At 43.5% G+C, this 144179-nt stretch overlaps 1 long non-coding RNA gene across 1 annotated transcript; it reads left to right on the top strand.

The window, feature by feature from the left end:
* Positions 1–61779: 61779 nt before the first annotated feature.
* Positions 61780–133989, top strand: LOC141113000 (uncharacterized). The gene is made up of 3 exons (XR_012236691.1): positions 61780–61907; positions 90460–90592; positions 133930–133989. It is a non-coding gene; the product is annotated as an uncharacterized lncRNA (long non-coding RNA).
* Positions 133990–144179: the final 10190 nt, after the last annotated feature.

Genomic DNA, 144179 nt, shown 5'->3' with positions numbered 1-144179 from the left:
AGGCTGCGTGTTAGGATAAGGGTCTGGTATGGATTTTGGGGGGACCCCCATGCCATTTTTTTTGGCGTAGGGGGTTCCCCTTAAAATCCATACCAGACCGAAGGGACATTGTCGCCTCTTTCTCATGCTCGCTGCAATAGGAAAATGTGTTTTTCCTATTGCAGCGAGCGCGAGATGTTACTTTGTCGCCGAGAACCAGCACAATAGGATTGCACTGGAAACATTCTCACGGGCAGGTGCTGTAGCTGCCCCTGTGTTGTATTTGGTCCGTCGGACCAGCATACAGACAAGCAGATTTCCCGAGAGGAACTGGCTCCGGCGGAGTTCCGGCGGGAAGACTTGAAACATGTTTCAAATCTAAAGTCCATTGGATTTGACTGAAAAGGCCAGTCGGAAGTCTGATGAAGCCCACACACGGTCGGATTGTCCAACAGATTTGTTCAGGTGGACAAGTTCGGTCAAAAAGTCTGCCCGTGTGTACAGGGCATTATACATGCTTCTCAAGCTACCAATTTTCTTATCTACAAACTCGATGTCTGCGTCGGGGACCTGCATCTTCACAAATTGCAGCAGTTTGTCCAGCGATGCCTTCCTAGCTGGTTTATTTCGATATAAGGGGTTTTTAACCTTCCACAAATTTCTCATATCCCTGTATATGTCTATGAACTGGCCCATGAATTCTGGGTCTTTGAATTGTTTCATATTTTCTGCAAGAAAAAACACTTTGTTCTGATCTTATCACAGTATAGGCCACTGATGTCCCAAGTTAAAATGTTACCTTCATTCTCACGATCGGCACTTCCTCCACTCACAGATCGTACGTATGACACATGCGTGTTAGCTTTATATACACTGCACATGCGTGAAACTCTGCCCGCTTCGCCTGCCCCTGACGTTCTTTCTAGAATATTCCCCGCTCCTTCTCTTTCGTCGCAGTGGGAGAGGAACATGGCGGAGACACTGCAGGTGCGTAATAGCGGTAACGAAGAGGAGGAAAGCCCAGAGCAAGAAACGTCCCCATCCAGGAGGAGATTTAAGGCCTCAAATATGGCCTTTGTAGAGATGGTGGAGATGGTGGACATCTTGAAGAGGGCCAACTATGATGGGAAGTATGGACCTTACCTAAACCCAAATGTGAGAAAGGCCAAGATCATGTCTAAAGTTGAAGAGTCTGCACAAGAATTTTGGGGTGCAACGATCTTAAGAGCAATTGAGGAAACGCTGGTCAGACCTGAATTTGAGGGAGCAGGATCAGTACAGAAGGATCAAGAAAGTGCTTCTAAAAAGTAAGTACTTGTCGTGTGCTCCTATTATTATTACTTGCACGCTGCTCCATGTGCTTTTCTTTACTGTTGTACAGTTTAAAATGGCTACTTTCATGTTCATGGGCACAGTAATCGGTCCTAGGAAACATTGTTCGTTTGCCAACTAAATACAATGTTTTGGGCAGATACAGGGTTAACTACATTTGGTCATGCTAATTTGTATTAAAAGAAGTTTAGGACATTGTTGTCTACATGTGTTTGAAACTAGAAAGTATTGCAAACTTTATTCAGTGTAATGTAAGGAGAGGACACTCAGCAGCTTTTTACACATCTGGACTCAGGAGCATTAGTGTGGGACACAAAAACGAACTTTTTAGAGTGTCCCACACAGGTACTCCAGTGGATACTTGGGGTGTCTCCATGTGTGAAACTTGTCCAAAAAAGGTAAGCATTCCAGCTTTGGTAAGGGAAAAAAATCATGTCTTCAGCTTGGAACTCTGCCAAAACAGACAATTGTACCCCACTTCCAAGCAATGTTTCATATTCCTATTTCTGGCCTCAAATATCGGTGTGCTAAGTATACCTTTTGTTTCATTATCATAGGGGAGAAAAGACTCCGGACGTCTGAGGATACCAGGAACCCCCCACCTCCTGAAGAAGGGGAACAGAGGACACCACAACCAGAGGATGTGGAGGAAGGAGAGGTGGTTGAAATTGTCACCACAACAGGTGAGTTTCTTAGACCACAGATTCAGGTAATAGATGTATGCCTGCATATTTATAATACATGGTGTGTATTTTTTCTTTTAGGTGATGTGCATGTTGTGGAAGAACAATCTTGCCATTTCATGAGTGACAGTGCACAAAGGCTAATCAAGGACATAATGTTTTGTAGTCAGGATTTAGACATCATAAAGCAAAAAGCAAATGACATAGAACAAAAACTGAAGAACATTATTGATGTACTAGGAAGAATCTAAATAACAATAAAATGACACAATTTTCTATTTTTGGTGACCAATTTTTTCTAACTAATTTTTGATGCATTTTAAAAGCCAAATATTGAAGATGCACACAGTGTGTCAACATGTGCTATCTACCATCAGGGGATATCAATGTACGCGTTTTGTGGGTGCAACCCCTTCCTCGTAACTCAAGTGAGAGGAAGTGGTTGCACCACCAAAACACGTCCATTGATCCCCCATCATGGGAGATAGCACATGTTGACATTAGGCATGGGATCTGGAGGGAAATCCCCAGTTTGACTCCCAATTTGTGTGCATCTTTAAAATTTGGCTTTTACAGGGGTGACATCACTCCATTTGATGAAGGCAATATCAACACCTTTTTGACACTGCCACAGTTTGCACAGCATTATCGCTAGAGTTTTTTATGTATGGACTTTATTCCTTTATATACCACTATACACTGCTGTGATGTAGGGTGATATATATTATTCTAATTAGATGATTCATGTGTGTAGACACTGCACTTATAATTTGTTGTTTATTTTCACTTATATTTTTTGAATCACCATCACATATTTTTGGATGAACATCCTTATTACCTATGAAAGGTGATATGTTTGATTATATGTTTGTATAATCACTGAAAACACATGTTTGATTATACGTTTGTTTAACCACAGAAAAACGCATGGTTAATGACACTTAGCGCTGCATTTATTTATTTATCACATTTTGTATACGGTTATCATACTGGTGATGCTGGCTGCTGATTTACACTTTTAAGAGAAAATTTTTTTAGTAGCGCAACAATACTTTTCTCTCTTTCTTGTTTACACTTTATTTCATTTTTTGTTGCTGCCACTATTCTCCATATCACTATGGATATATTTGAATACCGCACCACCCGTTCCATCACCACGGAGGGAGTGTTTGTAGTTGTGAATATTAACACTCAAGTGGGCTGTTTGTTTATGCGATTAGAAAATCTCATGATTTCTGAAATCCACCTTCTATGGGACATTACGTTTCTGGAGCAATACTCTAAGGAGCGCATGGTCCCTAGAGGTTTGAGATGGGATGTTCACCCCCAGCAAGACGATACGGAAGTGCAAGCTTGGTTTCATTATTTTAATGAAGTGGGTATTAGCTTCCTTGGGTTCCTGGTCGATAAAAAGAGGAGCAAATTATCCCAGATCGACAGGGAAATCAAGGACCTGAAAGAAAAACTCCTTCCTCACAAAACCACTTCTGAGGACATCTCCCTCTCAGCCAATCTGAAAAATCAATTGGAAAAGGAGGAAAGGGAGCAACGTACAAAGAAACAAAAGAAGTATACCCGTGACATTTCCGATTATATAAATAACCTGGTGTTTACCTGGCAAAAAAAGGATAGTAACCCATCTGCGGAGGTCCCAGGTCAGATGGGAATGGATACTCCCCCCCCCCCCGGACCCCACTACAGGAGAGGCTCTCACAGCCCCTCCACTGAACACCACACGTACCGATGTAAGGAACAAAGACTATCCTAAGACTCCGAGGAATCTTAACAGACCTAACGCACAAGACCAGATTCCGAACCACCCCCCGAAAAATAATAACCAATATCCTCATAGAGGAAGAGGTGGTACACAAAGAGGTAGGGGGTCTTCTCGTGGTAGGAATGAGAACTATAAATATTCAGGTCCATCTACACGAGATAGATCACCCCGTCATGATTACTATGCCAGAAACTATCCAGAACAGCAATATTCTTATCGTACTCCCGTTAGGACATACAACAGGTTTCCACCTCTTCGAGAGGAACCCTATGGTAATCACTACAATACACAACTTAGCCATAGGGAAAATGAATATACACAATATGATAGATCACCATATACTTATAACAACTCGTATCCTAACCCTCCACACCCCGAGGATTTTTCCAGGGGCTCTCCAGGCCCAAAACGAAGAGCAAGCACAAACGAGGCTCCCGAGGGGGATGGAGGGCCCGGAAAAAGAAGGCGATATTGAAATCTAGCGGAATCTTTAATTTGAGCCAGAAATCCTTCTCTAATACGGAACTCCACGTATTGGATAAAGGTCTCAAGTTTGCCCCATCTAAAGGATTGAGCCGATTTGGGACCTTTATGGATATGCAAAAATTTAAAAGGAGATTGAATATTCAGCGTTACTTTCTAGCCAATCCTGTTGCCCCCAGAGTGAAAGCCGTTGGCAACATGGCAGAAAGTAATCTGTCGATCCTACATTCGGGATTAGCAAATCCCTCTCTCTTCAACCCTCCAGGGGCTACTGCCCCATCGATCAAAGTTTTTTTCGATTTGGTAAATAAGGATCTGGAAAGATTACCATTAAAACAACTTTTTGATCATCCCAATATTAAAATTGGTTTAAAGTCTTTATGCGAACATGAAGACATAGTGATCCATCCTGCGGATAAGGGTGGGGGTCTGGTGATCCTTGACAAAAAGGATTACCATTTGGAAATGTGTCACATTTTGAGCGATGACAAAACATATACAGCCCTCACCCAAGATCCTACTAGAGTTTTCAAAAAACATTTAACAGATTTAGTAGATTCAGGGTTTTGACAGGGTATTTTAAACAAAAAGGAATTCCTGGTTCCGGTATGCCCCCGGATACCAGTGATGTACTACCTCCCAAAAATACACAAAAATGCAACCAGGCCCCCCAGGGAGACCCATTATAAGTGGCATAGATTCTATAACCTCTAGGATTGGCCGCTATATAGACTTCTTCCTCCAGCCTCTAGTCCGTAACGTCCCGTCATATCTCAAAGATACGGGTGACACTATTCGTCGCCTCAAATCCATCGATTACCACGATGATCTCATCTTGGTTACGGCGGACGGTACTAGTCTGTACACCTGCATTCCACACTCACTGGGATGGGCTGCTGTAAAGCACTACCTGTCAATAAATAGGAACATCCCACCAAGACCGCAATCTTTTGTCATGGACCTCCTTCGTTTTGCCACATAATCAAACTATTTTTGGTATGACAATCAATTTTTCTTGCAGAGGAAGGGCGTGGCAATGGGGCAAAATTTGCCCCCAACCTCGCCAACCTATTTATGGCTCTGTGGGAGGAGGATGTCGTCTATTTGTTACGGCAACCAGAGGTCTGTCTTTGGGCCAGGTATATAGATGACATCCACGATTTCATGACAACCCTTAATAACAATGATAGGGGTATAGTTCTCACATACGAACTGAGCACAACCTCTATTCATTTTCTTGACTTGGAGATTTCTATAGCAGACCGTCAGATCGTCACCAGCACGTTTTTCAAACCTACGGACAGAAACAGCTATATCTCTACAGATAGCTGCCATTACAGTCCATGGCTGGATTCGGTCCCACGCAGTCAACTACTGCGTATTCGCAGAAACTGCACTAATCCCCTTGACTTTACTAAACAAGCTCAGTTCTTAAAAGAACGCTTTATTGAAAAGGGCTACCAACCATCTATGACTGACCAGGAGATTAGTAGAATATTGTCTATTGATCGAGAGACACTCATCATGGAAAAACCAAAACTTCTTCCAGATGACAAGTTTAAATGGTCGCTATTTACACAATTCTCGGTCCAGCATAAATGTATAAAACGTATCTTGAACCGTCACTGGGATGTTCTGACAAACGATCCCATTTTGGGCCCGGTCCTTCCCCCTAGAGCCAGTGTTACGTTTAGAGGAGCTCCCTCTCTAAGAAACCGTATTGCACATAATGTGATTGAGGCCCCTGTTAAACCTTCGTTCTTTCCTGAAACGAAGGGTTACCATCCCTACAAGAGGTGCAACGAATGCACGCACAATCTCTTGAGAAAAAAATCTGAGACATTCCAATCCACAGTGACTTCAACTATTTACCATCTGAAACACTTTGTGACGTGTGCCACACGTTACATAGTGTATCTTATTACATGTTCATGTAATAAACAATACTGTATGTAGGACGGACAATTAGAACATTCAGTACTAGGGTTAACGAACACATTACTGCCATCAAACTGGGGCGTACCAACCACAGCGTACCTCGCCATTTCCTTCAGTTCCACGATAGGGACCCCAGAGGTACTAAATTTCAGATTATAGACAGGTTTGTTCCACACTGGAGGGGTGGCCCACGCATGAGAGGAGTGTCTAAGCTGGAAACCTTCTGGATCTTCCAGTTAAAGAGCAATTCCCCTTATGGGTTAAACGTTGAATGGGTTATGAATGCATTTATCAATAAGTCTTAAAGTCCTTACAGAGGTTTTTCGGTGGTATTTACAGTTCTTGTTCGTACGATCCCGGGTTGTGTTTACCCCCGGGGCCGTCCGACAAGTCCTCCATAGGGTCTCATGAATATGGAAGTTTGTTGGTTGGTATATAAGATGGTATATAAGATCTAATATCGAGGTTTTTTTATTTTTTCCTTTTTTCCTTTCCTTTTCCATTTTATAACCACAGACCTGGGACATTTTAAAAATAGTGATAATGAAATGTCCACTGATTACTTGTTGTTTCCTGTTGAGGGGTGATTTGGAAACAACGGGCTATTTTGATATATGAATGTACTGTAAGGTTGACATATTTACATAATTAATATAATCTATGTTTCTGTAAAAGAGGGCCATTCAAATGGTTGTGGTGCTCAGCCTTACAATTTTTAATATTTTCAAGATTTTTTATAGCAATTTTACTATTATTTTTATTGTCATTGGTGTCCCCTGTGCCTATTAGTAATCCATTGGTGCTTCTGGTGACACAGGAGGTAACCAGGAGAGGAGCGCTGATCTGGCTTGTGCAATGACATAGATTGGAGACAGTCAGGTGGAATTAGTCCTCCTCCTGTCCTATCCCCTCTCTCTCTCGGTTGGTTGAACTGAGAGAGAGGTTTGGAGCCCAGCCGTGGCCGTGCGATGATGTCATCATTAAGTGCACTAGATGATTATATCCCTGTAGCCTCCATTAACCAGAATCCCTTCTGGGAAAGTCACATGATCCGGCCCGAGAAGCGGTGATTGGTCGGAGGTGTCACGTGACCCGCAGTGGTCATGTGTCCTGTGAGATGACAGGTACCTGATGCCGGTCTTTGGCTGAGAGGAAGCTTGGGGAGTGCTTTACACAGATGGTCTGTGTTATGGTAGACACGGTTGCCTGTCTCTGATTGGCCAAGTAGCGGCCATGAGACAAAAGTCACACAGCTGACTACTATTAGATGTATTAGTATGGCTATATGTACAGCGTGGTTTCAGATATCCAGCTATATGCCCCTGTAGATGGACAATCGTCCGAAACATGTCGGGTTGCTGACTGCTGTTACTCTGTTATCACGCTAATTTCCGATCCTATTTTTATTCAACTTGTGATCACTTGTTCAACTTTTTTATCTGATGCTTGTGAAACGTCTGCTGTACCGCTGATGATTTCAAATAAACCTGCTTTTATCGGTTCATGCACCATGTGGAGATTCCCTTTTTTTCCCTATGTGGATGACATTGTGACGTGGTGAGAACTACATCCTTTCGGCCACCAGCGTATTGCGAGAGGTGAATCCATCCATCCATCCGATGACCTACAGTCTACCTTGTCTCTGAAGTCGCTGTTTATGCAATTTCCGGTACTGTCCATTGGCACGCCTCACCGAGTTTCCAGTGAACACCCATAGGATCATCTGGATCCACAAGCCCTTATGACACCCCGCCATACGGTGAGAGTGTCCATCCCTTCTGGTAAGCGCATCCACCTTACTATTTCTATATGAAATCTGTATGCAGGAAGATTGCCCACCAGATGTAACAATCACTACGGGATCTCATCAGTGCCACAGTTTGCACAGCGTTATCGCTAGAGTTTTTTATGTATGGACTTTATTCCTTTATATACCACTATACACTACTGTGATATAGGGTGATATATATTATTCTAATTAGATGATTCATGTGTGTAGACACTGCACTTATAATTTGTTGTTTATTTTCGCTTATATTTTTTTAATCACCATCACATTTTTTCGGATGAACATCCTTATTACCTATGAAAGGTGATATGTTTGATTATATGTTTGTATAATCACTGAAAAGGCATGTTTGATTATACGTTTTTTTAACCACAGAAAAACGCATGGTTAATGACACTTATGCGCTGCATTTATTTATCACCTTTTTGACACTATAATGTCTGATATTGCCTTCAGTTTTTGAATGTTATAAGTTCCTGAGTTGTGTATGTTATGTTTTGAAACATGCCTGTTTATGTACTAAAAACATATTTTCAAGGTAAAACTTTATAAAAAAAAAAGTTTTACAACACACATGTGAATGTGCACGGATTAAAAGGTTTTATACTCAACAATGTGTGGCTTCTTCTTTCAATGCTCAATACCAGTTTTTGTATTAATTTGGTGTTTACAGTGACATTGGGTGTTATTTAATAATGAAAAAACCACTTGGCACTACAAGTGTACTATGAGAACCTAGAAGACAGCTAAAAGAAACACAAGCAGTAAATCAAAATCAAGATTTTATCAGATCAAATTTTTTTTTAATATCTAAAATAATTACAAATGTGCTGGCATAGCAATGGCCCCTCTACCCGTAAAATAATCGACATATTTTTGACGCACTTCACGGGCGCTTTGGGGGGGGGGGCAAGCCAGGATGGCCAGCTTCCAGGGCCGTCATTGTAGTTTCTGGAAGTCTAGCCTCGGGCCCACCTGAGGCAACATAATTCAGAGCATTTCTCTTTAAAAAGTTGTAAAGTATGCAGCATGCTAGATCTATGTGGTTCAGTTTGTACTCTGCCATATTTATTGCCAAAAGAAATAGGCGGAACCGGCTGGCCATTATCCCAAAGGCATTCTCCATGACCCTTCTGGCTCTGGCCAGCCGGTAATTAAAAACCCTCTTCTCTGGGGTGAGGGTCCTCTAGGGCAGTGTTTCTCAACTCCAGTCCTCAGGGCGCCCCAACAGGTCGTGTTTTCAGGATGTCCATTATTTTGCACAGGTGATTTGATCAGTTTCACTGCCTTAGTAATTACCACAGCCATTTCATCTGAGGGAAATCCTGAAAACATGACCTGTTGGGGCGCCTTGAGGACTGGAGTTGAGAAACACTGCTCTAGGGGAATGACCTTATCAGGTAATCACCCAGACCAAATGCTTCATCAGCGATAAAAACAAATGGGAGTCCTTCCACGTTCTCTTCAGCAAGTGGCAATCCCAAGACACCACTTTGGAGACATGTGTAGAACTCCGTCTGGACAAAGACTCCACCATCCGACATCCGGCCAGTCTTCCCCACATCCACATAGAGAAACTCGTATGTCACCGACACCACTGCCATCAACACAATACTACGAAACCCCTTATAGTTAATATAGTATGACCCCGAGTGGGGTTGTGGGACGATGTGGACGTGCTTCCCATCGATTGCCTCTCCACAGTTGGGAAAGTCCCAATGCAGAGCAAACTGGGAAGCCACAGTCTGCCATTCCTGTGGCGTTGAAGAAAACTGTGGAGTCAAAAAAGAAAAAAAAAAAAAATTACTACTTTTGCACATAATATTGCAAGCAGATTAGACACAAACATTCTTGGCCAACATCAGTATAACATTTATTTTAAGGAGTATTTAAAGACAAAAATATAGGGTTGACTTATCAGATTCCTCACCCCCTCTGATGGCCCATTGGAAACATTTTAGGGGGGTTATAAATGAATTTTAGACTCCAAAAAAAGCCTCTGGCACTCTGCCTGAATTTAAGGACAACAATAACATTTGAACACATTTTAGGGGGTGTTTAGGGTAAAGCACTACAATGGAGCTGACAAAATACATTGATAAGTGACTAGGCAAGGTGTGTATGGGCCCAGGGTAGCATGCTGGGGAGGTTAGTGAAGGCAGATATTCATGAAGGACAAAAAAGGAGCATTAAAAGCTTACAGCATGCATGGGCACAAAGGGGACATTCACAGCATGTTACAATCATGGAAATTAGGGATAGATGAATGAAATACAAAACATTAGCATACATTAAATACATAGAATGTGATGTTAAAGGAGAAAACTTACCCTAATATAGTCCTTCTGCAGGACCTGTATAATGGCAGAACAGGTCTCTGGAATAATGATCCCCAGAGCCTGGGGGGAGATTCCTGTAGAGAACTTGAGGTCCTGTAGACTTCTCCCCGTCGCCAAGTACCGCAATGTGGCGACTAGCTTCTGCTCCGGGGTGATGGCTTGCCGCATGCAGGTGTCCTGCTTCATAATATAAGGGGACAGCAAAGCCAACAGATGGTGAAAAAGGGGGTCCGTCGTCTGGAGAAAATTCCTGAAATCATCAGGGTTATTCTCCTGGATCTCCCGCAGCAAAGGCATATGAGAGAATTGGTCACGCTGGAGCAACCAATTCTTGGTCAAAGAACTCCACCCCACCCTGTTCATGGACTGGGCTTGGGTCAAAGCAAGAACCCCAACACCAAACCCCCCGCATAGCACGAACTCTACGATGAGTACGTACCTGCAACATGGCTTCAAAACGGTCGGCTAGAAATAGGTGGATGCCCCAAGGGATAATACAGGCAAGGAACCAAAACCAGGATGATTGGAAAAGTGATGCAAAAAGTATAAAAAATATAAATTTTACTGGATATAGACAACAATATAGACATCATAGATATAAAAGCATAGAGTGGAACAGAGATATCAATATAGAAATACAGTTGCTCAATAATGTAGCACACAATACATTTATAGACTTTAAGTCAGAAGAATTATTAAACTTTGAATGCTGCAAAAGGAACCTTACATGTTTCGGAAAACACAAAAAGATTTTTTCTTTTTGTAGAGTGTATACTTCCTTTTTCAGGGATTGGATGAGAGCATGCTGATATATTTCTATTAAAGTAAATATGTATGTGTAAGTAAACAATTTATAAACAGTAATATAACATACAGCTATAGTTTGCAGAAAGGCAAGATACATATAGTGTTAATACAAATAAATACTCACAAATCACATGTTCCTTTTTTTTAAAAAAAGAGATGGTACACAGCATCATTGCAGGTGGATGGTATCCCACGTCCAGAGATCCACTGAGCTATATGTAGCAGCCCTGGGGTAGGGGCAGAGAAGGTGCTGTCCTAATCACTAGGATCCTATTGCCCACTTGGGTATATCGTGGATCGAATATGGAATGGATTTGTATGGGAGGCCGGAAACACTCCACCCCCACAGGGCGGCAGGTCAGAGCTCACAGGAACCACCAAGAGAACAGAGGGGAGGCGTGCACAGGAAATGCAGATCTAGCAGATAGAAAAAAAACAAAATTATATATATATATATATATATATATATATATATATATATATATATATACACACACACACACACACACACACATGCATACATACATATATATACACACACACACACACACACACACACACACACACAGATACATATGTGCATATACATATCTACTAAGGTGCCGGGATGTAGGCTAAACAGGGGTCAATTCCCAGCATCGGGACGGCGGGTGGACAAAAAGCTGCAAGGCTATATGGCAAAAAAGACAAAGTTTAAAGAAAAAAATGGGTGGGATAGTATGTGAAGCATAAATGGGAGGCAGACAGACAAAATGTTTGTCTCTTACCTATGGTAGTGTTCCTCTTGGGTTCATGCAGTTGAAATGACCACCTAGGCTGTGCAGCAATCATACGCTGCACATGTCAAGATTAAATAGCTTCAGGCTGAGGATGGAGAAAGGGTGCCAGCCAATCCCGGCTGATTATAGATAGGAGGCGTGCAAAAACCGGCAGGTGTAATAAAGTAGTACACCAAATGTCCGGAGTTGGTGTCCGCACATTGGTGTTAAGCTGCTGTTCCTGCATTCATGCACGCCACCCTCCAATGGTGGCCCCTCGGCCGACATGATGTCCGGCACCACCGCGTTGATAGCGTGATGATGTCAGATGTCGACGCAGGCCGCAGACACATCAAGTGGCCAGCAACTACTGGCAGATGCAAAAGCCTGTGCGCATATGCGGGACATGAAATGTCCCATCAGTTGCGCAGATGTCATGACCAACAACAAGGGGATGCCTCCAACCAACAGTACAGTGCGGTATGGAGGCCCCTTTGTGCCGGGGAGCTCCGATGAGCCATATCACAGGGGGGAAGTGAGCACAATCCGGCCGCCTCAAATACATCAAATATTAAACAAAATATATGTAACTACATGGTGAAGTATAATACAAACAGGGTGAACCCAACAATGCACAGACGTTAGACTGTGAGGACGTGGGACCACCATCCGTACATATTATGCAATTCAAGAATAATGCAATCTATGAAAAAAGAAAGAAACATGGATAGCATTAAAGCAAAAAAAGCCATGCATGCATGCAATATTGTAACAACTAAGCGATTTCAAAAATTATGAAGACAAAAAATAATAATAGATCAATATGGTATTGACTTTTAGCAAACAAAAGATGACAAAGAAAAAAAAAAAAAAGGGGGGGGGGGGGGAGAATTGCTTTTGAATGGTAAAAACAGAAAGGAAAATAATAAAAATAGGAAAAATATAGAAACTCTGAAAAATGGGCCTATAGCTCCTTGTCATAACCTCCTGTCGAAAAGCCTGGCAGAAAGGGTTTTAAATTAAACGCCTCATTGAGGCCAGGCGGAAAGGTGGCATTTAGATTGGATATTCATTGAAGCTCCCGCTGCAGGGGATGTTTGTTAAAGTCTCCGCCGCAATGGCTTGGGTGTATACGGTCTAATACTAGAACAGACCATGTTGGGCATACACCACCATGAGTCTGAGCAACGTGTCTGCCTAATGGGAGGTCAGGATTGGCAGTTTGTATGGCCCTGATATGGCGATATAGTCTCTGCCATAATTTTTGTAGTTTTTCCTACACAGAAGCAGCTACAACTGCATAAAAGTAGGTAGACCACTCCCATGGTCTGACAATTAGAGTAGTGTCTAGGGTTGAAGTGCATGCCATTTGGTAAATAGATGTCTTTTCTGGTATCCATATATTTACAGTAGGAGCATGTTCCACAGGTGAATGTCCCCACTGTTTTACATGGATCACCTCTATTGGAGCCTTCAAATTCACTTTGAACCAACATATCACACACACAGAGGTCGCCCATCTGTAGGTGATTAGCGGAGTTGGGGGTACAAAGGGACCTATTGTGGGGTCTGATGTTAACAAGTGCCGATACTTTTTATAGATTTGCATAAGTCTGTCATGGTCATTAGTATATGTAGTGATTATTCTGTGGCTTTCATTAGAAGTTTTAACCTTTCTTGGGACTAACAATTCATGCCTATTGCTGGCATCCGCATGTTGGAATGCCTTTTTGAGGCATTTATGGCTGCATCCACGTTCCAGTAGACTCTTAAGATTATTGGCTTCATGTTTGAAATCAAGATAATTGGAACAATTACACTTGATGCGTAAATATTGTCCATATGGAATGGAATTGATAAGTGATCTAGGATGGAAACTGGATGAGTAGAGAACTCAAAACGGTCAGCTGGTCAGAACAAACAAACAGAACGCACTGAAGAACAGAAAGACCTGTGAAGAGCGAGCTGAAAATCAGAACGAGCGGATAAGAACGCACTGAAAAACATATACGAACCCACAAGCACAAACTGAAGAGCAGTAACGGACTGAAAAGCACGAGTCTGAAAAGCGCAAATCGTCTCTCACCAAACTTCTACTAACACAAGATAAACACGAGATTAGCAGAAGGAGCCCAAAGGATGGCGCACTGGCTATTGAACTTCCGTTTTTTAGTCCAGTCGTACGTGTTGTACATCACCACGTTCTTGATGGTTGGAATTTGGTGTGACCGTGTGTATGCAAGACAAGCTTGAGCGGAATTCCGGCCGAAAAACCATGTGTACGCGGCATTAGCATAAAAAAAAAAAAGCACAGGGGATATTACTGTCAGAAACCATGAATCAGACTGAGACAGAAATACAGTTAAATCACATTTGTTTAATAATAATAAAAAAAGGTAAACAGAGTAAAATGTAGTCAACACATAGCCAGAGTTCAGGTACCAGAACAGATATTCAGACAAGCCAAAACGTCAGGGAGCCAGAGATGAGCGTAGGTAGAACAGCAAGCAGGATCTGTAGCCAGAAGGAATCTCAGCCAAGCAAGTCTTTAACAGGACCACAGGAGAGCGTCTCTAGAGATGTGACCAAGGCGAAGGCAAAGATCATCTGGACTGTACGGCTTAAATAGGCAGGACTGAAGAGCAGGATATCATCAACAGGTGAGTCATTGTGGAGAGATAGGAGCTGGCAATTAACCAACAGCTGAGCGGCCAGCTTTGAGAAGGATGGGCTGAGCCCAGCCCTGATAGTAAACCCTCAATGACCCCTCCCCCTCGGAGGACCACCAGGCTTGAGGGTTAAATGTCTATGGAAATCATGGAGGAGGACAGGGGTATGTACGTCATCCTCATGAGACACCGAGGTTGTAAAGCGGTTGCAGACCAAAGGTTCTATTAAGGAGACATGAAATACATTCAAAATACTCATATTAGAAGGAAGATCTAATGACTAAGCCACTGGGTTAATCCTGCGAAGAATACGGAAAGGCCCAATAATCCAAGGTGCGAACTTCAGAGAGGGAACACGAAGTTGGAGGTTTCGAGATGACAGCCAGACCCTGTCTCCAACCTAGTAGGAAGGTGCAGGCAGGTGTCTGCGGTCAACATGGAGTCTGTACCTATCATTAGCATGTCGCAAATCCTCCTGGACTTGTGCCCAAGTGGAACAAAGGCAATGGAGGTGCTCCCCTAACACAGGAATACTCTGCGGATCAAATAAGTCAGGCAACATGGAAGGTTGGAAACCATAGTTTGCCATAAACAGGGACAATCGGGAAGCAGAATTCAAGGCACTATTGTGAGCAAACTCCGCCCACAGTAAGAGGTCTGACCAGTTGTTATGGTGGTCAGAAATATAGCAACATAGCAATTGCTCGAAGGACTGATTGGCTCGTTCTGCGGACCCATTAGACTGCGGGTGATACGCAGAGGAGAAAGCTAGCTGAATGCTCAACTGTGCACAGAAGGCTTGCCAGAACCGGGACACAAACTGACTACCCCTGTCCGAGACAAGCACCTTGGGTAGCCCATGTAAGCGAAAGATCTCCCAAGCAAAAATGGAAGCCCGTTCCTTAGAAGTGGGAAACTTCTTAAGTGGAATACAATGGGACATTTGAGAACCGGTCAACCACCAAGGATAACTGTGTTGCCCTGGGAGTTGGGTAACTCCACAATGAAGTCCATAGACAGGTGGGTCCAGGGCCTTGGGTGTGGGTTATAGGAGGCCCACTGGAAGGTGTTGTGGAATCTTACTCTGAGCACACATGGAACAGGCAGCTACGAAGGTGGTTACATCAGCACGTAGACTAGGCCACCAGAATTGTTGGGAAATGGCCCAAAAGAGTGGATTCTTCCCAGGGTGGCCAGCAGCCTTGGGAGAATGGTAAGTCTGGAGCACGGCAGTACGGAGACTCTCTGGGACAAAGCAGCTGTCACAAGTTTTCTCAGAAGGAGCATGGACCTGAGCAGCAAGAATTTTATCACCCAAAAGGAGAAGTGAGACTGGTGTGAACCGTAGCCAGAATATGATCAGGAGGAATCACAAGAACCGGAACCGACTCAATCTTGGAAGTGGAGGAAAATTGTTGTGACAATTCTTAGTACTAGGTAAGAATGAGACAATGTAATTAAAATTAGACAAGAAAAGAGCCCATCGCGCCCTTCTGGGAGAGAGGTGTTTAACCTCAGACAAGAATGTGAGATTCTTATGGTCAGTAAGAATGAGAACCGGCACAGTGGTACCTTCGAGGAGATGTCTCCATTCTTTCAGGGCTAAAATGATTGCTAACAGCTCTTTGTCACCATTCTCGTAATTGCACTCCGTAGGTGACAATTTCTTGGAAAAGTAGCCACAAGGATGTAAAGTGCTCTCAGAAGTAGGACGTTAAGACAGGAGGGCGCCAACTCCAGCCTCAGAAGCATCAACCTCAAGGATAAAAGGTAACATAGGCTCAGGATGTGCCAACACAGGAGCAGAAACAAAAGGCAGCCTTGAGACTCTCAAAGGCCTTAATGGACTCCGGAGACCAACTCTGTGAGTTACCGTCCTTTCTGGTCATATCAGTCAGGGGCTTCACCAGAGACAAGAAGTTACGAATAAACTTCCGATAATAGTTGGCAAAGCCAAGAAAATGCTGCAGAGGACGTAAACCCACAGGTCAGGGCACTGTAGGACTGCTGAAAGTTTCTCTGGGTCCATCCAAAAACCAGCAGTGGAAATTACATAACCCAGGACTTTAAGCTGTTCACGATGGAATTCACACTTCTCCAATTTACATTAGAGATTGTTTCCTCTTAGTTTCTGAAGCACATGACAATCATCTGTGTGGTGGCTCTCAAGGGACTTGGAAAATATGAGGATATCGTCGAGAATCAAATCTCAGAGGACATAGTTAATAAATTCCTGGAAAACTGCCGGGGCATTACAAAGGCCAAAAGGCATTATGAAGTACTCATAATGGCCTGTTCTGGTATTAAACGCAGTTTTCCACTCGTCGCGCACCTTAATCCTCACGAGATTGTATGCCCCTCTAAAATCAAGCTTTGTGAAAACCGTTGCTTCTTGAGGTGTTCAAATAAATCTGTAATCAATGGAATCGGATATGCATTCTTAATCGTGAAACAATTGAGACCCCCCTATAATCAATACAAGGTCTCAGTTAACCACTCTTCTTCTTCACAGGAAACCAGAAAACCAGCACCAGCAGGAGACGAGGATTTGCGGATGAAACCTCGACAAAGCGCGTCTGCAACATACTCCTCCACGTGCAGGGAAATTGGGGAAATTACTGTGCTAAACCATAACAGTGTCAAAACAAAGCAGCTAATGCTCAAACAAACAAAGTCCAGACAAAATATAAACATATAGTGTAGTGTAGTGAAAAAAAACAATGAACTGTGATATCCAATATGTGTAACATTAGAACACAATAAGTGAGCTGATAAAGTCCAATATTCACTAAGGGTGAGCTAAATAATGAAAATTCAAAAAATCATGTCCATCTTGTGCAAAATGGAGAATCCTCAATTAAGCAAGGACAGCATAAACAATATACAACTAGCTGGGCAGTTGTGGATGTGAAGAAATACCCTGTCAAAAGGAACAAAGGTGGGTACTGTTACCGGATGTGGTGTACCCACATACCGGGCGGTAGTGGACCAATAGAGCTTATGTGAGCCAAGTGCCACAGGGTTAGGATTGACAGGAAAACGATCACTCCAAGCAGAATGGTTCCACTCCTCATCCGTGATGGTCCAGCTGAAGTTCCTGGATCCTTATCACTCTTCAACACAATACAAAACTTTCACCCTATGGGGTAGCCGTCTGGAGGTTGTTGATGTATAAAAATGGACTCAATCGAACCGGAATAAAAATAAGAGAAAATGGAGAGACTCCATATGGTATAGGGCAAAAGAAAAACGGAAAGGTATTTATTTAAAATTGCAGTACATCAAAAATCAATGAGTACAAGTACTGGTGATCACAAGCATGAAAATATAAAAGTATAAAAAGCAATGTAAGGAGCAAGTGTAGCAGGTCCGATGCGTTTCATCCTAAAGGACTTCAACTGTTGATATTACCAGCTTGACCTTTGTCAAAGACATCGCTAAAATCGCAGTACTCCTCCTGCAGGGAGGAGAGTGAAGAGGTGCACAGGACCCTGGCTACCTTCTGGAAGCATGTCTTACTGCATTATGGCGACCAGGAGAGAACCTCAGCACAGAGCCAAGCAAAAGAGGGATTGTGCCTCTGTAACCAAGTAGGGATGAGCCGAACACCCCCAGTTCGGTACGCACCAGAACATGCGAACAGGCAATAAATGTGTTCGAACAATCGAACACCGTCAAAGTCTATGGGACACGAACATGAACAATCAAAAGTGCTCATTTGAAAGGCTTATATGCAAGTTATTGTCATAAAAAAGTGTTTGGGGACCTGGGTCCTGTCCCAGCGGACATGGATCAATGCAAAAGTTTTAAAAAAGGCAGTTTTTTCAGGAGCAGTGATTTTAATAATGCTTAAAGTGAAACAATAAAAGTGTAATATCCCTTTAAATTTCATACCTGGGGGGTGTCTATAGTATGCCTGTAAAGGGGCGCATGTTTCCCGTGTTTAGAACAGTCTGACAGCAAAATTACATTTCAAAGGAAAAAACGTCATTTAAAATTACTTGCAGCTATTAATGAATTGCCGGTCCGACAATACACATAAAAGTTCATTGATAAAAACGGCATGGGAATTCCCCACAGGGGAGCCCTGAACCAAAATTAATAAAAAAATGACGTGGGAGGTCCCCCTAAATTCCATACCAGGCCCTTCAGGTCTGGTATGGATATTAAGGGGAACCCCGGCCAAAATTTAAAAAAAAAAAAAAAAAAAATGGTGTGGGGTCCACCTCAAAATCTATACCAGACCCTTATCCGAGCACGCAACCTGGCAGGCCGCAGGAAAAGAGGGGGACAAGAGAGCGCCCCCCCTGGACCGTACCAGGCCACATGCCCTCAACATTGGGAGGGTGCTTTGGGGCAGCCCCCCAAAACACCTTGTCCCCATGTTGATGGGGACAAGGCCCTTATGCCCACAACCCTTGCCCGGTGGTTGTGGGGGTCTGCGGGCGGGGGGCTTATCGGAATCTGGAAGCCCCCTTTAACAAGGGGACCCCCAGATCCCAGCACTCTCCCCTGTGTGAAATGTAAGGGGGTACAAAAGTACCCCTACCATTTCACAAAAAAAGTGTCAAAAAATGTTAAAAATGACAAGAGACAGTTTTTGACAACTCCTTTATTTAAAGGCTTCTTCTTTCTTCTATCTTCCTTCGGTTTCTTCCTCCATCTTCTTCTGGTTCTTTCTCCGGTGTTCTCGTCCAGCATCTTCCTCCGTGGTGCTGGCGTCTTCTGGGCCGCTCCACATCCAGCATGATGGGATTGGAGGCTCCCACTGTGTGACGCTTCTCTTCTGATGGTTCTTAAATAATGGAAGGCGGGGCCACCCGGTTACCCCGCCCCATCTGATGCACAGTGACTTCCCTGTCCGCCTCCTCTGACATCACGGGGAATGTCACAGGGAAGTCCCCATGCATCAGAGGGGGGTGGGGTCACCGGGTGGCCCCCCCTCCGTTGTTTAAGAACCATCAGAAGAGGAGAAGCGTCACACAGTGGGAGCCTCCCATCCCATCATGCTGGATGCAGAGCAGCCCAGAAGATGAAGGGACAAAGACGCCGGCTCCGGAGGAAGATGCCGGACGAGAACACCAGAGGAAGAACCAGAAGAACCAGAAGAAGAAGATGGAGGAAGAAACTGAAGGAAGATAGAAGATAGATGATAGAAGATAGAAAAAAGAAGATAGAAGAAAGAAGAAGCATTTAAATAAAGGAGTTGTCAAAAACTGTCTCTTGTCATTTTTAACACTTTATGTGAAATGGTAGGGGTACAAAAGTACCCCCTTACCATTTCACACAGGGGGGAGGGCTGGCATCTGGGGGTCCCCTTGTTAAAGGGGGCCTTCCAGATTCCGATAAGCCCCCTGCCCGCAGACCCCCACATCCACCAGGCAAGGGTTGTGGGGATGAGGCCCTTGTCCCCATCAACATGGGGACAAGGTGTTTTGGGGGGCTACTCCAAAGCACCCTCCTAATGTTGAGGGCATGTGGCCTGATACGATTCAGGAGGGGGGACGCTCTCGTCCCCCCTCTTTTCCTGTGGCCTGCCAGGTTGCGTGCTCGGATAAGGGTCTGGTATGGATTTTTGGGGAGACCCCACGCCATTTTTTTTTTTCAATTTTGGAACGGGGTTCCCCTTAAAATCCATACCAGACCTGAAGGGCCTGGTATGGAATTTAGGGGGACCCCACGTCATTTTATTAATTTTGGTTTGGGGTTCCCCTGTGGGGAATTCCCATGCCGTTTTTATCAATGAACTTATGTGTATTGTCGGACCGGGAATTCATTAATAGCTGCGAGTAGTTTTAAATGACTTTTTTTCCTTTGAACTGTCATTTTGCTGTCAGACTGTTCTAAACACAGGAAACATGTGCCCCTTTACAGGCATACTATAGACACCCCCCAGGTACGAAATTTAAAGGGATATTACACTTTTATTGTTTCACTTTAAGAATTATTAAAATCACTGCTCCTGAAAAAACAGCCTTTTTTAAAACTTTTTTTTGCATTGATCCATGTCCCCTGGGGCAGGACCCAGGTCCCCAAACCCTTTTTATGACAATAACTTGCATATAAGCCTTTTAAAATTAGCACTTTTGATTTCTCCCATAGACTTTTAAAGGGTGTTCCGCGGCTTTCGAATTTGCCGCGAACACCCCAAATTGTTCGCTGTTTAGCGAACTGGCGAACAGCCGATGTTCGAGTCGAACAGGAGTTCGACTCAAACTCGAAGCTCATCCCTATAACCAAGGATAATCAATCACCAGCGGAAACTTAGGTGAGGAAATAACTTGGACTTGGATTATCTCATGGTGAAGAGCCCTTACAGCCATGGACAATGGAACAGTCTCATGAGTCACATGGGCAGGCTGTAGAGGTCTTCCGTCAAGAACCTCAATGGCAAGTGGCATGTCACGCAGCTGCAGTGGAATCGAGGGCTTCGATACAAAGGCATCATCAATGAACAGGCCTGCAGCCCCAGAGTTGATTAGAGCCTGTATCTCGACAGACCACACAGCCCAAGAAAGGGTAACCATAACCATGGACTTATCCTTCTGGATAACTGGGGACGAAACAATGCCACTTATGGTCTGTCTGACAGGACCTCAAGGTTCAGGCGTTCCCTGGATGGGTAGGACAAGACTTCAAAAAGTGACCTACTTGGCAACAATAAAGTCACAATTTCTCCCTCCTAAGGGCTCTCTCATCTGTGGAGAGACGAATGAAGCCCAAGTGCATGGGTTCATCTTCACAGACTCGGTTCCAGGAGGCATGGGAGGTGAGGGAGGCAAGGGTGGGACTGCAAAGTTCAGACAAGTGTACAGGAGGCTTCCGCAAGCGCTCCTTAAAAGGGAGTCTTTCTTTGAATCTGGAGTCAATGAGAATGGCAAACGTGATCAACCTCTCCAGTTCAGTGGGTATATCTCGGGCTGCTATCTCACCCTTGATGGTATCCGAGAGACCATGAGAAAAAGCAGCCACAAGTGCTTCCTTGTTCCAAGCAACCTCTGCTGCCAGAGTACAGAATTCAATGGTGTAATCGGCAACAGTTCTCGTTCTTTGTTTGATGGACATGAGGCACTTGGCAGCAGAAGCGGAGTGCGCTGGAACCTCAAATACCCTTTTAAAAGAGGTCACAAACTCAGGGTAACTCAAGACAACAGGTTTTTGCCACTCCCATAGAGGGTTTGCCCAGGCCAAGGCTCTGTCAGAAAGCAAAGCTATCACAAAACCTGCTTTGCTTCTGTCCGTAGGAAACACCTGGGGCAGCATTTCAAAGTGTATCTGAATTGGACTGGATCACCCTCAAATCGCTGCGGAAGCGGAGCAGAACCAGACATACCTCTTATAGAGGTAATACTCGAGGCTGGTGCCTGCACAGAGACGGGAGCAGCAGAAGGGATGGCCTGCAACACAGGTTGTACCGGAGCAGCCACAGTGGGAGATTCTAGGTGAGCCGTGCGAATCAGGAGTGTTTGTAACACCATGGCAAACTGATCCATGCGGTGATCCTGCTCATCCAATCTGGAAAAAATATTACCAACAAGTAGATTCACTGCATCTTCTGAATTCATGGCCTTTGCCTACTGTCAGAAACCATGAATCAGACTGAGACAGAAGTACAGTTAAATCACACTTTTTTAGTAATAAAAAAAGGTAAACAGAGTAAACATAGTCAAAACATAGCCAGAGCTCATGAACCAGAAGGGATAGTCAGACAAGCCAAAATGTCAGGGAGCCAGAGATGAGCTTAGTAGAACAGCAAGCAGGATCTGGAGCCAGAAGGAATGTCAGCCAAGCAAGTCTTTAACAGGAATATAGGAGAGAGTCTCTAGAGATGTGACCAAGGCGAAGGCAGAGATCATCTGGACTGGACGGCTTTAGTAGGCAGGACTGACGAACAGGATATCATCAACAGGTGAGTCACTGTGGAGAGATAGAAGCTGCCAATTAACCGACAGCTGAGCGGCCAGATTTGAGAAGGAAGGGCTGAGACCAGCCCTAACAATTACTTACTATCAGTGTGACGTGTCCCTTGTGCTGCTGTCTCCTGGTTAAAGTGAAACCTTTCTTTTCTGATGCCCCCTAGCCTTACCACCATAATGTTCTGCTGAAAGGGATTTAATAGAGCTGTGACAGGCACTCATCAAGAGTACTCGATTATGCCTGCCCTTAATGCCCAATGCTATGAATAAAACTTAATCTATGAAAGAAGGGTTTCAGTCCATTCATCATCTTGTGTGAAAATAAATTATTGTAAATCCAATAACGTGAAAAGAAAATTTCTGTTCACTTTAAATACCCAATTATGGTGCTTGTTTATTAAACTGAGATAAGCCAGGGCTGGCTGGCCATTTGTGTAAATTATTTCTCTCCCTGCTTCTCCACCTAAGAGGTGGAGATAGCAGAGAGAAAAGAGAGAAATGGCTGCAATGTGAGGAGGAAGCAGATGAATTATGTCCTCTGCTTCCTGTGTCACTACTTGGCAGCCCTGTAAAATGTAGAGCAGGTTGTATATATACACAGTATCTCACAAATGTGAGTACGCTCCTCACATTTTTGTAAATATTTTATTATATCTTTTCATGTGACAACACTGAAGAAATGACACTTTGCTACAATGTAAACTAGTGAGTGTACAGCTTGTACAACAGTGTAAATTTGCTGTCCCCTCAAAATAACTTAACACACAGCCATTAATGTCTAAACTGTTAGCAACTTAAGTGAGTACACCCCTAAGTGAAAATGTCCAAATTGGGCCTAATTAGCCATTTTACCTCAGCGTGTCATGTGACTCATTATGGTTACAATGTCTCTGGTGTCAATGGGGAGCAGGTGTGTTAAATTTGGTGTTATCGCTCTCACTCTCTCATACTGGTCACTGGAAGTTCAACATGGCACCTAATGGCAAAGAACTCTCTAAGGATCTGAAAAAAATCTGAAAATATGGCCTAGGCTATAGGAAGATTGCCAAGAACCTGAAACTGAGCTGCAGCATGGTGGTCAAGAACCGGCCTCGCCATGATTGACCAAAGAATTTGAGTGCACATGCTATGCGTCATATCCAGAGGTTGTCTTTGGGAAATAGATGTATGAGTGCTGCCAGCATTGCTGCAGAGATTGAAGGGGTGGGGTCAGCCTGTCAGTGCTCATACCATATGCCGCACATTGCATCAAATTGGCCTGCATGGCTGTCGTCCAAGAAGAAAGCCTCTTCTAAAGATGGTGCACAAGAAAGCCCACAAACAGTTTACTGAAGACAAGCAGACTAAGGACATGAATTACTGGAACCATGTCCTGTGATCTGATGAGACCAAAGTAAACTTATTTGGTTCAGATGGTGTATGTGTGGTGGCAACCAGGTGAGGAGTACAAAGACAAGTGTGTCTTGCCTACAGTCAAGCATGGTGGTGGGAGTGTCATGGTCTGGGGCTGCATGAGTGCTGCCGCCACTGGGGAGCTACAGTTCATTGAGGGAACCCTTTGGAGACTGGGCCGCAGGGCAGTATTCCAACATGATAACGACCCCAAACACATCTCCAAGATGAGTAAATGGTGGGAGCTGCACTCTAACCAAAATATAATATAAAATATATAAAAAACCCAAAACAGAGTCAAAGCTGCGCTCGGATCTAAATAAACAAAAGCCAAATATAGGAGAAAAAAAGCTGCCAGCACCTTAAAAAGTCCAGTATCTGACTCCTAAAAGTATGGTAAACAGCAAAGTGCAGCGCTAAAGATGCATATATGACATAAGAAGAAGTGAAGTCCCACCAAGTGACATAACATCAATCAGTAGATATAAATTAGCAAATCATTCAATGATAAACAAAGAACATAAATCACAAATGCATATGAACTAAAAAAGGTATATGAAAAAGAGTCCAAACAAGTATGATAAGTCCACAGATAAATAAAAAGCACCCATCCAGGAAAGATGTGACAAAAGTGCCAGTAGATGATCTACCAAGAAGTGTATAAGTAGAGTCCGCTTACCGGACGGCGATGACTGCTATTACGGCAGTCTCGCCCAGCATAGGGATTATGGTCTCCCAAAACCAAGGGTACAGAGCGGGACCAGTAGCTCTTCCACTTTTAGTATGACTGTTTTGGGAGAAGTCTTTCTTTCACTTTCTGCATGCACACGAAAAGCCACAAAACCCAGACTGGTGGGGAAAGCTACCAATTTCACTGCCTTAGCAACAGCAAAGGCCGCCTCCTCCACAGCCTGTCGGTGTTTTACACTTTCCCCTTCCCACATCTGCTCACCCGGAGCTCCTAAGTCCCTCGAGCCCCGTAGTCCCTCGCCGTAGAAGCGCCTGAGATTTGTCCCATGTGGGTCTCCGTAGTGTGGCGTTTCTGGGAGGACGCGTTGCTAGGGCCTTTGCTGTTGCTAAGGCAGTGAAATTGGTAGCTTTCCCCACCAGTCTGGGTTTTGTGGCTTTTCGTGTGCATGCAGAAAGTGAAAGAAAGACTTCTCCCAAAACAGTCATACTAAAAGTGGAAGAGCTACTGGTCCCGCTCTGTACCCTTGGTTTTGGGAGACCATAATCCCTATGCTGGGCGAGACTGCCGTAATAGCAGTCATCGCCGTCCGGTAAGCAGACTCTACTTATACACTTCTTGGTGGATCATCTACTGGCACTTTTGTCACATCTTTCCTGGATGGGTGCTTTTTATTTATCTGTGGACTTATCATACTTGTTTGGACTCTTTTTCATATACCTTTTTTAGTTCACATGCATTTGTGATTTATGTTCTTTGTTTATCATTGAATGATTTGCTAATTTATATCTACTGATTGATGTTATGTCACTTGGTGGGACTTCACTTCTTCTTATGTCATATATGCATCTTTAGCGCTGCACTTTGCTGTTTACTATAATATAAAATACAATATAAATTCACTTATAAAGTAAATATCAACAAGTCCCAATTGTGATCCATGTGACAAAAATCAAGTGAGTCCTCCAAGTTAAATTACAAAACTTGAAAATCCTCCAAATTGAAGGAAGGTGAATGGACCAAAAGCACTGTGCTGTAACTTCTTCCTGTGACTAGGGCTGGGTATTGACAGACAATAGTGAATCCACCACCATAATGAAGAGTGCACGCTTACCAGCTGCAAAAGCAATTAAAGCTTGTGGCTAATGCTGGCCATACACTATACAGAAAATCGGCCGAACACATTTTCGAAAAACGAACGTTCGACCGTGACCGCAAACGATCGTGGCATCATGTAATGACCGATAAATTGTTCAGTGGACATGAATAAATCATTTTTTGTTCGTTTTTTTACATATACCTAGTGCAGACAGTTCGGACGGGAAACACATTAACCTTGCAATTTATCGTACGTTCGGCAGAAATTTTCCAAACTTCTCGTTCGTTTTTTTCCCACAAAAATGTCACAAACGATTATCGATTTGTGCCCATTAACTTGCCGAAAAATGAATGAAGTGTCTATACGAACGATTTTTCGGCCGATTTTTCGTATAGTGTATGGCCAGCATTACACCCAGCCAGGGCCTTTTCCTCTAGGAACCGCAAAGAATGGTAGATTGAACTACAGACAGCCTCCATACACCACTACCAGACTGATGATCTTGTGAATGGTCAGGGAAAACAGCAATCCAATTCGAACTTGGAAATGATGGTCAAACCTTTCTTTGCCGCCACTTCCAGGTCTCCTCTCTACTTCCACCCGACTCACCTTTCACCTGGTTACAGGTGTGGCAGCATCCAGGTTAGTAAAACGTAAAATCAGTCTGTATATGCAGTAAAGCTTGTTATACTCACTAGGCAACCTAAGGGGTTAATTCTCTGCATTGTGTAAAAAGACTGTTTGATCTTGTATGCACAGATCCTCTTCTTCTTCCACTGACTCAAAAACAGGTCCGGATAAGACAGTTAATGGAGTCAGGCTGCACATGCTCAGTTTGGTGTATTGCTAGAGAGTTTTGTTTTTCTTGGAAGAGTTCATGTGATCAGCACAGAGCCATTCAGCACTGTCCAGCCAGAGGGCGAGGAGTCCTGCATCCTGATAGGATGGCTCAGTGTAGTATGAAAACTCCCCCTACAAGCTTTAACCAGGAACTGATAGAAGTCACAAGACTGCTATATAGTGCTGATGAGAAAAGGTATTTAGCAGTTTATATTTAATGACATGGTCACATTTCCATGTTCTGTGTACTGTGGGAGACCAGCTATAGTGAATTCAGGGTCCTGGGTTTAGTAACACTTTAATAAGTACTAGTTACTTACCGGTAACTGTCTTTCTGGGAAATCTTCCAGGACGGCACACCTGAGAGATGAGAGGCTCCTCCCCACAGGAAACACAATCAACAGCTGTTTTAAGTCCACACCCTTCCCCTTGATCCTCAGTTTGTAGAGAAGTAACTCCTGAACCTGGTTCACAAGGGAAATCATTCCTCATAGGCACTCACCTTCTAGTGTTCTAAATTTTTTCCCTCCTCCAACGGGTGGGAAGTAGGCCTGCCGTCCTGGAAGATTTCCCAGAAAGACAGTTACCGGTAGCACACCTGAGAGGATAATCAAGTAACTCAGGCCTACCTTTAGGGTGGGACCACTGCAAGACCCTCTTGGCGAACCTCGGTTCTGCAGTAAGCTTTACCTTCACTCCATATGCTTGATGAAGGTATCTTAGCTGGATCATGTGGCTGATCTGCTGGTCTACTCCACCGGTGTCCCTGCCTTCTCTGCTTCGGATGCAGGATCTAGGTGGAGTGGGCTCTTAAAGATGGAATCAGAAAACATGTTAAACTTGTAGGTTATCAATGTTGCCTGTCATACATCTAACAACAATGGCCTATTCTGCCTATAGGTGCTGCTTAGAACCACTAAAAAGATTAATCAGAGACCTGTGTTGTAAGACAAGGACACTACATTGATCAATAAGGGGGCCTGTCTTAACACAACCCTGTCCAGGGAAATAAGACTGCCAAAAAAGGGGGCCCCTGACAGACAACCTTTTTTGTTCAATTTTATCTTTACGTCAGCAAAGACTGAAGTGAAACCTACTTAAGGGAAATAGATAAACAAAAACTTAATCCCTGGGTTTAAGGCATGCCCAATCTATAGTTTTACTTACGCCTGAGAGCCTACTCAGGAGATTAACATCCGTAGCAGGAGAAGAACACTCATACTGCTACATCTAGTTTTGCTAGAAGGGCAAAATGAAGGCCATGCACCGAGCTGTAACCTATTTGGTCGGGTATACATCTTTATACTTCATCTTCAGGCCATAAAACTCCTCTGAACCGAACTTCCTAAGTTCTTATTAAACAGGGCGACTCATTATCGCCTTCCTCCAGTGACCCATAACTCTACTGGGCTTCAACCCTAGGAAATGGCTCTGGCGTCCCTGAAAGTAAGGGGTCGAGGCTTTCTGACATGTGACATCTGCAGCCAAAACTCCTGGCCCTTCCACGGAAGAGAAGGCTGAAATACAAAAAGGTGATACATGTATTATTAATATCACAAATAAAAAAAATCATAGATTGTGGACATAGCACAATAGATTTAGACACAAAGGACACAAGCATAGACAACAATGTTGTGTATCTGAGTGTGACTAGCTAAACCAACATATCAAATATGGGAAGAGACCCAAATCTGAACCTCACAGTCTGGTTTTCTGATGTGCGGCCAATATGTAAGCATTAAGACACAAACACACCTTAAATGCTGAGCATTTCTGAAGTACAGCTAGCTAGGTCATAACTGGTAAATACAGAAAGGACGGGAACCCCCTTTTGCAATGGTGTTTTACTAATATTTAAGAGAAATATTCCTGCGCTATCAAATATGGAAGTGGCTGAAAGTGGAGAAGCTGCATGCACCTATTCGGGTAAACACCTGACCTTTTAATTGAATATATAGATGGATGGTGCTGCGTTAGTCCTAAATGTAAAAACCAAAGTGGTTTAAATGTTGATCATAATTTGTGTCACCAAAATATATATAAATAAAGAGTATTACAAAGACTGTTAGGATGACTCCTACAGGTGATGCGTCTCACTGGACTCACTGGTGCAAAGTGATTTAGACTATATGCATATACAGTCCAAAAGTGACAATGTGCATTGTGCAAACAATGTGCACAATGTAAAATGGCTACACCTCTAATTGCATACGGTGTTAAAAACTTCATATAAAGTGCAAAATGTGCAAAAAAACTCCAGAAATAAATACAGTAATTAATGTCCCAAAAAAAAATATATATAATGAAAAAAGTATTTCACACAAAAAAAATGTCCTTTTTAAAATGAAATCTGTGACAATAACGTGCTGGCATGCACACGTGTCAGTTAAAGTGCTTGGTAAATCAAATCTCGTGCATCTTCGTGTGCAGACACTTCAGTGGGTAGTGGCCCCTTACCTTAAAGTAATGGGGCAACAGCATATGACCAAAAAGGGCTTTTTCATCCACCTAGGGGCTCCTGCGCATCCCTCACCGTCCTAAGTCCTAGGATATGGTTCCCTCAGATGTAGTGAGGGGGGGTTATAAGGATAATAGAGCAGAAAGAAACCCCATAGTGTAATTCCGTTTACTTAAGGTAACTTGTTTTTATTAGACAAATGCAGGTACTCACATTAACAATTGAGAAAAACAGTGGTTGTATCCCCTGAAGAAGTCACGTGTGGTGTGACATCACGCATAGGGACGGGATAGGCTGTACACACTGAGAAGCTTACGAGCTCGCCGGATACAACCACTGTTTTTCTCAATTGTTAATATATATTTTGGTGATACAAATTATGATCAACATTTAAACCACTTTGGTTTTTACATTTAGGACTAGCGCAGCACCATCCATCTATATATTCAATGGTGTTTTACTGATGTACAGCAAAACAAGGCCATAAAGAGAAGACAGAAAGACCCAAACTTCTATGTTGCGTATTTATGACGAACCACCAAGTACAGTTCTAAGACAATCCTTCCTGTTATGCAGTTCTGTAGTGCAGTTACATAGAACCAACACAGAAAGAACACAAGCAACCTACAGCATTGTGTTTTTCTGAAGTGCCATAAGGTAAGGCAATATAAAACAGAAAGCACCAACAAGCTTCAATGTTGAGTATTTCTGCTGTGCAGCAACATAAAAACAAAGAAACAACAGACAGCCTTTACAGCTGCAATTTTTCTGGTCTACTGCAAAATAAGGCAATAACTCCACAATGAGTATTCCTGCTGCGTAGCAAAACCTCAACCAGAAGGGACAGATAAGCTTAGGGTTCCCACACCCGTGCGACCCAACCTGCCACTTGGGACTGCAAGACGCATGAGAAGTCATATACTATGGCTTCCAAAGGGTACCATTCATGACTGTGCGACTCCAGGTCGCAGCGTCTCCAGAGTCCCTGCTTACGGAAACCACAGACCTCAAGATTACACAGGCCACAGGAAAAGCAGTTTTCAGGTCGAACAAGGGGTCCCCATGCTGTGGCTCCCTGGAGGAGTGCAGCCAACAACCCCCTACTGTGTATACTTAAGAAACAGCAAGGAAGATCAATGAGAAACACCACTTACTTTAATTTAGGACATACAAGACACAAACAATGTTCAATCTTTGTGTATGTCTGATGTGTAGCATATACCAATATTGAGCAGAGATGCCATCACCCTCAATGTGTCTCCCTGCCGAGCAGCAAAAACAAATCAGAAAAAGACAAACAACCTTCACTGTTGTGTCCTTTCTGATATGCAGCCAATAAGGCAGTAAATGTAAGACATAAAGGACAGACAAGCTTCAATCTTGTATGTGTCTGATGTGCAACAACAATATTGAGTAGAGATAACACATCCATATTCAAGTGATTTGGCATGCGACTTAACATGTCAAATCGCATGCCTAAAATCGGCAGCCATTGCCGTTAATAGCACTGTCTGAATCAGCACGAACCACTTTGTGGTGCTGCACCGATTACCAATGGCAGTATGTGTACTACCCATGGCACAGGTTCAATTTGTATTTTCCAACAAAATCAGGACCATCCATCTTCACTGCTGCCTTTCTGATAAGCAACCAATAAGGCAGTAATACAGGACCCACAGACAGACCTCAATCGTGTATATCTCTGATGTGCAACAATCTAACAATTCTGAATAGAGATAGCAAATCCATATTGAAGCGATTTGGCATGCGACTCAACATGTCAAATCGCATGCCTAAAATCGGCAGCCATTGCCGTTAATAGTACTGTCTGAATCAGCATGACACCACCCTGTGGTGCTGTACCAATTACCAAAGGCAGTATATGTACTACCCCTGGCACAGGTTCAATTTGTACTTCTGTTATGGAGCCCGACAAATGAGGACCATCAATCTTTCCTGCTGCCTTTCTGATAAGCAACCAATAAGGCAGTAATACAGGACACAAAAACCCCACAGGCAGACCTCAATCTTGTGTAGGTCTGATGTGCAGCAATATAATAATTATGAGCAGAGATGTCATCACCAGACTCAATGATGTGCGTTTCTGGCATGCGGCACAAAACCAGAAAGTACAGACCACCTTCCCTGTTGTATTTTTCTGATCTGTAGCCAAACAAAGCAGTACCTTTAGGATATAAAGGACACCCAACAAGCTTCAGCAGAGATGTCACAAATCTCAATGTGTATGTGTGTTATGCCACCAAACACCCCAGCAAGGACAAACCTTCACTACTGGGGTCTACTGGTGAGCAGCCAAGGAGTCATGGTGTATCCCTTTATGAAATAACCAAACAGGGGCAATTTATTTCATAGGCCTAGCCTGGGCTGTAGATACTAATCCTAAAATGGTTGGACACTTTACTATAGTAGCTGTTGTCCTACCTTACCTCCGTAGATTGAGCAAACGCTAGCCAGCTCATACACGGGTGGGGCTGATTAGTAACAAAAGTCTCAATGAGCCCAGCCCTAGAGACCAATTTAAGACCTCTAGAAAGGGTGGTTACCAATTTAGCCTGGAGGTAAATAGCCACCTGCAGGCCTTAAACAAGCAATCATATAGCTCTTGCATATGTTTGCACAGAAAATCCTTAATCAAAGGATATAGGAAAATGATTTATGGTAAATCGCTTTTAGATCTGTCACTGAGTGGACTGTAGCCCAAACCAACAAAAAGGTTTTTCTTACCTCCTGCATTAAAATATAACCACAATGTAAGGGTGGAGTGGGAGGTTGGAGCTTATGAAAAGTTACCCATAGCAAGCAACCCCCAAAAGGAGGATCTGTCACAAGGGAACCCCTACTGTGCCACACAGAAGCTTGGTCCCTGCCACATTGTTGAAAGTTAGGTCAGCTTTTAAGCATCTTGGAGCAACTTCAGATTCCTAGCAGCTGGGCTAATAGGGCCAGATAACCTAGTGCACCTGCTGAGCAGGGGAGCTTACTCCTGAATCCTTCAACCATTGCACCATTAATAACTTGTTCAGTGGTATACCTGGCCAGTAAGGAACTCTTTGTTCTACCAGGTCACCCTCTTTGCTATATTCACCCCTACTAATGTACCACAACCGGGTATGTAGGGAGAGGCTGGCAACCTGTTGTTGTGATAACCACAGTGTCTCTGCTATAAGAGGAAGCTGTGGCTGGTGGTTTTTAGCAGTAGCTTCTGGGCTATTTTGTTATGGAGACCCCAGGTCCTGCACTGCACCACTCAGTAAATATAGGTGGAAGGGGAAAAAATGCCTTACCTACCTCTTTCCCATTTGAGGTGGTTTAGGCACACTCGCTCCTCTGCACCACTTGTCCACCATACAGCATCTCTGATGTAAGAGGGAGCTATGGCTGGTGTTTTTAGCAAAAGCTTCTGGGCTATTTGAATCCAGACCCCAGGGGAGATTATCTCAAATGCCCAGAAACCATCTGGCTGGGATTGGGGATTTTTGACTCACCGTTGTCATCTTCCCCCTTTTGCCACAGCCACCGGGCTTGCTTTTCCATCCTTATGGTCCACACGCAAGTAGGATAGCCGCCAAACTGCCCCCTCCAACTGCTGTCCCTTTAGGGAGCTGCAAGGTTAGGCTGTGTCCTGCACTGTCCAGTCAGTATATACACATGGGGGGGGCAATGCCGTACGTTCCTCATTCCCATCTGAGGTGGTTTAGGCAGACATTCACCATAGTGAACTGGTGCCTCCTCGAAAGGGATGTGGGCGCCTGCTCCTGCTGAATCTCAGCCTTCCCTTCTGGGTAAGAACACAGGTCGTTGAGGCAGTGCCCTCCCCAGCAGCCCACACGAGCTACCAGGGGCCCAGGAGTCAGGGGATACGATCCCCCTGGAAAGAACCGACGGCCAGCACCCCCGTCTGAACGGACGTCCAGACAGGTAAGGGGGGAAGACAGGATAAAGGCCCCTGAAGTTCTGGGTACACCACTGTACCCAAGGGCCTTCAGCTCTCAGGGGGGCTTTCCCAGTTTCTGCTGCCCCCCCTGAAGAAAGGATAGGGGAACACCCCGGGAAGGATAAATATATCCTGCCAGACCCAGAGGCTTCCCAGGCATTTGGTCCGGCTCCCAGGGGGAGACCACCAGCCCCAGGCTTCGGTCATTTGGAAAAAAACAAACAGTTTCACTGCATAGGGAGAAACACAATCAAAAACTGAGGATCAAGGGGAAGGGTGTGGACTTAAAACAGCTGTTGATTGATTGTGTTTCCTGGGGGGAGGAGCCTCTCATCTCTCAGGTGTGCCGTCCTGGAAGATGACTTGAGAAATAAAGTTAATAAAAGACCAACGTGAAAGGGACCATTTATATATAAGTGTATTTTTATCAATATTGGAACATACCAGTGACAGCTGTAACAAGTATATTTATGGCTTTTTTAATACATCATTGATGTCAATGAGGAATGAAAGTTTGTATAGGACCAATATATATGGAATTAGGGAGCCCGGGATGTGATTGACGTTTCCTTAACAGCTACATACAGGGGCCCAAAACATGTGATGGAGAAAGAAGCTCTGAGATGTTAAATGGGGGACTCAAGACTGAACCAGAGATGTTGAGTAAGTGGAAACCAGGTGAGGGAGGTGAAGGAATAAAAACTCCAGGAACAAACGTTAATGCTCTTACAATGTTCTCCAACTCTGGTACTGAAAGTTCTAGTAGTTCTCCCTAGCTGAGAATGCATTGCAATATGGCTACCTGGAGTTGTTCTGTACACAGAGTGTATACTGACCACTCCCAGAAACATAATTTCCTGCTTGTGTGATTGGCTCACCAATTTTCCCAGATGTCTGCCTAAGATACAAGTCAGATTATAGACATCCCCTGCAACGAAAATGTCATTTTTGGTGAGATGCTCCCAGTAGGAACACGTCTAAAGGGACGCAGGCCCAGCAGCTTTCCTCATTAGTGCCCTGCAGGTGCACACCTGATAGATAATTAGGAAACCACTCCCATTAGACCCACTCATCACTGAGGCTCAGAGGAATATACAGTGATTACTTCAGAATAACAAAAGGTAGGAATCTGCAACAAAGGTTGTTATAATCCTTGCAATGTACATAAATCACCCAGAGTTGGGAATATTTTTTTCTCAACAAAAGTGAAGTTACTCTTTAACGATTTCAGAGGCCTTATTCAATCCCAACTATAGAGATCTTGGAAAATTTTAGGAACAGATCTGGTTCCTTCTGTTTTAATGGGAGAACTTTACAAAAGCATTAGTGTTGTATTCTTAACCACTTGCCAACCAGCAGATATACTGCGGCAGGCTGGCAGCGCTGCATGAATTGCCGTACCTGCACAGGCACAGTTGCGGGCACGCATCGGCGGTGGCACGCTCTAGCTCCCACTGCATGCTGCGGGAGCATGCCCGAGGGTTGGGCGGACTTGATGTCCGCCGGCGACCCGCAATCGCCTAGTACAGAGACAGAACGGGGATCTGCAAGTGTCATGTTCCAGTGAGCTCATCCCCCTACAGTTAGAACACAGCTAGGGAACACACTTAACCCCTTTATCGCCCCATAGTGTTATCCCCTTTCTTGCCAGTGTCATTTTTACATTGATCAGTGTATTTTTATAGCACCGATCAATGTAATAATGTTATTGGTCCCCAAACAGTGTCATTCGGGGTCAGATTTGTCTACCCCTATGTCGCAGTCTCGCTAAAAATCGCAGATTGCCGCCATTACTAGTAAAAACAATAAAAAAATAAAAGTCCCTAAATCTATCCCATAATTTGTAGACATAATAACTTATGTGCAAACCAATCAATATATGCCTATTCCGATTTTTTTCTACCAAAAATATGTAGAAGAATATATATCGTCCTAAACTGATGAATAAATGTGTTTTTTTGTATTTTTTTTTTTTTTTGGTTATGTATTATAGCAAAAAGTTAAAACAATTTATTTTTTTTCAAAATTGTCGTTCTTTGTTTATAGCGCAAAAAAGAAAAAACGCAGAGGTGATCAAATACCATCAAAAGAAAGCTCTATTTGTGGGAAAAAAGGACATCAATTTTGTTTGAGTACAGCGTTGTACGACCGCGTAATTGTCAGTTAAAGCGATGCAGTGCCATATCGCAAAAAAATGGCCTGGTCATGAAGGGGGCAAATCCTGGGGCTGAAGTGGTTAAAATATCACACTTCTTCATTGAAATCACCAATAAAGACAATATAAAGTAGATATACATTTCCAGTGATTGTTTACTATTGTCCTATCTTATGCTGTTAAGTAAAAATATTCTAAGCCTGATTTTTACTAGTCAACTATCTTGTTCAACTGACTTTTATTAACTAGTTAAGGACCAAAAGGATTTGCCCCCTTAATGACCAGGCTATTTTTTGTGATATGGCACTGCGTCACTTTAACTGACAGTTGCGCAGTCGTGCGATGCTGTACCCATACAAAATTGATGTCCTTTTTTCCCCACAAATAGTGCTTTCTTTTTGTGGTACTTGATCACCTCTGTGTTTTTTATTTTTTGTGATATAAACAAAAAAATGCGACAATTTTGAAAAAAAAAACAACAATATTTTTTACTTTTGCTATAATAAATATATAAAAAAAAATGTAAAAAAACTAATTTCTTCATCAATTTAGGCCAATATATATTCTTCTACATATCTTTAGTAAAAAAATCGCAATAGGCGTATATTGATGGTTTGCGCAAAAGTTATCGTGTCTACAAACTATAGGATAGATTTAGGTACTTTGATTTATGTTTTATTGTTTTTACTAGTAATGGCGGCGATCTGCATTTTTTAGCCGGACTGCAACATTACGGGGGACAAATCTCACCCCATATGACATTTTTGGGGACCAGTAACATTATTACATTGATCAGTGCTATAAAAATGCACTGATCAATGTAAAAATGACACTGGCAGGGTAGGGGTTAACACTAGGGGGCTATCAAGGGGTTAACTATATTCCCTGGGTGTTTTCTAACTGTAGGGGGGATGTGCTGCCTGGGACATGACAAAGATCTCTTTCCCCAAATTGTTGTGAAACTTGCCTACAGTTCAGAGACCAATGCATTTACTATTACAAACTGAAGCTTCCTGAAAATACAATCTTTCTACTTGTATATCAGTCTCTCTCCCAATTTGTCAAACTAAAACAAAATTGCAGGCCAACTCAGAATGGGCTTTGCACCTGATCACCTACAAGCGTTTCAATTAAGGGTTGTAAACCCTTGTGCTTTTTCACCTTAAGAGCCCATTCACACAGGGGCAACTTTGGATCCGACTTCAAGTCGCCCCTAGTCGCCTCAAGTCGCGCTACACGAAAAAATCAATGTAAGTGAATGGATCTGTCTTAATGCACACTACTGCAGTCGCTCCGACTTCAGAAAAGGTTCCTGTACTACTTCAATCCGACTTGAAGGCAACTTGTACCCATTGATTTCAATGGAAGTTGCCTCCAAGTCTGATCACTGTTCATACTGAGGCAACTTTACAGGAAGCAGAAAAGAAACAGAAAGTAATTTCCTCCACTAAACAGCCAGCCCCCTCCTTCTCACACACAGCTGATAAGCTCTGATTGGCCACTTGTAAAGTTCCCTGTCCTGGAGGCGACTTCAAGTTGTGTTGTAAGTTGCCCCTAGTCGTGCTGTGATTCATACTCAAGTCGTGTCCAAGTTGCCTCCCAAAGTCGTGCTGGAAGTCGTGTTGCCCCTGTGTGAATGGGCTCTAATGCATCCTATGCATTAAGGTGAAAAAACACCTGGCAGTGACCGGCCCCCTAGCCCCCCATTTTATTTACCTTTTATTACGCTGTCCCTCTCTCCACAGGGTCCCTGCTCTTAATTGGATAGATTGATAGCAGCACAGCCATTGGCTCCCGCTGCTGTCAATCAAATCCAATGACGCAGGCACCGGGGGGGCTGAGCTGAGTCCGGCATTCGTGTCTATGGACGCAAACGCTGGACTCGGGAGCGTACCCACAAGGTAACCACTGGGAGAGCGCTTCTCCTAGGGGGTTACTGAGGTGGGGAGGAGCTGCGAGAGCCGCCGGGGGACCCCAGAAATGGATGATCGGGGCCACTCTGTGCACGAGCTGCACAGTGGAGGTAACTATATATAGATATGTAGATATGTTTGTTATTTTTAAAAAATAAAAAACAAGCCTTTACAATCACTTTAACCACTTCAATACAGGGCACTTATATACCTTCCTGCCCAGACCAATTTTCAGCTTTCAGTGCTGTCGCAGTTTGAATGACAATTGCGCGGTCATGCTACACTGTACCCAAACTAAATTTTTATCATTTTGTTCCCACAAATAGAGCTTTCTTTTGGTGGTATTTGATCACCTCTGCGGTTTTTATTTTTTGCGAAACAATTAAAAAAAGACCGAAAATTTTGAAAAAAATATAAAAGTTTTGCTTTTGTTTCTGTTTAAAAATTTTGTAAATAAGTAAGTTATCTCTTTCACTGATGGGCACTGATAAGGTGGCACTGATAGACACTGATAAGGCGGCAGCGATGAGGTGGCACCAATGAGCACTGATGATGGGCACTGATATGTGGCACTGATGGGCACTGGTAGGCAGCACTGATGGGCGGCACTGATATGCAGCACTGATGGGCATTGATAGGCGGCACTGATGGGCACTCATGGGTGGCATTGGGTGGCACTGGTGGGCACTGATGGGCACTGATAGGCGACACTGATGGGCACTGAAAGGCTGCAAAGATGGGTTCTTGTGGGTGGCACTGATGGGTACTGATAGGCAGCACTGATGGGCACTGATGGGCACTGATTGGCGGCACTGCTGGGCACTGATGGGCACTGATAGGCGGCACTGCTGGGCACTGATAGGCGGCACTGATACGTGGCACTGATGGGCACTGACAGGCATCCCTGGTGGCACTGGCAGTGGTAGGCATTGGAGTGGGCACTGATTGGCAGCTGCCTGGGCATTGATTGGCAGCTGCCTTTGCACAGATTAGTATTTCCCTGGGGGTCTAGGGGGCATACCTGGTGTTCCAGTGTGGCTGGTTTCCCTGGTGGTCCTGGGCGGCTTCCCTGGTGGTCCTGGGCGGCTTCCCTGGTGTTCCTGGGTGGGATCTGAGGGGGGGCTGTGCTGATAAACAATCAGCACAGACCCCCCTGTCAGGAGAGCAGCAGATCGGCTCTCCTCTACTCGCGTCTGTCAGATGCGAGTGAGGAAAAGCCAATCACCGGCTCTTCCTATTTACATTGTATTCAGCCGTGATTGGACACGGCTGATCACGTGGTAAAGAGTCTCCGTCAGAGACTCTTTACCTAGATCGGTGTTGCGAGGTGTCAGACTGACACACCGCAACAACGATCGCCACGATGCGCGCCCCCGGGGGCGCGCATCGGCTCAATATCCTGAGGACGTCATATGACGCCCAGTCAGGGTATTGAAACGACTTTGCCACCGTCATTCTGCTATATGGCGGGCGGAAAGTGGTTAAGCCAGCTAAGTATACATTTTCTATGCTTTCTGAATGTGCTATGGCTTACAATACAAGAGCAAAACATTAAACCCAGCACAAACAATGTAGCACAATTCTGCATCATTACTTGTATCTTTTGTTTACACAAATCGAATCCCATCCTCGTCCCCATTTGTTGTATCACAGTCACGTGATAGTTTACAGTTTTGGGTTTGTATTCGATATGTGCAAGGAGAGACAACACAAATACTTATAAGTATAACATTTATTAACCACTTGCCTACAGGGCACTTCCTGCCCAGGCCATTTTTCAGCTTTCAGCGCTGTCGCACTTCAAAAGACAATTGCGCGGTCATGCTACAGTGTACCCAAACAAATTTCATTTTCTTCACACAAATAGAGCTTTCTTTTGGGGGTATTTAATCACTGCTGGGTTTTTTATTTTTTATTAAAAAAAAGATCAAATCCTTGCTTTGCATTCTGATTCCATGTCTACAGATACCTAACTGTCTCCAGAAGGAGGAAATTAAGAATAATATGGTTTATCTTTTGTTTCATTGGTGTCATGCTGATATACAACCTGTGGGGGCTAATAAGGGATATACTAGACTGACTAATGTCTCTAAAGTGAGATGGGGATGGCTAAACTGACAGTTGTGACTTGGAATGTCAGAGGGCTGTGTAGTCCAATAAAACGGATGGCGGTCCTCAGGCATCTCAAGTAGTTGAATGCGGGGGTGGTCTGCCGGCAGGAGACTCACTTCTCTGCGGATCCTACCCCCAGCTTCAGCCCACGATTGTATGTGACCCAGTATCATGCAACCCACTCCACCTATTCTAGAGGAGCAAGTATCTTGATCAGGAGGGATGTTCAATTCAACTGTATAAAAAAACGTATAGACGCAGATGGCAGATATATATTTCTTCTATGCACAATATCAAACCTAAGATGTATTCTCGCTAGTATTTACATTCCCCCACTGTATACCTCCGAGATTGTTAAACACCTGGCAAGTTTCATGGCCCAATACCCAGAAGTACCCTTGCTGGCAATGGGAGACTATAACAATTTTTTAAACACTATTAAGGATAAGTTACCTATACCTGCTGCTAGTACATGTCAAATACAGGGTAATACCCCTTTTGCTAAAATGCTTGAAGAAATAGGACTGATAGATGTGTGGAGGTGTAAACATCCTGGTGACAAAAAATACTCCTGTTGCTCGGCCTCTCATGGCGGATTGTCTAGAATAGATTTGGGTTTGGGGAATGATAAGATGCTACATCTAGTTTTGGAATCAGGATATGCAGATAGGAATATTTCTGATCATTCTGCTTTCTGGGTGACCATTTCATTGCCAGATAGGATCAGGCGCCCAATCTGGAAGCTTAATCCTTTCTGGCTTTCGCTGTTTACTGAACCTGACCCTATACATACAGCACTTAGGCTGTTTTTACAGGACAATATTGGCACTGCTAAATTAAGAGTGGTCTGGGATACAGCGAAGGCCTTTTTGAGAGGACAGCTTATTAAAACAATCTCACAGATTAAGACTGACACCAAGGCCTGGGAATTGTTGGTACGGAATATGGTCACCGAGACTGAGAACACTTATACCAATGACCCCACAGAAGATACTAGAAGAGCATGGTTAAGCGCGTAGACAATGTCTGGCCAACTAGCACTGCAGTTAGCGGAAAATAAATGCTTTTTCCTGCAACAATCACACTTTGAGGAGGGGGAGACAACTGGACATATGCTCGCAGTAATGGCAAGGTCTCAGCAATAATCCTCTCTTATTCCCGCCATTTGCGATGGGCAGGGGTCTCTGAAAACCTCTACCTCTGATATCCTAAAAGTCTTTAGCGATTTTTATGCTGGTCTTTATACCTCCAAAGTGGCACCCACTGACAGTGCAATAGAAGATTTTTTAGGAAGTTGCGAGCTCCCCAATCTCCCAATAGAAGATAGGACCATGCTTAATGCCCCTTTAACGGCAGAAGAACTAGACCTTGCCTTATCCCAAACTAAAAATAACAAAGCACCAGGCTTGGATGGCCTCCCGTCAGAGATATATAAACGCTATGCTGACTCTATGCTTCCCACATTACTGAAAGTTTATAATGAGGCACTAGAAGAGGGCTCCCTACCAAACTCGATGAACGAGGCGATCATTGTTGTCCTATTAAAACCGGGTAAAGATGCAAACTCCCCTGGTTCTTATAGGCCCATATCATTGCTTACATTCGATATTAAGTTGCTGGCACGGATGTTAGCAAACAGGTTAGCCAAAGTAATCCATAAAATAGTGCATAGAGACCAATCTGGGTTCATCCCCACGAGATCCACGGCCCAAAATATAAGACGGCTATTCCTGAACTTACAACTCCCAGTGGACAACACAGGCAATAGGGCAATTTTCTCACTAGATGCAGCTAAGGCCTTCGACAGTGTCGAATGGCCTTATCTGCGGAAGACACTACGGAACATGGGACTAGGGGACACCTTTATCCGCTGGATAAAGCTTCTGTATGCCACGCCCACTGCCAGGATATGGATTAATGGGGAGATTTCGGAACCTTTTCCTTTATTTAGGGGCACCAGACAGGGGTGCCCACTGTCGCCCCTGCTGTTTGCCCTGGCCTTAGAGCCCTTGGGGGCAAAAATTAGAGGGGACACAAGAATAGTAGGTTTTCAGAGAGGAAGGAATAAAGATGTGGTATCCATGTATGCAGACGATACCTTGCTGTATTTAGGAGACACAAAAGATACATTACAAACGGTTATGTCCCTCAGTAAGGATTTTGGAGAACTATCAGGCTTTTCCATTAATTGGGACAAGTCGGTGTTGATGCCACTTGACCCCCTGAATATTCCACTGCCCCTGGGTGCAGAAATGATACAACAGGTGAGCTCATTCCACTACCTGGGGATTCAGGTGACATCGAACCCGGCCACCTATATTGATCAGAACCTGGCACCCCTCTTAACTAAATTCCGAGAAAAATGCAGAGCTTGGTGTAAGCTACCCTTGTCTGTGGCTGGTAGAGTTAACCTTATTAAAATGGTTTGGGCACCACAACTGCTATATATTTTTAATAATTCCCCAGCATGGATACCTAAGAGATGGTTCGATAGGATAGAAACCCAATTTAGGGAGCTTATTTGGAGGAAAAAAATAGCAAGGATAAAATTATCCACGTTACAACATGGTAAGGAGGAGGGGGGACTTGCTGTTCCTCATCCCAGAATGTACTACTTAGCATCCCAACTACAACAGCTAGGGGGATGGGGCCTATTGGATCCCAAAGACCCGATTCGGATGCTTACATCATGTGATGAAAATAATTATTCAGCACTGGCAAGCTTGGAGGCGGGGTTCTTACATTTGGACCCTGAGGCCCCTACGGTTAAATTGTTGATTATGCTATGGTCTTTTGTTAAGAAATTATTGGGCGTTGCAAGTTTTTTGTCCTGCACACCTCTTTGGAAAAACAGACAACTTAAGGAAATACAAAAATTAAAAGGTTTTAAGAACTGGGAGGATGCAGGCATCAAATATATTTCACAACTATACCAAGATAATACCCTCAAATCATTCCAGCAGATTCAAATAGAGTTTGAGATCCCACATAACAATTTTTATAAGTATCTCCAATTGAGACATGCTATACAAACCCAGAGCAGAACTGTCAGGATCCACCACACAGAACATCCGATTATTCAGGAAGTTTTTATGGAAGAAACTAAAAAGGGGATGATATCTCGATGCTATAACACTCTTCTTACGCGAATACAAGATTCCTCTAGACTACCATGTAGACAGCGCTGGGAGGAGGACATAGGGGCAATAGACGGAGATAGTTGGGATATATGCCTGGTGAATGCCCCCTTGGTTTCATTATCTGCATCACAGAAAATCTCACACCTATACTTACTACATAGAGCATACAGAACTCCCCTTCAACTATATAAATGGGGAATTAGAGACACTCCCCTGTGCCCAAAATGTGAACGTGATCATGGGGACTTGCTCCATATGGTTTGGAAGTGCCCCAAATTATTTAGGTACTGGAAGGATGTACTAGACACAATAACAGAAATATATATGATACCTCTTGAGAGAACACCAGTAACATGTATATTGGGAAGAATAGATGATGAGTCGATACCCCCACCCACTCGTATAGTGCTCATTCACCTATTATACATGGCAAGGAAATTAATTGCTCAGTGGTGGATTACTCTGCGAGTACCCACCAAGAAGCAATGGATAGACAGTGTTAATAGGCTTTTAATAAGAGAAAAGATTGCTTACCAACATAAAAAAGTCCCACAAAAATTCCTATCGATATGGCAAGCGTGGTTGGATGTCCCCGGTCTAGCCCCACACCAATTAATTAAGGATAGGCTACTTCTGGGTTGATGTAGACATGACTATTATACGGAAAATAAACGTATGTAAAGGAAAGGGGTATATAGAGCAATACGTTCCCTGTGAGGTATAAGGACGAGTGTATAATGTTGCAATGTATGGCAGGAATTTGCTTTGTTTTGCTACGGTTTCTTTCTTTTTCTCTTTTCTTTCTTCTTTCTTTATATTGATTAATGTTTTCTTCTTTTTCTCTTTATCAGAGAATATTATATTGCACTAAATATAATGAATGTAGGCAAGGATAATAGAGTTATAATGCACTGAGATTGATCCCACTAATTCTGCTAGAAGATCATCTTGTCTCCCCTTTTTATAGCCTAAGGATATAATATAACATTGGAGTTCTTTCTGTATAAGGGAGACACTGTTGCAGTCGGAATCTGATCATATTATCTGACATCTGGATACATACTCTATACGAGTCATATTACACGCTAATTCTATTGTTAAAGGATAATAGTGCAATAGTCTATACCCCTGTTAGAATGTAAATAGAACCTCCTTTTGGCAATCTTAAAATGTTGATAACTGTATCTTTAACAGATTGTGTTAGAACTCTAAGATGTGTATGCATTCAGTACTCTAACCTGTACGCTGTATAATTTCATTTCTTATGCAAAATAAAAACCTTTTTGATTTAAAAAAAAAAAAAAAGATCAAAAATTTTGAAAAAAAAATATTTTTTACATAGTTTTCTGTCAGTAAATTTTGTAACTAAGTAATTTTTCTCCTTCACTGATGTGCACTGATGAGGTGGCACTGATGGGCACTGATAGGCTAAACTGGTGGGCATTGATGAGGTAGCACTTGTGGGCACTGATTAGGTGGCACTGATGAGGAGGCACTAATATGCCGCACTGATAGGTAGCACTGATAAGTGGCACTGATGAGCACTGATAGGCGGCACTGATGGACACTGCTAGGTGGCACTGATGGGCACTGGTGGGCACTGATAGGTGGCACTGGTGGGCACTGATAGGTGGCATGGATAGGCGGTACTGATGGGCACTGATGGGCATTGATGGGTGGCACTGATGGACGACACTGATGGGTATTGTTCGACAGCAGTGATGGGCAATGATGGGCAGCCTTGATAGGCGGCACTGATAGCCAACATCGCTAATGGGCACTGATTGGTGGCACTTGTAGGCAGTGGTGGGCACTGATTGCTGCCACTGGTGGGCACTGATTGCTGACAATGGTGGTGCTATATTGTAATCAGGGCACTGATGATCAGTGCCCTGATTACATGTGTAGATGTTTGCGTGGAGATGCCGCTGATCGCCTCTCCTCGCCACACACTCTGTCAGTGTGGGGCGAGGAGCACCGATTACTGGCATCTCTGTGTCTACATGAGACCAGCTGTGATTGGACACAGCCGATCACATGGTTAAAGAGCCAAGGACGCGGCTCTTTACAGAGATTGGGGTCGCTCTGTGTCCTAGCAACACAGCGCTGCCACAATCACCGTGCACCCCCGCATGGAGCGGCCGTCCAGGGACGTCGTCATATGACGGCATCCCAGAACGAAAGTCGCACCACCCCGCCCTGCCATCATTTGAAAGCGGGCAGGCGCCAACCAGTTAAAGATAATGACAGATACAGATAAAAAGTAAATCGAACAAGAATACTTAGTAATTTTCATGGAGAAAAAAATAGCAAATAAAGAAAAAATAATATAGTAATATGTACAATTGCGATACAAGTCATATTGTAATTGTTATTAAAAATGACCTTTCCTTTTCAATCTGCAGCCACTGTAAATTTCTGTGAAAGCAATGCAATATGGTTACATGGAGTTGTTCTGTACACAGAATGTGAACTGACCACTTCCTAGAAACATAATTTCCTGCTTGTGTGATTGGCTCACCAATTTTCACCAGAAGTCTTCCTACAATACAAGTCATATTTCAGGCATCCCCTGCAACAAAAATGTTCATTTTGGTGAGATGTTTCCAATAGGAACACATCTAAAGGGATGCAGGCCCAACAGCTTTCCTCATTAGTGCTCTGCCGGTGCTACAGCTGACTGATAATTATGAAACCACTTCCATTAGACTCACTCAGCCCAGAGACACAGACAAACACACATTAGTTTCTTCAGAATAGGGATGAACCAAACACCACCAGAACATGCGAACACCGTTAAAGTCTATGGGACATGAACATGAAAAATGAACAGTGTTCATTTTAAAGGCTTCTATGCAAGTTATTGCCATAAAAAGTGTACGGGGACTCGGGTACTGCCCCAGAGGACAAGTATCAATGCAAAAAAAAACAGCCGTTTTTTTCAGGAGCAGTGATTTTAATAATGCTTAAAGTGAAACAATAAAAATTAAATATTCCTTTAAATATCGTTGCGCTAACGAAAAAATGATATGAAGTAATATTCCATATCCTCACAAGGTGAGCAGAGTGTATGCTGCAACAAGTGGGATTGTGAGATATAAAAAATCCTTGGAAGTAAGTGAAAAAACAACAATATGCCAGTGAAGAATAATTATAGTGAAAAAATATTAATGTGATGTCAATGAATAAATTAATAATGATGTGATATCAATAAGTAAATAAATGCTGACACTCAAATGAATAGATGTCACCACCTAAATATAACTAAAAATGTTAAACACTGTGAAAAACTAAAACAACTCATGTGACTGAATGAACAAAAGTCGATATGTGATAATAGTGATCATACAGAATCAATCAAGGATCGCAACGTGCATTAAAAATGAAATAACAAAAGTCCATGCAAATTGACTGGTGACTCTTCTATGGTGATACAACACAGGACGTCCCAGGAAAAGTGACAAATAGAAAATGCCTCCACCACAGCAAACACTGCCGCTTACCGGTACATGGTGGTCCCTTATTAAAGGGGACCACACTGAGCAGATGGCTATTACCCCAGCCCGGGATCTCTGTGACACGTAATGAACTCCTCAGCCTCAATAGCGATGGTCCGCAGGTAGGTCAAATCAGGCCCGGTATTGAAATCCCCATAAAACAACAGAGGCTCACATAGTGTAAAACCCTTCACATCTATTCAAGTATTAGAGACACATCCTGTTGATGACGAAACGTATAGGGAGGAGGAGCGACGTACTGACGTCACCGCTATATGCTTAGTCCTGGAAGCCACGGACTGTATTTGAGGCCAGCTGGCTCGATTTTTTTATGTCTGTTTTTAGCTGCTTAACTGTAAGTGTCCATTCATCTCAGACCTTGGTACTGAGGACTAGAAAATAGTTTAAAGGCATCGGTCAGCCGGCAACCTTCTCCACCGCTCTTCCTCTGATTGAACGAACCCTCCGAAACACGTTGTCCAGCGCCAGGAACTGGTAACCTTCCAAGGTCTGGAAAGGCTTTACACACTTTTCTTCAAGGCCTCACTAAGATGTTTCATCCTCTTCTCCCTCTGCAAAGACAGGATGAGTTCTGAAACTTTACCCTTGTAACATGGATCAAGAAGGGTTGCCAGCCAGTGATGATTCCTCTCCTTGATACCACGAATCCTAGGGTCCTTTCACAGGCTTTGCAGAATCAGGGAGGCCATGCAGCGTAAGTTTGCGGAGGCATTCGATTCTGAGTCCTCTGGGTCACTAAGGATGACATTATCATGAACTACCTCCTCCCAGCTATGTAAAACTCCTTGGGTTTTTGGGGACTGAAAACCATCCCTTGAAGACTGCTGTGTGTTATCCTCTACATCCATGCTAACACAATCCTTTTCCTCCTCCTCTTCTTCCTGTGTGTTTGGTGGCCCCGCAGAAATGCTATCTGCATAAAGGGGGCCTTGAGAGGAAAGGAAGTCCTCTTCTTCCTCCCACTGTTCTGCCCCAAGTGCCCTCCTTGATTCCATGAAGCATGTGCTCCAGCGGGAAGACTAGAGGGACAGTGTCACTAATGCATGCATTGTCACTGCTCACCATCCTTGTGGCCTCCTCAAATGGTGACAGGACAGTGCATGCATCCTTGATCAGTAGCCACTAGCGTGGCGAAAAGAAGCCAAGCTCTCCTGACCCTGTCCTGGTGCTCACACACAGGTTCTCATTGATGGCCCCCTGCTGTGTGTGCAGCCGCTGCAGCATTGCCAATGTTGAGTTCCACCTGGTGGGCATGTCACAAATGAGGAGGTTAGTGTGCAAGGTAAATACCCTTTGAATGTCAACCAGCTGAGCACTGGCATTGTATGACCACCAGAAATGACCACAGACTTTTCTGGCCTGCCTCAGGAGATCTTGTAAGCCTGGGTATCTGATTAAGAAACTCTGCACCACCAACTTCAGGACATGTATCAAGCATGGAACATGGGTCAAGTGTCCCTGTCGGAGGGCGGAGAGAAGGTTGGTGCCATTGTCGCATACAACCATTCCTGGCTCAAGCTGCCGTGGCATCAACCACTTCTGAGCCTGCCCAAGCAGAGCGGACAGAATCTCTGCCCCAGTGTGGCTTCTGTCCCCTGGGCAGACCAACTGATGCACCGCATGGTACCTTTTAGCCCGACTGCTTGCGTAGCCCCTTGAGCACTTACGGAGCACTGCTGGTTCAGAGGACAATTCTGCAGAAGAGGCCATAGAGGAAGAAGAAGAGGAGGGAGGGGATCATACAGATGTTGTGGCAGAATCACCACCAGCTTTTTGGAGGTGTGGTGGTGGAACAAGCTCCAACACTAAACCCTGTCCTGCATCCTTTCCAGCTGCCAGCAGAGGTACCAGTGCACCGAGAAGCAAAGGTAACATCCCTGCCCATGCCTGCTGGACCATGAGTCAGTGGTAATATGAACCTTGCTGATGGCCCTGTCCAACGAGGCCAAAACATTTCTTTCCACATAAATGTAGAGAGCTGGAATGGCCTTACGTGAAAAAAATGTTGTTTTAAAACCTTCCACTGTGATACAGCACATTCCACAAATTCACAGAAGGGGCAGAGTCTACCAGCTGAAAAGGCAGCAGTTGCAGTGCTAGCAATTTGGCCAAGCTTACATTTAGACGCTGAGCATGTGTATGGCTGGGACAGATTTTTTTTTACAATTCAGCAATTGGGGTAGTGAAATTTGACAGCTGAAATCAACTGGTGGTGTACTGCTAGCAGTTTGGATGCAAGTACTTGTGGCACCTATTGCTATACCTTCATTCCTCTCAGTGCAGGTTTTTGAGAGGAATGGAGGTATAGTAGGGTTTGAGATCCCAGATGAGGAGCAAGGAGAAGATGAGGAGCAAGGAAACCACCAAGGAGGAGTCCACCATTTTTCTATGATGTGGGTCTTTCAGGTGCTGTTGCTGATGGACTGCATGGCAGGTCGTCATATGTCTTGTCAAGCATGTGGTGCCCAAGCGGCTGCTGTTCTGGGCAAGCTTGATCTGCTTCAGACATAGGTTGCAAATAACAATGGTGCGATCTGCTGCACACATGTCAAAAAATTCCCACACTGGCTGGCCTTTAGCTGACCCCTGGAGGACGTCCTACCTCGTTGGAGTTGTGCCTCCTCCTCCTTTACTCGTGTCTTCTCTCAGGCACCCAAGTACAGTCAGTGACCTCCCCCCCTCGTCACTGGAGCAAACTTGGCAGTATGCTGCAGCTGGGGGAACAAGACTGCCAGTTTCTTGTCCTTCTGTGGCACCCCCCTCTCTCTAGACTCATGTTACTCCCTTCCTCAACTTGGAAATCAACATCAGAGCCTTCAAATTGCTGCGCATCCTCCAGCAGCATGTAATCGACACTATGGTTGAATAATTCTGGTGACTCCTCCATGCATGATGGTGGGGCTATGGAAGGAGTAACTGTGGACAAGGAGTCGGTGGAATAGGCTGCTTTGGTAGGTGAATTGGAAGGCAAACTACTATGAGCCTGGGTGACAGAGGATAAGGAGTATGAGGACTGCTTTCCACTCTACCAACTCTTCTGCATGTTGTGGCTCAATAAAACGGCCAGCAGCAGAAAAAAGGGACAAGCATGACCCGCCTGCAGAGAATGCACCATGTCCACGACCAGCACTGTAGACACAGAGGCTGCTTGCTGTCTTTTAGTGGCCTGTGAGCGTCTGCCTCTCCTTGGTGGTCTTCCAGACATGATGGGGATTTTTTTTAACACCACACTACACTGTATTATATACTGTACACCCACTGCACTGTATTATATACTGTGTACACTTAGAAACTGTACACACTGTATTATATACTGTGTACACCACCTAAAGTGTATTAGAAACTGTACACACTGTATTATATACTGTGTTCACCGCCTGCACTGTATTAGAAACTGTACACCGGCTGCACTGTATTATATACTGTGTACTCCACTCGAAGTGTATTAGAAACTGTAAACACTGTATTATATACTGTGTACACCGTCTGAAGTGTATTATATACTGTACAACACCAAATGCACTATATATGTAGTCTACACTGAATGCAGAGTATATATATATATATATATATATATATATATATATATATATATATATATACAGTTAGAGAAAAAAGTATTTGATTCCCTGCTGATTTTGTACATTTTCCCACTGACAAAAAAATCATCAGTCTATTATTTTAATGGTAGGTTTCTTTTAACAGTGAGAGACAGAATAACAACAAAAAAATCCAGAAAAAACACATTTTCAAAAAAGTTATAAATTGATTTGATTGGCAGGGTAAAACACCGTAGCAATTAAAAAAACACACGTTCGGCGTCGGCTGTGTTTTTTAATTGCTACGGTGTTTTACCCTGCCAATGCTTTGATGTCAGTTGTCCATTCATGGATTAAAGCATTTTAAACTACTGCACATTGAAGCGCCTCTTTTTCTTTTAAAATATACTATTTCCTGCTATGAGTGGTCTTGCTAGAGCAGCTAATGGAGGAGAGATAGAGACAGATTGCCGCCTCTGAAATTTCAACTACCAGGCGTGGAGGGAAGTCTGTCTCTACTCAAAGACCAGCTGTTCCTGACCCCGAGAGGAGTTTGTTCAGGCTTGCATGATCTCTGTGGTGGGGAGCCATCAAATCTGGTAAGCAGCCCCCTTTTCCTATTTCTGCACTGTCTTAGAGGATCCACAGAAGATTTACTGAAGATTTAAAGAGGAATCACACCTCCGGTTTATGATACCATCATTTTCCATATGAACTATAATTTTTTCATTTCTTTATATTCACATTATTATTTGAGTAGCGCACTGAACTTTTTTCTTTATACTGTATAAAACCTCATGTTCAAGGTTTTTTAGTTGCAGCACTCAGGATTAATTACTTTTGGAGGGGACTGTATGCTAGCCTCTTGCCGATCGATCGTGGGCCCTGGCATTTGGGGGAACGGTGTTCTTTGTGAGCTGTATGCCTGGGGACCCTTGCGGTGGTATTACTGTGGATTCGGGTCCTGGTCCCCCAGGACACACAGACTCTGGGGACCCTGGATTTGCCGTATTGGAATAGTGACTGATTCATACCGTTGGGACTCCTACTGTTAAATGCTAATGTCATCAATTCCAGCTACCTGTCTGTTGTCTGCTAAAATGTGTATTGTAAATAAGTCTCTAGTATGGAATCTAAGAGTCATTAGATCCCCATTGTGGTTTGTGTTTAATTAACTCTGCTATTGTGATAATGTTGATTGGGGGTTCTAAGCTACAAGACAGCCAGTCTGGCCTAAAGGTCATGTCTGAGTCATCTAGGCTGTCTAAAGGGATTAGTTAATTAGCCCATGTTAATTAGGTTAATTAGGTTACAGGTGTATTGTTAGAGTAATATGAGCCGGAGGTATGCACCTCCACTGTTAGTGTATAAAAGAGCCTGTATTTTTGAATAAAGGAGATTCCTGGTTGAACTTACATACAGCCTGCCTGGTGTTTGTTCTGAGCTATCACAACTGGATTAGAACGGCACATAGCTGTAGTTCTAGTCCCGGAGCATGGGATGACCGAGCAATCAGATGTTGCGATCTACAATCTGATTCTATAGCAGCAGAGGAGTGTCGGTAGAGTGGAACCGAGCGAGCAAGGGGCTCGTTACATTGGTTGGCAGCAGTGGGATTTGCTCTCCAGTTACTGGGACACTCCAAACCAACCTGCAGGAGAGCCACGCTGAAAGACTTACTTGAGAGCCGTGGAGGGAATGGTGGGATCGTGCTTCCTTGCCGTGAACACATCCAAACCATCAACTGGATCCAAGGTCCAGATAGCAGGAGAGGAGAGATACCAGCCACCATGGATGAGGAATTCAGAAGGAGGTTAGGAGAGAAATAGATACAGTACAGAGGACTGTATCCGCTGTGAACTCTGGAAGGAAGCGCTAGCCCGTGAGCAGCGACACCAGGGAAAAGTTCTCCCCTCCATTCATGTGAGGTACTGGTCGCAGTATGAAGGGCGAATGCTGTTTTTGGGGGAACAGCCAAACCAGGAGTGGACAGCCGAGTTAAGCAGGCTGATCTGGGCAGAAATGCGGTTGGACGAGAGCTACAGATCCCTCCAGTGGTATGTAGCCCAAGTGTGCCCGTGGACAGCGGATGACAGCCCCACGGAAGGCTTTGACTACGATGGCCTGGGATTGTTATACTGGAGGCTGTCCAGGGACCCTGACTTTGGGAGTGATCGGGAGTGGCGTTTGGAGGAAATAATGGAGCACAGAGAGCGAAGACTGAATGTCTCAGAAGTGCACTGGGCACAGGAAGATTTGGAGTTTCTGGCCGTTCAGGAATGGGAGCTTGAGATTGCCTACAGACAGCTGTTAGACTCTGCTCAGCAGCATGGTGGGGCTCCCTTTGCCTGGGACTATCAGGAAATACCAGTTGACAACTCTGAAATCCTGGCTGAAGAGTTGACAATGTGGCAGAGTAACAGTGTGCTTTGCCAACCTGGCCCCGCAGCTATGGAGGCGGAGGTCTTATGGCGGATGCAGCAACTGCTGACTGACCTTGATGAACCTGTTTCTGCATTGGATGATCTTGGATGGAGGAATGTGCCTGTCCAGCAGAATGCCAGAGAATTGGCAGTGGAAAATCTAAAGATTGCCGTCCCCAAAACTGAAGTGCTGACAACAGGGCAGAGCTCTGCTAACCTCTTCCCAGCACTGATAGCATCTTCTGGGTTCCACGGAGAGGAGATGGTGAACCTTTATCCCCAGACACCAGTTGCAGAGACAGGGGATTTGATAGACTTTTCTGCTGAGGAAGAACAACCTGGTGAGCCTCCAGCAGAAGAAGAGCTGTTATTAGGGCCAAACTTCACTGTGCTCTGCCCAGCACTGATAGCATCTTCTGGGTTCCACGGAGAGGAGATGGTGAACCTTTATCCCCAGACACCAGTTGCAGAGACAGGGGATTTGATAGACTTTTCTGCTGAGGAAGAACAACCTGGTGAGCCTCCAGCAGAAGAAGAGCTGTTATTAGGGCCAAACTTCACTGTGCTCTGCCCAGCACTGATAGCATCTTCTGGGTTCCACGGAGAGGAGATGGTGAACCTTTATCACCAGATAACAGTTGCAGAGACAGGGGATTTGATAGACTTTTCTGCTGAGGAAGAACAACCTGGTGAGCCTCCAGCAGAAGAAGAGCTGTTATTAGGGCCAAACTTCACTGTGCTCTGCCCAGCACTGATAGCATCTTCTGGGTTCCACGGAGAGGAGATGGTGAACCTTTATCCCCAGACAACAGTTGCAGAGACAGAGGATTTGATAGACTTTTCTGCTGAGGAAGAACATCCTGGTGAGCCTCCAGCAGAAGAAGAGCTGTTATTAGGGCCAAACTTCACTGTGCTCTGCCCAGCACCAACAGAAGTATCTGTGAAGTTACAAGGAACTTCCCCAGCTGAAGCGCTGGCAACCGGACAGAGGGTCCAAGACCTCTGCCCCACACCTGTGGCAGTTTCGGAGGCTCAGTGTGAGAAGGTGGCAATCACTTCCCAGCAGCAGATACAGGGGGAGAAGGGAGAGGAGGTGTGTGTTGTCCCTCCCCAACAGTTAGCCGGAGCAGATGGTGTGGGGTTTCCAGCAGAAGGGCTGGCAACAGGGCTAAGTACTGCTGGACTCTGCCCTCAACTAACAGAGGATGGATTTCCTGTGGAGGTGGATGGGACTTCAGTCTCCACCTATATACCCCAGGGATGCTGGGCATTCGGCCCAGATCCCCAACAGCATGACGGAGTGAGCCCAGACACCCTGTCGTCTCTCCAGCGGCAGAAAGGACTCCAGGGAGATGGGGCCAGTCCAGGCCTCTCCCCAGCGGCAGATATGTTCTCTGAGAGAGGCAGAGGTTGGCTGGGTGAGTAATGCTTTGTTTGGAACAATTTATTTGGGGTACTGTGTGGGTACAGGCATTAGAGGACTGGAACTACTGACTAACTTCGGAGTCAACCCGTCTGGTGTCTCCTCCTGTGTTAGTCTCCTGCCGAAAGAGGAGAAATGTGACAGACCTATCCGGGAGAGAGACTTTTGGAGGGGACTGTATGCTAGCCTCTTGCCGATTGATCATGGGCCCTGGCATTTGGGGGAACGGTGTTCTTTGTGAGCTGTATGCCTGGGGACCCTTGAGGTGGTATTACTGTGGATTCGGGTCCTGGTCCCCCAGGACACACAGACTCTGGGGACCCTGGATTTGCCATATTGGAATAGTGACTGATTCATACCGTTGGGACTCCTACTGTTAAATGCTAATGTCATCAATTCCAGCTACCTGTCTATTGTCTGCTAAAATGTGTATTGTAAATAAGTCTCTAGTATGGGATCTAAGAGTCATTAGATCCCCATTGTGGTTTGTGTTTATTCAACTCTGCTATTGTGATAATGTTGATTGGGGGTTCTAAGCTACAAGACGGCCAGTCTGGCCTAAAGGTCATGTCTGAGTCATCTAGGCTGTCTAAAGGGATTAGTTAATTAGCCCATGTTAACCACTTCCCTACCCGCCTATAGTCAAATGACGTCCACAAATGGGATCTCCCATCCTGGGTGGACGTCATATGACGGCCTCGGGTTCCTGGCTGCCTAGGGGGCGAGCGCGCGCACCCGCCGCGTTGCTCGGGACCCGGTGCGTGTGCCCGGCGGCCGCGATGTCCGCCAGGCACCCACGATTGCCCGTTAGCCGGGCCGGACCGTGGATCTGTGTGTGTAAACACACAGATCCACGTCCTGTCAACTCAGAGGAGAGCGATCTGTGTTCCCAGAACAGCAGAACACTGATCGGTCTCCTCCCCTTGTACGTCCCTGCCCCCAACAGTTAGAAGCATTCCCTAGGAAACACATTTAACCCCTTGTGTCCCCCTAGTGGTTAACCCCTTCACTGCCTGTCACATTTACACAGTAATCAATGCAATTTTATAGCATTGATCGCTGTATAAATGTGAATGGTCCCAAAAATGTGTCAAAAGTGTCCAATGTGTCCGCCATAATGTCGCAGTCACGAAAAAAAATCGCGATCACCGCTATTATTAGTTAAAAAAATAAATAAATATTTTTTTTTAAAAAAATGCCATAAATCTATCCCGTATTTTATAGACGCTATAACTTTTGCGCAAACCAATCAATATACGCTTATTGCGATTTTTTTTTACAAAAAATATGTAGAAGAATATGTATCGGCTGAAACTGAGGAAAAAATTTGTTTTGTTTTTTTAAAAATTGGGATATTTATTATAGCAAAAAGTAAAAAATATTGTGTTTTTTTCAAAATTGTCGCTCTTCTTTTGTTTATAGCGCAAAAAATAAAAACCGCAGAAGTGATCAAATACCACCAAAAGAAAGCTCTATTTGTGGGGAAAAAAAGGACGTCAATTTTGTTTGGGTACAACATTGCATGACCGCGCAATTGTCGTTTAAAGTGTGACAGTGCTGAAAACTAAAAATTGGTCTGGGAAGGAAGGGGGTGAAAAGGCCCGGTATTGAACTGGTTAATTAGGCTAATTAGGTTACAGGTGTATTGTTAGAGTAATATGAGCCGGAGGTATGCACCTCCACTGTTTGTGTATAAAAGAGCCTGTATTTTTGAATAAAGGAGATTCCTGGTTGAACTTACATACAGCCTGCCTGTAGTTCTAATCCCGGAGCATGGTATGCCTGAGCAATCAGATGTTGCGATCTACAATCTGATTCTATAGCAGCAGAGGAGTGTCGGGAGAGTGGAACCGAGCGAGCAAGGGGCTCGTTACATTATGTTTCATATATTTGCGATTTTGTGTGTTTTTTATGCACTTTTAAAATAGATTTTCACTAATTTAAATTTCACATTGGTTTATCACAGTTGGGGGTAGCGCGGAACGTTTACCGTATATTAGGTCACTCCAGGACCTTAATGTGCTTCTTCTTGAGTCACTCCTTTGTTGCCTGGGCTGTGTGTTTTGGGTTATTGTCCTGCTGGAATACCCATGCACAACTCATTTTCAATGCCCTGGCTGAGGGAAGGAGGTTCTCACGCAAGATTTGATGGTACATGGCCCTGTCCATCGTCCCTTTGATGCAGTGAAGTTGTCCTGTCCCCTTAGCAGAAAAACACCCCCATAATGCTTCCACATCCATGTTTGAGGGTGGAGATGGTATTTTTGGGGTCATGGGCAGCATTCCTTCTCCTCCAAACACGGCGAGTTAAGTTGATTCCAAAGAGCTCAATTTTGGTCACATCTGATCACAAAACTTTCACCCAGTTTTCCTCTGAATCATTCAGATGTTCATTAGCAAACGTCAGACGGGCCTGTACAGGTGCTTTCTTGAGCAGGGGGACCTTGCGAGCGCTGCAGGATTCAAGTCTTTCATGGCGTAGTGTGTTACCAATTGTTTTCTTCGTGACTATGATCCCAGCTGCCTTGAGATCATTGACAAGATTCTCATGTGTAGTTCTGGGCTGATTTCTCACCATTCTCATGATCATTGAAACTCCAGGAGGTAAAATCTTGCGTTGAGCCCTAGATTGAGGAAGATTGACAGTTATTTTGTGCTTTTTCCATTTGCGAATAATCACACCAACTGTTGTCTCCCTCTCATCAAGCTGCTTGGCAATGGTCCTGTAGCCCATTCCAGCCTTGTGTAGGTCTACAATCTTGTCCCTGACATGCTTGGGCAGCTCTTTGGTCTTGGCCATGGTGGAGAGATTGGAATCTGATTGATTGCTTCTGTGGCCAGGTGTCTTTTATACAGGTAACAACCTTTAAGAGAATGCTCCTAATCTTAGCTTGTTACCTGTATAGAAGACACCTGGGAGCCTGAAATCTTCCTGATTGATTGGGGATCAAATACTTCTTTCACACATTAAAATGAAAATCAATTATTACTTTTTTTTAAATGCATTTTTCTGGATATTTCTGTTGTTATAATGTCTCTCACTGTTAAAATAAACTGATCATTTCTTTGTTGGTGGGAAAACATACAAAATCAGCAGAGGATCAAATACTTTTTTCCCCTCAATGTGTATATATATATATATATATATATATATACATATATACATATATATATATATATATATATATATATATATATATATATATATATATATATATATATATATATACACCACCTGAAGTGTATTATATACTTTACACCACCAAATGCACTGTATATATAGTCTACAGTGAATGCAGAGTGTATATATATATATATATATATATATATATATATATATATATATATATATATATATATTTTTTTTTTTTTTACAGGATGTCAAGGTTGGGTCCTGGATGGGTGCTATATGGCACTAATATTTGTTTCAATATTTTTATTGAAGAAATAGCAGGTTACAAATAATTCAACATTGAATTACACTGCATATACACTTGTAATACATCGTTACAAACAAAAGCAGGAGCATGAACCAAAATGTTATATTTATAACACTCTAGGGCACGTATATACGTGGCACAAAGTTTCGGACTGAAACTAAGGCATAAGGCCTGGAATTATTCTTAGGGACTGGGTGTTAAACCTGTGCCACACGCACCCCCAGCGGGAACTAACTGTGCGTGGGCAAGGTTGGAAATGCATTAGGATCATACCTTTAACTAGCCGGTCTCTCCGGTATAGTCATCTTGGGTGTAGGTCCTGTTGTTACTGTGGATAGTCGATGTGAATCCTGTTTACTAAGATCTGTCTATGTGGATAGTGAATGTATGTGGAGAGGCAACGATTAAAAATAAAAACAAAAAGGGGTGTTAGGGAAGGAAGGAGGGGGTGGGAAGTTCGAGACCGAGTGTGGTGCTGGTACGTGAGGCAGTATGTACCATCTCGTCCCCCAGGTCAAGCTATGCAGGTTTCAACATGATGTTGTTGTAGTCTGTCGTTTCTTTGAAATGTAACCAACAAGCCCATGTTGTATAAAATTTAGTCGGCGTATCCCTAGCTTGGTGTATTATATCTTCCATCTCAGCTATTTTCCCTATTCTACGGAGCCATTCAGCAATGGTGGGAGGAGAAGTAGTCCGCCAATGCGTGGGAATGCAGAGTTTCGCCGCATTTATGAGATGTATAGTAAGAGTTTTTTTATAGGTCGATGGTGGTATAGATGTATGGTGTAAGAGATATTGGGCCGGCGAGAAGTCAGGGGCATACGTTGTGATCTGCGAGATAAGTCGGTGAACTTCTGTCCAGTATGGTGTGATTAGGGGACATTCCCACCAAATGTGCAGTAGAGAGCCGTGAGCGGTGTTGCATCTCCAACAAAGCGGAGATACCTGAGGGAGGAATTTGTGGATTCTGTCTGGTGTTCTATACCATCTAGAGTATAGTTTGTATCCATTCTCTTGTGCGGATACGTTTATAGATCCTTTATGAATGTGAGTATATATGTTATGCCAGTCTTCTTGTGTAAGGTTTATGGATAATTCTCTCTCCCATTTTTGGCGTGTCGTTGCTTCCATGGACGGTGTGTCGGGGAACAGCAGAGAGTACATGTCTGAGATGATGTGTCTCTGGGGGCTGTGACTCCTGCATAGGGCTTCGAACGGGGTATGGTCTCTGTACCATTGGGATTGTGGATTAGAGCTCTGTAAGAAATGACGAATTTGGAGATATTTAAAGAAGTGTATGTCCGTGTCAGGAAGTCGAGTTCGGATGTGTTGAAAGGATAATAATTTTCCTTTGTCAAAGAAGGATTCTGCTCTGATGGACCTCGGTGTGGGTTCATTATCAGTGTCAAGATGTGTGATGCCTGGGGGAAAGTCCGGGTTCCAGTTAAGTGGGGTCAGTGGACCGGGTGAGGAGGCAATGTTCACTTTTTTACAGACTGTGCAAAATATTTGTAACGTGGGGCCTGTTAGGGGATGTGATTTGTTTTCGTGCGGTGTTTTGGGTGGGCTTATCCATGGTAAGTGGTGAATAGGCAGAGAGGAAAAGTTTCCCTCTATATCAATCCACACTTTAGTCCCTGAATGTAAGTGCCAGTCTATGATTCTAGCTAAGTGGCACGACCAATAATATTTTTGTATGTCAGGGAGGCCGATTCCTCCTTTCAATTTAGGGATTACCAATTTTTTCCAGTGTATACGTAACTGTTTGTCAGCCCATAGAAATTGTAGGCAAAGATTTTTATATGTATCAAAGAATGTCTGTGGTAATTTAATCGGGATTGTTTGAAGTAGATAGAGGAGTCTGGGGAGGATGTTCATTTTTATAATTGCTGCTCTTCCAAACCATGAGAATGTGCCTCTATTCCAGTTTTGGACGTCCTTCCTTATTGTTTGCAGAATGGGAGCATAATTTTTAGGGTAGAGGTCACTTAGGTTGCTGGGAAGCTGGATCCCTAAGTATGTAATGGCTTGTGCATCCCATCCAAACTGAAAGTTGGCTTTACAGAGGGTCACTGTGGAATCTGGTAGGGAAATGTTAAGGGCTTTAGATTTGGAGAAATTTATTTGGAGATTGGACAGTTCCTTGAAGAGGGAAACGTCTTTTAATAAATTAGGAAGTGTGGTGATGGGGTCTGTTAGGAATAGGAGAATGTCATCAGCGTATGCTGCAATTTTGTATTGTTTGTTGGCTATTTCGACTCCTTTGATGGTTTGATTCGCCTTAATCCTGCGGAGTATTGGTTCCATTGTGAGTATAAATATGAGGGGGGATAAGGGACACCCCTGTCTGGTTCCGTTCGACACGGAGAAGGCATCCGACAGAACACCGTTAACCCTGATTTTTGCAGTTGGGGACGAATAGAGGGTTAAAATGTATTGAAGCATGCGTTCTTTAAACCCCAATTTGCGTAAGACTTCTGTCATGTAGTCCCAGGCCACCCTGTCGAATGCCTTCTCCGCGTCGAGGGAAAGGAAGAAACCCGGGGTGTTGGAGGACGATAACCAGTGGTGAATATTAATAGCTTTCAGGGTATTATCCCTGGCCTCTCGCCCGGGGATGAATCCTACTTGATCTAGGGAAATCAGCGAGGGGAGTAGGGGGAGTATACGGTTTGCCAAAATTTTTGCGTAGAGTTTCATATCTACATTGATAAGCGAAATAGGTCTGTAATTGGAAACTATGGTAGTGTCTTTACCCGGTTTTGGTATCATCACAATGTGAGCTTCGAGAAGGTCCTTACATTTGTCAGGTTGGGTATATAGTGAGTTGAAGGTGTTTAGTAACTGTGGCAGGAGTGTATCAGTGAAGGTCTTATAGTAGTCGACAGGTAGACCATCAGGACCAGGGCTTTTGCCTGGTTTTAGTTGTTTAAGGGCAGCTATGAGTTCCTCCTTTGTGAAAGGTTTATCTAACTCATCGGCTTCTGCAGTAGTGATGGGATGTGGCCCAAATTGCGATAGGAAGTCCTCTATCAGTTTTTTCCTGTAATCAGTTGGGTCAGTCGTTGGGTGAGTCTTCAAATTATATAATTTGGAATAAAATTGTTGAAACTGGTTTGCTATATCGATTGAAGATTCTATTTTGTTCCCTTGTGGGTCTAGGAGATTGTGGATAGTTGAGTTTGCTCTTTTGGATTGGAGGGCTCTGGCGAGCATTTTACCAGATTTGTTCCCAAATTCGTAAAAAAATTTTTGCGATAGGGCGAATTTACGTCTGGTTGATTTCCCTATTTCCTCTAGGAGATCCTCTCTGGCTTTCAATAGCTCTTGGAGATTTTGATCCGTTAACGATTGCTTGTGCTTTCCTTCTAGAGATCGAACTCTGTCAGATAGTTTGTTTAGAAGTGTTTGCCTGGCTTTGCGTTGTTGCGAAGTTATTGAAATTAATTCTCCCCTAATGACGCATTTATGAGCCGCCCATAGGGTCACTGAGTTGGTGTCGGGGGAAGCGTTTTCTCGAAAGTAATGGGACAAGCAATCGTTAAGTCTCTTCTGATGTGCAAGATCCGTGAGGATAGAGTTATCTAATCGCCAGTTCGGATATCTCGGGTAGGAGGCTGGGAATGTAATTGTGATGGAAATAGGATGATGGTCCGATATTACCATTGGGTCGATTGTAGCGGTCAGAAGTGAATTTAGGTCGTATTGTGACAGGAAAAGGTAGTCTATCCTTGGATACCTATTGTGAGGTGATGAGTAGAATGTATAGTCTTTAGTATTTGGGTGCAATGTGCGCCATGCGTCGTGTAGAGTTAGGTTGGCCAGTTGCGTTTTTATTGCGCGGAGTGCACGATAGGTAATAGAGGATGCACCTGAAGATGCGTCCATGGAGGGGTTAAGGGTTAAGTTGAAGTCACCCCCAACAACCAACAGACCCTTTGAAAACGTGGAGAAGTGTTGTAGGGTGTCGCGCAAAAAGGGGACCTGTTGCCTATTGGGGGCGTATAGGTTAGCCAATGTAACAGGCTTGTTGTGCAATTTGCCTTTCAGAAAGATGTATCGTGCGTTGCTGTCAATCATTGTGTCGTATATCTGAATGGGACAATTTTTGGAAATTAGGATGGAAACTCCCTTAGATTTGGCATCTTTATTTGTGGCATGGTATACTGTTGGGTAAGATGAGTTAAAAAGTTTGGGAATGGCGTCCGATCTGAAGTGTGTTTCTTGAAGAAACACTATATCTGCTTTGGCTTTCCGTAGTAGTAGAAGTAATTGTGATCTTTTTTCGGGGGTATTGAGTCCCCGTATGTTTAAGGAGTATAGCTTGACCTGGGGGGTGTCACCTCTTCTAGGGGGTGGCATTTCGCTATCAAGTGCTTACACTGTGTGTATGTGTAAGTGGTGTAGGTGTTGCGTAAGGGAGCGAGGGGGATGGGGTAGACGAGGAGAGGATAAGGGAAAGGGGGTATATTAGGAGGTTGATACTCCTAAACCGTAAACCGAGCAGGCCTGGAATCAAATCCAATACCTGTGTTAATATGTTCGGTAAGGTACAGAGTGAGGGCAGCGTGAACCTGTCTAAGAGAGGTCCTCACCTGTCCAAACTACTGTGTGGGGGTTGAGAAAGTCTACACGGGAAAGATGAGAAGTGAAGTAGGATTGTGGTATACCGCTACTGTCTAAGCCAGAGACGGGATGAATATATGTTTTTGGGAAGCGTTGTGTGTGTTTGTGCCATTTCTGTTTTGGTTTTCCTTATGTTCCTGTCTTTGGTGTTGGATATGTGAATGGAATAAATGGGTATGTTTATATATTGGTAAGTCGGGCGGACCGTTAGGTCAGGAAGGAAATCGCAATGCAGAGTGTGGTGGTGATGGGTGTGGGTGTGTGAGAGTGAGTAAGTGAGTGCTCCTCCCCCCTCCTCCAAGTCCCGGGCTAATGGACAATCATTCGGCTGACTGCTGTGAAGCCGCACACATGAGAGAGCTCATCTCGTCTGCTGCGTGTATTCAGTCAGCTTAGTGCAGTAACGATACGCTGGCATTTGGGAAGGGAAAAGCAACGGATTCTACTGGCTGTTTTACACATTGGCTGTTCCATCTGCTATACCCACTGGCTGTTATACTGCTCTGTTCATCGGCTGTTCCATCGACTCTACTTACTGGCTGTTCCAGTCTGCTCTACTTACTGGCTGTTCCAGCGTCTCTACCCACCGGCTGTTCCATCTGCTCTACCCACATCGGTGTCTAGCAGTACCTGGCCTTACGGTACAGGAGAGTGACTACATCACGGAGCTTCCTTGATAAACGGACAGACGGACGGATGGACGGCGTGGCAAGGTAAAACAAACTTGATTAAAGCTGAGAGTTGAATAAACTGAAAAAGCAGAGTAAGGGGGAGAGGGCTTCATTTGTTTTGCTAGCCTGGTTACATGCCTACAAACCTCTCAGTATAACAAGACAGCCACACACTGACACTCTCCCTAATAGCAGACGGGTGGACAGCTGAGGTGAGGAGAGAAAGAGAAACGGCCACTGCTGCATCTCATCGCTTTACTCCAATTAGGCAAACTTCACAGTGTAAAAAACAGTTATAGAGAGAGAGGTCTCTGACAGGCTGTATGCCGGCTCACAGCCCCTCCGTACAGTAAAACAAAAGCACACTGGCATCCCTCAGAAGACAGAAGGGAGGCTAATTGGAGTGGGAGAGAGAGAGAAGTATTGAAAAGAGTGGCTGCCCTGACGGGCTGCAACCCCTCCCCCACCCCCCAACCCCCTGCTCTATTCTACTCGAGTGGAGTGTGAAGAGGGAAGAGCGAAAAGGGAAAAGAAAGAGGGAAAGAACTTTTTTGTTTTCTCCTTAAAGATGACAACGCGCAGACAAGCAGCCTTGCAACCAACAGCAGGGAGAGGCAGAAAATCGATAGAAGGCATTAAAGCGTACCTATCCCCCCGCATACCTGAACAAATAGGAAGGTCGGATGCAAGGAAGCGAAGCGGAGGTAATGTCATGGGCTCTGTAGAAATAACAGAACGAGAATCCCGGGTAAAGCAGGCAAGCACCCAGATGACCCAAATGACAAACGACAGTGTCGTAGGAAACGGCAAGAGATCCCCTACAGCAGGGAGAGGGAGGAAGACCCCAGAGCCAAGCCCCCCCGGAAGTGTTGGGAGTCCCAAGGTAATTGGGGTTAAGAACAAGGGCCAACATATACTTGATAATGGACTTCAACCAGGGGGCATGCAAAGCCCACTAGTAGAAAGCCGGGAAACTATGACGCAACGGGAAAATAGCAGGTGGTCACTAGAAGAGGCACCAGATACAGAGACCGTAGTTGGAAGAGGAGGAGAAGATCTAAGCCCCGGTATGGACCAAAGCATCAGACAGGAACATATAGAAATCACAAGGTGGGATAAGGGAGTAAAAGAGGTGCCGCACGGATATGAGCAAGACCAGGAGAGCGCTCAGGATGGCAAGGGGAACCCACAGGGGCAGAACGGAGCAAATACAGAACCAGAAAGGGATATCTGGGAGTTGTTGAAGGCCCTCCCCACCAAAAATGACATACAGGAATTAATAAAAGCAGTTGAACAATCATGTATGCAAGCTGTGGCAAGTCTAAAAGAGGACGTCAGGGATCTGGGATACAGAGTAGAGGGGGCAGAAAAAGAACAAGAAACCATCACACAGGCAGTGGTTGATGTACAAGAGTCCATGAAAAAATATGAAGAGATATTAAATTCATACAGAGACCAGCTGGACGAGTTTGAGAATAGGGACAGGCGACAAAATATACGTATAAAAGGATTAAAGGAGTCAATTACAGCGACAGAACTAGCCCCAGCAGTACAAAAAATTTTTGGACAGATTCTGGGGGATCAAGCTCCAAGCATTATTGAAATAGATCGGGCACACCGGGTCCCTCTCCAGAACACAAAAGCTGATACACCTAGAGATGTAATTTGTAAAGTTCACAAATACACCGTGAAAGAAAACATAATGAAGACAGCTCGTAATATTCCCACAATTACATTTGAAGGCTCAAACATAGCACTGTATCCAGATATCTCAAAAAGAACTCTTTTTAAACGAGGGTCGGTCCGCCCGTTGCTAGAAACCCTACGAAAGGCCGATATTAAATACCGGTGGGGGTTCCCCTTTAGCCTAACAGCTTCTAGGGATGGAAAAACTGCAACCCTGCGAACAAAGGATGATTTAAATTCATTTATAGAGAAACTAGACCTCCCAAAGGTGGACTTTATGGACTGGAGAATAAAATCTTCAAGGCCCAAGGTTAGCAAGGGCTAACAGGGGTGGAACCCAAAGAAGGACTTAGAGGACTTTTTTTTTTTTTTTTTCCCTCGCTGGGAAGAGTTCTACAGGGTGAAGCCCGGGAGGAGGGGGGAATAGAGGGGGGGACTTGAGGGAAAATGAGGACCTTGTGTAGGTCAATAGGCCAACCCCAATTAAAGGGGAGAATAATCCTGCGGAATGCAGGGAAGGGGGGTAGCATGCACATGGGAGGTGTTGATATGTGCAGGCTCCCCGCCCGATTTTTAGATATACCCCTAAAGAGAGGTTTTTTGTATGGGGGAAGAGTATGTAAGGGTTATGTTTATAACACAAAGGTGATTTATTTTTTTTCTTTTTGTTATGTTATGCATAAGTATGTGTTTAATGGGGCACTGAATGTTGGAAAGGGGGAGGTAAGGGGGGGGTGGGAGTGGCAGAGGGGAAGACAGAGATTAAGGGCAAGGGAGCAGGGGGTTTCTGGGATAAAAGGAAATGACAACAATATTGAAAATACTTTCATATAATGTGAGGGGGTTGAGCTCCCCAAATAAGAAAGGGAGACTATGGGTGGAGTTGCAACATCTGGGAGCTGATGTGATTCTCTTACAAGAGACCCACTTCGGGGGCGGCCCGATTTTAGGCCTGCCCCAGAATATACTGAAGCAATGGTATCATGCGGTATCCCCAGTAGCTAGGGCAAGAGGGGTCTCAATTGCATTTAAGAAAACATGCCCCTGGATATTGGAGAATCTACAAAGCGACCCAGAAGGTCGGTATTTGTTTGTAAAAGGAGAAATACAGGGGAGACGATATACCTTTGCTTCGATATATGCACCCAATGAAGGGACTGTTAATTTTTTGGTTAAAATGTTTCAAAAACTGGAAGAATTTAAGGAGGGATGTGTAGTGGTGGGAGGAGACTTCAATATGGTGCTAGATCCAAGTACTGATACATCCACGGGTAGATCCGCTTTGTCTTTTGGAGCTATAAAAAGAATTAAACAAACCTTATGCGCACAACATCTTGTGGACAGCTGGCGAGCTCTACATCCAGGGACTAGGGATTTTAGTTATTACTCTAAAACACATGATATGTACTCACGGCTGGACCTTTTTCTGGTGGACCAATACTACCTGGGAAATATCAACACAAGTACAATCGAACCAATAACTATATCCGACCACGCTCCAATAACTCTGACTATTAGACCAACTCAAATGGCTCGTTCAGAACGAATATGGCGGCTGAACGAGTCATTGCTAGATAAGGAGGAAACAGTGGAGAATCTAAGTATTAAGATAAAGGAATATTTTGAAATAAATAAAATAGAAGGAATGTCAGACCAATTGGTGTGGGAAGCCCATAAGGCAGTTGTAAGAGGGGAGCTAATCGCCATTGGTGCGCACAAGAAAAGGGAAGATAAAAGAGAGATAGACGAACTACTAGAGAAGATTAAGGCCTTAGAGATAAAGCACAAGGAAAATCTCAACCAAACAGATGGTAGGTGTTTGGAAAGCTTACGAGTAGAGCTTTCACAATGCTTAGAATATAGAGCAAAGAACAAGATTAGGTTTTTTGCTAACAGAGCATACGAACAAGGAAACAAATGTGGAAAGCTGTTAGCAAAACAACTTAAAAAACAACAGGACTCTAGACACGTGCATAGCTTATTAGTACAAGGCAAGAAGATACTGGACACAAAAGCTATAGCGAAAGAATTTGGTAAATTTTACGAAGAATTATATAACATTGATAAAACAGAACCGTCTGAGGGAGGGGAAAGCGAGGATCGAAGGAGGAATGAGATCGATGAATACATGGAGAGTGCTGTTATGCCCACAATACCTAAAGAGGTATCAGAGGATATGGAGCGTCCAATCACGGTTGAAGAGTTGAGTAAAGCAATAGCAGACTTGCCCCCCGGGAAAAGCCCAGGGCCAGATGGGCTGACAAACTCATATTATAAGAAACTTCTCCCAGTTCTGGTAAAACCTCTCTGCAGTTATTTTAACTCCATTAACGCTGCGAACCCACTCTCTCCAGAAGCATTAATGGCATATATAACGGTATTACCAAAAGAGGGAAAAGATCCCCAGGTGTGTGCTAACTACAGGCCTATCTCTCTGCTGAACTCCGACACAAAACTACTGGCAAAAATCCTGGCATTGAGACTTCGGGAATACATAGGTGATCTGGTACATCCAGATCAAACGGGGTTCATAAAAGGACGGGAAGCCAGGGACAATACCATCCGCGCTCTCCATGTATTGCATTGGACGCGATATGGTCCGGATAGAGCCCCAGGTATCACTCTGTCGATGGATGCCGAGAAGGCCTTTGACAGAGTGAACTGGGGCTTTATGAGAGCAGTATTGGGTAGGATAGGGCTGGGGGGAAAAATGCTAGGATGGATTATGTCACTATACGGGAAACCAAGAGGAAGAATTAAGGTTAATGGGACAGTATCCGATTGCTTCAACATACAAAACGGTACTAGGCAAGGGTGTCCACTGTCGCCCTTGATATTTGCGTTAGTGATGGAACCATTTCTACGCAGAGTTAGGAAGAACGAGGATATAGTGGGGACATACATAGGACATATGGAACATAAAGTAGCAGCATATGCAGATGATCTGCTATTTTTTCTCTCCGCTCCTCAGACATCTATACCCGCATTGATGGAGGAAGTACAAAGATTCGGAGGGGTGTCTGGTTTCAAGATCAATTTTGAGAAATCAGTCATCCTCCCTAGTAATATATCAACGGAGATGGAGAGGTCGCTGAGAGAGATGTATCCATTTATATGGAATAAGGAATCACTGACATACTTGGGGGTACAAATTAGCGCAGACTATGAACTACTGTATGAACGTAATTATGGCTCACTACTGAAAGAAATAACAGAAGAGCTAAAGCAATGGAAGGGTAAATTCCTGACTTGGTTCGGAAGAATCAGTGCCATAAAAATGAGCATACTGCCCAGAATGGTTTATGTACTGCGCACAGTGCCAATCAAGTTGCCAGTGACTCTGTTTAAGCAAGTGCGTAGGCTATTTGTGTCCTTTGTATGGAACGACAGGAGGCCTAGATTAGCCTATGATATTTTAAGAAGAAACAGAAGTGAGGGCGGCCTAGGACTCCCGGACATATCCACCTACTATAAGGCCATGACTCTAGTAAGAATAGTAGACTGGTGCCAGGACTTAAAGAGGAAACCATGGGTACAGGCAGAAATGTCAATGGCAGGAAGAAACCTGGCAGGAGCCCCATGGATCCAAGGGTCATCGAGGGGGCTGTCACAATGGACATCACCGATGACCCTGAACTCATTAGAAGTATGGGATAGAGTGAATAGTAAGGGTAGATATGCCCCCCAGACCTCCCCTCTGGCTCCTCTAGAGGGATTTCCCTGGTTCCCCCCGGGGGAGGAGACGGGTAGTCTGGGGGCATGGGGTCAGGATGGGAATACTAGATGTGGCAAGTTTGCACCCAATGGAGCCCTTTTATCACTGACAGAAATGGTCATGAAATTCGGTAAGATACGAATGGCAGAATGGAAACATCACCAAATGAAGAGCTTTTTCAAGAAATCTAAACCATTAAGACCCATGAATTCACTCACAACATTTGAGAGGCAGTGTGTACAGACTTTAGAGTCTGGACATATGCTATCCCGAATGTATAGAATGATTTCAAAGGAACAAGAAAGGAAGCCCCCATACTTTGTAAAAGAGTGGGAGAAGGAGCTAGGCCAAGTATGGACAGATAAACAAATTAATAGAATGATATCGTTAACATTCACAACATCTATAAGCTCAAAAGTGCAGGAGACGGCATATAAATTCCTGGCGAGATGGTATAGGACACCAGTAAAACTAGCACAAATCTTCTCAGTATCTAGCGATAGATGTTGGAGGGGGTGTGGACAGAGGGGAACATTTCTCCATATTTGGTGGACATGCCCAATAATTAAATCATTTTGGGAATCAGTGGCCCCATGGATTGAGAAACTAACAGCGGATCCCTTGGAATTCGGACCCATACAATATTTGTTCCATGGGAACCCTAGACCTGTCAAAAAGTATAGGGAAAGCATAACCCCACACTTATTAAACGCAGCAAAAAAACTGATCCCGAAATACTGGAGGCAGGATCGGAGCCCGTCAGTCATGGAGTGGAGAAATGAGGTTAACATAATAAAGGAAGCTGAGAGGTGGGTTCATGTGGTTAAAAACCAAAAAAAGAAATTTGAAATTATATGGGCAAAATGGGAACAGTGCGACAGTGAGATAACGGAAGAGGGGAGCTAATAATGGATAATGGAAGTAGAAATTGTATAGTCATTAAGAAATAAGATAAACCCAGAAAGAAAGAATTAAACATTAACATGACTTCTCCAATGCCAATTAAGTAAAGGGGGGGGGGGTAAGATAATGTATGGATATATAGTCTCATTTTTCCGAGGGAGGTTTTTTTTTTTTTTTTGTCTTCCATTCACCCTGATTCCCTTAATTAACACGGAGTGGTGAGGGTAAGGTGGGGTAGGGGGTTTGTTTTTTTTTTTTTTTTTTTTTTCTTCTTCTCCCCCTCTCTTCTCTTTCTTCTTAAATAGGAATTATAAGGACCACAATGATTTATAACACGATTTAGAAGAAAGGGGATTTCACTGCATAATTCAGTTTATTAAGTCCACACAGCGGGGGGATGAGTAGAATTAAACCAATACTAAGAAAGGGGGGAGGGAAAGAGGCACAATTTATTGATTATGGTCTATAGTGATCTAAGACACGTATTGAATGAAGGGGAAACTCACTGATTTAAAGTAATAAGCACGTTTGGATATGGGGGGAGGAGTTGAGTAAAGTGGTATTAAAGATGAGAGGGGAGAATCACAGAGGGGAAGGGAGGGGGAGGGGAAGAAAGGGGGAAGAGGGAGAGAGGAAAGGGGAAGGGGAAAGGGGTTATCTATTTTTTTTTTTTTTTTTTCTGTGTTATAGTTTGGGGAAGTCACTTATAATTTATAATATTGTTATTCACGTTTGTATGTTGGGGAAAGGGAGTTGGAGCAATATAAGGATAGGGGTGGTTGGAGATATTAACAAGGAGGAAGATTGTGGATCCCTTTTTTCTTTTTTTTTTTTTTTTTTTTTTTTTTTGTCTTGTCCTACCCTGGTTAAATGGGATATATGGGGTAATTGGTGTTTTGTTATTGGATCGTGGGTTGAAATTAGGGGTATAGTAAGTTGAACGAATGCTATTGTATGATGTACCGTATAAATGTATAAGTATGTATTTTGTATCATATAAATGAATAAAATTTTGATTATTAAAAAAAAAAGGAAGGAAATCGCAGTCCACCATAGGTGCCCAGTTTTGTTAACCGCTGTATGTGTATTTATGTATGGCCGGACCAGCCATGGAGATCAGGTGCAATGGAGTTCAAACATTAAGGCCTTGCAGAAAGAAATTCAACAATTGGTAAAACCCAACAACAAACAGAACTTGGTATGTATATTAAGAACTTAATCTGAACATGAGAATGTCCTGAGGTTTCTGACTCCTGTCCCAGGTGAGACCAAGAGTAGGAGTTACGGGATCTGAGGTTTCTCCATTTTACGTATGGGACGAAGGAGTGTTTTCTATAGAACGGGGTATAAGATTTTACCTTATTGTTCGTGGAAAATGGGGTCATAGTTGATCAAGGGAGAGTTATGTTATGAGTCCCTATAGCACGTGTGACCTATCTTCATCTGCTGGGTAAGTTATGAGGTACTCCCTGCTAGTTAGTGTTATGTATGTGAAACAAGGTCAGATTTAGGAAAGAAATGAAATGAGCTAGCCTTGGTCTCCGCCACTGCTATTAGCATCTCCGGGTATGTGAATCATAGATAGAATGGGAGGGGCGGTAGGTATGCGAAGTGCCAGATGAGGCGCATTAGTCAGAGATAAGCAGGCTTATGTCTGGGAGGTTCGTGAATAATTAGAGACATTGGGGGCGAGTTTAAAGTGTGATTGGCAGTAGGGAAGCCCCGGCCAGCTCATATCAACACACCTTGCATACATATACCATTCTTGTTACGTATGGCAGTGAGTTAGTTACGTTAGAACATTTAAATGTGATGTATGTGGATAACATGAGTAACATACCACATGTATTATCTATAGGCAGATTAAATAGTTGAGCAAAGCAAGAAACAGTTCCAATGTACAACCTGTTAAATCGATCGATAAGAAAGTGATGGGGCAAAGAATACATTTCCTTTTTGGGTAAAATAGTCTCGTATCAGATCATAGGAGTAAAATGAGCAGAGACTTTTGAGTGGTAAAAAAATTGAGTCCTCAAAAGCGATCGAGTGTTGCTTACCTAATCAGATCTAGAGGTCGCAAAAGTGAACGTCGGGAACTGTCCAACTGTGGAATGCGTGAGCTTAAACGTTCCTAAAAGAAAAAAGAGAAAAAACAAAAAGGAAAACAGAAACACCTGGTAACTTTTCTTTGCATGCGGCGAGCCTCTGTTCAGATAGGTGGAGAGCGATCGTGAGTCGGGCCAAAATCTCTTCTGGCTCGTCTTGATCACGGAGAGCCGGTTGGACTGATGTCATTGCGGTTCCCACTGGAGGATGTGTGCGATCTGTTGCCCGACGGTGATCTGCGTCTGCGATATCTGGCTTCCTGCGTTTCCATAGATTCTTCGTGCCGTTGATCTCTCTTGGGTGGGGGGAGGCGGAATTCGGCGTACCAGTTAGGGACTTCCATCATAGGGATGCCCATGGCGTCGCAGAAAGGCGGCAGGTCTTTGGGTACTCTAAGTAGTGCTGTGCGGCCGTGGTAGGTAGCGGAGAGACCGAAGGGGAACTTCCATCTGTATGGTATGGCTTTGGCGCGAAGTGCGTCTAGGAGTGGTTTCAGGTCCCGTCTGTTTTGCAGGGTAATGCCAGATAGATCTTGGTATATGTGTATCTCCGAGCCACCATGGGTGGATTGGATTCTAGTTCTCGCTTTGCGGAGTATGTCTTCCTTCAACCTGTAGTCCACCAGGCAGCACACCACATCTCTGGGGGGGTCAGATTCTTTACCTTTGGGTCTGAGTGCACGGTGGATTCTCTCCATATCTATGTTGGTCTCTGCTGGCCGGTCTAATATGTTGTTGAATAGGGATGTAATGGCGGCAGGAAGCTGGTCATTTTCAACAGATTCGGGCATTCCTCTGACACGGAGGTTGTGTCTTCTGCCCCTATTGTCCAAATCTTCCACATGTCTCTGTAGGTCTCTCAATTGAATGGTGTGTGCATCAATTTTGTGGGTCACTTTGCGGAGGACAGTGATGTGCTGGGCTGTAGTTTTTTCCACATCTTGCACTCTGTCAGCCATGGCGCTTAAATCAATGCACAGGTCAGCTATGGCAGCTGCCAGAGTATCTTTAATATCAGCCGCCACTGTTTAGGAGGCTTGGGTGTTGCTGTGCGAGCGCGCTGTGGGCTCCGGAATCTGAGGCGATGAGGCTGGGAGTCGCTCCAGGCATTCCAGGCAGTGGCGGTGTTGAGAGCTGTGAGGGAGTGTGGCGGGACGCCGCCATATTAGATCTCTGGGAGCGGAACAGTTCGGGGATACTCTGGCTCGTACCGTTCTGCTGGTGTCCTCTTGGTGAACGGGAGTGGGAGGCGGAGGATGTCCTCGAAGCTGTCCCCATCTTTCAGAGTCTGGCAGTGTGTTTAGGCGCTTGGCTGGAGCGGAGAGGCTGTGAAGTAGCGGGAGCTAGTCTCTCAAGCGTCCATCTTCCCGAGCAGCCAGGCCACGCCCCCTATGGCACTAATATTTGGGTTATGGTCCATTTAATTGAAGTGTGGTAGTATTCAGGGGGTCACCCAGGATGGGTGAGGAATTCCCGTGGAGTAGCTTTAATCAGGAGAGGACTGACTCGCAGTTCTCTCTGTGCTAATAGAGAGATATTTGGGACCCGGAATTTTGGAGGCTCTGAAGTGATATTTGGGTGGAAAAGAGCCTCCACCCCTGACTACAGGGATTCCAGAACACACGGAGTTAAGAGCTAGGAAGCAGTTCTTAAAGGCAGGAAGTAGTGCTAGGAGTGGTGGTGAGGAAGAGTTGTTGAATACACCTGTCTTGGAGAGCTGTGAGTCTGCTGGAGGTTGCTAAAAGATTTAACAAGGACTGTTAAAACCTTGGGGGTGAAGACCCATCCACAAACTGTAAGTGCCTTTTTTTTTTACTTTTACTTTGTGCTGAAGATAAGCAGACTTTATTTTGTATTTTTGCTTGTGTGCTGCTGGAAGCCTTATTTTGATTTGCTTGCTGAAAAAGAAAAGCACTTTTGTTTAAAGTTTATCGGCTTTGCACTCGGTCCTGTGGAGCTACAATCCCCCAAACCTTACGTTTTGGGGAAACGGCTTACAAAAGCCATTTAAAACTGAAAACTGCCATTTAAAACTGAAAACTGACATGTAAAGAGACAGTGTACCTATGGCATGTCTTGGGTGAAATCAGCTCAGACACTACAAACAGCAGAAAAAAAAACCATGGAGGTGGTCATCAAGGCATTGGTGCAAGCCACCGTGACCCAGCAGCAAGCCTCAGCAGAGGCAAACCATCGCCATGAGGAAGCGATGGCTCAGCAGCAGCAGGCCCTGGCACAGGCTGTGGCTGCACAACAGGAAAGCACGCGATTGCTAGCCGCCAAGTTTACTGCCCTGCAGGAGTCCACTCAAGCACAGGTGGCTACCTTGCACGAGGCAGTACAGCATCTGGCTCAGGGACAAGAGCAAGCGGTCATCGCCGCTGGCAACCAGGTGAGAGCTAGCCATTTCTTGCAAAAACTAACACCCAGTGATGATGTAGAGGCTTTTCTCACCAGAGAAGTTGACAGGCCCGCAAATGGTGGAACGGGCGGTGATGGACTGGTACCTGCGGTCCCTGCCAGATGACCTACAGCGCTGGGTAAGCCATGGAGACCCTGCAACTGCTGACCAGCTGGTAGAGTTGGTCAAAAGGTACACCGTGGTGGAGGACCTGCTCGGGACTGCCAAGCGTCGGGAACCCACACCAAGGGCAACCAGACAAGCCACAGCACCTAGGAGAGAAGCCCTGCCAGACGTTGGAGCTCGCAAACCTGCATCATCTTCCGCAGAACCACGGAGATTGGTTCCTGTCCCAAGGATGGGGGACATACAGTGTTGACGATGTAGGTCCTGGGGGTATACCTGGGCACAATGCCCACTTTAGGAGGAGCCTATGGATTGCGGGACTGGTTGGAGAAGCTCCTTCTATGTGCAAAGAGCATGTGCCACTCATCTTGATCTTGCTGCAGGACGGTTTGAGTGTGAAGTGTGGGTGAACCACCTTACTGCCGGGGCTATACTGGACTTCGGTAGCATGGTGAGGCTGGTACATGCCGGGGTGATCGGGAGACTCGGCCCCATAAGTAAGACTCTATGGGTAGTGTGTATACATGGGGACACTAGGTAGTACCTCCTGGTTCCGGTGACTGTTTCTTATGGCTGTACCTGAGTGACACAAGAGGTTGGGGTGGTAAGAGGTCTGGTACATGACATCATAGTGGGGCGTGACTGCCTGTTGTTTATTGAACTGTGGAACCAGGTACAGACGGGGCTGCCAGGACAGCCAGGAGAACTGGGGACACTGGGCCTTTTGGGGCCAAACCGTGAGGGGTCTGGTCCAGAACCACCCACAACACACACCCATAATGTTGGGATACCTGTCACTGATAATGACATTTCAGAAAATATGAATATAGATGATAATGCTCATCATTCAGGTCTCAAGACTGAGTTGACCTCGGGGGGGGCAATCTCTCCGCTACAGGTCATGTTGGGGGAGGACGAAGAGGAATCTTCCCCATTGCAGACCTTGATTGAGGAGGGTGAGAGGGAAACTTCCTCTAGGCTAGTGCACCCAGATTTTGGGGTGTCCACGGGTTGGCACCATGCAGCTATAGGACCCCACTTTGGTCAATGCTTGGGAGCAGGTATCGGTTATTAATGGAGTCCCACAAGTGCCCGGTGCTGAACAAGGGTTTCCTCACTTTGCATTGAATGAGAACTTGCTTTATAGAGTAGCTGGAAGCAGAGGGGAAACCCTTAAGCAGTTGCTGGTTCCCCAGTCGTATCGGCGGATGCTCCTTGATTTAGCCCACAACGATGCACTGGGGGACACCTGGGGGCTAAAAAAATGGAAGCCAGGATAACTAACAGGTTTTACTGGCCAAGGGGTAAAGGCTGAGGTGAAAAGGTACTGTGCGTCCTGTCCCACTTGCCAGTTAACCGCCCCGGTGTCCCACTACAGAAACCCCCTGGTACCCCTGCCCATAATTGAGGTGTCGCTTGAATGGATTGCTATGGATCTGGTGGGGCCCTTAGTAAAGTCAGCCAGGGGACACCAAAATATATTAGTAGTCCTGGATTACGCAACTAGGTATCCTGAAGCGGTCCCTTTAAGGAAAAATACCTCTAAAGCCATTTCCTGGGAGTTGTTTCAAATGTTTTCATGAACTGAGTTCCCCAAGGAGATACTGACTGACCAGGGCACCCCTTTCATGTCAAAGGTGATGGCGGACTTGTGCAAACGGTTTCAAGTGAAGCAGTTGCAGAAGTCCGTCTCTCACCCTCAGACAGATGGCCTCGTTGAGAGGTTTAATAAGACCCTAAAGTCAACATTAAAAGGACTTGTTGCTCCCTGGCCTGTTATTTGCCATCCAATAAGTTCAACAGGCATCCATGGGCTTCTCACTATTTGAACTAGTATACAGGCTGTAACAGGTGAAGACCCCGTGAACTGCTGGATCTAGTGAAGGAAACCTGGGAAAGTGAGTCCTCACCACACAAAACAGTGGTGAAACATATCACTGAAATGCAGGAGAGGGTGGCTAGAGTGATGCAATTAGTGAGGGAGCATCTCCAGAAGGCCCAGGATGCCCAGAGGAGGGTGTACAACCGGTCCGCTAACATCAGGCAGTTTCAATTGGGGGACCGGGTGGCTGTTCTGATTCCCACAGTAGAGAGCAAATTTTTAGCCAGATGGCAGGGTTCCTTTGAGGTGGTGGAAAAAGTGGGTAAGGTGAACTACAGGGTGCACCAACCTGGTAAAAGGAAACCATACCAAATTTATCACATCAATTTGTTAAAACCCTGGAGAGATTGGGAACCACTGTCTGTGGTACGTGTCAATGCAGGAGACCCTGCCGGAATTGACCTGGTGCAGGTTGCTGCTACCCTCTCTAAGCCTCAAACCCAACAAACGAAGGAGTTTCTGCAGAGAAACAGAGCAATGTTTTCAGGGTTACCTGGTCTCACCAATGTCATTAAACATGACATTATAACAGAACCCAATGTAAGAGTCCGATTTGAACCATATCGCATCCCAGAAGCTCATAGGAAGGCAGTGCTTCCAAAGAGGTGAGAAGGAAGCTTGAACTTGAGTACAATAGTTTTGGTACAGAAACCCAATGGCATCCTGCGTTTCTGTAATGACTTTAGGAGACTTAATGAAGTGTCCAAGTTTGATGCCTATCCGATACCCCAGGTAGACAAGTTAATTGAAAGGTTGGGTCCCACACGATACATCACCACATTAAACCTCACAAAAGGGTACTGGCAGATTCCCCTCACCAAAGAAGCCAGAGAGAAAACTGCTTCTTCCACTCCTGAAGGCCACTTCCAGTATAAGAGGATGCCATTTGGTTTACACTCAGCCCCTGCCATGTTCCAAAGGTCAATGGACAAAACATTACACCCCCATTAACAATACATCTCTGTCTACCTGGATGGTATTGTAATTTTTAAATTTTTTTTATAATTAAATTTTTATTCATTTTCACAGTAATACAAAGATGTATAACATATAGTATCGATACTGATATTCATTCTCCATAGTACACATTTTAACTTGTTCAATTAACTGTATATATATCAACTAATAGTGTCAACTGTCAGGTCCGTCCCTCTACCCAGCTCACCCTATTGGGATCTAGCTGCGACCAGGCTGGGGTGCCATCCAAAAAAAAAGAAACTTTCTTACTTCATTGTTTATCACATCCAGTACTTCTGGTTTTGGATGTACATGTAAATTAGTAATATGTATCTCCAACTTCTTTTTTTGTGTTAATAGAGAATAGTGGAAGAATAAACTTGGAGGTGGGGTAAGAAAAAAGAAAGGAGAGAAAAGAAAGGAATTAAGGAACTATAATCCTGTATTTGTTGCCATTATATTTTATAAATTATATTCGGGTAGTTTATAAACTTATTTTATCTGGCTATGCCCATTTGGTAGTTGCCAATCTGTACGTGTATTATAGATTTGATACCATTCCATCCATGGTTCCCAGTGACTAAGAAATTCTGCATATTTCCCCGCTATGTTAGCTAGCATGCCTTCATAAGTGTGGTGAATTGTTAGTGTGCGGATAACGTCTGCAATCTCTGGAAGAACAGGGGATCTCCAGAACCTAAGAATTACCAATTTGATGGCTAAGAATAGGTGGGTAGTAAATATCTTAAAGAGTGGTGGTATATTTTCTATTCCTAGGTTTAGGATAGCCAATGAAGGTGAGCATTGTGTAGCCACTCCTGTGACTTGTTGAAAGATTGCAAATACATTGGGCAGAACCTAGCCAATTTTCCACAGGTCCACAATATGTGGAACAGGGTTCCTGTTTGTGTGCTGTTTCTCCAACATAACGAAGGTGTAGAGGGGTCAAATTTGGCTATTCTGTATGGCGATAGATACCATCTCTGTGAGATTTTGTGGGATAATTCCCAAAGATTTTTACTTTTAGTTGCTGAGTGGATGTGTTGTAGCGCTTTGTGCCACTGTTCTTCTGTGTATGATGTGTCTAAGTCCCTTTCCCATGCAAGCATGGGAGTTGTTTTCTTGAATAGATTTATGATCAAGAAAGTTGTAGAAAAGTGATATTCCACCTTTGCGGTCTTCTTTAGAAGTAACATAAACATGTATTTTCCAAAATAGATTGTATTGTAACAGTTGTCTACTTTTGAGATATGAGGTTACCCGTATGTAGTTAAATTGTTCAGAAGATGGAAGAGTATATTCTGATTGTAATTGTGTAAAGGTTTTCAGTTTGTTGTCTATGTATAGATCTGAAGTCCATTGTATGACTCCAGATATCCATTTGGATAAACATAAGTTATGTACTAACAATGCTATTACAGCAGTGGGTATAGCAAGATTGATAGTGGGCGTTAAGGAAGATTTGGATATTATTAATTTTTCCAATAATCTAGAGTCACTAGGACTGTGGGAGATGCATTTTTTATTTTTTTATTATAAAAGGGGGAAGCTAAGATGAAATTGTTGAGATTCCTACCTGGTATTTGAATTTGTTCTAGGAGACCCCAAAGTGGTGTTGTTTGGTTAGGAAACCACCTTTTGGCCTGTGCCAGTACTGCAGCTTTGTGATAATTAGTGAAGACTGGTGCTCCTACCCCTCCTGCCTTTTTTAGTTTGTAAATTAGAGAAGGCGCTTCTTGCTTTTTTACCCTCCCAAAGGAAGTTGGCGAGTGTGCTTTGCAGATGTTTAAAAAAGGTTTTTGGAGCTGGTATAGGGACCGTTCTAAAGACATACAATACTTGCGGTAATACTTGCATTTTAAATGCTGCTAGCCTGCCTGACCATGATAATATACTGTATGTTTGCTTAATTTGTGCGTTCCTTCTTTTACTTTACCTTCAAGCGGGAGGTAATTAGCTTTGAACAGCTGGTCAGGATGAGAAGTAAGGTTAAGGCTCGGTTCACACATGGGCGGCACGACTTGCAGGTCGCCTCAGCGAGGCGACCTGCAAACGACTGCCGGGGCGACTTGCGAGACGACTTCTGCATAGAAGTCTATGCAAGTCGCCCCAAGTCGCCCCCAAAGTAATACAGGAACCTTTTTCTAAGTCGGAGCGACTTGCGTCGCTCCGATTAGAACGGTTCCATAGCACAGAACGGGAGGCGACTTGTCAGGCGACTAGGTCGCCTGACAAGTCGCCCCAGTGTGAACCGAGCCTAACCCCCAAGTAATTAATCATATGGTTACTCCAAATATATGGGAAGTTAGCTTGTAAATCTATTTTGTTTTGTTGAGATAGGCCCAAATCTAGTATATATGACTTGGTTTCATTTACTTTATAGTATAACACTTTGCCATAATCTTGGAGTACAGAAGACACTTTACCTAGGGAAGACACCGGATCTGTGAGCATTAGAATTACATCATGGGCAAAAAGACTAATGACATGTTTTCTAATATTGAACATGAAGCCCTGTATGTCAGGTGATTGTCTAATGTATGCAGCGAGAGGTTCCATTAAGAGATTAAAGATGAGAGGGGACAAAGGGCAGCCCTGCTTTGTGCCATTCGTAATCCTGAAGGATTTAGAAAGCATCCCTGATGTGTACACTTTAGCTGATGGTGAGGTATACAAGGCTAGGATCGCGGACAATATATGTCCCGTGAATCCGAATTTTCTTAGGGTTTGCGAAAGATAGAGCCAGTGTACCCTGTCGAACGCCTTCTCTGCATCCAAAGCTAGGAGCAGAGAAGGTGTACGAGCCCCCCTGGCTATGTGAATTATGTTGATTAGGCGTTTTGTTGCATCAGAGGCTTGTCTGCCCTTTGTAAAGCCCGATTGGTCAGGGTCAATCAGGGTGGGGAGAATATCCACCATTCGAAGTGCAATCATTTTGGCGTAGATTTTTAAATCATTATTTAATAATGATATTGGTCTAAAATTATGGGGCTGATCTGGTGTCTTCCTAGGTTTAGGCAGTGTCACAATGAGTGCCTCGAGCATCTCAGGAGGAAAGGAAGCAGAGGCAGCTGCACCATCGAATACTTTGAGAAGGTGCGGTCCTGAAATTGACTAGAAGCTCTTGTAATAGTCTCCTATAAGTCCATCTGGGCCTGGGGATTTGTTGCTCAGGAGCGTTTTTATTGCTTGTAATAATTCAGTCAGGGAAAAGGGTGAGCTAAGCTCTTGGAGTTGAGTAGGTGTAAGTGTAGGTAGTTTGACGTTAGATAAAAAGTCATTTATAGTCGTTGGTGTAGGTTGTGGTGTTAGGTCGTCTTGGTTCAAGTTGTAGAGAGAGCTATAATAGTTGCTAAATGCATCTGCGATGCCTTGTGGGTCATATATTTTTTCTTTGCTTTTGGGATGGGTGAGGTGAGCTATTTTGGTCTTGAAGCGTTGTCCCTGTATTCTCCTGGCCATTGCTTTCCCGGCTTTGTTACCAGTAGAATAAAAGGACATTTTCGACTTTTTCTCTGTGTATTCAAATGTTTGTAGTAGGATGATTCTAAGGTCATGTCTCAGAGAAGTGAGTTTTACGCTAGTGGAGGGGGTAGGTTTAGTTTTGTTGAGAGCTTCCAGTGTGTCAATTTCTGTTATCAAATTGGTAATTTTCTGCTGCCGCTGCTTCTTGCTTCTCGCCCCTAGCTGGATAAATATCCCGCACATATACGCTTTGTGGGCATTCCACAATAAAAAAAGCATTATCAGTGGACGAGGAATTGATCTGAAAGTAACTGGACAAGTGATCTTCCGGTGTTTTTTTAGTTTTAGGGTTTTGTATTATGTGTGAGTTAGCGTGCCATACATAAGTAGTGGTGCTAGGATAGGAATAATTTAGTATAAGGAGAATGGTAGCATGATCTGACCATGCTATTGTGCCTGTTTTGGTCTGGGACACTTTTTGAAGCAGCCACTTATCCATCAAGAACAGATCAATTCTCGTGTATGTACAATGTCTGTGAAAAAAATGAATAATCCCTTTCACTGGCGTGCGTACAATGCCAAACATCGTATAAATCATGGGAACGTAAAAAAATAGCTAAGGATGAGGTCCTTTTTGAGGGTGCAGTAGTAGAGTCCATTAGTGGATTAGGGACAATGTTAAAGTCCCCGCATACTATAAGAGCTCCTTGTTGTATTTTCTTTACTTTCCGCATGAGTCCATTTAGAAATCTAATTTGATGTTTGTTGGGAACATAGATGTTCATCAGAGTGTAGTGGATGTTATTTATGTCACAGATGACAATAAGGTATCTTCCTGATGGATCAGTTGTTGCTGATATTAGGTTGAAGGAGATTGTGTCTTTGACTGCGATCATCACTCCTCTTTTTTTTAGCTGGCATGTTGGAAAAGAAAAAGTGCTGAAAGGATTTGTGAGTACACTTAGGAGGTGCATGGTGATGAAAATGTGTCTCTTGGATACAAAGCACATCACACTGAGATGAGTCTGCCTCTTTCCATAGGGAAGCCCTCTTAGCTGGGGGATTTAAACCATGTGCGTTTTATAGAAAGAATTTTAACTAGCATAATGGCTTTTTTAGGCGGTGCTTTGTGTCAGGTGGTAAGTGTACTTACTGTTGGAATCATATGCAGACGGGCTGTGTTCATCGATTATTCGTTTGTTCTGCTTGTTAAAGCTCATACAGGATCTGTGGTTGGCTTGTCTGGGATGTTGATAGGTGTTGGGAGGGTTTGAATAAAATGGTAGGTATAGTTCCTGTGAAAAAAGAAAATATGGAAAACAAAAAAAAAAAAACAGCATAAACTGGAACTTAAAAGGAGGGTAATGATAACCCAGGTGCAGATCATGTCTGCTCAGGTTGTGGGAGCTTGTGGTGTGAAATAAGCTCCAATAGGCAGGGCCCTATGTCAGGGCTGGGACTTTGAGGCATAATGACAAAGAGTTGATATGAGTCTTGTCATTTAGAGGCTGAGGCCTGTTGCCACTCAGGGGGAATTTTGTTGAAATTCCTGGTGTGGTAGCCTTTGGATGGAGATGTGATCACATGGTTCACTCCATCTTTAGTGACCAACAGTTTAGTTGGATAACCCCCTATCTATTCTTGTGCAGTTGCAAGGTGAATTGCGACAGGTCTGCATAGAACTGTAGCGCAGCGTAATCAGTATTGCGGTGTTCCCCTTTGCGTGTGGCTAACATCAGGCATTCTTTTGTTTGGTAAAAATGCATTAGAAACAGAACATCCCTGGGAGCATTTTCTGGGATTAATGAGGGTTTAGGCAACCTGTGGATCCTATCTATGGAAAGCTCAATGGCAGGGATATCAGGCATGAGGGTAGTAAGCATTGCAGTTGCGTAGGTACGCAGATCAGAAGATTGTACCATTTCAGGGATCCCTCGAATCTTAACATTATTTCTTCTGGATCTGTCCTCCAAATCTGCTAATTTTGCCTTGATCCATGTTTGTTCGTCCTCTGCAGTATCGTGTGCTTCTACCAGGTCATTAATGGTAGTAGCATACTCCCCCATTCTGGTCTTAATATGGTCAACTCTGTCTCCCACTGCTGTTAGTTCTGTTTTGAAATTCCTCATGCATGCCATCATGTCATTGTGAATAGTGCTCCTTAAAGAAATTAGCATGTCTTTAAGTGTTGTGTCTAACACTGGTTGGTTCAGCGTGGGGAATGAGAGTATGGAGTCAGGGAGCTCTCTTGTATCTTCTTGTGAGTCAGCATTAGATCTTGCCTCACATTGTTGCATCCCTGAATCATCCATCCTGAAGCGTGACATAGCTGGGCTTCTGTTGAGTGGTGAGGGGGGTTGTGATGATTTTCCTGAATCAAAAGCTTGCCTGTAAGCTTGTTCATCGCGGCCCTGTGAATGCCTCTGAGCCCCTCATTGTGAGGGAGAGGAGCCAGGGCCACCTTGTCCACGAGGCCGCGGCGGCTGTGTGTAGTAGTCCGTTAGCTTTTTCGGATGATGTTCCGCCTGCCGCTTTCTAGGCATACTGCCAGGTTGTTGGGGGAACAATCCACTGGTTCAGGTGATGGTTGCGGCGCCTCTAGTTGCCGCGAGCTGCTGTTTTATCCCACTGTGTGCTGGAGCTCAGGAATCACGCCGCCATCTCAGTGGAGTCCAAGCCACGCCCCGATGATATTGTAATTTTTAGCACTGATTGGGAGTTCCATCTTCCCCGGGTTCTGGCAGTCATAGACTCTCTGAGGAAAGCAGGGTTCACAATTAATCCTGAGAAACGTGCGGTTGGGGTGGAGGAGCCCAGGTACCTAGGGTACATTGTGGGTAGGGGCTAGTGACACCTCAGTTGAATAAGGTAGAAGCCATACAGAACTGGCCCCGTCCACTAACCAAAAAGCAGGTCAGAGCATTTCTGGGCATAGTTGGTTACTAACGAAGGTTCGTCCCCAACTTTGCCACCATCGCTGCACCATTGACTGACTTAACAAAAGGCAGGAAGTCAGTAATGATCAAATGGAATACGGATGCCGAAGAAGCATTTCAGAACCTTAAGGTGGCATTGTACTAGCATCCAGGGCTTGTGGCTCCCGATTTTGCGAAAGAGTTTGTGGTGCAGACAGATGCCTCAAGTGAAGGCTTAGGAGCAGTGTTGTCTCAAGAGGTCACTGGGGAAGAGCACCCAGTAGTTTTTTGAGTAGGAAGCTGACGACCGCGGAGAAAAACTACGCTGTGGTAGAGAGAGATTGTCTTGCCATCAAGTGGTCTCTGGACTCCCTACAATATTTTCTCCTAGGTAGGAGGTTTCGCGTGAGGGCAGACCATGCCCCATTAACCTGGATGAGACAAAAGAAGTACACCAATGCCAGGGTGACAAGGTGGTTCCTTTCAGGGTAGAGCACAGACCTGGGAGACAACATCAGAATGCTGATTCCCTCTCCCGAGTCCATTGTATGTGTCTCCAACACCTCCGCATTGAGGCAGAGGGGAGGATGGGAGGGTTGGGTCCTGGATGACACCAAGGTTGGGTCTTGGATGGGAGCTATATAGCACCAATATTTGGGTTATGGTCCCTTTAAGGGAAGTGTGGTGTATTCAGGGTGTCACCCAGAATGGATGAGATCCTGGGAATAGCTTTAATTGAGAGAGGACTGACTCACAGTTCTCTCTGTGTTAATAGAGAGATATTTGGGACCCGGAATTTTGGAGTCTCTGAAGTGATATTCGGGTGGGAAAGAGCCTCCACCCCTGACTACAGGGATTCCAACACACAGGGGGTTAAGAGCCTCCAGGAAGCAGTTCTTAAGGAGTTGGTGAGCTGTGAGTCTGCTGGAGGTTGCTTAAAGATTTAACAATGACTGTTAAAACCTTGGGGTGAAGACCCATCCACAAACTGTGCCTTTTTTTACTTTTACTTTGTGCTGAACATAAGCAGACTTTATTTTGTACTTTTGCTTGTGTGCTGCTGGAAGCCTTTTTTTTTTAATTTGATTGCTGAAAAATGAAAGCCTTTTTGTTTAAAGTTTATCGACTTTGCACTCAGTCCTTTGGAGCTACAATTTACAATTCCCCAAACCTTACAATATATACAAGACTATATATATATATATATATATATATATATATATATATACACACCTCTTGAATTGTATTATATATTATACACCACCGAATGCACTGTATGTGTGTGTGTGTGTGTGTGTATATATATATATATATATATATATATATATATATATATAAAACTGAATATAGAGTCTACACTGAATATGTAGTCTACACTAAATGAAGAGTGTATATATGTGTGTGTGTGTGTGTGTGTGTGTGTGTGTGTATTTTATTATCTTTTCATGTTACAACACTGAAAAAATGACACTTTGCTACAATGTAAAGTAGTGAGTGTACAGCTTGTATAACAGTGTAAATTTGCTGTCCCCTCAAAATAACTCAATGCACAGCCAATAATGTATAAACCGCTGGTAACAAAAGTGAGTACACCCCTAAGTGAAAATGTCCAAATTGGGCCCAAAGTGTCAATATTTTGTGTGGCCACCATTATTTTCCAGCAGCCTTAAACTCTTGGGCATGGAGTTCACCAGAGCTTCACAGGTTGCCACTGGGGTCCTCTTCCACTCCTCTATGACAACATAACGGAGCTAGTGGATGTAAGAGACCTTGTGCTCCTCCACCTTCCATTTGAGGATGCGGCCCAGTCTCCGAAGGAAGGGGATCAGTATGTCATAGTACATGGTGGCATTCATGGTTCCCTCTATGAACTGTAGCTCCCCAGTGCCAGCAGCACTGATGCAGCCCCAGACTATGACACTCCCACCACCATGCTTGACTGTAGGCAAGACACACCAGTGGTTTATACATTAATGGCTGTGTGTTGAGTTATTTTGAGGAAAAAGCAAATTTACACTGTTATACAAGTTGTTCACTCACTATTTTTTTTTTTAACTTTATTCTTTATTCAATTTTAAAAAGATTTTTTTTTTTTACCATACAATTGTTCAAAAAAAGTCAATTAAACATTATCACAGCAGCACCATATGGATTAATAATTATACCAAAGCAGGGGTCCAAAAAGAGGACAAATACTGTAAAAAAACAAAGAAAAAAACAAGACAGAAACCATATGGGTAGGGTCTCCCCAAGCCCCCCCTTCTATCCCTATTTCCAACATTGCAAAACTAGTGTGAACCCCTTAATTCCTCCAATCTTTACCCACCCTCCCCCCTCCCAAACCACTATACTCAGATCTACGTTCTTAAAATAGGTTTATCAAACTATTCTTGATTTTACCTATACATTATCTTGTTGGGGTTAGCAAACACATCATTCCAATTTTAGTCTAGTATATCCTTTCGCTAGCAGTTAACTATTCTATATATTTTCCAGTTTGCATATACTCTTTCCGCTTTATTCGGTGGGTCTCATTTTTTCCAACCACAGCCTCCACATCTCATCAAATTCCTTATAATGACCTCTTTTTATATACACTGCTCTTTCTCTGCAAAGGGTTTCATTTATTGTACTAATCCAGTCCCTTACAGTGGGGGGTATCTTTGATTGCCATCTAGATGTAATCATTTTCCTGGCTTGGAACAGACATCTCTGAATTGCTACTGTGGTGTTCTTCTTCTCCCCCTGCTCCCGCCGATATCCCAGTATACATACTATAGCCTCCCTCTCTAATGTAATTCCAAATATATCTCTCATGTTGTTGATCACCCCCTCCCAGTACTGGAACAGCTTGGGGCATCTCCAAAAAATATGCATGAGATCCCCAGACCCCCAACATCTGGGACATCTGTCATTAGATCTACAACCAAACCTAAAGAGCCGCTTAGGTGTGTAATAGGCTCTATTTAACATCATCAGATTTGAAATCTTCTGAGGGGGAGATACGGACACCAATGGACTCAACTCTAAGATTCTCTTCCACTGATCCTGTGTAATTACCCCAATATCTTCTTCCCATCTTGCTCTTACAGAGTGGAGTTTCCCCCCCATTGTTGCCTTCTTTACTTATTTGCCCATATATTACAGAGGTTAGACCCTTAGCAGGGCCCACCTGCAATATACTTTGAAAATTGGGTGTTTCTTTCCATTCTAGGGGGTAATTCCTAAATTGGACTTCAAGGGCATGTCTCAGCTGTAGATAAATGTAAAACATACTCTGCGGTAGATTAAATTCTCGTTTCAACTCCGGAAGTTTTTTAAGAGCTTTACCCATATAAAGTTGTCTTAGCCTTTTGATGCCTTGTTTTTTTCCACTCTCTGGCATTTCCTATCTTAAGAATTTCCTGCAAGTTGCTGTTGTTCCAAATGGGAGTATATATAGTGAACCCATTATATCTTATCTGCTTTTTCACTGTTTTCTATATTTTAATTAACATTTTAAGTGTTGGATATTTATATTGAAATGATTCTGCCTCAAGCGCTTCAATTATGGTATTATGTAGAGCCCCTGTTAATAATATTTTTCCATTGGGGGCACCTCCATACGGGACACCACACCCCAGTAACTGCTGTAGTTGAGATGATATATAATAGCGCCCCGGGTGGGGCAGTGCAAAACCGCCTTCCCCCACCGGGAGCTGAAGTGTACTGAGTCTGATCCTAGCCTGTCCCCCTTTCCATATAAGCTCCCTAAAAAGGCTCTCAATTTTATTGAACCAATTCTTAGATATCCATACTGGAGAGTTGTGCAAGATATACAACAATTGTGGCATCTAGATCATTTTAATTAAACTGCACCTTCCAGCCACTGACAAAGGAAGCCGCTTCCAAATACTAATTTATTGTTTAAATTTGGACAGAAGTGGGACAAGGTTTTTACTTATATAATGAGTAGGGTCTTTCATCAAAGCAATTCCTAAGTATTTCAAAGTATCCACTACTGCCAGCTGTGGCAATCCTGGAATTACTGAGTCACTAATGAGGTCAATTGGTAAAAGCTCTGATTTCTCCCAATTTATCTCCAACCCTGTGAAGCTACCAAATTCTTCTATAATACTCATTGCTCTGGTCAAGGACTGGCTCGCATCCCCCAGGAAAAGCAGAATATCATCTGCATAAAGCGCAATCCTTTCTTCACCTCTCTCTCTCTGAAAGCCTGTTATCCCCGAGCTCATTCTTATAGAGATAGCCAGGGGTTCCATTGCCAATGCAAAAAGCAAAGGAGACAGTGGGCACCTCTGTCTTGTCACCCTTAATAGTACAAACCTGTCTGAGAGTTCATTATTAATTTTTAATCTTGCACTTGGCCTGTCGTAGAGCATTTTGATCCATCCGATAAAAGAGGGACCAAAACCAAATTTCCCCAACACCCGCCAGATATATCCCCATTCCACGCTATTGAACGCTTTAGTCACATCCAGTAACAATACAGCTCTTGATCCCCCATTTCCCAATGGGGATTGTAAATTTAAAAAAGCCCTTCTTATATTCGTACTTGTATATCTATTAGCTATAAATCTCGCCTGGTCTGGATGAATCAGTTTAGGGATAATTCTGTTTAACCTTGCCGCCAGAACCTTGGCCAGGATTTTAGAGTCAGAGCACAAGAGAGAAATTGGCTTATATGCAGCTACATCTAGGGGGTCCTTTCCTTCTCTCTGTAGCACTATAATAGTTGCCTCTAGCATTAAAGTGGGCAAATGCCCCTCCTTGGCTGCCCCCTCCGGTGTCTTTAGCAACTCTGGGATTAATATATCCCCATAATATTTATACACCTCAGTCGGGAGCCCATCTGGACCAGGGGATTTTTGGTTTGCCATACTACTTACTGCCTGTTGGAGTTCTACAAGGGTTATTGGGGATTGTAAATCATCCCTTTCCTCCTGCGAGATGGCCAGGATTTCCAGGTTCCCCTGGAAATCCTCCATCACGCCCTCCACTCTTCTTTTCTGGGTGGTGTAAAGGTTTTTATAATAATCCCTAAATATATGCACTATCTTTGTAGTGTTTGATATTATCTCTCCACTCGAGCACCTAATAGAAAGAATGGTAGATGAAGGGGATTTGATCTTCACCAACTGCGCCAACATTTTTCCTACACTTTCGCCCTCTAAAAAAGAGGATTGCCACTGGAGGAGTCACCTAGTCTCCTTCTTCTACAAAATTGCCAACTTATACTCTTGTTGTTTTTCAAGCCATGTTGTTTCCCTCCCGTGGGTTGGATCTATTATATAGCTATTGTCAGCTTCAAGCACCTCCCTTCGGATTTTTTCCTCCCAGACCCTCCCATTTTTATTGTATTTGGCCACTTGTTGTATTAGGACACCCCTAAGAAAAGCCTTTAAGGTGTCATTCACTACTTTACATTGTAGCAAAGTGTAATTTCTTCAGTGTTGTCACATGAAAAGATATAATAAAATATTTACAAAAATGTGAGGGGGTGTACTCACTTTTGTAAGATACTGTATAGTGTGGGTCGTGGACTTGGTCCCCCTGAGCCATGATTGGCCAAAGGCACCCTGCCTTTGGCCAATTATGGCTCTCGCACCAGAGCACGCTGTGATTGGCCAAAGCATGCAGGTCAGGTGCATGCTTTGACCAGTCATCAGACATCAATGCACTGTGATCTTGCAGTGCATTATGGGGCAATCCACAGGGCTCAAATTTCCCGCGAATGCCCCATATGTTCGGTTTGTTTGTGAACTAACGAACACCTGATGTTCGAGTCGAATTTACGTTCGTTTTGAACCGCGGGCTCATCCCTACTTTAGAATAAGAAAAGGTAGGAATCTGCAACAAACGTTGTTATAATCCTTGCAATCTACATAGATCACCCAGGAGGGAGTCCCATTTGCATATGCAATGAGGCCATTGACCAGGTTCAGACACATGCCTCATGGCAGTTCTGAGTGAGACTAAATTTTCCAAGTGATAACTGTAGTATTTAGACTTCTGTTCTGTTCTGTGTTATGTAAGGAATAGACCACCCCCCAAGCCAACTCCATTTGTAAGCAACAATATGGCCCCTCAAGGACTCGGTCAATTTACAATCACACATTGCTTCGGTATAAGTAAGCAGACTTTGTCCTTGTATGACTTGTATGGCCCCTTAACCAAGATTTGGAGGCTTAGAATTCATCAGTGAGCCACAACATGAGCCAACAATCATAAGGAAATATAAAATATACAATTTCCCCATCACTTCCCCCCGGCTCACAAATATCATATAATGCCTCCAATTGTAGATAAAGGCAACATATCAACATTGGAAGATAAGCACCCGCTAATTGTAAACAAAAATAATAATTAATGTCCCACACCCACCCCACTGGTTTACCTTAAATGGAAAATGGGGGATCTGAAGTGTATCTAATCTAAAGTGTACTTTCCCTGTCTGATTTACCTGTACAGAAAATCTAATTTGGCTATGTTAGGGAAATATAAAATAGATAATTTACCCATCACTCTTGTTACCTTTTAAACACTTTCTAATTTGCCATTATTCTCTAGGTAGGTAATACTGAACTCCTGAAGCTCTGCAATTTGATGTCTGAAAGGAGCCACAACATTTGCTATAGCAGCCTCCATGTTTGGGTCAGATTATTCTCTCATGGTCAGGGGTCAGGCACAGTGACTAGTAGCAATAGCATTAGAGCGGCTCTCAGCTGGACATAAACAGGTCACCCTGTTAGATGATGCAGGCTCACCTGAGGGTCTAAGCACTAACAGGTATTTACCAGAGCTCCTGATGGTTTTGCTTTGTGTTTGTACCAGGTTGCGGTCCTCAGGATCGTCTCACCAGGTGGTGGATAAGCTGCGGTTCTGTAGCAGATAGGGACCAAGCAGAAGCATAGTCAGTAAACAAGCCAAAGGTCACTAACAAGTGGTTGCAAGTAGGGAATAAGCCTCAGCATAGTCGAGGAACAAACCAAAGGTCAGTAACAAGTGGAGATAAGGACAAATGCAGGTACACAAGAAAGCAAGATATTGGCTGGAGACAACACAATAATCTGGCAAACAGGAAGTGAAACGGCATGGCCTTAATAGTAAATTCATGGGAGTAGCAAGGAGTTCAAGGTTCACCAAAAACAAGGTACAAATCAAGATTATCCAAGTGTTCAGACAGGATGCTGTGCAGCCAGCATCTCAGGTGGCTTAGCAAGGATGCAGCAGAGGTCATGGGTGCTGATTAGGGATGAGCTTCGAGTTTGAGTCAAACTCATGTTCGACTCGAACATTGGCTGTTTGCAAGTTCGCCGAACAGCGAACAATTTGGGGTGTTCGCGGCAAATTCGAATGCCGCGGAACACCCTTTAAAAGTCTATGGGAGAAATCACAAGTGCTAATTTTAAAGGCTTATATGCAAGTTATTGCCATAAAAAGTGTTTGGGGACCTGGGTCCTGCCCCAGGGGACATGGATCAATGCAAAAAAAAGTTTTAAAAACGGCCATTTTTTCAGGAGCAGTGATTTTAATAATGCTTAAAGTCAAACAATAAAAGTGTAATATCCCTTTAAATTTCATAGCTGGGGGGTGTCTATAGTATGCCTGTAAAGGGGCGCATGTTTCCCATGTTTAGAACAGTCTGACAGCAAAATGACATTTCAAAGGAAAAAAGCCATTTAAAACTACTCGCAGCTATTGCATTGCCGGTCCGACAATACACATAGAAGTTCATTGATAAAAACGGCATGGGAATTCCCCACAGGGGAACCCCGAACCAAAATAAAAAAAAAAAAATGACGTGGGGGTCCCCCTAAATTCCATACCAGACCCTTCAGGTCTGGTATGGATTTTAAGGGGAACCCCGCTCCAAAAAAAAAAAAAAAACAGCGTGGGGTCCCCCCAAAAATCCATACCAGACCCTTATCCGAGCACGCAACCTGGCAGGCCGCAGGAAAAGAGGGGGGGACAAGAGATCGGCCCCCCTCCTGAACTGTACCAGGCCACATGCCCTCAACATTGGGAGGGTACTTTGGGGTAGCCCCCCAAAACACCTTGTCCCCATGTTGATGAGGACAAGGGCCTCATCCCCACAACCCTGGCCGGTGGTTGTGGGGGTCTGCGGGTGGGGGGCTTATCGGAATCTGGAAGCCCCCTTTAACAAGGGGACCCCCAGATCCTGGCCCCCCCGTGTGAAATGGTAAGGGGGTACAAAAGTACCCCTACCATTTCACTAAAAAACTGTCAAAAATGTTAAAAATGACAAGAGACAGTTTTTGACAATTCCTTTATTTAAATGCTTCTTCATCCCTAGTGCTGATCCCAGTCCTGACAAGAACCCTAACGCATACCTTCACCCCAAAATTGAGGTGCCACTTATTCCCTTCCTCCCACAGCCCCTAACCAATTTGCGCATTTTCTTTTTTCTTTTTGCAGATTGGGTAACTTTCTAACAGGAATTTGTGGTATGTGACATCAAGAAGCCACAATCAGCTTCCAAGTCCAAGATGGTTGCACCAGGGATCTGAAAAATGCTTAAAGAGAACACAACACAGGACTCCATGGACTAGTAAGTAGCTGTTTATTAAAAGTCAACAGCTACAGTATTCGTAGCTGCTGACTTTTCTTTTTTTTTTTTTTTAACAATCCCAGGTTAAGTTCCTCTTTCAGAAGACACTTAATTTCAATAGATTTTTATTGAGTTTTTGAATACAAAAACTGTAATAAAACAATTCAGTTGTTACAAAAACAGAGGATCCGCCTTATGTGAGTCTAGTTTTAATCTTAAAGTGGAGGGCCACCCTGAAAAAAAAATTTGCACCAAAAATCCTAAAAAAAAATTAAAAAAAAAATTTGAAAAAAAAAAAATTAAATTTACCTGAACCCTTGTTGCTAGGCAGTCTTCCTAATCTGCCTCTTCCTATTCCGCGGCGTGTCCTGTTCCTCGGTGAGCGGCCCCGTTGCCTTCTGGGAACTGTGTGTGTTCCCAGAAAACCACGGGGCCATTCACAGAGCGTCGCTCGCGCTTGCGCAGTAGGAAACTGGCAGTGAAGCCGCAAGGCTCCACTGCCTGTTTCCCTTAGTTAGGATGGCAGTGCCGGGACCCGAGAGCCGAGGGATGGGTCGGCCTCGGGCGGCCGACATCGCGGGCACCCAGGACAGGTAAGTGTACTTATTTAAAGTCAGCAGCTACAGTGTTTTTGGCTGCTGACTTAAAAAAAAAATTTGGCTGGCCGGAATCCCGCTTTAACAAGCAACAAATATGGTTATGTTTGTTAACATATGTAATGGTACATTTGCCTTAATTTAGATTTTAAATTAAGGAGCAGGCGGGGAGGAAATGGGAGATAGGAAGGGTAGGATGGGGGGAGGGAGGGGGAAGGTGGTGAAGGGTGGGGAGGGAAATGAGGGAGGGTAAACTGGGGAGTGGGGGAAGTGAGGATACAGATTAAGGGGGGGTCACCAGCACATCAAATGAGGAATTTTCAGATCAGCATAGAACATAAGCTATAGACCAGTCTATTACATAGCATTTCACGTGTGTACTTTACATTTTGGATGTGTCAGCCATTGTACAGAAAATGTATTTATTTGCAAATTTTTCCTAGCTATTATCTTTTCCAATTCACATTGTTGATTGAGATCTGTGATTGTATTAGCTATGGATGGTGTTTCTGTGGTTTTCCATAACCTAGTGATATTTAGCTTAGCTGCTAGCAGGAGATGTGTTATGACAGTTCTGGTGTTTGAGGGATATTTTTCTAGTCCTACATGGAGCAGCGCTAATGCAGGGGTAGGAGTAGAAGGCAGAGATTAATGTGAATACTTGCCTCCAGAATGAAGTAAGGGATTTACAGTACCATAGTATGTGGGCTATGGAACCTATGCTGCTGCAATTCCTCCAATAGCATGGTGGGCTTCCTGGGTATCTCAAATTATTTTAACGACTTGTGGTTGGCAAGGTCGCAAATGTTTGTGATGCCTTGTTTGTGCCATGTTGAGAGGTTAAGGTCCATGAGATGTTTGGTTAGGGCTCTAAGGGGGATAGGTATAGAGCAGGTAGGGGGGCTGGAGGTTTGTTTGGATAAAGTTTTTTCCATGTTGTTATTGAGGCTGTAACTGATTGGGGTGTGTCGTGCTTTGGAGGAGGGCATCCTGCTGCTGTTAGGAGGAGAGTGTCTAGGGGATATTTATTTTGGGGAGATAGTTTCCATGATTGACCAGATTTTTTCGGGTGTTGGGTGCCACCAGTAGTATATTTGGTCTAAGACGGAGGCATGATAGGAACTGCTAATGTGGGGGGAGGCCAACTCCTCCCTTTTTATACGGTCTGGTTAAGATGTAGTTCGCACATCTAGGAGGTCTTTTTCCCATATAAATTTTGAGATTTGCCTTTGGATGGAGGTTAAGAAGGATTGAGGGAGGGGTATTAGTGTGCGGAATAGGTACAAGAGTTTTGGTAGTATTATCATCTTAAGGATAGAGATCCTACCTATTTTGGAGAGTCCTGTTGAGCGTAGTGAGCGGAGTAATTGAGGGAGATTTTGGAGAAAGTTATGGTAGTTAAGTGTAAATAATTGTTTTAGAGAGGGTGCTATTTGTATTCCTAGGTAAGGGATAGAGTTGTTTACCCAAGTGAATGGAGCGATTTTCGAAGGTGGGATTCTAATTGTGTGAGGAGGCACAAGGGCATTATCACAGATTTTGATACATTGAGCTTATAAAAGGAGACCTTGCTAAATTGAAGGATAATTTCTTGTATCTTCTGGAGGGATTGCTTTGGATTAGTAATGATTAGTATCATCTCATCTGCGAATAAATGTATTTTATGGTCTGTGTTATCACTTTTAATTCCTGAGATTTGTCTATCAGTTCTGATTTTGGTCGCTAGGGGTTCCATTAACAAGGCAAAAATAAGTGGAGAGAGGGAACATCCCTGGTGTGTGCCATTCGTTATGGTAAATGGGGTGTATAGGGCTCCTCCTGTGAGTACTCTTGCTGAGGGATTAGAGTAGAGAGAAAGTATTGCATTTTGGAACCATCCTGTGATTCCAAATTTGACTAGGTCCTCTTTGAGAAAACCCCAATATATTCTATCAAACGCCTTCTCTGCATCCAGAGATGGGAGCAGAGAAGGCGTTTGTGTTTGGGTTGCATGGTGTATGAGATTCAATACCCTTCTCGTGGCATCCGGTGCCTGGGGGCCTGGAATAAACTAAAGATGGGAGGTATGCAATTAATCTTTTGGCAAGGACCTTGGCTAGTATTTTTATGTCAGTGTTTAAGAGAGAAATTGGCCTGTAGTTTTCAGTTGATGAAGGATCTTTGTCTGGTTTCTGTATGGTTACAATAGTTGAACGTAGCAAGTCTATTGGTAGGGACCAAGAGGAACGGGCATAGTTGAAGAGGGTCATTAATTGGGGTGCTAGTATATCTTTAAATTGCTTATAAAATTCATTTGAAAAATCTTCTCCAGGTGACTTATGTAGAGGTAGTTCTTTGATAGCTTTGGTTATTTCCTCTATGGCGAAGGGCTGAGACAGAGACTCAAGTTGGGTGTGCTGAGATAGTGGGTAGGGTTATAGAACTTAAAAATTCTTGAATAGCAGATTCAGATGGTTGCTGCATCAATGGGTCATTTTTAAATTATATAAAGAGGAGTAATATTCGCTAAAGGCATTTGCAATGTCTTGCGGGTCTGTTAGGAGTTGTCTAGAGGTGGGGTGGAAGAGAAAGGACATTTTAGTTTTCAAACGTTGCACTTTGACTGTTCGAGCCAATAGAGCTCCTGGTTTGTTACCGAGTGCGTAATGGTTGGCTTTAGTGTATTTAAGGTTGTTTTCATATTTGTACAGGAGTAATGACCTGAGTGTCTGTCTCAGCTCTAGGAGTTCACTGGATAGTTTGTGAGAAGGATGGGTTTTGTTTTGTTTTGTTTCTCTAAATTTTCAATTTGTAGCATGATCTCATCAATTTGTCTGTTCCTCTGGTTCTTCAGTCTCTTATTTAGCTTAATAAGATTTCCACGCATATAGGCCTTGTACGTTGATCAAAGTGTAAAGGTATTAGTGTTAGGCAGAGCGTTCAGTTCGAAGAAGGCATAATGCTCTTGAATGAGTTCTTGACAAATTTCTTTGTCCGCTAGTAGGGTGGGGTGAAGTCTCCATATTCGTGGAGGACCTCTTCGGTGATCATCCATGGTTATAGATATTGGGGCTACAATAAAGGAAGGACACATATAAAAGAGATTAAAAAGAGCTGCACACCCCAAAATTAGGTTATAGAAGATATTGATAGATATTGGGGCGTGGTCCAACCAGGAAATTATATCGATCTCAGAGCTCTTGATAATTTGTAGAGTCCATTTGTCGACCACAAACATATCTAAGTGTGAGTAGGTCATCTGTGAAGGGGAGAAGTACGTGTAGTCTTTTTTTGGACCCATGCTGGCATCTTCATACATCAAAGAGGTCTGTTGTTTTAAGAAAGGGGTTTAGTGCCTCTCGCTGCCATTGTTTGTGTGTAGAAGTGTCCATGGAGGGGTCCCCAACTATGTTGAAATCGCCCCCCTAGGATAAGGCATCTTCTTCGCATGTTTTTAAGTTTTCTATACAGTCGAGTTGTTTAGTATTTGGCCCATATAGATTGACCAGGGTGTAGGTGGGCTGTCCTATATCACAAATCAAAATTAGATAGCGACCATGGGGGTCTTCGTAAGATTGGTGAAGTTTGAACTGGAGGCTGTATTTAATCGCTATTAGGATGCCGTTTTTCTTTTTTGGGCCTGAGGCAAGAAAAAGTTGGTTATATCCTTTAATTTTGATTGTCTGGGTTTTTGCTGAAGCAAAGTGCGTCTCTTGTACAAAGATTATGTCAGCTGTTTCGTAGTTTCTTTTTGCAGCGTCATTCTTTTCTGTGGGCTATTTAAGCCTCTGACGTTTAGAGAGACGATCTTGATAGGCATGTTGTGCTTCAGGTATGTATAATAATCCTTTTTTTTTGTTTGTTTCAATAGATTTTTATTGGTATTTCAGTACAATAACATCCAAATAAAAGACAGAAATAAAAAAAACATATCTGTTGTATATCAGTTACACAATAACGTAAACAAGATAAGATATATAAGGTATACCCAACATTGCGGGGAAACATTGCAACAAACATATATGTCTAGTCTATAAGTCAGTTGTTTTGAGTACGTTTCCACCTTCCATCTCGGAGGATGGAAGAGCTGGCCAGTAGTAGCTGAGCTGGCCCTTCTCCCCCCGGACATCCCTATGGGAGCAATCTGTGTCTGAGAGGGAGCGCGGCCATCCCATTGTGAATCATGAGTTGGTTATATACTTTTAAGAAGAAAGTATCAAATCAGTGTTTGTGTACCAGGATATCCAAGGCAACCAGTGGTTAAGGGAGATGTGGAGATGTCCTGAGGAGGACGCCATCATCCGTTCATATGTGTAATGTAGGTGTATTAAGTCTATTAATTCAGCTAATGTGGGAGGAATAGTATTTTTCCATTTTCTGGTAATTGTTAATCTCACTGCTAGAAGTAAGTGAGAAATTGTGTGTTGCAAGGTGGGAGGAAATCGCTCTATTCCTAGAGATAGGATTGCCAAGGCTGAGTTCGGTAGGACCTGTTGTCGAGCAATGTCAGAGATGATGTCAAATACCTTCCTCCAGTATAAGAGCAGTTTAGGGCAGCTGCATAGGACATGTAAGAGGTCACCACGAAAATCGCAATGCCTCCAACATCTATCTGGGAGTTGGGGGTTAAATTTTGACAGCGAGGCAGGAGTGTAGTACCATCGAAGAGTAATTTTAATCGATAGATCCCACAAAGTGGAGCAACTCGAAGCTTTTTGGGTGATTTTACATGCTTTGTACCATTGCAGCGGTATGAAAGATTGTTGTAAAACTGTTTCCCATTGAATGCGAGAGGGAGATTTAACAAAGGTTTGTTTTTGTTGGAATATGTTATAGAATAGTGTGATTCCCTTTCGGAGTGGAGTGGAAGATGTCAGGAAGGACCATGCCGATGTGGGAATGAAATAGGGTGTGTTTAGTATTTTGTGTAGACAATGTTTGATTTGTAGATATTGGTAGAAGTCTGTTTGAGGAATGTTGAATTCCTTCTGGATGGTAGAAAAAGTTTTGAGTGAGCAACTGGAGTACAGGTTATGTAGAAATTTTATTCCTTTTTTGTTCCAGGAGGTGAGGGAAATTTGGTCTATAATGAAGTTCAGAGCTGATAAAGGAATTTGCAAAGTTATATTTGGCATGTTCATATGTTTGTGGGTCAGTAGTTTTAGCCATGTTGCAATAGATATTTTCATGGTTGGGGGTAAATATGATGGAGTCTTTGCTCCAAACTGAGTGGCAAATAGCCATAGTTTTGTTGGGCCATAGGTGCTGTATGTGGACTCAATGGATCCCCAAATTGTTGGAGAGGGAAGGAACCATTCCTTTAACTGGGTTAGAATAGAGGCTGAGAAGTAATCTTGAAAGTCTATGTAACCCATTCCACCATACATTCTATGCGTGATAAGTTTAGAATGTGAGCATCTGGATTTCTTCCCATTCCAAACATAATGTGATAACTTTGCTTGGAGGGATTTAAAGAAGCTGGAAGGTATGGGGATAGGGAGAGTTCTGAATAGGTAGAGGATTTGTGGGAGGTGAATAATTTTGAACGCAGCTAGTCTGCCCCACCATGAAAACTCATGTTTGGACATATTTTGAAGGTCAGTTTGAATTTTAGCTTGTATGGGCAGGTAGTTGTGTGAAAATAAAGATTTTGTGGATCTTGTAAGTTGAATAGCTAAGTAGGGTATATTTGTATATGCCCAAGTGTATGGGAACTGCTGTTGTAAAAGGTGATTTATTACTGCGTCCATTCCTAAATCAAGAATGTAAGATTTTGTTGGGTTGGTTTTATAGTAGGAGACTTCTCCAAACCAGGTTAGGAGCTTCTGAACTTCTGGAAGGGAGGATGATGGGTTAGATAGCATTAGGATTATGTCATCCGCAAATAGGCTTATTTTGTGCTCTGTATTTCCTATGGTGATGCCTGTGATTTTGGTATTAGTCCTAATATGCTCAGCTAGGGGTTCCATTACTAGATTAAAAATTAGGGGGATAGAGGGCATCCTTGCCTCGTTCCATAAGTGATGTGGAATGGAGTTGATAGGAGATTAGAGGTATATACCCTTGCTGATGGAGTAGTGTAAAGGGCTAATATGGCCTGGAGGATATGTCATTCAAAGCCAAATTTTTGGAGTATCATGGATAGGTATTTCCAGTTTACCCTGTCGAACGCCTTCTCTGCGTCTAAAGATAGAAGCAGAGAAGGCGTTCCTGTTGAGTTAGAGTGATGTATAATATTGATCAGTCTTCTGGCTGCCGCCCTTTGGTGAAACCTGTTTGGTCTGTGTAGAGATGGAAGGATGTCTATAAGTCTATTTGCCAGCAGTTTGGCATATAATTTGAGAACTAGGTTTAGTAGTGATATAGGGCGGAAGTTCTGGGGGGTGTTAGCCAGGTTTAGGTAAGGTGATCACAAGTGCAGATAACATTTCGGAGGGAAAGGAGGAGGAGTAAGCAGAGTGGTTGAATAGTCTGCAAAGATGTGGGGTCAGTGTTGTATTGAACACTTTAAAGAATTGCCCGGTAAATCCGTCTGGCCCAGGGGATTTGGAATAAGGTACATTTTCAATAGCCAATTGTAGTTCGGATTCTGTGAAGGGATTATTCAGGGACGACAATTGGTCAGTCAATAATGAGGGAAGATTAATATGATTGAGGAAGAATTGCATCTCTTCCTGTGTGGGTTGATGAGTATTGCTGTCTGTCTTAAGGTTGTATAGGTCGCTATAATAGGAGCTGAAAGCATCAGCTATGGCTTGAGGATTAATGATTTTGTCTTTGGTAATAGGATGGAGTAGATAAGCAATTCTGGCTTTTAGTCTTTGCCCCTTGATACGGCGGGCCATAGCTTTTCCTGCTTTATTGTTTGTTACATAAGATCTAGTCTTTAGTTTCCTAAGGTTCAATTCAAAACCCTCTAGTAGCAGCGAGCGAAGCTCATGGCGCAATTTGAGAATTTGGGTTTGTAGCAAAGGTGAGGAGTTTGTTTTGTTTTGAAGATCCACTGCAGCTATTTTTGCAGTCAGTTCTTCCAACGTCTGCATCCTCCTTTTTTTCATTGTGAAACCAAGTTGAATAAAGAATCCTCTCATGTAGGATTTGTGAGCATTCCACAGGACCGCCGGGTCAGCCACTGAACCAGTGTTATTGAGGAAGAATTCTTCCAATTTTTAGGACAGATACGTGACATTGGGTGGGTGTTGAAGGAGAGAGTTGTTTACCCGCCAAATGTAAGAGTTGGGGTTGGATGTTTTATTTGTAATTTTAATGCTAACATGTGTGTGGTCTGACCAGGTGATGGTGTGGATTTGGGAATCATGGATATTTTGCAATAATCACTTGTCTGCGACAAACAGATCTATGCGAGAGTGTGTGTTGTGACGTGGGGAAAGGTAGGTATAGTCCCTTTCAGCCGTGTGACAACACCTCCAAGTATCGTTTAGGTCATTGGCTGTGAAAAAAGAGTTTAGTGGAGATGTAAATCTGTTGGGTCCAGAAGAGGAGTCCATCTTGTTGTCTGGAACTAAATTAATGTCTCTGCATATTAGCAGTAGTCCCTATTGTATTTCTTTTATTGCCTTTAGGGTAGATTTGAGGAATTGCATTTGTCTGTGGTTCGGGGCATATACGGTTGCTATAGTATATGCAACGTTATTTATGGTACATCTTAATATAAATCGTCCTTCTGGATCTAGTGAACAGTTGTGTAGTTGGAAAGACACAGTATCCCTAATAGCAATTAGCACTCCTCTTTGCTTCCATGAGTAACATGCTTTGTAGATGTGTGGGAACGCCTTATGTTGGCAATAAGGGGTAGCCTCCTGGGAGAAGTGCATTTCTTGGACGCATAAGATGTCTCTGCCATGTGATAGTGCCGTTTTCCATAAGGAGGCTCTCTTGGCCGGATGGTTCAGGCCTTTGGAATTAATGGTCAATACGTTTATAGTCATTATGAGTTGTGGATGTTAATATGACTGTGTTAAAGAAAAACTCACTGTAGGCGGTCCGCGTTTTGCTTCTCAGTAGGTTACCGGATGGTGGAGTCCTGTAGGCGACCTGGGGTTTCAGGAGGCTTGAAAAAGGTAGTGGGTGCGCCCTGTATAGTCTGTGGTGGTAAGGAGAGAAAGAGAGAAATTATAGCACAGATGCGATGTGTTTAGACCATATCAGGTCCCTTCTCTTACCCTGGGTAGTAGATGGGCTGTGTTGCTGGTAATCTAGCAGGCACTGTGTCCCACAGTTGTGGGTAGAGAAAATAAAAACAAAAATTGAGAACGATAAAAATGTTTAACCATAACTCAAGAGTCAGTACATGGATTGGGCAATACTGACCAAATGTGGGGGTATAGTTCAGAAATGGTGTCATCCTAGACGTAGGACTGGGGATATAAGTTGCAGTTGAAGTGAATTGCAGTGGGGAAACTCATTTTCCTCTGGAGTTGTGAAATTCTTTGTGCTGGTGTCCTGACTTCTGAGGTCCAGCAGACGATTTCATCTCAATGTTAGGGGGCTCAGGGTTATTCGCCAGAATTGCAGGAGCTGTAGGCCATCTTTAGGATTGGATACCGTGTGTGCCGTCCCATTCTTGGTGATCACTACAGTGGCTGGGTGCCACCATTTGTATGGGAGTTTGTGGTTGTTAAGGGCTTTAGTGATCATTTTCATCTGACGTCACATGGCGAGAGTATATTGGGAGAGATCAGCATATACGTGTATCCCAGTGTATGGAGCTGGGAGTTCAGGAGCTGATCTGGCCTTTGCCAGCAGTTTCTCTTTTGTGGGGAAGAAGTGGATTTTCATCAGTACATCTCTGGGAATTGATGCCTCGAGATGTTTAGGTTTTGGTATGCGGTGTATACGATCGATGATTCGTTCGATCGGCGATACCTCGGGTAGCAGTTAGGCAATCATGTCACCTGCATATTTCTGTAGAGCGATTGGGGAAATCGACTCTGGGACCCCCTAAGCTTAACATTATTTCTCCTCGAGCGGTCCTCGAGGTCCGCGAGCTTCGCTTTTATCCAAGATTGATCTTTGTAAGCATCAGATTGATCTTTGTAAGCATCTATGTGGTCGTTTACAGTGGAGGTGCAGGCATCCATTTTATGTTCAATATGTTGTACTCTCTCCCCTAGTCCCTGCATTTCAGAAGTAAAGTTGCCAATCATGGTGGATACGTTTAGCATTAAGGACGTTTGTAGGGAGAGGAGCATGTCCTTCATCGTTGTATATAGGACTGGTTGGCCAGACGTGGGTTAGTTTGCAATTGAGGATGGGATGTTTAGGCCTACTTGGTCCGGATAGGAAACAGAGTTCACAGTGCTTGAGGCCTGTGCCGCTGGATCCATGCGCATCCGCACCTTTGCTGGGCTTTTAGGCTCCGGGCTGTGAGGAGGTGATCTTTGGGTGTGATGTTGACCAGTTTCTACCTCCCATGATCCAGGATTGTCATCAGGGAGATCAGTGTAGGAGGATGAGGCCTGTGATCGATCCCTGTTGGCGCAATCTTGCCAGGCCTCTCTGTCTTTTGCTGGCATGGTAAAGAAGTCTGTGAGCTTCTTGGGCTGTCGTTCCTCCTTCCGTTTGCAGGACTGCATTGATCGGGCTCCTGCCGTGCTGTGGAGCTCCCTTAAGGCTCTCGATGAGCAGTATACCTCTGGTTAAGTCGCTCTGTCCCCGGATTCCTGTCAGAGCTGTTGGCTTAGGTGGCCATCTTGATCACGTGCAAGCCACGCACCCCCCAGGTATGTATAATATTCTGAATCTTTGGTGTGCTGAGATAGCTAGGATTTGTGTGGGTAGTGTTAGAGAAAAGTTCCAACGGGAACGGTCTGCTAAATCTGCCAGTTTAAGTTTAATTAAAGTGTAATTCATCCTCCTGTTCTGTATATATGTCAATCAGCTCATTGTGCGCAGTGTAGAGATCTGCCATTTTGGTTTCTACGTGTAATAAACGCTGGTCTTGTGCATGTACTACAGTAGCTAAGGAGGATACTGAGGCAGACAGATCTGTATACAGAGTGTGCTTCAGTGAGATGAGCATGTTCTTCGTTGTCATCTCAGAGATTGGTTGGTCTGTGGCTGGGAATGCGTCTATTGCTGAGGGTTGCTGGGGATCAGCAATCTCTACATAACATGTTAGTTGATGAAAACTCAAATCATACAATTGTGTGTACACACAATGGGGAACTAAATAATTAGTATTATGAACCTACATTGAATGAATATAAAAAATACTAGCTTATACTACAGCTAAAATATTTCAAATAGTAAAAACCTTTCTTCAAATTTAGACTGACTTGATTAGTAGGTATTAAATTAACATATATAAAGATAGTCAATGAGTGATACACTTCCAATTCCCCCACCTAAGCCGCGTGTGTTGAAGCTCAGCTTTTCCACCCCCTCCTTCACACTCAGCACATGGTTTGTCCCTGGACAACAAATCTACAAATGTCTGGCATCACAGAAGAAACCTCAATGGACTGATTTCTCACTAAACCATTGCATTGATTGGGCTGTATCTAAGAATTGTTTCCACAGATGACCACAGCACAAAATGGCAGGCCTGGATGATTGCTCCCGCAGTGACTTCCCAAAGACAGGTGTCAGTGATTTAAATTACAGATGAGACCACTTTCATCAATTTCCTTTACCATTTGTCTTTTGGAAGAAAAAGGGAGGCCGTAAACACTGCTTCTATTGATATTTACCGCTGTTTCCTCCTGTTCTGGTTTATTGTTCCATTCTCTGTGTTCTATGACTTGCTGCCAGCCAACCTCTCCCCCAGAGATATTCACAGGTATTCCCAAGGACATCATCTAGCCTGCTTTATTCCTTTTTACCAATATACTCATTCATTGGGGTAAACTGTTGTTGGAACTGGGACACCACTCCCCCCCCCAGCACAGTAGTTCACCGATACCATATGACTACTACCCTATTCTGCTCTTAATTATGCCATATATGCATTGAAACCTGGAATTTTAAAAGTCTCAGATTGCCAAGAAAAGGTTCTAAAAGCAAATTTGACTCTGCTTCAGGAGACACACTCCCAAAAACCACATGTGCCTAAAGCAAAAATCATGAGTCAGCACTGCAGTGGGAGCCCTAGCTAAGGGATGCACAGCAGGCATAGTTACTTTATTTCACAAATTGCTCCAATGTCAGCCTCTTAACCCTGCTGTATTTGTGGGTATTAGGGATGAGCTGAACACCCCCCGGTTCGGTTCGCACAAGAACATACCGAAGAGGTGAAAAATTTGGAAGAGCACACGAACACTGTTAAAGTCTATGGGACACAAACATGAAAAATCAAAAGTGCTACTTTTAAAGGCTTATATGTAAGTTATTGTCATAAAAGTGTTTGGGGACATGACATACTTTAAAATTGCACACAAACGTGCAGTGACGACAAACTACATACATTTTACCGCTTTAGATTTACAGAGAAGGACTACTGCTAAAATTACTGCCCTCAATCTGACCTTCGCGGTGATACCTCACATGCATGGTGCAATTGCTGTTTACATTTGACGCCAGACCAACGCTTGCGTTCGCCTTTGCGCAAGAGCAGGGGGGACAGGGGTGCTTTTTTTTTTTTTTTTTTCTTTATTATTTTTTTTTTGCTTTTTTATCTTATTTTTAAACTGTTCCTTTCATTTTTTTTTTTTTTTTAGCATTTTTATTGTTATGTCAGGGAATGTAAATATCCCCTATGATAGCAATAGGTAGTGACAGGTCCTCTTTTTTGACACTAGATCTCTCCTCTGCCCTCAAAGCATCTGACCACACCAAGATCAGTGTGATAAAATGCTTTCCCAATTTCCCAATGGCGCTGTTTACATCCAGCAAAATCTAAGTCATGAAATACTCGTAGCTTCCGGTTTCTTAGGCCATAGAGATGATTGGAGCCATTCTGGTCTCTGATCAGCTCTATGGTCAGCTGGCGGAATCACCAGCTGCATTCTGAGGTTCCCTGTTGGGTTAGGAGAGAAAAACATGGAAGATGGTGGGAGGGGGGACATTCCCTCCCACTGCTTGTAAAAGCAGTCTAGAGGCTAATTAGCCACTAGGATTGCTTTTACATGAATGCCGACCGCTGGCTGAAAAGAATGATACCAAGATTATACCTAAACCTGCAGGCATCATTCTGGTATAACCACTCAAAGTCCAGCAACATACCAGTACGTTGCTGGTCCTTGTTGAGCATATATTGTAATCTTTTTTTTCATGCAGCCTGTGGGCTGAACAAAAAAAAGAGATTGATTGGTGGGTATGCCCACCATTAGAATACCTCCCTTCATCCACCCACTTCTAATGATGGGCATACATGCACTGTTTATATATGCCGAAGCATGGGGGCATCCACCCCAAAAGTTTGGAGCAAATCGCTCCTCCGCCCCTGCTGCCCCCATGCTTCGGCATATATCACCTCCACTGGAGTCACGGCTTTATATATCGTGGGAGCAAACGCTGTTGCTGTCAAGATAAATAAATCTGCGCTGCAGCTGATTGGCGTACCTGAAAACAAAAAAATGGTTAACAATAAAAAACAGTAAACAGTAAAGTATAAAAAATTGCATACCTGAAAAGCAAACATGATAAAACATAATAACAATAAAACATTGCAGAATAGAATACAGTAAAAAAGAGCAGAACAATAGAGAGAATAGCGAGAGAGAGAACAATAAAACGACAACTATTTTTGTTTTTTTATTTCATATATTTTTTTGTGTTTTTTTTTTTTTTTTTTTTTACATTTTTTTTTGTAACTGTAACTTTTAGAACTGTAATCAGTTCAAGGTTTGGGTCTCTCAAAATGCGATGGCATCTCGGGAGACCCTGTGAAAGTGTGCCTAGTCTGTGCAATGCTGTACCCTACGCTAATACTCAACTAGTGTATGGTAGCGTTCAAAACATTCACCAATGCAAAGACCAGGATTGTCAGGACAGAAGGGACAATAATAGCAGGTGTCACGCCTATATCAGCGCTTGCTGCAGACACAACATCTTTTTTGGGGGGTTCGTTGGGTAGGGGTACTTAGGGAGGACATAAAGAAAATGCCTCTCATGCAGCCGACTGCATTTGTTTGGGGATGTGAATGGGGGAAGTATGGGTGCTGCAGAAGTGGTGGGTTCCCAATTAGGATTGGCGATTGTCTTCTTCTTGGTCACTACTTGTGCTTGCCACCTCACCAGCTTGAACTGCACTTATGGAACTCGCCACGTCACCAAGTGTTACTGCAGTGCTGGTTTGACTACAACCAGGGTGTACTAGGCCGCTGGTGCTTGCCAGTTCACCAAAACGCTATCAAAAAAACTGTTAGCGATCACAGGGATCAGGCCTGCCTCTGCGAATGCTGCAGTTATGCGTTTAGCGTTTTGTAAGTGACAGTGATCAATCGATACTGCACTTGGGTGGGCTGGGCCCCTAACTAGTGTCACCAGTGACACTAATACAGCGATCAGAAAAACTATAACTTAGTGACACTGGCGACGGGGGTTAAAACTTTATTAGGGGGGTTAGGGGGTACCCTAGACCTAAAGGGGGCTAACACTAACTGCCCTACCACACTAACTGTCACAAACTGACACCAATGCAGTAATCAGAAAAAAAAACTGCTTGGTGTCACTGTGACGGGGGGTGATTAGGGGGTGATCAGGGGGTGATCGGGGGGTGATGGGGGGGTGTAAAGTATGCCTGGTGTGTTTTACTGTGTGTGTTGTGTTGGTGCACTCACACAGATGTCTTCTCTCCTCGGCGCTGGAACGGAAAATACCGAGCTGAGGAGCGATGACATCACTATTTACTATAGAGCAGCAGAGGAATATTTTCATTCGTTGGGAGCGATCGCGAGGGGGTCGCCACAAATGAGTGGTCTCCCCCTCAGCCTGGATCGCTCCCCTAATGAAGCTGACCACCTCGGGCACCGGGGTACCAGGTACGTGATTTTGCCTGCCCGTGCCATTCTGCCGCAGTTTATCTGCGTTAGGCGGTCGGCAAGTGGCTAAGCATGATTAAAATCACTGCTCCTGGAAAAACGGATGTTTTTAAAACTTTTTTTGCATTGAAACCCAGGTCCCCATACACTTTTTTTTATGGCAATAACTTGCATATAAACCTTTAAAATGAGCACTTTTGATTTTTCACGTTCGTGTCCCATAGACTTTAATGGTGTTCTCATGTTCGCACAAACCTTTTGCTTGTTCTCATGTTCTGGTGGTGTTTGGCTCATTCCTAATAACTTCATTTGATTAAAAGTGATAATACATTTTATCACTACTGATAAGGTTGGAAATAATAGGTTAGAGTTCTACTTAAGTAGATTTTCATTCCTCTACATAATGTGTGCGTGTCAGTATATGTTGTAAGATTAACTTAAGTTTTTCCAGATGTGTCCAGCGTCATGTATGTTGAAATACTGCTTGTTACCTTATATGGAAATTTGCTCAAACTGATGCTTGTGTAACCAAGCTTTATAAAAAGCCCCAATAAAGAGCCGACAAGGCAGTTGACAGTACGGGACCTTTAAGGCTCGGATCTGATATACAGAAACTCTTGATTCTGTGTCTTACTTCTTTGATAGCTAAATTTGGCAAAGCAATATAAACTAGAGGCAATTCAGTTGAGAACTGCACCTAACATTTCTGGCGCCCGGAAGTAGGGACACACCGATGATACTACAAGAGGTGGATGAATTGGACTGACGGAACAAAAGGACAGGCATTCCGGGAACCACAGATTGAAAACCTGCGCAGGTAAGAAAAAGCTTTATTTTTCTTATATTCTGTGCTCCCCTGATTTGTGCCTATCCGTTCTGTCAGTTACGGTTCTCCTGGTTTTAAAACACCAGCCTCTGTAGTGGTGAGTCTAGAATTACTGCATATTTTGGTTTATATTGCTGGAATTATTTGTTGTTTGTTGTCTTGTCTGTCTTGTTGAGAAAGTGAATGAGCCTTGTCAAGGATGGTATGAGTTAGAAGGGGATTGCCGAACTAAGCAACGGAATGCACCCTTACCTCACTCACATGAGTTTTGGGGGTCTGACGCTTATGCTTAACCTCACATCTAACTCATAAACCATAGACGGGTTGAAAGTATAAGCCCTGTCTGCTCCATAAAGCAGGGATAAGAGTGTATGAGAGGGATCCCAGATACGGGGGGGGGGAATAAGGTCTCCATAAGCCCGGAGATCTAGTCGGATACCTGGTCACTTAAAGGAATGCTTGTATATGTTGTAGCTGTCAGTCTGGTCATAATATTTGACAGTTGGCTAGCATATAAAGTAATTCGATTTCAGAAATCTCATCCGGAGAGGTTTTTAGTATTCTGGCACCCTAGGAGGAAGGCAATGAGGAACTAGTGTAGCTTTTTTAGTATTTAGTACTGTACACTAAGTGTCCCACACGCTACCTAGGCACGGACTGTCAGAATGGGCCAGCAGAACACGAAACCCCGTCAGGGAATTGTGGCGCATTATACGGTGCCACAGATAATTAAAAACATCTATGGGAAAGATGAAGCATAGGACTTAAAGGATGTCCTTCGTAAATTTAAGGTGAAAGGAGCAGCGGGTTTAGACCCGGATGTATGGAGTGAAATAAAAAGGGACAGACAAGGAGAGGTGTTAGAGAAGCAATGGATGCGTCAGGTTCAATGCTTAATTAAAGTCTCAAATAGAGCAAAAGAAGAGGGGTGGAAATATAATCCAGATTGTGATGGTTGGGATATGAAAGACAGAAGAACAAAAAAAATGTTGAAATTTTAAATAATCTTAGTTCAACCATCCCACCCCCATATACTGACATAGAACGTAAACCACACAAGATATATCCTGTACTTGAGGGTAGAGGATGGGTTTGTCAGGTTTGTGGAGCACAAAAATCTCATTCAGAAACTGTAGCCCCTGTACGCACTGATACACGCATTATAGCAAAGCCAGCTGCTTTCTGTAGATTTGTGACACAGTTAATGAATACACATGAAGCAACCTGGCAGGATGGGGAGGATTTATGCAGACATAAAATGACTCTGACCCTGTTTAACCAGTTTATGACCGACCTGCAGACTGAGCTGAGGGGGATGGCAATCTAGAGACAGGACGTCAGACACATAGACTCAAGGGCTCCTTTTATTGCTAGATTAGAAGCTTTCTGTCAGGCAAAACAACAAGAGAGGGGGTCAATATCACCCATGAAACAAATGCCAGGACAGACTGTATCGGAATTTTACTTATCTATGGAAAGTATGATGGCAGATGAGGGATTGGATTTGGCTCTGCCAGTCACGATCCGAGCCTTCAATAGACAGTTTATGGAAGGATTAATTCCACAGATAAGTGAAAGACTGAAAGCCTGCATACCACCCTTAATTTGTTGCGATTTTTGGCAGAAAAAGGTTGCAAGGTTAATAAGAAAAAGTTGCAAGTATGTCAGAAAAAAGTTATCTTTTTGGGACATTGTATATCACAGGGTACAACACATCTCACTGAGGAGAGGGTTCAAGTGATAAAGGGAATGTTACCCCCACGGAATTTCAAACAATTGCATATGTTTTTAGGTATTGTGTCATATTGTAGACAATGGATACCACATGCTAGCGCTTTGATGCAGCCATTATACGATTGTTTGAAAATTGTACCGTATATATGCTTACAGAAGTAGCTTATGAGTCATTTGTCACTTTGAAAAAGTTGTTGATTTCTGCCCTGGCTATCAATATTCCAGATTACACCAAGACATTTTATTTGTACATTGCTGAAATCACTGGACACGCCACAGGTGTTTTGACACAGGCACATGTAAAACAATGACCCGTTGCTTACTTTTCAGCAGTATTAGATCCAGTGTCCAGAGGTTCACCGTCCTGTGTATGGGCGGTAGCAGCGGTGTCGATAATCTTAGATAAGTCATCAGAAATTGTTCTAGACAATCCAGTTGTAGTGCACACCACACATGACATACATGCAATCTTGCCTCAAGTTTAGCCCAAACACATTTCAATGGCTAGGCAATTAAGGTTACAGTGTACTTTACTTTTACCTCCAAATGTCACTTTTCAGCGCTGTACAACCTTAAATTTGGCCACCTTTTTGCCTCTTCAGTCACCAGATTTGGCAAGGGGGAATAATAGTGCTAATAAGGAAGGAGATGAGGAAACTGACACCCTTCTGTTTAAAGAGATAGCACGATTGTTTTCAGCTCATGGAACAGGAGACAATGGGATTCCCACATGTTTATTATATCAAGATGAGATATTTTTTACACATCATTTTTTACATTCATATATAGTGTATTTTCAGAGTTGAAAGGGTTAAACATCCCTACAATAGAGTAATTCTAGTTAGAAGGAACATCTGGTGTTAATTAAGACAGAGTACATTTTTTCTTAAAGGTACATGTTACAGATACACCAATCTTAAACGCTGAGCACACTTTGTACATAGATGGTAGTAGGTTTGCTGATGACAAGGGTAAATATCACACAGGGTATGCTGTAGTGGCTGATACACAGGTAATTGAAGCACAGCCCTTACCAGCCCACATGTCAGCACAAGAAGCAAAATTAAAAGCTTTAGAACAAGCCCTAGAATACTTAAAAGGACGAGAAGGGAATATTTATACTGACTCTGCCTACGCTTATGGTGTAGCGCACGATTATGGCCACATATGGAGGGCTAGAGGTTATCTGACAGCAGCAGGTACACCTGTAAAACATGGAGAAGGGATTAAGAGAGTTCTGAACAATCTTCAAAAGGTTAAACGAGTGTCCATTATGAAGATAGCGGCACACACGAGCGCAAAAACAATTGAGGCAAAAGGAAATGCATTTGCAGATTTGACTGCAAAACAGGCAGCTCTAGGGGAAGGAAGCCCTGAGACTTTAGCAGCGGTAGAGGTGAGTATCCCAGAACCAACATGGCAGCAGCTGAGTAAATTACAGGAGCAAGCAGGGGAGAGCGAGAAAGATAAGTGGGTCAGGATGGGAGCAGCACCAGACCATGACAATGTATGGAGGGAAGGAGGCAAAGTATGCCTACCTGCCTCTCTGTACCCAGCAATGGCAGCGGCAGTTTACCTACCCACACATGTCAGTTCCAATTCCATGTATAGGATTGTGAACCAAGGATGGCTCGCCCCTGGATTCAGTAGTACTGCGAGAAACTACTGTGCAGCCTGCCAAATCTGTCTCCTGAATAATCCAGGACAGAGAGTAAAAACCCCACGAAAACACCAGGTTCGTGCCCAATACCCCTTCCAGAGACTGCAAATTGACTACATACAAATGCCTAAGAGCGGCCCTTTTGAATTTGTCCTCGTGTGTATCAATTTATTCTCAAGTTGGCCCGAAAGCTATCCAGTAAAATCAGCTACAGCAAAAGCCACAGCCAAGAAACTGATCACTGAGTTAATACCTAGGTTTGGTCTTCCTGAAACCATAGAATCAGATAGGGGGATACACTTTACAGGAGAAATCATGCAGAATGTGATGACCATGTTAGGGGTTCAACAAAGTTTCCACACCCCTTACCACCCACAGAGTTCAGGGTCAGTGGAAAGAGTAAATGGGACAATAAAGTTGAAAATACAAAAAGCCATGCAAGAGTTAAACAAGCCATGGCCAGAATGCCTGCCTTTGGTTTTGTTCTCCATAAGATACACTCCAACAGGGAAAACAGGATTGTCCCCATATGAAATACTTTTTGGGAATGCACCTAGATTAGGTCTATACTTTCCACAGAGTATGCAATTGCAATGTGATAGTTTGACTGCATATGTGATACAATTACAACAACGTCTAACTAAGATCCACAAAAGTGTGTATTCTTCTCTTCCAGACCCTAACTCAATAGCAGGTACACATACACTGCTACCAGGAGAATATGTATATGTTAAGAAACACACCAGAAAGACATTGGAACCTAGATTTGAAGGTCCTTATGAAGTGCTTTTGACCACAGCCACTTCAGTGAAATTGGAAGGAAAAGCAGCCTGGATCCACGCATCACACTGCAAAAAGAGTCTTGAACCGAGAGAAACAGAATGAAGATCCTTCTAACTATGATAATAGTGCTTGAATGTTTTCAAATGTTTGTTTATACTTGGACTCCGGGTATTAATGTAACAGTTCATGAAAATAGTACTGATCTTAGATGGGTAAATCAGGATAAGAGTATAACACAATATCCTTACTACGAATGGTATTTTGTACCAGTAAGAAAATGGGAAAACACAACAGGAGGATATATATACAATGGCAACATTATGGTTTCAATATAAAGATAGAAGACGCTCTACCCACCATCTTCGAATCCTCTGTATTAACTCCTATTCCTAGATCTTGCATAAATGTTTCGGTATCACAACAGAAAACAAAAATCAAATTTAATGTAACTTTTCCCCAGCTACCAGAATGTAGGTATCGCCGAGTTCTGGGAGCTGCAGGAACTGGAATGGGAATAATGAATGGGATACAGATGGAAATGATACAAAATAAGTGGAAACGTGCAGGAAGTCACATAGCTGATAGTTTAATAATCACAAGCAAATGGTTACCTACAACATTCGAAACACAAATTAGCCAGGTACAATTAACTAAATATCTCAATATTATGGTTAATCACACAGCACTAGCCAGTCTGGAGTTGTGGAAAGAAAATTAGGAGTTCATAAACATTACTTAATGTGCTTTTTCTACCTTATCTTATCACATTCAAATTAATAGAGCTCGAGATGAGCTACGATTAGGGAATTATCGCACTTGGATGAACTATTTTAAGGGTTTAAATTTAGAAAGTACATGGTTTGAAGTACCAGGAAAAGAAGTTGAATGTGAGGAAAGATGGTGTGCTGGAAGGTTTGATGTATACAAAGTGGAGGAGGTCCAGGTAATGTGTAAGTTAATAGTGATACCACTCCTGATAGGAAAGGATCTACCTGAATTTTGGTATCCTGAGATTTATGGACACTATGTAGATACACAAAACATGACTCATGATCTAAGTCTATGTGTTAAAACTAATAAGGGAATAGTCTGTGGAAGAAGTTCTCTAGTCTATGAACTTTGCTTATTGAAACATCAATCTAACATATGTAAGTTTCAGAGATTACCAGTAGGTGTAGGAAACAGATTTATGGAGATAGGACCACAACATATTTGTTTAGTCACAAATGATCAGGAAACTATGGAAAGTTTAAATAAAATGGCCCCTTTTTCAGGATGCGTAAAGAATGTTAAAATGCTTAAATGGCAAAATGTAACTTTTTGAACCAGATGCACATAAAATATTTAATCTAGAATGGACGGTAGATAATCTTACTGATACTACACCTTTTATAATATCATTAGAGCCCTTACGGCAAATCTTAAATGAGTCCGAAATACTTAGAAAACACATAGAGACACAAGAACATACCCTTCAAAATAATCTAATATCTGCGGTTATAGATAAAGGGAATACATTTATCCTCACAAATAAGAGATGAAACAACACATCATTGGTATGATGTATTTGCTGGATGGTCACCCACTGCTACGGCAATTTTTAATTGGATGCTCAATCCGATACTTATTCTAATTTTAGTTTTTGTACTGCTTACCGTGATAAACTGTTGCTTATATAGGAAGATTAAGGCACGAGCAGACAGAATGGAAAGAGAAAGGTATTAGGAACTCTAATGACAAAAAGGGTAACTTGACATCACCCCTTTTCTATTCTCTTTGCTTATAAGATGCAGGTATGGATTTGAGGGATGAGGGTAAATAGAGAAGACTTATCCTCCTCTGACAACCCGCGGTCAGGGATAGTACTCTTTGAAGTATCGGCTGTTCACTTGTTTGCAAGGACCCAGAATCGTGGAGGGGATGATGTCAAAGGGGGAAATTGATAAGGTTGGAAATAATAGGTTAGAGTTCTACTTAAGTAGATTTTCATTTCTCTACATAATGTGTACGTGTCAGTATATGTTGTAAGATTAGCTTAAGTTTTTCCAGATGTGTCCAGCGTCATGTATGTTGAAATACTGCTTGTTACCATATATGGAAATTTGCTCAAACTGATGCTTGTGTAACCAAGCCTTATAAAAAGCCCCAATAAAGAGCCGACAAGGCAGTTGACAGTACGGGACCTTTAAGGCTCGGATCTGATATACAGAAACTCTTGATTCTGTGTCTTACTTCTTTGATAGCTAAATTTGGCAAAGAAATATAAACTAGAGGCAATTCAGTTGAGAACTGCACCTAACAACTACAAAAATGTTTTAAAAGTTCACTTCAGCAGGAGCAGAATTGTCAGAGTATCTACAAAATACAAGTATTTGTTTAAATCATGTGACCACAATAAAATATACAGCATTTTTTTTAACCACTTAATAACCGGCCCATAGCCAAATGAAGGCTACAGGTTGGTTTGTTAACTCTGGGAGGGCGTACAGTGACGTCCTCCCTGAGAATCGTTCCCACGCGCCCGCTGGGGTGCGCACACGGGAACATCCGTGCTCGCCGGGTTCACGGGACCCGGCACTACACGGATCGCAGTAAAGGGCCAATGACAGCGGCCCTTTACCACGTGATCGATCCGTCCAATGACGGAACGATCACAAATGTCAACAAAGACTGTCAAACGGGGTCATCACAAGTTCATTGCTCTCCTCACACTAATGCAGTGTGAGAGGAGAGGAGAGCAGATCGTGTGCCAAACTGTGAGTTTTATTATTCTAGCAGTGCCCAGCAGTGCCCAACAGTGTCCAATAGTGCCACAATAGTGCCACAACAGTGCCACAACAGTGCCATCTGTCATCTGTACCACCTGTGCCATCTCTGTGCCACACCAGTGCCACCAGAGCCACTACAGTGCCACACCAGTCAGTGCCACCTGTGCCCATCAGTGCCACCTGTGCCCATCAGTGCTCATCTGCGCCACTGCAGTGCCACATCATTGCAGCCTGTGCCCGCCTGTGCCGCCAGTGCCGCCTGTGCCCACCAGTGCCGCCTGTGCCCATCAGTGCCACCTGTGCCCACCAGTGCCACCTGTGCCCGCCAGTGCCACCTGTGCCCACCAGTGCCACCTGTGTGCTAATCAGTGACACCAGAGCCACACCAGTGCCACTACAATGCACACCAGTGTCACACCAGTACACCAGTGCCACCTGTGCCCATCAGTGCCACCTGTGCCCATCAGTGCCACCTGTGCCCACCAGTGCCACCTGTGCCTACCAGTGCCACTTGTGCCCACCAGTTCCACCACAGTGCTCTGCAGTGCAGCCTCATCAGCCACCAGTATGGCAAAAAAATATTTTACTAGCGAGGAGGCCTACCAGCGTCTAAGCATGACCGATGAGAGCAGTGGGGAGCTCTCTGAGTCTCAGTCCAATTCCGATTTGGATTCGGCCTATGAACCCATTATAAGCAGCTGTTCTGATACAGAATCGGAAGAGGAATGTGTGCCCGTGAAAAGAAGACATTCTGGTGTGGAGCAGCAGCTTACTACCAGCAGCGCAGTGCTATCCACCTCGCGAGCAGTGCCGTCCACCTCGCGAGCAGTGCCATCCACCTTGAGAGCAGTGCCGTCCACCTCGAGAGCAGAGCCACTACAACAAAGGCCAGGCACCAGTAGGGTGTCATCTCAGCCCCAAAGGGATAGAGGCCATGCCAGCCTTCCCTATGCCCTTCAAAACCCCCTGTGGCTTCCCTCTAATTCCAGAGCAGCAAATAGCCCCCCTTTCACCGCCCAGCCAGGTGTCCAGGTGAACACCGATGATTTTGCCATGCTTGATTTTTTTCATTTGATTTTCACTGAAGACTTACTATCGTCCATTGTGGCCCAGTGCAACCTCTATGCACATAGTAAGCAACCCTGGCTCTAATTACGCCTGTCCCTTTGAGTGGGGAGAACTAACCGTAGAGGAATTCAAAATTTTCTTAGGCCTAACTTTTTCTATGGGACTCACAAAAAAAAACAATTGTACTCCTATTGGTCTACCAAACCCATCCACCACATGCCACTCTTCTCATCCCTTATGCCAAGATCCAGATACCTAATGATTATGCTGTTCCTCCACTACAATGACAACACCCAGTGCCCTCCCCGAAATGACCCAGCTTTTGACAAACTATTTACCCACCTCAATACAGGGCACTTTCACCCCCTTCCTGCCCAAGCCATTTTTCAGTTTTCAGCGCTGTCGCACTTTGAATGACAATTGCGCGGTCATGTTACACTGCACCCTAATGAAATTTTTATCATTTTTTCCCCACAAATAGAGCTTTCTTTTGGTGGTATTTGATCACCTCTGCGGTTTTACTTTTTGCGCTATAAACAAAAGAAGAGGGACAATTTTGAAAAAACACAATATTTTTTACTTTTTGCTATAATAAATATCCAATTTTTTTTTTTTTAACAAATTTTTTCCTCAGTTTAGGCCATTATGTATTCTTCTACATATTTTTGGTAAAAAAAAATTGTGATAAGCGTATATTGATTGGTTTGCGCAAAAGTTATAGCGTCTACAAAATAGGGGATAGATTTATAGCATTTTTATTATTTATTTATTTTTTACTAGTAATGGCGGCGATCTGCGATTTTTATTGTGACTGCGATATTGCGGCAGACACATCGGACACTTTTGACACATTTTTGGGACCATTCACATTTATACAGCGATCAATGCTATAAAATTGCATTGATTACTGTGTAAATGTGACTGGCAGGGAAGGGGTTAACACTAGGGGGCGCTCGAGGGGTTAATGTATGACCTAAGGAGGTGATTCTAACTGTGGAGGGAGGGGACTGACTGGGGGAGGTGACCGATCGGTGTCCCTATGTACAAGGGACACGCCATCGTTCTCCTCTCCTCTCTGACAGGACGTGGATCTGTGTTTACATGCACAGATCCACGCTCCTGCTCTGTTACCCGGCAATCGCGGGTGCCCGGCGGACATCGCGGCCGCCGGGCACGCGCACCGGGTCCCGAGCGACACAGCGGGCACACGCGCGCGCCGCCGGCGGCGCGCGCGCCCCCTAGTGGCTCGGGAGGGCGAGGACGTCATATGACGTCCTCCCAGAACAACAGAAGCCTCGTCCCGCCGTCATATGACGGTGGGCGGTGGCTTAGTGGTTAAAATTCGGCCACTCCTAAATTATTTCTCTGAAGAATTTCCCCAGTTATACACCCCCGAACAGAATATTTCTGTGGATGGGTCCCTTGTAAAATTTTCAGGCAGGCTGGGCATCAAACAATTCATCCCCAGCAAAAGGGCCCAATATGGGGTAAAAATGGACAAACTTTGCGACCGAGCCACGAGGTACATCTACGCCTTCCTGGTGTACGAAGGGAAGGACTCCCAACTGCATCCCCCTGAATGCCCGGAGTACACTGGAGCCAGCGGAAGAGTGGTCTGGGAGCTTATCTATCCACTCCTTGGAAAGGGATACCACCTTTATGTGAATAATTTTTATACCAGCTTGCCCCTCTTCCGCAATCTTCACCGGAGAGACACCCCAGCATGTGGTACAGTAAGAGCCAATAGAAAGGGCTTCCCGCAAAAAACTTGTCAATGCGGAACCAGGAGTTGTTGGCTGTCAAGTGGAGGGACAGACGATACGTCCACATGCTGACGACAATTCATAATGACACCTACGTGGAAGTCCCCAGAAGAAACGGCTCAGTCCAGAAACCATCTTGTGTTTACGATTATAATTTGTTTATGGGGGGAGTGGACTTCAACGATCAGATGATTGAACCCTACCTTCCCACAAGAAAATCCCGACACTGGTATAAAAAAGTGTCCATTTATTTTTTCAGTTTGGCCATGTATAACACTTATGTTATTTACCAAAAATCTACAGAGAACCCCGTATCCTATCTCCACTACCAAGAAGAAGTTATTTCTGCCCTTTTGTACCCTGAAAGCCCACGAGAAACTATTCACTCTGATTCCATAAGTAGACTCCACGAGCGCCACTTTCCTGACAAAATCCCCCCCCCGCGAATCAGGCCGCAGACGTCAAAAGAAATGCCGGGTGTGCTCCAGTGGAGGAATTAGAAGAGACACCACGTATTATTATCCTGATTGTCCTTCCCAACCAGGCCTCTGTATAGGTGAATGTTTCCGCCGTTACCATACTTCTCTACATTATTAGGGAAGTATGGCAAACTTAATTCTCATTTCCTGTAATTTTCCTCTACACCCCTTATGCCACTGCACTGAAATGTACATACCTCTGCCTTCTCCGGAACCGACCCTGGCCTGTTATACGACCAGGCTTCGGCCTAACGCTAAACATACCTCTGCCTTCTCCGGCACCGACCCTGGCCTGTTATACAACCAAGCTTCTGCCTAACGCTAAACTGTACCTACCTCTGCCTGCTCTGGAACTGACCCTGGCCTGTTATATGACCACGCTTCTGCCTAACGCTAAAACTGTACCTACTTCTGCCTGCTCTGGAACTGACCCTGGACTGCTTGACCATGTTTTTTGCCTGCCTCTTGGATTGATCTTTTACCCTGCTATGCTAGTGGGAACACAGGGGTCTCACATATGTGAGGGGCTCCAGAATTGTTTTTCTGGATGAAGAAAACTGATTTTTTAGTTTTCTCATTCCCAGATTAGGGTCTGGAGACTCGGAGGCTTCAAAGAGATATGGGTGGGAGAAGCCTCTACCCCTGTTCCCATTCTTTCCTGGCCTGCTACTTGGATGGTGTTTCTGCTTACTACCAGGACCAATATTTTGGCACTGCTGGCAAAGTCTCTACTTGCACTGACCCTGGACTGTATATGGACAGTATCCCTGCCTGTACTGAATATGGACAATATTCCTGCCTGCTGCCTGGACAATTCCATTCACTGTCACTGCCCACATCCCTGCCTGCTGCCTAGATCAGGGCTCTCCTCCTGTGGACAATTGCACTACTAAAATCACAGGTAATCTTTTGTTTACCCTTTACTCAGCAGAATGTATTTTAGGGTGTAATTCTTGGTATGTACATGCTGTGTTAGAAATATGAAGGGCCTTCAAAAATGTGATAGATTGTAAGGAAATTGGATGCGTAATTTATGTCCCTAGAACACCTGATGGTGCTTCTTGGATGTTGGGCCTCTATGTGGCCAGGCTGTGTAAAAGTCTCACACATGTGGTATCGCCATACTCAGGAGGAATATCAGAATATATTTTGGGGTGTCATTTTTGCATTTTGTACATGCTATGTTTTGGAAATATCTTATAAATGGACAATTTTGTGTTTTCCAAAAACTTCTGGAAAAAAATGAACCTTTCAAAAGACTCATTATGCCTCAAAGATTATTCGTTGGGATGTTTGCTTTCCAAAATGGGGTCACTTTGTGGGCATTTCCATTTTACTGGTGCTCCAGGCCTTCAAAAGTGTAATAGGTGGTTGAGAGATTAGATGTGTAATTTATGCTCCTAGAACACCTGAAGTTGCTACTTCAATATTGGGCCTATGTATGTAGCCAGGCTGTGTAAATGTCTCACACATGTGGTATCGCCATACTCAGGAGGAGTAGCAGAATATATTTTGGGGTGTCATTTTTCCTATGAACATGCGATGTGTTGGAAATATCTTATAAATGGACAACTTTGTGTAAAAAAAAAATGCAATTTTATTTTTTTGCCACATTTTCCAAAAACTTCTGGAAAAAAATGAACCGTTCCAAAGACTCATTATGCCTCATAGATTATACGTTGGGGTGTTTGCTTTCCAAAATGGGGTCACTTTGTGGGCGTTTCCATTGTCCTGGTGCTCCAGGGCCTTCAAAAGTGTAATAGGTGGTTGAGAGATTAGATGTGTAATTTATGCTCCTAGAATGCCTGAAGTTGCTACTTCAATGTTGGGCCTCTGTATGTGGCCAGGCTGTGTAAATGTTTCACACATGTTGTATCGCCATACTCAGGAGGAGCAGCAGAATATATTTTGGGGTTTCATTTGTGGACTGTACATGTCATGTGAGAGAAATAACCTGTTATAATGACAATTTGGAGTGAAAAAAAAAAATCTTCATTTTGCAAAGAATTGTGGGAAAAAATGACAGCTTCAAAAAACTAACTGTGCCTTGTATTAACTACCTTGGAATGTCTACTTTCCAAAAAGGGGTCATTTGGGGGGTATTTGTACTTTACTGGCTTGTTAGGGTCTCAAGAAATGTCTGTCAGTACATCAGGTGTGATCAAAATGATACATTTTCAGTGAGTGGCACCATAGCTTGTAGACCCTATAACTTTAACATAGACTAAATAATATCCACTAATTTGGGTTATTTTTACCAAAGATATGTAGCAGTATACATTTTTGGCCAAATTTATGAAGAAAAATTACTTATTTGCAAAAATATTTAATAGAAATGAAGAAAAATGCATTTCTTTACAAAATTTTCGGTCTTTTTTCATTTATAGCACAAAAAATAAAAAACCCAGTGGTGATCAAATACGACCAAAAGAAAGCTCTATTTTTGTGAAAAAAAGGACGAAAATTTCATATGGGTACAGTGTTGCATGACTGAGTAATTGTCATTTAAATTGTGAGAGCACTGAAAGCTGAAAATTGGTCTGGTTATTAAGAGGGTTTAAGTGCCCAGTGGCAAGGTGTTAAATATGTTTATTGAAATTTTGATGCAAAAGTATAAAATACCATAAACAAGAACAATATATCCATGAAGGCAAAGGGGCAAATAAAACAGCCTTCACAGTGTAAAACAATAGAAAGATAAGATAAGAGAGCATGACTTGAAAACATTAATAGTTATATAGCAACTGATAACTAATTATGTTGTTTGAAGAGACAGCAGTCACCGGGAGGCCACTTATAGTGGCGGAGCTTTTTTCATTTTTGCTATTTTTCGAGTCTGTCAGGCGGCGTGATTGATGATGGATGTAAATTGCGGGACACTTTTTTTTTCTTTTCTAATAAAGGAATTGTCAAAAACTGTCTCTTGTGGTTTTTATTTTTGACACTTTTTTTATGTACCCGATACCCATTGACATGGGGGGGGTGGGATCTGGGGGCCCCCTTTTTAAAGCCCCCCTGCCTGCAGACCCCGACAACCACCGGCCAGGGTTGTCAGGAAGAGGCCCTTGTCCCCATCAATATGGGGGCAAGGTGCATGGGGGTCATTCCAAAGCACCCTTCCCTTTTTGAGGGCAAGCAGGCTGCTATGGTTTAGAAGGGGCCTGCCAGGCTGTATGCTCAGATAAGGGCCTGCTATGGATTTTGGGGGTACCCCATGCAATTTTTTTTTTTTACATTTTGGAGTGGAGTTCCCCTTAAAATCTATGCCAGACCCAAAGGGAATGGTATGGATTTTGGGGGGGACCCCACGCCATTTTTAAAAAAAATTCTGACATAGGGTTCCCCTTAACTACTTCAATTCATTGTATTATATATACTACACTGACTGCACTATATACGCTGCAATGTATTATATATACTACACTGATGTCACTATATACTCTTCACTGTATTATATATATTGCACTGACTGCACTATATACTCTGAACTGTATTATATATACTACACTGACTGCACTATATACTCTCCACTGTATTATATATACTACACTGACTGCACTATATACTCTCCACTGTATTATATCTACTACACTGACTGCAGTATATACTCTCCACTGTATTATATATACAACACTGCACTATATACTCTGCAATGTATTATATATATACTATACTGATGTCACTATATACCCTGCACATATTATATATACTACACTGACTGCACTATATACTGTGCATTGTATTATATATACTACACTGACTGCACTATATACTCTCCACTGTATTATATATTCTACACTGACTGCACTATATACTCTGAACAGTACTATATATATACTACACCGACTCCAGTAGATACTCTCCACTGTATCATTAGGGATGAGCTGAACACCCCCTGGTTCAGTACGCAGCAGAACATGCGAATAGGCAAAACATTTGTTCGAACACGCAAACACTGTTAAAATGTATGGGACACGAACATGAAATCAAAAGTGCTAATTTTAAAGGCTTATATGCAAGTTATTGCCATAAAAAAGTGTTTGGGGACCCAGGTCCTACCCCAGGGGACATGTATCAATGCAAAAAAAAGTTTTAAAAACTGCTGTTTTTTTGGGAGCAGTGATTTTAATAATGCTTAAAGTAAAACAATAAAAAATGAAATTTTCCTTTATATATCGTGCCTAGGGGGTGTCCTTCGTATGCCTGTAAAGTTGCGCAGCTTTCCCACGTTCATAACAGTGCCACAGCAAAATGACATTTCTAAAGGAAAAAAATGTAATTTAAAACTGCTTGCGACTGTAATATATTGTCGGATCCTGGCATTATAGCTAAAAATATGAAAAATTTAAAAAAAATGGTTTGGATGTCACCCCCAAAATCCATACCAGGCCCTTCAGATCTGGTATGGGTATTAAGGGGAACACCACACCCTAATTTTTTAATCCCCAGGGGGGATTTGGGACTTCAAATGAAGCACAATGAAGTGCCTCCATCCCTGGTTCAATCTGAAAAATAAAGGGGAGTTGGGACTTTAAATGAAGCAATTGAATGAAGCAATTAAATGAAGAAATTGAATAGTGGAAGTAAAAATCAATATGAATTGTTTTATTGATATCATGGACATAAAAACAATGGAAGAATAATTTCATTTATATACATAAAGTATGCACAAGGCATGAACATGATAGATAAAATAGTACATGCATAACAACACATGATCATAGCAAATACATGGTAATTCATGTAGATATATACAGTAGCATGACATACAAGAGCCAACGACAACATGCTTGATACCGGCGTCTGTGCCCACATGATATGTGTGCATCCACTGAATGGTATAATAGCAACACCATCAAGCATGATGGGTAGTAGATAGGTAACATTCCATGTGTGGTGTAGCTGTGGCATCAAGTAGAGCTTGACGCGTTTCGTGGATATGTCCACTCATCAGGAGCAGATGCAGCAGGGACTCCTATGGAATATATGAATATATATCAAGGAAGATGGGTGTTTGTTGTATAAAGGTGGTTAACCAACCACACTTACCAACCGAGACAGCGAATGCGGAATGTGGTAATTGGCACCAGGTGAGCTAAGACATAGCTTTGTCACAGGAGCTGAGGTTGCAATATATAAGGATGCGACACCGGACTGTGTGGGAGAGTGCAGAGTATATCAATAATCTCCATATGGCAAATAATGATGGTGTGTGACGCTACTGTATATATCTACATTAATTACCATGTATTCACTATGATCATGTGTTGTTATATATGTACTCTTTTATCTATCATGTTCATGCCTTGTGCACGCTTTATGTATATAAATGAAATTATTCTTCCATTGTTTTTGTTTTTATGTCCATGACATCAATAAAACAATTCATATTGATTTTTACCTCCACTGTTTATTTGCTTCATTTAAAGTCCCAACTCCCCTATATGCTCTGAACAGCAGTATATATACTATACAGCCTGCCATATATACTCTGCAGAAAATTGGGCCTTAGGTGTTGGTGGTACAAGAACACTGTAAGCCCTCACAGTTACTCTTGTTGGGCGCAGGAACGGGCCCTGCTGTGAAATATTAGATCAAAATTTTTAATTACATGCCCCTGTTAAACAGGGGCAGAAAAATTGGGCCTGTGGTGGTGGTGGTTAGGGATGAGCTGAACACCCCCTGTTCGGTTTGCACCAGAACATGCGAATAGGCAAAAGATTTGTGCAAACACCTTTAAAGTCTATAGGACTCGAACATTAATAATCAAAAGTGCTCATTTTAAAGGCTTATATGCAAGTTATTGTCATAAAAAGTGTTTGGGGACCTGGGCCCTGCCCCAGGGGACATGTATCAATGCAAAAAAAAGTTTTAAAAACGTACGTTTTTTTCAGGAGCAGTGATTTTAATAATGCTTAAAGTGAAACAATAAAAGTGTAATGTTCCTTTAAATTTCCTACCTGGGGGGTGTCTATAGTATGCCTGTAAAGGGGAGCATGTTTCCCGTGTTTAGAACAGTCTGACAGCAAAATTACATTTCTAAAGGAATAAAAGTTATTTAAAACTACTCGCGGCTATAATGAATTGTCGGTCTGTCAATACTCATAAAAGTTCATTGATAAAAACAGCAAGGGATTCCCCCACAGGGGAACCCCGAATCAAAATTAAGAAAAAAAAATGCATGGGGTCCCCCGAAATTCCATACCAGGCCCTTCATGTCTGGTATGGATATTAAGGGGAACCCCGCACCAAAATTTAAAAAGAAAATGGCGTGGGGGTCCCCTTCAAAATCCATACCAGACCCTTATCCGAGCACACAACCTGGCAGGCCACGGGAAAAGAGGGGGGAATGAGAGAGCAGCCCCTTCCCAAACCATACCAGGCCACATGCCCTCAACATTGGGAGGGTGCCTTGGGGTAGCACCCCAAAGCACCTTGTCCCCATTTTGATGGGGACAAGGGCCTCATCCCCACAACCCTTGCCCGGTGGTTGTGGGGGTCTGCAGGTGGGGGGCTTATCGGAATCTGGAAGCCCCCTTTAACAAGGGGACCCCCAGATCCCACCCCTCCCTGTGTGAAATGGAAATAGGGTACAAAAGTACCCCTACCATTTCACAAAAAAAGTGTCAAAAATGTTAAAAATGACAAGAGACAGTTTTTGACAATCCCGTTATTTAAAGTCTTCTTCTTTCCATCTTCTTCGGGTCTTCTTCCTTCCTTCGGTTTCTTCCTCCATCGTCTTCTTCCTCCGATCCTCTGCTTCTTGCTCCGGTGTTCTTGTCCGGTGTCTTCTTCCCCGCTTCGTTCTTGGGCCGTTCCGCATCCATAGGAGGCTCCCGCTGTGTGACGCTTTTCTTCTGGCACTTCTTATATAATAGAGCGCGGGGCCACCCGGTGACCCTGCCCTCCGTTATATAAGAAGTGTCAGAAGAAGAGAAACGTCACACTGAGGGAGCCTCCCATGGATGTGGAGTGGCCCAAGAAGGAAGCAGGGAAGAAGAGGAAGATGCCAGACGAGAACACCGGAGCAAGAAGCAGAGGATCGGAGGAAGAACCAAAGGAAGAAGAAGAGGGAGGAAGAAACCAAAGGAAGAAGGAAGGAAGAAGGAAGAAGAAGATGGAAAGAAGAAGACTTTAAATAAAGGAATTGTCAAAAATTGTCTCTTGTCATTTTTGACACTTTTTTTGTGAAATGGTAGGGGTACTTTTGTACCCCATTACCACTTCACACAGGGGGGGATCTGTGGGTCCCCTTGTTAAAGGGAGCTTCCAGATTCCGATAAGCCCCCCACCCGCAGACCCCCACAACCACTGGCCAAGGGTTGTGGGGATGAGGTCCTTGTCCTCATCAACATGGGGACAAGGTGCTTTGGGGGGCTACCTCAAAGCACCCTCCCAATGTTGAGGGCATGTGGCCTGGTACAGTTCGGGGGGGCGTTCTTTTTTTTTTTTAATTTTGCCGCGGGGTTCCCCTTAAAATCCATACCAGACCTGAAGGGTCTGGTATGGATTTTGAGGGGGACCCCCCACGCCATTTTTTTTTAAAATTTTGGCGCGGGGTTCCCCTGTGGGGAAATCCCATACAGTTTTTATCAATGAACTTTTATGTGTATTGTCGGACCGACAATTCATTAATAGCTGCGAGTTATTTTTAAATTACTTTTTTTCCTTTTGAAATGTCATTTTGCTGTCAGACTGTTCTAAACACGGAAACATGCGCCCCTTTACAGGCATACTATAGACACACCCCAGGTACAACATTGAAAGGAATATCACACTTTTATTGTTTCACTTTAAGCATTATTAAAATCACTGCTCCCGAAAAAACAGCCATTTTTAAAACTTCTTTTTGCATTGATACATGTCCCTTGGGGCAGGACTCAGGTCCCCAAACACGTTTTAAGACAATACCATGCATATAAGCCTTTAAAATTAGCACTTTTGATTTCTCCCATAGACTTTTAAAGGGTGTTCCACGGCTTTCGAATTTGCCACGAACACCCCAAATTGTTCACTGTTCGGCGAACAGCCGATGTTCGAGTTGAACATGAGTTTGACTCGAACTCGAAGCTCATCCCTAGTGGTGGTGCCACAACACTGTAACCCCTCACAGATACTCTTGTTGGGTGCAGGAACTGGCCCTGTTGTGAAATATTATATCAAAACTTGTAATAACATGTCTCTATTAAACAGGGGCAGAAACATTGGGCTTTTGGTGGTGCCACAACACTGTAACCCCTAACGGATACTCTTGTTGGGCACAGGAACGGGCCCTAATGTGAAATATTAGATCAAAAATTGTAATTGCATGCCCATGTTGAAGAGGGGCAGAAAATTTGGGCCTTGGGTGGTGGTGCCATAAACCAAAAATATTGTTGGAAGCTAGCATCATCAAGATTGAGGAGGAATAGAATAGTCAGCATAGGCAGTCTTCAAGGGATCCCACATCCATAGCAAATTCAATCAGTTACATCAGCATCAGGTGCTTGATAGCTGCTGTTCCAAGACTGATTAATGTTTATGAATGTGAGCCTATAAATGAAGTCTGTGGACAGGTGCACTCTTTGATCCGTTACAAACCCTCCAGCAGCACTGAATGTGCATTCAGAAAGCACGCTGGATGCAGGACAGGCCAGTAGCTCAATTGCATATTGAGCAAGTTCTGGCCAGTGGTCCATCCTCAAGAACTAGTAACCCAGTGGATGCTCTGTTGGAAAGGTCTCCAAGTCTGCTCTTGCCCCTAGATATTCATGCACCCTGTAATGCAGACGCTGGTGATGGTTGCTTGAACTGATCAGACCTTGGTGCTGAGGACTGAAAAATTGTTTAACCACATGCCGACCAGCGCACGATAGCACAATGGCATGGCTGGGCAAATGGGCGTATGGGTATGTCCCCGCCACATACTCTGTGACTGTGCACACGGGTCCTGTGTCACAGGATGGCAGAACAGAAGAATGTAAACAAGGCATTTCCCTGTTCTGCCTAGCAACATGACAGAGATCTACTGCTCCTTGTCATCGGGGGCAGTGATCTCTGTCATGTTATAGTGAAACAATCCCCCCCACAGTTAGACTCACTCCCTAGGACACACTTAAACCCTTGATCGCCCCCTAGTGTTTAACCCCTTCCCTGCCAGTGTCATTTACACAGTAATCGGTGCATTTTTATAGCACTGATTGCTATAAGTGTCCGATGTGTCCGCCATAATGTTGCAGTCGCGATAAAACTTGCATATTGTCGCCCTTACTAATAAAAATAAATTATAATAAAGATGCCAGAAATCTAACCCCTATTTTGTAGACGCTATAACTTTTGTGCAAACCAATCAATATACGCTTATTGCGATTTTTTTTTTTTCAAAAAATATGTAGAAGAATACATACCGGCCTAAACTGAGAAAGAAATTTTGTTTTTTTTATATATTTTTTGGGGATATTTAATGTAAATAAATATATATACACACACACGCATCGGTCAGCCGGCCACCTACTCCACCGCTCTTCCTCTGACTGAACAAAGCCTCAGCAACACGTCCAGCACCAGGAAATTGTAACCTCCCAGGGTCTGGAAATGCATTGCACAAACCTTTCTTCAAGGCCTCCTGAAGATGTTTCATCCTCTAGTCCCTATGAGAAGGCAGGATAAGTTCTGCAACCTTACCCTTGTAACGTGGATCAAGAAGGGTTGCCAGTCAGTAATAATCCCTCTCCATGATACCACGAATCCTAGCGTCCTTTCACAGGCTTTGCAGAATCAGGGAGGCCATGCAGCGTAAGTTTGCAGAGGCATTTTATTCTGAGTGCTCTGGGTCCTGCTCCCAGCCACATACAACTGCTTGGGTTTCTGGGGACTGAAAACCATCCCTTGAAGACTGCTGCTGAGTTTTATCCTCTACATCCATGCTGACACAATCCTCCTCTTCCTCCTTCTTCCTGTGTGTTTGGCGAGCCCACAGGAATGCTATCTGGATAAAGGGGGCCTTGAGAGGTAAGGAAGTCCTCCACTTCCTCCCGCTATTATGCCTCAAGTGCTCTGTCCATGATTCCACGAAGCGTGTGCTCTAACAGGAAGACTAGAGGGACAGTGTCTCTGATGCATGCATTGTCACTGCTCACCATCTTTGTGGCCTCCTAAAATGGTGACAGGACAGTGCATGCATCCTTGATCAGTAGCCACTGGCGTGGCGAAAAGAAGCCAAGCTCCCCTGACCCTGTCCTGGTGCCATACAGGTACTCATTGATGGCCCTCTGCTGTGTGTGCAGCCTCTGCTGCTTTGCCAACGCTGAGTTCCACCAGTTGGACATGTCACAAATGAGGCGGTTGGTGGGCAGGTTGCATTCCCTTTGAATGTCAGCCAGCTAAGCACTGGCATTGTGTGACCGGTGGAAATGACCACAGACTTTTCTGGCTTGCATCAGGAGATCCTTTAAGCCTGGGTACCTGCTCAAGAACCGCTGCACCACCAAATTCAGGATGTGTGCCAAACATGGAACACGAATCAAGTGTCCCTGTTGAAGGGCAGAGAGAAGGTCGGTGCCATTGTCGCATACAACCATTCCTGGCTGAAGCTGGCGTGGCGTCAATCACCTCTGAGCCTGCCCCTGCAGAGCTGACAGAATCTCTGCCCCAGTGGGTCTCCTGTCCCCTAGGCAGACCAACTCAAGCACCGCATGGCATCTTTTAGCTTGACTGCTCGCATAGCCCCTTGAACACTTACGGAGCACCGCTGATTCAGAGGACAAATCTCCACAAGAGGCCATAGAGGAAGAAGAAGAGGAGGGGTTGGAGGAGAGAGCTATGGCAGAATCGCCACTAGAATTTTGGAGGCGTGGTGGCGGAACAAGCGCCAACAACACTGAACTCTATCCTGTATCCTTCCCAGCTGCCAGCAAAGTTACCCAGTGCGCTGTGAAGGAAAGGTATCGTCCCTGCCCATGCCTGCTAGACCATGAGTCAGCGGTAAAAGGGACCTTACTGCTGACCGCCCTGTCCAACGAGGCCAAAACATTGCCTTCCACATGTCGGTAGAGAACCGGAATGGCCCTAAGACAAAAGAAATGGCGTTTTGGAACCTTCCACTGAGGTATAGCACATTCCACAAATTTTCTAAAGGGGCAGAGTCTACCAGCTGAAAAGGCAGCAGTTGCAGTGCTAGCAATTTGGCCAAGCTAGCATTTAGACGCTGAGCATGTGGATGGCTGGGACCAAATTTCTTTTTATGGTTCAGCAACTGGGGTAGGGACATTTGCCTGCTAAAATCAGATGGCGGTATACTGCTAGCTGATTGGTTGCAAGTACTTAGGACACCTATTGCCATACCTTCATTCCTCTCAGTGCAGGTTTTTGAGAGTACGGGAGGTATAGTAGGGTTGGAGATCCCAGATGAGGAGCAAGGAGAAATCCGCCTTTTTCTTTGATGTGGGTCTTTCAAGTGCTGTTACCAATGGACTGCATGTGGTGCCCAAGCAGCTGCTGTTCTGGCCACACTTGATCCATTTCAGACACAGGTTGCAAACAGTAACAGTGCAATCTGCTGCACACATGTCGAAAAAGGCCCACACCAAGGAACTTTTAAAAGTCAGTGGGGAGTCAGCAGCGCCCTGCACCTGCGGAGCTCTGCGGTGTGATGCAATGAGGTAGCTGCCATTAAGCTGCACCCTAGAGGACATCCTGCCTCTTTCTAGTTGTGCCTCCTCCTCCTCCTCCTCTCTTCTTTCAGGCACACAAGTACAGTCAGTGACCTCATCATCCCCCCCTCCTCGTCACTGGAGGAAACTTGGCAGTATGCTGCAGCTGGGGGAACATGACTGCCAGTTTCTTGTCCTTCTTGGACACCCCCTCTCTCTAGGCTCACGTTACTCTCTTCCTCAACCTGGGAACCAACATTGGAGCCTTCAAATCGCTGTGCATCCTCCAGCAGCATGTATCTGACACTGTGGTTGAATAATTCTGGGGACTTCTCCTTGCTTGATGGTGGGGCTACGGAAGGAGTGACTGTGGACGGAGACTGGTGGAATAGGCCTCTTTGGAAGCTGCGTTGGAAGGCAAACTACTTTGAGCCTGGGTGACAGAGGATGAGGAGGATGAAGACTGCTTTGTTATCCACTCCAACAACTGTTGTGCATGTTCTGGCTCAATAACGTGGCCAGCAGCAGAAAAAAAGGACAAGCGTTCCCCACGGCCACCTGCAGAAGATGCACCATGTCCACGACCACCACTGTTGACTGTAGACACAGAGGCTGATTGCCCTTTTTAGTGGCCTGTGAGGGTCTGCCTCTCCTTGCTGGCCTTCCGAACATGATGTGTTTTTTTTGTTTTTTTGCAACACCACACACCACTGCAACACCACTGCACTGCAACACCACACTACACTGTATTAGATACTGTGTACACTGCCTGAAGTGTATTAGAAACTGTACTACGGCTGCACTGTATTGTGTACTGTGTGCACCACCAGAAGTGTAATAGAAACTGTACACACTGTATTAGATACTGTGTACACCACCTGCACTGTACAACAGCTGCACTTTATTGTGTACTGTGTACACCACCAGAAGTGTAGAAACTGTACACACCATATTAGATACTGTGTACACCACCAGAAAAGTAGTAGAAACTGTACTATGGTTGCACTGTATTGTGCACACCAAAAGAAATGTAGTAGAACTGTACACACTGTATTAAATACTGTGTACACCGCATGAAGTGTATTAGAAACAGTACACCACAGAATATATATATAAATATAAAATATATATATATATATATATATATATATATAGTCTTGTATATATACTGGATGCAGAGTATATATATATATATATATATATATATATATATATATATATATATATAGATCTATATATATAGATCTATATATATATATATATATATATATATATATATATATAAATCTATATATATATATCTATATATATAGATATATATATATATATATATCTATATATATAGATATATATATATATATATATATATATATATATAAAAATCTATATATATATAAATCTATATATATAGATATACAAGACTATATACATATATATATAATTAAATGCACTGCCACTAACTGATGAATAACCTGCCTGCTTAATCTAAATAAAGCTATCCCTCTGTCCATGCCAGCAACACTACACACGGCCGCCGTGTAAGCAGCCTTGTATAGTTTTGGGTGTGGACCTAATTCCCCTAAGCCATAATTGGCCAAAGCATACAGGTCAGGTGCATGCTTTGGCCAATCATCATACAGCAATGCACTGCGATCTCGCAACGCTCTAATTTTTTGCGAATGCCCCATAATGTTTGCTGTTCAGCGAACGGGCGAGAACCCGAACATCAAGCTCATCCCTATGTATTATACATACTACACTGACTGCACTATATACTCTCCACTGTATTATATATACTACACTGATTGCACTATAAACTGTCCACTGTATTATATATACTACACTCACTTCACTATATACTCTGAACTGTATTATATATACTACACTGACTGCACTATATACTCTCCACTGTATTATATATACTACACTGACTGCACTATATACTCTGAACTGTATTATATATACTTCACTGACTCCACTATATACTCTCCACTGTATTATATATTCTACACTGACTGACTGCACACTACACTAACTACCTGCCTAATCTCCATTCATTCACTATATATGGCCACTGTGTAAGCAGCCTTATATAGTGTGGAGCTAGTAGAAAAAGTACAGGAACAAAAAATAAGAGAGCAAACTGTATGTATAAACTTGAGCGTGGGATTAACAGTACGCACAATGTTCATCTGGGAGACAAAAGCTCACCTGCTAAAAGGGAGGTTTCTGAGGGCTTTGCTGGTTTCTGGAGGACAGTGCAGATCTTCTGCGGGTCACAGGCTCATGAGAAGGAGAGGAATTTTCCTGTTCCATAGCCAAAGGTTTGCCGTGTTAAGATTAGGTAGGGGTAAAGGAGACACGCTCACCCATGGCAGGTTGGATGTGGTGGATCACTGGGTGTGCCAGAGTAAATTTAGCATGGTTGATATGAAGTGTGGAGCAGATCGCTGAGAAGGCCTTGCGCTGGCCCATAACTTCAATAGAGTAGTCAGCAAAGAGTAGCAGTGGATGGTCATTGACGGTCAAGTTGCGCCTGGCAAATTTTTTTTGAAGTTTGGCGTGTTTGTCTGCATAGTTAAGATATATGACAATCATAGGTCTGGTCTTGGAGATTCTGACGGTTGACCGATGCCATCCACCAGGCAGGGGGTACATAGTCCCAGCTGTTCCAGGATGATAGTGGAGCAGATGGTGGCTAGCGCAGAAGAGGAATAGGATTCTGGTGGGCCAATGATACATAGATTGTTGCACCTGTACCAATTTTCCAGGTCGTCCACTTTTTCCTGGAGCTTTGTTTGTAATGTGGAGAGCCTGGCTACAGCAGCAGAGAGTGCAGCAGCATCATCTTCCACAGAGGAGATTTGCTCCTCCATGTGATCAATTCTGAGGGCTTGGAGCTGGAGTTATTTGTGTAGTTGATCTAGCCCTTTAAGAACTGCTTTGTCCACAACCTCTGTGACCATAGGGGTGAAGAGAGACACCACAGCCTGGGCTATGCCAGCTGGAGAGGCAGGGTCCACCTGAGGAAGCACTGTGAGTGCTGGAGGGGCCGTGTGTGCATCTGCAGCACACGAGTCAGCAGAGGGAGTGCGTGCCATATTGGCTGCAGCGTGTGCCGTGTTCCCAGTGTCCAGGCTAGGAGCAGGGGCTGCTCAGGCCAAGGATCGCTCAACTAAGTGATCCATGGGGGTTCCCCAGGTAGGGGGGGAGGCAGTGGAGGGGAGCACCTCGGGAGCTATGTGGCTTGGAGGCAGGTTTTGGAGGAGCGTGGCGGGAGCTGATGTCTCCTAGCTCTACTCCATGTGGCACCAGAACCGGAGGTAATATACAGCATTTTAACTGTCCAGACCAAATGTAGTCAATATATGGGACAGTTACAATATCACTTACAAATCAGCACAGGTAAAAAATGAAAATCTCCTGGTGGACTAACACCAAGGTGGTCTGCCCCAGGAGTCATGGGGGAATTGGAGGCCCCAAACAGGGAAGCAAGAGGAATAGTGAAGTTAAAATATCAAGAGAACCACAGAAAGAAACCAACAAATAATTCATGTGTGATGGTTGAACCTAAAAGATACAAAAAACACCAATAATAGCCAAAATAGCTTCTAAATTATATTTGTAAATGACAAAAGCATCCCATTGAGATACAAAAGGGGCTTAATAGCTGATATATTATGCGTTTTAATTATGAAATATCCCACGGAGATATAGAGCATCATGCATATACAATGCTGTGAAAAAGTATTTGCCCCCTTTCTGATTTTTTTTAAATTTTTTGACACACTTAAATGACTCAGATCATCAAACTAATTTTATTATTACACAAAGATAACCCAAAATAAATTAATACAAAATGCAGTTTTTAAATGATTTCATTTATTAAGGCAAAAAAGCTGTCCAAACCTGCCTGGCTTTATGTGAAAAAGTAATTGCCCCCTAAACTTAATAACTGGTTGTGCCACCCTTGGCGGCAACAACTGAAATCAAGTGCTTGCGATAACTGATAATGAGTCTTTCACATTGCTGCAGACCACATGCCTCTCCCATTTATAGCCCCAATACCCCCAACATCATGGGACTGCTATCAGGCTGCCAAAGGATTAGGCAGCCCAAACACACCATTAAACCATGCGGCAAGATAGTGCTAAAACCACACCAGACATGCGTAATGACCTCACAACACTACACACATGAGTGGTAAGGCGACGCCCCATGATGTTGATGTGCAGTAACTTCATCACATGCATCAACATTTTTCATATGATTTTATGCTATTAAAATATAATATTACTTTTAATTAGATTAAGTTATTGTATGCATGGTAATGTACCTTTAAAGTCCCAAAGTAGAGTTGTTTTGAAGTGTATCTCTATTCAGAGTGAGATATCCAGAGATATGTTTTTGGCTACCATGACCTCCTCCTGAAAGCACATTCCTCCAATATTAAAGACTAATATAACAATATTAAAGACTTAATCATCTCTGACCACTCACCAGTCTCCCTTCATTTCAGTGGTCTGAACACTGAGGGAGCCTCCTGTGGTCATGGTTCATATCTTATGCTTATATCACAGTTGAGGGGTGACATGCTTATATCACAGTAAAGGCGCGTACACACGAGTGGAATGTCCAAGAGAAAAAGTCAGACGAAAGCTTTTCATTGTCTATTCCGATCATGTGTATGCCTCATCAGACTTTTTTTTTCAAAAATTCTGACGGACCTAGAAATGGAACATGTTCTAAATATTTCTGACGGAACCAATTCCTATTGGGAAAACCGCTCGTCTGTATGCTGTTCCGACGGACCAAAAACAACGCATGCTCTGAAGCAAGTACGAGATGGAAGCTATTGGCTACTGGCTATTGAACTTCCTTTTTCTAGTCCCATTGTACGTGTTGTTTGTCACCTCGTTCTGGACGTTCAGACTTTGGTGTGACCGTGTGTGTGCAAGACAGCTTGAGCGGAATTCCGTTGGAGTTAAATATTAAAGTGATACTAAAGTCTTGATTTTTTTTTTGTTAAAAATAACAAACATGTTATACTTACCTGCTCTGTGCAGTGGTTTTCTCCTGCCCCTCCCTCCTGTTGAGTGCCCCCACAGCAAGCAGTTTGGTATGGGGGCACCCGAGCCGATCCGCAGCTCCCTGTGTCCATTCAGACACGTAACTGTGGCCCAGCCTGTCCCCTCTCTCTCCTCAGTGGCTCACGACTTTAACAGCAGCAGGAGCCAATAAGGAGGGAGAGTCCTAGACAGCCAAGTTTTTTCGTGCAACATCACTGGATCGAGAGGGGGCTCAGGTATGAATAAGGTGGGCTGAGGGGGGCTGCTGCACACAGAAGGCAGTTTATCTTGATGCATAGAATGCATTAAAAAAAACTTCTGCCTTTACAACCACTTTAAGAGTGCAACACTAGTGGCAATATGGTATGGCTCTCTTATAGCAAACACTTCATTTTTATATATTTTACAAACCTCTACATGGTTGTGTGCAAATTAACACAATAAATAATGTTCAAATAAAACTATCAATACAGTAATTAGAAAAACAAACCAGTGTATCTGTGTCCAATGAAAAACCCTCAAATCCAGCTATTGTATTAAAATCCCTACTGTTATTTAAAAGGGTACATCACCAGTAATAATATGTTCCCTTGTAACTAGCATTTTATACACATACGTAACTTTTACATACCTTAAATTAATGGGATCGCAGTCATAACCAATAACTAATATAAAATAATCTTTGAATGAATAATACTTCATACAAAATACCTGTGGTTGAAATTGGCCGTGGCCTTTTATTTATAGGTATAAATTATTAATCTAATCATATTTACTTTTAATAAAACAGAAATATTTAACACACGTATCGTGAGTTAAAATAAATATATAATAAAAACATATCAATATAAAAAACATATAAATAGCTCAACCATTTAAGCTCAAGCTATATAATAAAAACCAAAACAATTATCCCTTTCCTGAAAAAAGGACATAAAACCTCATAAATCAGGCCACGACAAGGAGGGAGGGTGGGATGTGCTCTTCTTGAAATCTTCGCCGTCTTCTGCCCTAATGACGCATCCTCTTGCTTTTATAGGCTACATTCTATTGCCAGAGGACCATTTGGGGCAACTGTCAAACTCAGCAACCAACCAAAGGTAAGTATTAATAATTATTTATTTTATTTTATTAATTTTTTTTTTAAAATAACTTAATTTAAAATTATAACTTAAAATAGGTCTGACACGATCCCATAGGTGGTGTGGCAGGGACATTTCATGCCCTGCCCTTCACCTTTATTATGTGCAAATGATGCAATGATTAATTTGCAAGCAAAATTATGAATAGATGAAAAAAAAATTTCATAAAAAGAGCCCTGTGCAATATTAGTCACTTATAATAATAATGATCAAAAGTGCTACAATCCCTTATGTGATCTAGTGCTGATAATCAAAAAAGTGTCCAGTGCAGAGTTTAGGCACGCAAGTCTATGCTTACATAGTAGCTGATTCTCACCCTTTTAAAACTTCCATATTCAGCTGGTCCCATTATTGCTGCTTCCACTTTCCTGTTTAATGCTTGTATTCTTTTCCTTGCAGGGTCCAGTGCATGTTCTCAGTTGGCTGTGTGTGTTAATGGAAGCACACAGACACACGGCAAGCCACTCCCATGTTCTTTCGTCCCTCCTTCAAGCTATTTAAGGGACCACTGCAGGCATCTGCGTTGTTCGGCAATTATCTTATACTAAGCAAACACTCTCACCGACAGGAAGTTTGGGGACGCAACGCTGATGGACCTGGAGCTGACTGTGGTGCATAGCAAATAAAGTTTACACCCTTAGAATAAAGAAGCAGTCAGGATAGCTGCAATTCCCATCAGCTTTATTGTGGTTATGACTAAGCGCTTGTGTAGCTTGAAACACGCTAACATTTTGAAGTCCCCCGCTGTGGTTTAATTTTTTACCTGTGATGTGTTAAAGTCAAAATTTTATACCCTTACATACAATAAATTATGTGTTCATACATTTTAGAATGCATTATTTGAAAAAAGGTGTTATCCGGCACATGGGTGGAGCCTGACTGAGCAGACATGGTAGCTTAGAGCTCCGCACCTGAAGGGACATTTCTGCCGTATTATACCGTGCCCCGGCTCAGCTTCACCCGGTAAATATTGTTACTCGGTCTGCTAATAAGCCCTGCCACTTAATGTAATGGTTCTTGGGAGTTCTCGCCTGAAAATGAAGCAAAAAAACAACAAAGAAGCGCTGTCTCGGGCTTCAGTCAGAATGGCACTAGCTCCATCCCCTCCCCCTGGTACCTCACACTCAGTGAAATCCTTTCAGCAGGCTAAGGTATCCGTGGCAACACAGGGGGAATATGACTCAGATTCATCTATACAAACTTCACAAATTACTTCCATTACAGATCCTGCTCATTCTTCTGTTCTGAGGCAATTTGAAAAAATGCTTCACAAAGCCCTTAAACAGACCTCAGATCATATTACAGACAGTCTGAATAGGGAAATCAGAGAACAGGGCCAACGCACTGCAAATCTTGAACTGCGGGTTGATGAACTTGAAAATAACACCCAGGCTCATGCAGTTGAATTTGAAAACCTCAAAGAGCAAAACTTAGTCATTCAATCTTGTTTAGAAGATTACGAAAATAGGGCCCGGCATTCCAATATCCATATGCGTGGAATACCTGAATCTGTAACTGATTTGCAGGCCACTATGCTATCCCTATTTCAAGAACTACAGGCTTCCATACCAGTTGAACAAATGGAGATGGTAGGGTTCATAGAGCCCTCACACCTTGCAAAGCTGATGGACCTCCGCGTGATATTATTGCCAAATTTCACTATTTCCGTACCAAGAAACAAATTCTAGCTGCAGCTAGAGCATAGGTGTGTGCAGCCTGGTGCGTTAGGGTGTGCACCCCAAAGCTCAAACACATCTGCCTTTCTCTGCAGCCTCAGCTGCACTGGACAGTGAAGGAAGTGCTCTGTACTGAGCGGCTTCCTGTTCATTCCCAAACTGAAGCATAGTAAACCATTTACTTTGCTTCAGTTATGAATGGGCACAGTGAGCAAGTGTGTTTACTGTGTTATTTAGAAAAGGAAGAGGTTGGTAAATGACATATTTACTAGCCCCTCCCCCCCCCCAGTTTTCATCCTGAAACATCCCCCCCTGGCAGCAGCTGGGGGAGAGGAGAGGAGGGAAGCCAGCAGCACTGCGGGGTAGGTGAGGGGCCTGGGCTGTAGGGGGAATCGGCACCACACATAGTGATTAGGTTGTGCCCAGGCACACCTGGCACACCCCCTACGCACACCTATGAGCTAGAGCAAAAGATTCACTGATTTTTTAGGGACATACCTATCAACTTTTTGCTGATCTATCTCAGCTCACCATCTCTAAGCTTTGAGCTTTAAAGCCACTTCTTCAAGTTTTACAACAACATCAAATCACTTATCTTAGGGGCTTTCCATTTTCAATTTGCTTCACTTACCAAGAATCTAAATATGTCTGCCGTTCTGCTAAAGAACTCCAGTCTTCTTTACAAAACATCCAGCTTCTAGAATGCCCTCTGAACCAAAGCAATGCACAAAATCGAATGGTTCCCTGCTCCCTGCAAAATTCAGCTGGTGCTGAAAGAAATAAAAGTCACCACGGGCAATCAAAACATGGTTGTTTTTCTTTTCCTATGCCGACTCCTGAGCACTCTATGGACTGACGTTTTTCTTTTTGTTTGACTTGACGTCAGGTATTCTTATATCTTTAACTTCCAACTAACTAGATGTTTGGTAAACTTTTTTTCTTACCAGTTTAAAATTTACTCGATGCAAACTTTTTTCTATTGTTTACCTCCTTACTTTACTGCTGGTCTATTTTTTTTTTTGTTGTTTTTTTTTTGAGTTGTTCGCTATATTTCTTTGCATACTGTAGCCTCAAGCTAATATTCAATTTTTGAATGTTTTCTGTGATGTTTTTTGTTACTTGTATACACCTTACCCCATACCTTCTATCTATCTTCATATGCTTTATTATGACTAGGGATGAGCCGAACACCCTCCGGTTCGGTTCGCACCAGAACCTGCGAACAGACCGAAAATTCGCACGAAATTTAGAACCCCATTGAAGTCTATGGGACGCGAACGTTTGAAATCAAAAGTGCTAATTTTAAAGGCTAATTTGCATGGTATTGTCCTAAAAAGGGTTTGGGGACCCGGGTCCTGCCCCAGGGGACATGTATCAATGCAAAAAGTAGTTTTAAAAATGGCCGTTTTTTCGGGAGCGGTGATTTTAATAATGCTTAAAGTGGAAAAAAAAGTGAAATATTCCTTTAAATATCGTACCTGTGGGGTGTCTATAGTATTCCTGTAAAGTGGCGCGTGTTTCCCCTGTTATACACAACACCTGGGATGCATATATATACACAATACACTGTAAGTGCAGCTAACTGACTGACTGTCCTTCCTAATCTATCTAACTTGAATCAAATTACACTGTCTCTCTGTCTCTCAACGCCGGAACACACTACACTGGGCCGACGTGCAGGCGGCCTTATATAGTGTGCGTCGTGTACTTAACCCCCTGAGCCATAATTGGCCAAAGTCACCCTGGCTTTGGCCAATTACAGCTCTCTGTACAGACGGTGCTGTGATTGGCCAAGCATGCGGGTCATAGTGCATGCTTGGCCAATCATCAGCCAGCAATGCACCGCGATGCCGCAGTGAATTATGGGCCTTGACATGCCACTCGAATTTGGAGCAAATGGCCCATATCGTTCTCAATTCGGCGAATGACCGAACAGACGATGTTCGAGTCGAACATGGGTTCGACTCAAACACAAAGCTCATCCCTACTCATGACACATTGATGGGTATGGAACTTTTTGTGACAATAGGATAATGGTATCATTTCTATTTATGTATCACATTTTATTGTTGGCAGTGTACCCTTTCGTGGTGTTCTTGTGCCTCCAGTTTACTACCCTCAGATCCCCATTATTATGTGGGCTTCTAACGGTAGCTCTTTGGCCTCTGGTGGACCGCTTGTTGCTCCCCCAGTACGTTGGCTATTAGCTCTCTTTATTATTTTACAAATCTTAGTAATATATACTCGACGAGAGCCAATTCCTTTCCTTTTCTTCCAGCCTTTCCTTTTTCCTACCCCCTATACTGAATTGAATGCGATCCTACTGTCAGAACTTAAAGTTTTTATTATGCAATGCCTTATATTACCAATTACCCCTTAAACATTTTGACCCTAAATGTCCAAAGTCTTAATATACCACAAAATACACTTTCTTTACCTACAGGAGACCCATTTTACTGAACAATCTACTCCTATGTTTTTCCGCTCCTCTTATCCACAGGTACATACAGCCTCAGCAGCTACTAAGCAATGAGGTGTTCTTATAGCTATTCACCATACAACTCAATTTGTACTTTCATCTGAAATTAAAGATCCTGAAGGCCGCTACCTCGTTCTTCTTGGGCACATTCCTGATGTTGCTGTAACCATTGTATCATATTATGCTACTAATAAACATCCATTATCATTCATTTTCTATCTTTTTCATATAATTGATTCACACAAGTTAGGTATAGTGATATTAATTGGAGACTCAAACCAAGTTATTTTTAACTTCTTGGATAGATCTCCCCCTTCTCCCTCCTCCTGTTCCCCGAAGCTTTCATTTCAGCAACTTATCTCTAAGCATACAGTGGGGACGGAAAGTATTCAGACCCGCTTAAATTTTTCACTCTTTGTTATATTGCAGCCATTTGCTAAAATCATTTAAGTTCATTTTTTTCCTCATTAATGTACACACACAGCACCCCATATTGACAGAAAAACACAGAATTGTTGACATTTTTGCAGATTTATTAAAAAAGAAAAAATTAAATATCACATGGTCCTAAGTATTTAGACCCTTTGCTGTGACACTCATATATTTAACTCAGGTGCTGTCCATTTCTTCTGATCATCCTTGAGATGGTTCTAAACCTTCATTTGAGTCCAGCTGTGTTTGATTATACTGATTGGACTTGATTAGGAAAGCCACACACAAATATGACCAAGGTTACAAAAAAAGTCTGCTGCACTTAAGGTTCCTAAGAGCACAGTGGCCTCCTGTACTTATATCAAGCCTTTTTGATGATCCTTTAACATATGAGTTTACATTTTTTTTTTTTGAAAATTTTTAATCTATGTCTGCATGGTTTGTGAACACCGAGCCTCTGGCTCTTATTGGAATACTATCCTTATGTTGATGTCCGAAAACGTCTGTGCCAAGCTGTTGGTCTGATCCAAGATCCATTGTGCCTGTCCAGCCCAGTGTATCCATCAAGCTAGCTGACTTAAAAGCCTGTTTGACTTGGGGGGGCATAAGCCTCTCCAGGTCATCGACATCTGGTAAGCCTCCCTTTGTTCATTGGTGGTGGCTCACTTGTTATCACAGTTCCTTTGGAGTGTCAACGTTGTACGAATATCTGCCCAAGTGTGTTTTGGATCATCCTTGGACCTGTTTAACCTATAACTTGCCAATTTAAAACATACTTGCCAGCTATTTCCGGACTTTGCCTTTCACAAAGCATTTTTGTGTTTAAGTACTGATTTTGTCACTATTGACACTTATCCACATTATAATCATTATATATTGTGGTATGACCAGTTTATGCACTTATTTAGTCACTTCTTATTGAATTTATTATGATTTTTTTTATAGCTGGTTATTCACGGAATTTTTATATATTGTATTGTCTATTTAGCACGTGTCACTCTCTCATTAGGGTAGACTTTTTATGTACCTTCATATGTATCCTTTTGCATATTAGGGTATTTTTTAGCACCTACATTGTGGAGTTCTACTCCACAAATAGAAATTTAACTTCATATTACCTTCTATGGTTACACTAAATAATTTCTACATGGTCTAATAGCACTACACTTTTACACTTACACTTTGAAAGCCCTCCCTAGCCTTTCTAGCTGTGGCCAGCTGCAGTAAGGGCAGATTCATGTAGCATTTACTACCTGGAATTCATCTGCCCTTAGCTCAGGCAGGCAAGCAGGAGGGTATACTCTCCTTGCCTTCTCCAGATGAAAAATAAAATGACCATGAAGTCTCCTGGGATATAACATCATTTTGTTCTAGGCCGGAAACCAGAAAGCAACTGAAGAAATGTAAATAAACGTTTAAAACACGTAAATATTATAAACCTTTTTATTTACTAACTAATGTTAGCAGCATAAAAATTACAAATAGATAATACTGATTAAGAGGAGTTTAGTTCTGTTTTAAAGCTGCACTCCAGACAAGATATATTCTTTTTACACCACTCCCTCCCATCTCTAACTCATACTGACAATTTATTTTACCCCTTACCTTGTAAAGCCTGAAATACTCGCCTAAACCCCCCACCCCCTGCAGGTCGCCAGTTCAAGTGCACGGGACCCTTTAATCCAACGCTGTGATGGCACACTGAGACAACCGGTTCACTGCCATCTCTCAGTTGAAATGTCATTCATCTTCTCTCCCCTGTGGGGACTACGCCAGTGGCCATTTAATAGGGAGTATTCATGCCTCACAAGCACTAACATGGACAGCCAAATAAGAACCCTATGCAAGAAGTAGTGTTGGGTGAACAGCGAGCATGAGTTTGGGCCAAATTTGCAGGGTGTTTGCCCCATTGAACGCTGCCCAGTACATTCTGTGCCCTGATTGGGCAAAGCTTTGCCCAATCAGGATGCAGTAAAAGTCGGTTGTCAAGGAAGCTGGTCATGGCATCCTTAACAGCCGATGAGTCATGGGCTTCCCCGGGGACAGCTGAATAAAAAAGACATTTGCTGGTAAACATAGTAAAAAAAAGGCGTTGGGGTCCCCCCAATCCATACCAGACCTGATTTTAAGGGAAACCCCAAGCCAAAGAAAAAAAATGGCGTGGTTCCTCCCAAAATCTGTACCATACTCTTATCCAAGCATGCAGCCTGGGAGGCCAGGAAGGAGAGGTACAAACGAGCGGCCCCCCTCCTGAACCATACCAAGCCACATGCCCTTGACATCCCCCCCCCCACCCCCAAAGCACCTTGCCCCCATATTGATAGGAACAAGGGTCTCTTCCCCATAATCCTGGGCTGTGGTTGTGGGGATCTTCAGGCAGGTGGCTTATCAGAATCTGGAAGCCCCCCTTTAACAAGGGGACCCCCAGATCCCGACCCCCCCTATGTGACTTAGTATGGGGTACATAGTACCCCTACCCATTCACCAAAAATGTGTCAGAAAGTAATAAAAACACAGACAGTTTTTGAAAATTCCTTTATTGAAAAATAAAAAAACAGTGTCCCTCCGATGTAAATGCATTGTGTTCTGATTATACTGTATTGCTGAAGATAGAAATAAATGCATCATCAATCACGATGCCCACCGAGCCAAAAAAGGAAAAAATAAAATCGCTCTGCTCGCCATGAAGTCAAGCCGTTGAATGGCTGGCTTGCCATTTGACAGTTCTTATATAAGTAAGGACGTGACGTCACCTGGTGGCACGCCCTCTTGTGATGTCACCAACCGGTGCATTCTGGGTTGATGATGTTGCAAGGGGGCAGTGCCACCTGGTGACATCACCAGGTGGCCCCACCCTTACCTATATAAGAACTGTCAAATGGCAAGCCAGCCATTCAGCGGTTTGCCTTCAGGGTGGGCGGAGCGATTTTTTTTCATTAAAAAACTGTCTGTGTTTTTTTATTACTTTTTGACACTTTTTTGGCCAATGGGTAGGGATACAATGTACCCCATACTCATTCACATAGGGAGGGGCCTGGATCTTGGGGTCCCCTTATTAAAGGGGGCTTCCAGATTACGATAAGCCCCCGCCCGCATACTCCCACAACCACAGCCCAGGTTTGTGGGGAAGAGACCCTTGTCCCCATCAACATGGGGACAAGTTGCTTTTGGGTGGGGGGCATAGCTCCCCTGACTCTAAAGCACCCCCCCTATGTTGAGGGCATGGTATGGGTGCCAGGCTGCGTTCTCAAGTAAGGGTCTGGTGTGGATTTTGGGAGGGACCCCACAGCGATTTCTTTTTACTTTTGGTGTGGCTGTTTTTTTATTTTATTTAAAATAGCCAGGCTGGCAATTGCAACCGTGAGTCAAATTAAATGTGTTTTGACTCTTCCTTAAAATTTAATTTTTGCTGCATCATGTTCTATACAGGCTACAGATGTGCCACTTTACAGGCAGACTAAGGGGACCCCCCAGGAATTTTTCATTTTTATTGTTACACTTTAAGCATCATTAAAATCACTTCTCCTGAAAAAACTATTGTTTTTTTTTTTTTGCATTGATACATGTCCCCCAGGGCAGTGCCCAGACCCCATACCCCTTTTATGGCCAATCACTTGCATATAACCCTTTAAAATGGGCACTTTTGATTTCCCGTGTTCAGCTTTGATAGACTTTAATGGAGTTCTGTGGGCAGAACTTTTCCCCTGTCCAGGAGTTCTGCTGCAAACTGAATGGGGGGGGGTGTTTGGCCCACCTCTAGCAAGAAGTAAGTAAAAGAGAAGAAGTCTTGGTACTGCAATGTCATGTGACCACAACTTAAAGCAGAACTATTTCCAACTACTGTCTGACGCCCCCTTTGCTGATGCCACATCTTCTCCCCAGCTGCTTCCAGGTGCCAATCATCTTCAGCCACCTTAATTGACTGGTGTAAAATTCTATGTGCAGGAGTGTATTCATCCCAGCACACAGGCACTGTGCCAGAACGTAAACTGAGCTATGAATCTGAGTCTTTGTGTCTGGAGTTCTGCTTTGAATTTGTCTCCAGGGTGTATCTTCAAGCTTTCCACCCTTGCCTTACAGGGCATAAACTGACCATGATCTAATTGTGTTAGCTTGTACTGACTCAATCTCTCAACTCCCGTAAGTTTCTACATTTGGCCTCATGCTACTGACATGACCAGTAGTGGCTTTTGAGTTCTGATTCTTGATCATTATTCACCAGGTTCCCTGCCTACATCCTTCTGCATATTGTCCTTACTCTCATTGCAAACTTAACATCCTGCTTCACAACTGGTACTTCACCTGTTCCTCTCTGTCCACTGTCATCAGCCAGGTAATCCTGAGTTCAGCTTGGGGCATATCTTGCAGTTAAACGATCTACATTATCCTGGGCTCCACCTGCAGTCTCATGGATATGCACTTTGCTCCTTTAATTATGTTTTGACACCCCCAAAGCAATGATTGTTAAACTATAGTCAACAAAAACTGCCAAATTATAGTAAGTGGCTGTTACATTGGCAACATTCTTATTATTTTCAATAAAAAACATTTCCACATTCAGACACTTTTGTTTGTGAGATCCCCAAAATAAAATAACACAAATTTGCATAGATGTATGACTCTCCTGAAATAGATTAAAGGATAAGCAAAGGTTTGTTTACCCCCCCCCAAAAAAAAACCACGTCATACTTACCTCCTCTGTGCAGTTGGTTTTGCACAATGGCCCCAATCCTCCTCTTCTGGGGTCCCTCAGGTCCTGGCTCTGCTGCTTTTCAAGTGCCCAGTTGAAGAGCCGCTCTCCCTCAGGGCACTCATTTGGGTGTGCTCCCATGTCCTGCTGACACAGACAGCAGGACTGGGCCCTGCCCCCCAGGTCTGCATCATTGGATTTGATTGACAGCAGCGGGAGTCAATGGCTGCACTGCTATCAATCTATCAAATCAGGACCCGAGACACCGGCTGGAGTTGGTGTGCTTCTCCCCATCGCTGGAAAGACTGGGTTCAGGTAAGTAAAAGGGGGGCTCTGGGGGGCTGCTGTATCACAGGAGGTTTTTCACCTTAATGCATATAATGCATTAGGGTGAAAAATCTTGAGGGTTTACAACCCCTTTTAGAAAGGGACTGTTTAGCAGTTTTTTAAAGTCACAGAGATGAGTACAGGACCCGGATCTGATCTGCTGTGTTTGGCGGTGTCTCTTCTTGTTGAGCCACCCACCTGAGATTCTGAACCGCTCCCTGCCTAATTCCTTAGACAACATTGCTTTGTGTCTTGTTTCTCTTGCACCCCTTACTGCTCCCATGAACTTCTTATTTTACCAGTTTCAGACTTTGGGCATGCTACATAAGCCCAAAAAAGTATTCAGGATATGTGTAGCATGTCCAGTACTTCTGCCCTGCTCCCCCCTCCCAGTACACAGTAATTTGGCTCTGATTTGTCAAAGCTAGCATTATTGTGTACACAGAGAATGTTGGCAGGTTTAGCTGTAAAAAAAAAAAAAAAAGTAGTAGTCTGACAGTGTTTTGCTATAGAAATATACAATATAACGCATATTGTATCTTT

This window comes from Aquarana catesbeiana, linkage group LG11 (assembly GCF_042186555.1).
Source record: "Aquarana catesbeiana isolate 2022-GZ linkage group LG11, ASM4218655v1, whole genome shotgun sequence".
Classification (NCBI taxonomy): Eukaryota; Metazoa; Chordata; class Amphibia; order Anura; family Ranidae; genus Aquarana; species Aquarana catesbeiana.
The sequence above is the reverse complement of the archived record's forward strand: the minus strand, read 5'-3'. Positions and strand labels throughout refer to the sequence as shown.